Source organism: Acomys russatus, chromosome 22, assembly GCF_903995435.1.
Source record: "Acomys russatus chromosome 22, mAcoRus1.1, whole genome shotgun sequence".
Classification (NCBI taxonomy): domain Eukaryota; kingdom Metazoa; phylum Chordata; class Mammalia; order Rodentia; family Muridae; genus Acomys; species Acomys russatus.
Genome location: NC_067158.1, coordinates 24,677,682 through 24,821,860, shown reverse-complemented (window position 1 = coordinate 24,821,860; position 144,179 = coordinate 24,677,682). Strand labels below are relative to the sequence as shown.

At 44.9% G+C, this 144,179-nt stretch overlaps 2 protein-coding genes and 2 pseudogenes across 2 annotated transcripts; all 4 read right to left on the bottom strand.

The window, feature by feature from the left end:
• Positions 1-17,711: 17,711 nt before the first annotated feature.
• On the bottom strand, positions 17,712-21,310 carry LOC127205543 (40S ribosomal protein S18-like; annotated as a pseudogene).
• An 18,958-nt stretch (positions 21,311-40,268) lies between these two features.
• Slc5a1 (solute carrier family 5 member 1) lies at positions 40,269-116,488 on the bottom strand. The gene is made up of 15 exons (XM_051165253.1): positions 116,219-116,488; positions 100,179-100,250; positions 79,561-79,665; positions 78,804-78,863; positions 77,015-77,119; positions 58,360-58,465; positions 56,032-56,112; positions 54,685-54,905; positions 54,335-54,470; positions 52,249-52,356; positions 48,230-48,380; positions 47,122-47,290; positions 45,325-45,540; positions 42,358-42,466; positions 40,269-40,635 (listed from the first exon to the last, which is right to left on the bottom strand). Exons 1-15 carry the CDS (start codon positions 116,351-116,353, stop codon positions 40,412-40,414), a joined length of 1,998 nt encoding a protein of 665 aa, XP_051021210.1. The 5' UTR covers positions 116,354-116,488; the 3' UTR covers positions 40,269-40,411.
• Positions 84,502-85,102, bottom strand: LOC127205480 (BCL2/adenovirus E1B 19 kDa protein-interacting protein 3-like; annotated as a pseudogene).
• A 24,179-nt stretch (positions 116,489-140,667) lies between the features above and the next one.
• LOC127205926 (60S ribosomal protein L31-like) lies at positions 140,668-141,066 on the bottom strand. The gene has a single exon (XM_051165252.1). The coding sequence runs from the start codon at positions 141,043-141,045 to the stop codon at positions 140,668-140,670; it is 378 nt and encodes a 125-aa protein (XP_051021209.1). The 5' UTR covers positions 141,046-141,066.
• Positions 141,067-144,179: the final 3,113 nt, after the last annotated feature.

The following is a 144,179-nucleotide window of genomic DNA, read 5'->3' as shown; positions in this document are numbered from 1 at the left end:
AGTTTGGAGGTTGTCATGAAGACCTGAGAAACCTTGGTTAAAAGCTTTCCCTAAGCATTTAAGGAGATTAGATAGCAGGACGTCCATGAGTTTGAGGATAGCCTGGGCTACATAGTGTGTTAAGAGCGAGACCTTGTCTAAGATAAGAAAAGGAAAGAAAGAAGAAAGAAAAAAGAAAGAGGTGTTCTCTAAAGTTCCCTGGAGGGTAACATCAGAGGAACTTTGGGTCAAGGAACATAAGACTGTACTGGAATGTGTCCTCAGGAACATGTGGTCACCAGCCTAAGACACACAGAGCACCAGTCCTCATGCCTGTAGCCATGACAATAGCAAATCGTAAGATCAGACCCAGGAGACGTTAGGGTTGGAATGATCGATCCCAGGATATCAGTAGGGATGTGTCACACCAGGAGCTCAGAACCAAACAGAAGACCAGAGCGACGTCACTGTGGTGCATTTAAACCTGAGCAGATGGACTCAGTGACCCAGCCAAGTGATGACAATCCTGAGACCAGAGTCACAAAACCACAAGCTGCTATGGAGTCTCTAGACTCTGCTAGATGCCACACCGGTCTCCCTTCCCTTATGGAACATATTGTCAGATGGGGCCACTGAGCAAGTTCTGAGCAGAGAGCAGTGGGGGATGGGGAAGGCAGGAGTGGGAAGAGAGACACCCTCAGATTCATCCCAGAAGGTCAGTGCGATCTCTGTGGAAGAGGTTCAGGGGACACACACTGACCTGTCTATTGGCAAGGCAACTTAGATACAGATTAGTATTTAGCCTGCCTTCCAGAGGTATCTGAATAACTGTCATTCCAGTCAGCTAAGGGAGGGAAGGGCTGAAGGTCCTGTATAGTGGGGTCTGTGACCCTGTCATGCCCTGAACAACGCAGGGTAGTTGAAGGCACGTGGCCTAAATAAGGTGACCTGGTATTTGTGTTGATGTCTGCAGACCGCTCAGTCCACTGGTCATTTAATATTGGGTGTCTAGTGACTACGGAACCCAGGAAGCCTACACAGAGAGTAAAAGGAATCGATCCACAGCAGCAGGTGATGGACAGCCTGTGGCCCTGCATGCAGACGGTGGAGGTGATGGGAGGGGTGCACACTGGAGCCATGGACGAGAGTGTGGCATGGCACAAGCTGCAGTGCTGCCTCAGGCTCCCAGAGAGGAGGAGCATCCTCCACACACACAGCACAGCCAGTTTCCTCTATCTGGATGAACACACCTCTGAGACATCGCCTTTCCCAGGCAGAGGGCTTGAACCAGGGCACCAGGGCCTCTAAGCCTGACAACAAGAACTTGTTCCTCAGAGATCACACAGTAGAGGAGAGGACAGAATCTTGTGAGTTTCTAACATACACGTTACTGCACACACACACACACACACACACACACACGTTAAAAAAATGAACATTAATGTACTAGTGGGTAGAAAACAGCATTTGATCTGGGATTTGACTCAGCTTTGCAGTTCTGTGTGAATATATATTTTCTGCAATAAAAGCTTTTTAAAATTTTTATTTTATTTTTTATTACTGAGAGGAGATGGAGAAATAAGCATAGCACACTGGGACAGCTCCCTTTAAGGTATTTGACTGTAACGTCATGTGGACTGTATGCCAGGAGTGATTTTTGCCTCCACCACGTACAGCAGGGTCTGTTATTACCTCATGTGATGGTTTGACTAGGAGTGACCCCCATCGACTCATGTGTTTGAATGCTTTGGCCCATAGGGAGTGGTGCTCTTAGGAGGTGTGGCCTTGTTGGAGGAAGTGTGTCACTGTGGGGGTGGGCTTAAGCTTAAGTCACACCCAGTGTGGCACACAGTCTCCTGCTGGGGCTTGTTGCTCAAGACGTAGAATTCTGAGTTCTGTCTTCAGCACCATGTCTGCCTGCATGCTTCTCACCATGACAACACTGGATTAAACCTCTGAAACTGTAAGGCAGGCCCAATTAAGTTTTTTCCTTTATAAGAGTTGTGGGTGGTCATGGTGTTTCTTCACAGCAAGGAAACCCTAAGACACTTCACTTCACAGTTAAGGAAAACAAGGAACAGTAAAATCCAAGGACATTTTATTTTAAAAAGGTTTATTTTCCTTTTAATTGTGTGTGTGTGTGTGTGTGTGTGTGTGTGTGTGTGTGCGCGCGCGCATGTGCGTGTGCACGCACACAAGTACAAGCACCCACAAAATTCAGGCGACGGTGTCAAACCCCTTGTCTTAGGGTTTCATTGCTGTGAAGAGACACCATAGCCATGGCAAATCTTTTTTTTCCCCCCCCCGCAACTCTTATAAAGGAAAACACTTAATTGGGGCTGGTTACAGTTTCAGAGGTTTAGTCTGTTATCATGATGGTAGGAAAACCGAGCCACTAGGCCTGGTTTTGACCTTCTGAGAGCTCAAAGCCCACCCCCCTAGTGACGCACTTCCTCCAACAAAGCCACACCCACTCCAACAAGGCCACGCCTCCTAATAGTGTCACTATGAAAGTCATTTTCATTCAAACCACCACACTCTTTGAACTGGAGTTATAGACAGGTGTTGCTTGACATAGGTGCTGGGAACCAAGTTTAAGTCCTCCACGACAGTAAGTACTCAATCACTGAGCCATTTCTTCAGCACTCAGGAACTTGATGATGATGATGATGATGAGAGTGTGTGCATGCACATGAGGTGGCAGTAGGGGAATGTGGGTCATGATGCACATACAGAGGTCAGATGACAACTTTGTAGTTTACTCCTTTCCTCCCGTCTTTGTGTGGAGGGATCACAAAACGAAGCAAACCACAGAGGAAAGACGTCCAGAGAGTAGAGTTGAGGCTTGGATGGTGTGCCATAACTCTTCCAAAAGAAAAGCATTAACACAAGGGAGGAAGTCTGAATTAAAAAGCACAGGCCAGTGGGGAAAGAAATCCAGGCCTCCGGGACAGCAAGGCTGACTCCACACGGGGCAGATTCGGAGCGGGCTACAGATGAAGAGAACCTGGGTTACTGTAACCTCCTGCGACATCCCAGGAATGCGTCTAAGTGCAGATCCAATGCCAAAGTCCCAAAACAACAACAACAACAAAAACCCTCAACAGGTGCCGTCTTTACCGCACACTGCTGAGGCCAGGCAGAGCAGATGATTTCATATGGCTCGCAACATTAGTCCACGCAAGAATACTATGAGACTCCTGTGTTAGCGGTGACAGCCCTGAAGCCCACCGACCTCCGCCTACTCGCAAACTCACAAGCCATGTGGTCAGATACCACCGTCAAGGCAAAAATGAGCCTGAGTTTCTTTGTTTCCCACTTGTCTTGAGCTAGCCTGTAAACACGCATTGACATATTCTTACATACTATACCCTCACACTGAAAAAGAGTGTGTGTTGGGGACTAGGGCATAGCTCAGTGGGAGAGTACAAACACCTGTGAGGTATTGGGTTCAATCCCCATTACTGCAAAACAAAACAAAATGAAACAGTGTGGAGCTGGAGAGATGGCTCAGTAGTTAAGACCACTGTCCTGGTCTTCCAAAAGACCCAGGTTCAATTCCCAGCACCCACATGGCAGCTCACAACTGTCTGTAACTCCAGTTCCAAGGGAACTGAGACCTTTATACCAATGCAGATAAAATAAAATAAAATAATATTTTTTTTTCAAAAAGGAAACAGTGAAGTCGACTCAGAGTCCTAGATCATGGCCTGCTCCCTTGTCCTCAGGGCAGGGCCCGCTCTCCCGCTCCCGTGTCATCATGGCAGGGCTGGCTGTCCTGCTCCCATGTTGTAACTATAGTGAAGGCCTCAAACCAGACCGATGACTTAGAGCAATGAACATTTGAAAGTAAACACATGTGGACAAAAGGCTATACTGCGTGATACACTATAGCTTCTGTGACAAGATTTTTTGTTTGTCTGTTCGTCTTATTTTACTGGGGGAAGGAGAGGGATTTTGGTGCATGACATGTAAATCATTGACGTTCAATAAAAGTAAAAAAAAAAAAAAAAGGAAACAGTGTATAAAAACTGAAGAAACTGACACAAGGTCCATAGCTCCATCAGTTGTCCTTCCCACCCCCACCCTTGGCATGTCACACTCTCAGCTCCACGGCTGGGGGCCTTCTGTTCCACCTAAATGTAAACCATGCAGAGGTGAGGAAATGCACTTCCGTGGTAGCCATCTCGAGTGCTCAGTGCCTAGGACCTGAAATCCGGCTTGGCACATCCAGAGGCTTTTGGTTCTGAGTCTGCAGAGCTAGGGACCTTTTGCTCTAGTCTCGGCCCTGTGTGTCCTCAAGGTAAAGGTTCATTGCTCTGGGCTTTAACCACAAGTCACACACGTGTCCCCACTTCATCTCGGCAGCTTCTGTAACCAGCAGCAGGTGGTAGTGGACAGTGGGTCTCGGGTTCCGGGACTCTCAGACCTACATCCTTGAGTGTTAAAACTCCTGAGTAACTAATTGTTACAGCTCTTAGGCCTAAACTGCTGAGACCTCCCACCCTCAAAGGCTGGGACCCTTCTAGCCACCAGGGCCTCTAGTTTCTCTTCTTTCTTCAGTCTTTGCTCCCTTGCCTCTCTTATGGTCTCCCGTCGCTGATTTCTGTTTTCTCCATCTACTCTCCTGAGTTCTCTACCATCTACTTGTTATTATTGGTTATTGTATTTACCTTGGTAGAGCCAGCCATCTCCCCGACTGCTGCCTTCTTCAAAGTGCCACTTCCTCCATCTCGTCCCAGTTCTACCAATGATGAGGTCAGAAGTAGGCAAGACAAGGCCCTCCACGAGAAGCCTGGTATTTCCGCACGGGGTGGGGGGTGGGGGGGCAGCACAGAAGGTGTGCCCTGGCTACAGTGCTCTTCTGTAAAGGCCGGAGTCCTCGGAGTGACTTCAGAGTGTCCGAAGCAGCTTGGCTAGTCTGAGGGCGGTCAGGCTGGCTGCCTGTCTGACAGCTCCTGCCCAAGGCTGCTAGACACAGTAAAGAGCCAATCACCACTCAGGAGCACCTCAGGGACTGTCCTTAACTGTCTTATGAGTCTTCTCACGGCAAGGCCTCAGCTAAAATCCAGGCTCTCTCTGGCCATGGTTGGCGCCCCAGAGGCAGAGGTAGGCAGATCTCTATGAATTCGAGTCGAGTCTGGTCTATATAGTGAGTTTCAGGACAGGGATGACTACATAGAGAGACTTTGTCTCAACAAAAATACAGGTTCTTCACATTTCTTGGTGCATAGAAGTGGAACTGTAGGCCCTGGGGGCTGGAGGGATCCCAGGAAGATGCCAAGCTACCCAGTGTCTCAAGCACTCTAGTCCCAGAAACTATTTGCTGCTCCCTTTATCCACACTTCCCACACTGCACACCACTCTCCCTTTGTCTTTTCCCTCCTCTCATCCCTCCTTCACCTCTTCCCACCAAGTAGGGACAACCAGTAAACTTCAGGCTGGTCACAAAGGCCAGCTCTGGGCCTCACCATAGGATCTTTGCAAAGCAGGGTATTTAGGCTTCCCCCAGCCGGCTGACCTGACACTGTCTCCTGTCACCACACTTCAACATCTTCAAAAGCAGAGGACTGAAAGTTACTCTGCCACCCCTATCCCTGGAAAGGCCCGAGGCCCAAAAACGGTTTTTATCTAGCTCACTGGGGTGTGCAGCAATTATCTGAGTGAGCGGAGACACTGTATGTCACTTCCTACAAAGATCAATTTGACAAGATTACTCAGCAAAATGCAAACACCTTATAAGCAATCCCTTGTAACTGGACCATGTCAAACAAAGCACCACCAGGAGCGGCCAAGGCCATGGAGATGCTAGTGCGGGCATGTCTTCTGTGTTTCAGCTTTTCGCTTTCCGCTTTCCGCTGCTTTTTACTTCCACGCTGAAGAGTGAGAGGGGACGTTCCAGGTGACATGCTGATAACAGGTGGGTAAGATGGAGTCGTCTACTGAAGGTTAGACGTGGTGTCGTTTTATGGCATAACGCTAATCCCCTAAAGTCTGTTGTGTTTGGCAGGAGCTATAATGCTAAGTGGTTTTTTCCTCTGATGTTTTATCAAGTTACGAAAAACTGACATGAACACTGCCTTCAGGGTGAATTATATAATTCATGAAACAGGAAGCCTAGGTCTGACACCTTGGAATGCAAGCTTGATTTGTTTTCTGGCCTGTCACATTTCCTCAAGTAGGAAATCGCTGGTGTCACTTAGCACACTAATTGGGGTCGATTATGAGGACCGTGGGTGGGGAGTTTTGGCCAGTCCCATAAAGCAGGACTCACAGCTTGAATCTGCACCCACCCAGCTTCCTGGAGCCCCCTGTACCTGTGGGGAGGGAGTTCCGTGAAGGAGCCATGCCTCACAGAGCCTGACTTTGCCAACCACACTGTCACCACAGAGATTTCCATTTGCTCCCAGATGCAAATGCACTTCTGCACAGGCGAGCTTCACCCGGCTTCTGAGAAAGACATGAGCGCCCAGTATACCCAACATCATATAGGAACCCTACAAGCCTTCTGACACGTAAGTTGGAGTCAACATCAAATTCCCTGATTTGAATGCAAGGAGAAAATAGAACTTAAATGTTGCACGATTCTCCACAAACGCTGATTATGTATTTTCACACACTAGTCTATCTTTTGTTGGTTAATGTTGAATTCTTTCAGTTCATCTTGACTGTTATTCAGTGTTCTATTTCCCAAAATAACAATCTGGTTTTTAAAATTATTAGATAAATGCAACAAGGACGGAGGTAGAGAACAGAGACGGTGTGAGGCAGAGCTCGGAGGAAGGAAAATAGGAAGGGACACTAGAGGGAAACTGAGGGGTGCAGTTTTCCTTTTGCTGGCCACCAAGGGAAGAAGCTGTGTTTCAGGCCAAGGAGTGGGAACAACACCCTGGGTCCAGATCTCTTGTTAAAAAAAAAAAAAAAAAAAAAAAAAAAGATGGAGACAATGTGACAGCACATGCTCCTTTGGGTTGTGAGGACGGGCCCAACACACAGGAGACACCAAGTGCCTCCTCAGTGTGCTCCTGCTGCCTGGCACAGTGAGCATTTTCCTGGCAATGAAATTGAGTTTTCCAATGTGGATGTCAAGGAGCCATGGGAGAATAAGAAGTGATCTGTCCATCCTGCCTGCCGCCAGCATTTGTGACACTGAACTGAAGAGTCACGGGGGCCGTGGAGACACCGAAGAGGCAGGACCATTATGACCGCACAGTGCTGTGACGGCGTGTGAAGGAGAGGTGTCAGCGTATTTGACCTATGGCTGCTCTTTCACTATGGCTGGCTCTTTTCGAGCTCTAGCTGACCTCAGCTTCCTTGCCTTCAAACCTCCCCCTTGCCCACCCCCACCCCCCCAGCTCTCTGGTCCCCTCAGGCATCACTCCAGGCAGCTTTGTACACAGAGTTCAGCTTCTTAAACTTGACGTTAACATAGGAAACTTTAAATGAGTCAGGCTGTGCTTTGAAAGATATCAAATCACTAAAACCCCAAAGATGAGCAGGGAACAGAAAGAGAACCACAGACAGTTCAGAAGGCGGCTTGAAAAGGCTTTTAGCCATTGAAAGAAAATAGCGAGACAGATGAAAATAAGGAGAGTTTTAACTACTGGACTCTTTTGTTTGTTTGTTTGTTTTGTTTTTGTTTTTCAAGACAAGAGTTTCTCTGTATAGCCTTGGCAGTCCTGGACTGGCTTTGTAGACCAGGCTGGCTTCAAACTCATAGTGATCCTCCTGCCTCTGCCTCCCAAGTGCTGGGATTAAAGGCATGCACCACCACCGCCCAGCTAACTACTGGACTCTTTAAACACAAAACATACACATGAGAACTGGGAGCCACGATCGCTGAAACTGGGAACTTATGGGACAGATTGGAGAGGTGGAGAGAAGAGACTAGCGGAGGAGTCTCAGTTGCCAAACTACAAGAGCCCTCAACAGAAAAAGGAATAAACGACCAGAAGAGTGTGAGAGACACGCAGGAGCCAGGTGGATGAACGTACTCATGTCTGAAGCACACATGGAGAGACAGGATACACAGCAACAGAGCAATATGCAGAGACGTGCTTACTGATGAGACTCGAAAGAGTCCAGTCGGCCCACAGGAGGGTGACCATGGGCAGCTACACCCAGGCTCACCATAGTCCAACTGCTGAGGGCCCAACAGAGCCTCTCATCTTTAATGACCGCTGCAATTTCTGGATATGCCAGGCAATATGCTAGTATCCCATAAAATGTAATTTGTAACTTTTTTAAAAAAAAAATCCCTTTAATGAAAGCATTTTGTTGTATGCTCACTGTTAGTTGTGGTTGCTGTTTATGACATGCTATGAGTCTCAGGATCCGGCGTAGTTCCACCTGCTGTGTGAACACACCAGGGACGGCTTCAGCAGGTTCACTGGAGTCAGTCAGGAACTCCCATGTTGTCTGTTGTCAACAGAATTCTGTGTTCTCACATCCTTGCTCCTCTGAGCGGAAACGCCTACAGAGCCTGAGATATGCCTCAGCTCTCCATAGTGCATACATGACCCCCAACATGCTCCTATCTTAGTTTTGAAATGATCTGGGATCTGTGAGACCTGAGACTTATGTCCCACGGCCCCGTTGGTACCCCAAGAGCACATACGAGCCGTGTGTAGAGTCTCATGAAATGCACCCTTCTGGAAAGTTCAGGAGATGACCCAAGAAGCAGCCATCAAAGTATGTTTTTCTCATTAGAACCAAACATAGACCACAAGGAACCTGAGAAATCTACCACCTCAGAGACAGAGAAAATACTTTAGTCACTTTGACTATCTGGTAGCTGGTGACTCTGAGCCATGTTAGTTAGTAGGGGGACAAAGTGGCTCTGGGCAGAAAAGCACCTGGCTTATCTCTGATTTGCTGAAAGTGCTCTGTCAAGGCTGGCTCCTGCCTTGTGGACTTTGTGTCCTCCAGCCTCCCTAACCTGGCTTCCTGCTCTGAGCCTGAAGAAGAAGCAGCTGCGTCTTCAGCGCTACAACTCCCTGAATGAAGAAATGTCTGAGAAGTCCCGGCCTGTGCTGCGTGCCGGAAGCTGAGAGGGGACAGTATAGGACTTGTCCACTAAGGGCACCACAGCCAAGCCCGGCATAAGACACCCTTGCCGGAAACCCTAAGATAGATAGATACAATGTGTGTATCTGTATTTGGTCTTGTTTCTCTCAGTGTGACTTATCAATGTAACAGCAAGTTACAGATAGTTTTGTGTGAAAAGAGGGTGAAGAGATCTCTGATAGTAAGTCTGAGGGGAGATAGGAGCAGCAGGGTGGGAAGCTGCATCTGCTATCCCTCGGGCCTGATAATCTTCCCAGAGATCTTTTTTTTTTAAGTTTTTTTTTTTTTTTTTTTAAGATTTATTTTTTTCATTATTATGTATACAGGGCTCTGCCTGAGTGTACACCTGCCTGCCAGAAGAGGGCACCAGATCTCATTATAGATGGTTGTGAGCCACCATGTGGTTGCTGGGAATTGAACTCAGGACCTCCCAAAAGAACAGTCAGTTCTCTTAACCTCTGAGCCATCTCTCCAGCCCTTAAGGTTTGTTTTTAATTTTTAACTCTCTATGTATGTTTGTGTGTGGGTTGGGCTGGGAATATGCACACAAGTGTGGTTCCCTGCTGCAGTTTCAGGCGGTTGTGAGCCACATGATACGAGGTCTGGGAACCCAACTCTTGAACTCTGGCAGAGCAGGCAAGAGCTCCTAACTGTGGAGGCATCTCGGCAGCTTCCCCCCTTTTTTCTTTTCATTCTTCCTTTTGTTTTCTAAGAATGAGGTAGTCCTCAGAGGAAGGATAGCAGGCTACCAAGAAGAGACTTGATACCCTATGAGCATATACAGGGGGAGGAAATCCTCCTCAGTCACAGTCATAAGGGAGGGGAGTAAGGGGAAAATGGGAGGGAGGAATGGGAGGATACAAAGGAGGAGATAACCATTGAAATGTAATATGAATAAATTAATAAAATAAAAATTTTAAAAAGATGCAAGATCACCTTTATCAAGGGGAAAAAAATAAAAAAAGAGATAGCCAGGCCCTTATGACAGAGGAAGACAGGGAGACTAGAAGCTATGCCGGGGAGCCTAGTGGTCTGACTGTGAAGACAGACTACTAAGGAGAAGCTTCTGGAGGTGGAGAACACCTGGGTGCTTCTTTGCTATGGAAAGGGTTCTGATGGGACCTATTCCTCTGCGTAAGTGTGGCGAGGCTTTTAAGTACAGACTGGGAAACAGCAGGGTGGCATATTAAATAGACACTAATGCAGCATCTATTCCAGTAGGACAAACAGACTCCATTCAGGCCTCCGTTGGAGACTTTGCTGCCCCCAGCATCACCCTGGGTGGAGAGCTCTTTGAAGCAGGGCTTTGAAGTCAGCGATTTGCCAAGGAAAATCCCCAGAGCAACGAGGCGGGGCAGGGAGGGGGGTGGGATGCTGAAGAGTGGATTCAGATTCCTTCAGACCCATCCCAAGTTCTGGGGAGCACTGGAATGTGAGATAAATCAGCATGTGACCCGGAAATTCCACTCATAAGTTTATAACCCAGAGAACTAAAAACAGGGCCCTAAAACTAAAACAGGTGTCATCGTTCCCAGCTGGATCCAATAATCAAAAGAGGAACACAGGGACGAGATGGATGAAAATAACGGGGAAATCCTAACTGCTTCAAAACGGGCTCGCGGAGTGGATTCAGTAGAAGACAGACGAGGCCAACGAAGGATGCAGGGTTACCTCAAGAGAAAGGGGGCGAAGGACCAGAAAAGAGTGGGCGAGTACAGGGGAGCCTGCGTCTTGTACTCCATGTGTTTTGAAGCCCTCTGCAGGGTGTGACACAGCGCTTTGTCCATAGGTGGCTGTGTGGAAGTTTCTGCCTCCTGCTCTTGTCTGCGCTGACCTTTCTCCCAGGCTCCCTCCTCCCATAAGCAATGCTTCTCTTCTGACATCTGCTGGCCACACGGGGCATGGCATCTCCCTTGTTACTTTAAAAAAAAATTATTATAGTTTATACAGATTACATCCCGGTTGTTATCCCCTCGCTTGTGTCTTCCCGTTCCCACCCTATTTCCCTCTCCTAGACCTCTGACAGAAAAGGACCTCCTTCTCGACCATACAACCACAGCCTATCAGGACTCATCTGGATGGACAGTCGACTTCCCTCTGTGTGCCCAACAGGCCTCCCCACTAAGGGGAAGTAATCAAATCCGAGGCACCAGAGATCATGTCAGAGGCAGTCCCAGCTCTCCCCATTGAATTGAAGACCCAAAAATAAACCCATTCACCTATGGACACTTGTTTTTTGACAAAGAAGCCAAATCCATACAGTGGAAAAAGGACAGCATCTTCAACAAATGGTGCTGATCTAATTGGATGTCCACATGTAGAAAAAAATGCAAATATATCCATACTTAATACCCTGCACAATACTAAAGTCCAAGTGGATTAAAGACTCAACATAAAAACAGATACACTAAATCTGTTAGAAGAAAAAAGTGAGGAAGAGCCTTGAACTCATTGGCACAGGAGACAGCGTCCTGAACAGAGCACCAATAGCTCAGGCTCTAAGACCCACAACTAATACATGGGACCTCATGAAACTGAAAATTTTCTGTAAGGCCAAGGACACTGTCAACAGAACAAAACGACAGCCTACAGACTGGGAAAAGATCTTCACCAACCCTACATCTGACCAAGGGCTAAAATCCAAAATATATAAAGAACTCAGGAAATTAAACACCCCCAGAACAAATCATCCTTGTTACCCCTGCCTGCCTGAGGAGAGACATAGAGTGTCATGTGCTTAGGACTGGAGGAATCTGGACAAATACAGCAGAAATTACCCCTCAGTCACTCTGATAACACAATACTTTAGCAACACTGGCATCTTAACAGGAGAGTCAAACTGGCGTCCATCGTTTCAAACACATTTAGGACACATTTTCACTCACCCCACAAATCTTTACTGAGCCTCTACCCTATCCGGTGGTTCTATAGCAGATATCCTGCATATCAAGTATTTACATTATGATTGATAAGAGTAGCAGACTTGCAGTTTGAAGTAGCAACAAAATAATTTTGGAGGTCACCCCAACATGAGGGAGTGTAGTAAAGGCTTGCAGCATTAGAAAGCCTGAGAGCTGCTGATATAGCCAAACACTGTTCTAGGCTTATTACAATCCTAGAGATGAGGGGGGAGGGGGACAAACTGTCTCCTGCTCTCCAGCACCTCACAGAATACAGGTGAGTGCATACATTGTTCCCAACAGACATGCACAGAGGCCGTAGGAATGGGAATGAGTGAGTGAGGCCACTGACAGAACGATGGCACCCCAGGCGTGCCAACAAGTGACAGCCAGAGAGTGAGCTGCAGGGGGATTTGGTGATAGAAAAAAAAAAATGGAGACTCCGATTCCTTCCTTCCCCCTTTCTTTTCTTTTAAACTGAAAATAGATTCCTTTCTCATACAGTATATCCTGTTTACAGTTTCCCCGCACTTCACTCCTCCCAGCCCTTTCCCCCCTCCCCTCCCCTCCACGGCCATTTCCTCTCTGTCTCCTATTAGAGATCAGGCTTCTAAGAGATAGCAGCCAGGCATGACAAAACGCACCATAACTAGATACAAGGAAAACAAGTATGTCGAGGCCAAACCAGGCAACCCACCAGAAGAAAAAGAGCCCAAGAGCTGGCACGAAAGTCAGAGACACACTGTTTGCACACTCAAGAGTCTCAGACAAATACTAAGCAGAAAACTATAACTTATATGCAGAGGACATGGTGCAGACCCGTGCTGTCCCTGTGCTTGTTGTCGCTGTGTCATCTGAGCCGTGCTTGGATAATTCAGAGGGCCTCGCTGTTCCCCGTACCCTCTGGTTCTTATGTTCTTTTCGCCTTCTCTTGCTCTGGGCTCCCTGTGCTCTGATAAGGAAGATTTGTTGGAGACATCCCTGTTGGCATTTTGTTGTTGTTGTTTGCTTTGTTTTTGTTTTTGTTTTTGATACAGGGTTTCTCTGTGTAGCCCTGGCTGTCCTGGACTCACTTTGTAGACCAGGCTGGCCTTGAACTCACAGAGATCTGCCCGCCTCTGCCTCCCTGAGTGCTCTCTGCCTCCCTGAGTGCTCTCTGCCTTCCTGAGTGCTCTCTGCCTCCCTGAGTGCTGGGATTATAGGCATGCGCCACTGTGCTCAGCTGTTGGCATATTTTTAGAATCCATTTTATTGGGTTCTGTAGGCATAAGGTTATTCTGTAATTCAAATGCTGATGTCTGTACCCCTCCATATTTGGTTGCAGTTCTTATTCCAAGAATCTCCTGTCTCAATGTTGTGTAAACACTGCTCCCCAATTTTCCCCTAATATTCCAATAAAGCAGCTTATAGCCAATCTCTGAGCCAGGGAGAGAATAGGACTGGACTTCCTGCTAGCCAGGGGAGGAGAAGTTAGAGGAGGAAGTAGGGGACTCAGCCGTGGCCAGATTCCAGGAGGGACCAGGAGAAAGAGCGCAACAAAGAAAGCTACAAAGTGCAAGGATCTCTGGGATGTACATATGTATATATATACAACAAAAATGCCGAAAGGGCCTACCTTCAAGGAGTTTACAGTCCAGGTGACTTTGGAAATCGAAAGCTCACATAGGTCATCACGATGCATGAGGTCCCATTTGCTTTATAAGCGCTGCTGTCTCACCAAAACAAGATGGTCACATAAAATGCTCCCTTCTCCTTCTCCCCTTCTGCTAGACGCCATCCCGAGCAAGGCAGCAGCCTCTGGGACTGTCTGGTCATACATCCTCTGTAGGTTCTGCTAGCAGAGGAACATAAAAGTCATCATGGTTGACAGAATGCAGGATGCAATGTGAATAAATTATGATAAATAAAGAAATTTAAAGACCAAATATTAGCAGCAATTTACCTAATGATAATTTATGTATAATAAATACTTACTTGAGCTGAGGTAGCACTATTCCCAATTTTCTGAGAAAGCACCAGATTGATTTCCAAAGTGGTTGTACAACTTTGCACTTCCACCAGCAATGGAGGAGTATTCCCCTTTCTCCACATCCTTGCCAGCATGTGGTGTCACTTGAGTTTTTGATCTTAGACATTCTGATAGGTGTAAGATGGAATCTCAGAGTTATTTTGATTTGCATTTCCCTGATGATTAAGGACATTGACCATTTCTTTAAGTGTTTCTCAGGTATTCAATATTCCTCTGTTGAATATTTGATATTCCTCTGTTTAACTCTGTACACAATTTTTTAATCGGGTTGTTTGGTTTGGTGCCTTTTAATTTCTTGAGTTCCTTATATATTTTGGCTATTAGCCCTTTGACGTGAAGATCTTTTCTCAGTCTGTAGGCTGTTGTTTTGTTCTGTTGACAGTGTCCTTTGCCTTACAGAAGCTTTTCAGTTCCATGAGATTCCATTTATTAATTGTTGATCTTAGAGCTTCAGCTGTGGGTGCTCTGTTCAGGAAGCTGTCTCCTGTGCCAGTGAGTTCAAGGCTCTTCCCACTTCTTCCTCTAACAGATTTAGTGTATCTGGTTTTATGTTGAGGTCTTTAATCCACTTGGAATTTAGTTTTGTGCAGGGTGATAAATATGGATCTATTTGCTTTTTTCTACATGTAGACATCCAGTTAGACCAGCACCATTGATTGAAGATGCTATTTTTTTTCATTGTATGGTTTTTGGCTTCTTTGTCAAAAATCAAGTGTCTATAAGTGTGTGGGTTTATTTCTAGGTCTTCGATTCGATTCCATTGATCAACCAGCCTACTGCTATTCCAGTACCATGCTGTTTATATTACTATTGCTCTATAGTACAGCTTGAGATCAGGGATGGAGGTTCCTCCGGAAGATCTTTTAATTGTACAGGATTGTTTTAGTTATTCTGGGTTTTTTGTTTTTCCATATGAAGTTGAGAATTGATCTTTCAAGTTCTGTAAAGAATTGTATAGGTATTTTGATGCTGCTAATATTTGAACAAGCTATTATCTGTTTGTTGGTTAAATTAAGAATGAGAAAAAAATAATTTTAACTCCATGTATTTGTTCTCTAATGCTCACTTCGTCTCCACGCAGACTTTATCTTCTGCCCCAGCCATGCTTCTCCCTGGTGAGCTTCTTTAACACTTCATACAGGGCAGCTCTACTGGTGACAGAGTCCCTCCAGCTTTGCTTTTCTTGTCAACTCCTTTTTTTTTAAAGATCACACACACACACACACACACACACACACACACACACACACACACACACACACACGGTGTTCTGCCTGCATGTACACCTGCACATCAGAAGAGTGCATTAGATGGTTGTGAGCCACCATGTGGTTGCTGGGAATTGAACTCAGGACCTCTGGAAGAGCAGCCAGTGCTCTTAACCTCTGAGCCATCTCTCCAGCTCCTCTGGTCAACCCTTGAAGGATGATTTTTCAGAAGCCGAAGTTGGTGGGTTCTTCCTTCTTGATCGCACTCCATGCTCACTTCTCTCTCGCCTTGTACGGTTTCGGGGACCTCAGGACTTATCTTTATCCCTCACTAGGTAAAACTTCCCCTCTGGCTCCTACCAAGGCTTCCTGGCTCCTGTCAGTTTCATATGATGCACATGGCTGTTATTTCTGTTGTTACTACTGTCCATTTTGCCTTGGCATGAAGACTGCATGGTATTTCCCGAATTCTTAACATCCACGTCTGGGCATCTGACATTAACTTGGAGTTTTCCTTTTTGACCCAACTACTCTTCAAAGTTTGCTTCCAGTTTGTCAATGCTGCGTTAAACATCTTGTTCTTTTCCTTTCTCTTTCGCCTTCTGATACCACATCTTGCTTCATTAGTTTTTATAGTTTCCCTACTGTTCTTCGATATTCTGTTTCACTTATTTTTTTTTCTTTCTGCTTTTCATTTTGGGGAGATGGTCTATCCTCAGACTCAAAGACCCTTTTCTCAGCTCTGGCCAACCACTAACACCTTAAACCCCGTCTTCCTTTCGTTTTGCAGTGTGCTTTATCTCTGCCATTTATTTTCTTGAGCTTCTCTAGTCATACGGCCCACCTTTCCTTTCATGTTGTCTACTTCCTGTTAGGTTCTTTAGCATAGGATTTTTTAAGAAAAATTCTTGACCTGGGAATTGTAATGTCCTTTCATATCTGTGTTTACACTCTCTTCAATGTGATTTTCACCTTTCCTTTCATATATATCTGTGTTTACACTCTCTTCACATGTGATTTTCACCTGTCAGTATGGTTTATAATTTCTGGGTAAAGAATAGACATGATGTACCTAGTACAGGGAACCTGGTACCTGCTTCAATAAATTTTTACTTGTGCACTTGGTTTTTGTTTGTTTGTTTGTTTTTGTTTTTGTTTTCCTCTGGTAAGTTGTGATTATTTGTATTCATCTGTCTATATGTCTGTCTGTCCAAATTGTGAACAGAAGTTTGTCACATGAATTTGCTCAGTTCTCTAATCCATCTAAGAACTGTTGATGTTTAGTTTGTTCAGATTTTGCTTGTTAGGCACTCTTCTCTCTCTCTCTCTCTCTCTCTCTCTCTCTCTCTCTCTCTCTCTCTCTCTCTCTGTGTGTGTGTCTTGCTCACACACATGTATGTAGTGAGAATTTTGCAATTTTGGTTCCTTAAAAAAACACAGAAATATAAGAATGTTTTTATTCTAATCCCAGGTGTGAGAATGCAGGGCTGACTATGATTTGCCTCATGCTCTAGCAGAGGTGTGACTTTGACAGCTGCAGATAGTTTCTGCGGTTGTCTGATGTTTGGAATTCTAGGAACTTTTTAGAGGGCATATAATGCTAGGGCCCCCCAAGAGACAGTGTGACTCGTTGGTTGGTCGTCAGTTGGTATTGATTGTGGTTTGTTAAGTAGTCATGTGCAAAGCAGAAACAACAAGAAGAAATTAGATATCCTGACCTTGAAGCTCAAACTTGTCCCAAGGAGCTCGATGCCCCTAGTCACCAGGACCTAGTCCAGCAAAAACATCACCCCCTTTCCAACTCCTGACTTTATTCAGGGATCTCTATCCAGTTCCCCTCTTATCTAGTGCTAGGGGGTCGAAAGGATGGGAGAAAGGGTGTGGAGAAAGGGGGGGAAGAAAGAAGTACCCACAAAGTAGTAAATGCTGGCCACACAATGTACTTTTATAAACAATGATTTTTATAAAAATAGTATCCAATAAAGACCTTTTCTATAAATCAGGGCAGCGAGCCAGATGTGGTGGTGCATCTGTGATCCCAGCACTGCAGAGGCAGAAGTGGGAGGATTAAAAGTTTGAGGCCAAAGCCAGGCATGGTGGTGCACGCCTTTAATCTTAGCACTCAGGAGGCAGAGGCAGGTGGATAGCTGTGAGTTCGAGGTCAGCCTGGTCTACAAAGTGAGTCCAGGACAGCCAAGGCTAATACAGAGAGAACCTGTCTCGAAAAACCAAAACCCCAAACAAATAAACTAAAGAGTCGGAGGCCAGGCTAGGATGGTCTCTCTCTCTCTCTCTCTCTCTCTCTCTCTCTCTCTCTCTCTCTCTCTCTCTCTCTCTCTCTCTCTTTCTCTCTCTCTCTCTCTCACACACACACAGACACACACACACACTCACACAGAGACATCTTTTGTACAGATAACAATTTCTTAGTTTCTTCTGCTGTCACATACGGTTCCTTAGCAGGCTTATTCCTTATTTCTTTGTTTTCCAGGTATATAAACTATTTATTAACAACAAAGACCCACAGACTCATTTCTTGGATACACCCACAGTACAGCCCCTACAGCCAGTGGTCTCTGTGTGCTGATCTCGGACATGAAGACCCCAAAAGTGTCATAGACCCCTGTGGGCTCTGACCTTCTTCCTTCACTCCAGGTCCCCACACAGATGTTGTCTAGACCCCTGGCCAGAACCTGGCTGTACTTTCCGTCCTTCACGTCCTTCTGTCTGTCCAAGAACCAGTCTGGGATCATGTACTGCCATGGATTCCGCATGATGGGGATCACATGCTCCACCTTATCCTCCGTGAGTTCTCCAGCCCTCCTGGTGAAGTCAGTGTCTGCTTTCCTCAACACCACATGAGCATATCTCCGCCCCACACCCTTAATGGCAGTGATGGCAAAGGCTATTTATTTTCCATTGTCCATCGATGCTGGTGTTGAGTACTCACAAAACGTGCTGGAACCTCTCGGGGATCATTAGAGACACATGGCAGCACTAGCGGTGGCGTGGAGGCCTCCTGTGAAAGAGCTTATTCCTTATTTCAAAGCCACAACCTCGCAATCACAGTAGCACAGTAAATACTTTTCCTGTGTAACTTTGGGTATTTGCACATGGTCACAGACTACTTTCCTATAGGTAGAGTTGCTGGGACAATGGTTTTATATATATTGTACAATATATAAAACACACACACACACACACACACACACACACACACACACACACACACACATTTATATTACGTTTTAATTGCTTAACTGCTCCCCTGTTGCCCTGTCCTTCCAACAGCATTGGGAGGGTGTTTATGTCTCCATAGCATCCAAGAATTTTTAAGTGCTTAACAATCTGATGACAAACAAGGGATGTTTCACTGTAGTGTGAATTTTTATTATTTGTAAGGCTGAATAGTTTTCATGTTTTTTAACCATTTTATTTCTTCTTCAGGGCTGCATGATTTTAGCACACATATTAAAATTAGGACTGGAAATTTGACAATAACAAGCTATTGAAATTCTCAACCCTTGGTGTTATTATCCACGTTATATGGTGCACGTGGAACATTGCATTTTGCCTCACATTCACCCGGTGAACACATCATAACTCTACACCGCTGTGTCACTCACAGGCAGTAGCTGCTGAGTACCTGCCCGTGGAGGCTGTGGTTGAACACATCACTCACTGTTCAAGCATGATATTGGTATGCAGAACCATCGCACTCAGACTGACTAGGAAGTTATTAAAGTTCTGCGTCCAGATCTCAGTGCAGCAACCAACGAGGGAACTGGAGAGCTTGGAGAGCCACAAAGTTGATTAAAGGATTTGAAAAAAAAAAAAAAGCTGTGAGGGAAAGCTAAGAGGACTGTGGTTACTCAGGCTTGAAAGCAAGTGAAGGCTGAAGAGTGAATTAGTAATGGGATCCTAATAAAGAAAAACACTTATATGGTAGATGGGCGATAGGCTATTTTCTAAATGTGCTAAGAGCAGACGACGTCATCTGTCCTTCAGCATTTACACGTAAGCTATAGGTAAAGAGAGACTTCCCTGGAGCGCCAGAGGCATTTGCATCATATTCGTGCATGACTATACCTTCAGGTCAGTGGGTTACCACACTGCTATGATAAGAATGACTAGTGGGTAGAATAGAGTGACAGGTGTGGGCAAAAAAGAAACATCAAGAGGGTGTAGCCAGCCAAACATTGGGCAAAGCAGAAGGGGTCTTATGGAAAATGGGATGTGTGTGTGTGTGTGTGTGTGTGCGTGCGTGCGAGCGTGCGCGTGAGTGTGTAATAAAAGGACCTAGAGGTGACAAGAGCTCCACAAGAAGACCAACAGAGCCAACTATCCAGGGCCCAGGGCCCTGTCCCATGAGCAGCTCAGGCTTCATGTGGGTCCTCTAGTGAGGAGAGCGGGGACTGCCTCTGCCATGGACTCTGTTGCCTGTTTTTCAATCATTTCCCCTTTGTCGGGGCTGCCTTGCCAGGCCACAGGGGAAGAGGACCAACTCAATCCTGATGTGACTTGATGAGCTGGGGTGGGTGGGGTGGGGTGGGGGCTCCCCTTTTCTGAGGAATAGGGGAAAGGGGAGGGGGAGGGAGGATAGGATTGAGAGGAGAGTAGCGAGGGGACTATGACCTAGATGTAAAGTGAATAAATAAATAAATTAATTAATTAATTAAAAAGAGAAAAAAGATGGTGTGGTACTTCACTCATGAAAGGAAGGGAGGGAGGGAGAGACTAGGAAGGCAACAACACAGAGAGAAAGCAAGCATTCCTGGAGTTGATGTTACAGGCAGAAGTGAAGCACCCAACAGGGCTCTGGGAGCCAAACTCAGGTTTTCTGTCACAACGTCAACAGCCCTTAACCACGAGCCAACACTATGTGTGTGTACAAATGTATATTTATATTTGTGTGTACATGTGAATATTTATTTGTGTACATGTATATGTTTATGAGTGCACATGAGTATATTTATTGTGTACATGTGTATACTTGTGAGTATACATGCATGTATGTGTATGAATATATTTGTCTGTATATATACGTATACTTATGTGTGTATATATACGTATACTTATGTGTGTATATATACGTATACTTATGTGTGTATATATACGTATACTTATGTGTGTATATATACGTATACTTATGTCTGTATATATACGTATACTTATGTCTGTATATATACGTATACTTATGTGTGTATATATACGTATACTTATGTGTGTATATATACGTATACTTATGTGTGTATATATACGTATACTTATGTGTGTATATATGTATGCGTGTGTGTGTGCATGGGTATGTTTATGTCTGTGCATATGTGTGTACGTATGTGTGTATACATACCTTTGTTTGGGTAGATATGTATCTTCATATGTGTGCATGTGTGCAATTATCTTTGTGTACATGTGTATCTTTATGTGTATATGCACACACATGTGTGCATATATTGTCATGTGTATACATGCATATGTTTATGTATACATGTGTATAGTTATGTGTGTACTTGCATGTATTTATGTTTATACTTGTATACACTTATGTGAGTATGTATATGTGTGCATTTATTTGTGTACATATGAACATTATGTGTGCATATGTTTATGTACATTGTGTTTGTGTGTATGTTTATGTGTGTTTAGTCATATATTTGTATATCTGTATATATTCACAAATGTGTACATATGTATAGTTATGTTTGTACATGTGAACACTTATGTGCGCACAGGTGCATATTTACATGTGTACATGTATACATGTGTGTATACATGTGTATGTTTATGTGTGTGGTTGTGCATATTGTGTATATATTTATGTCTACATGTGTACATTTATGTGTATTTAAAGGTGTATATTTATGTTCATGTGTGTGCATTATGTATGCACTTTTGTACACTTGTTTGCATACATGTGTATATTTATGTGTGTACATTTCTTTACTTGTGTGTACATGTGTATATCTATGTGTGCATATATGTATTTATGTTAGTATATGTGTATGTTTATGTCTGTACATGTGTATATGTATGTGTAAGTGCATGTGTATGTTAAATACCTTCTTGAGACCTCTGGGATCATAAACAGGAAATAGCTTGAATCTCTTATTGTCTATTGTGTTCATGACCACCCTGAGCCGTCACACGTTCTTATGAAGCGTTATTAGTATGCAGAGCCTCCTGTCTCAAGAGAGCTGGGTGTGGTGGCACCGCCAACAATCTCAGCACTACGGAAGATGGAGCTTTTCGGGTCTGTCTGAGCTGTGTAGTGAGATCTACCTCAAAGAAAAAAAAAGTGTCCAACAATGGCTTAGTCTTTAAGTCATAATGCATAATGCACAATGCATAATGACACCATTTTCTTTCACATATATAAAGTAGACTTTCATATAGTTCATGTCTCATTGAGCCCCTTTCCAGTGTTTGGTATACAGAACAAACATTTTAGGGTTAAAAAAATGTTAAAATGATTGCCACTAAGGAAAAATAATATTGGAAAATTATGATAACCATTTCAGTTTTTCAAAAGGAATGCTGTTGTATGCGTCTCTTACTTATTTATTTTATGTGTACGAGTGGTTTGCATGCACGTATGTGTGTGCACTACACGCACACCAGCCGCCCACAGAGGTCAAAAGAAGACATCAGGTCTCCTGGAGGCAGAGGCAGGCAGGTTTCTGTGGATTCGAGGCCCATCTGATTCTACCTAGTGAGTTCCAGGCCAGGCACAGGTACATAATGAGACCCTGTCTTGAAGAAAACATAGAAATTTAGACACACTAGTCATGCTTCAAGTACTCGGCAGCCACATGTGACCAGTAACTACCTTATTGGGTAGTGCAGCTGCACAGGGACCAAAACCGCTACATATCTCTATACAGCCACAGGTGACTTTGCAACCTCTGCCTCCCACATGCTGGGGTTACAACAGGCCTGTGTCACCGTGCCTGACTAGTGAACTCCAGCCCATGTATTATAATCATTGCGTTCTTAAATTTGTAAGCATGCTATAGGGACGGCTTCCATTTGGGTTGCTTCGGCTTATATTCAATTAGTGTAGTATACTTTATCTCAGAGGACATATGCTTGATATAACTTAAGTGGTGTTTACATGCGTATGATGAGTACACATTACTGAAATTACTCTTGGTCACATTTTTACATGATCCTGAAATGAAACAGTGCTTAAACGTGGTTCACTGGAGTGTGAGACATTAACGGAAGCTGGAGGTATAACACACTGAGAACAACGCTAGCACTGAGGGTGAGCAGGAACCCAACAGTGTGGGCCTATTTGTGCTGGAATAAGTCAGCCTGTAAGTTTCTCAAAGTAACCAAAAATACGGGAGGAAAGAGAACGGACCTTCAACTGTCACTCACCCATCAATTTATTCTCTAGCTTTAGCATAGAGACCCCCCAGAGGACCCAGTCATCTTCTTGAGTCCAAACAAGTAAGAAATCACACACTGTTATATGAAAGCAATGAAATTTACTGTTAGTTGGGCATGGTGGCACACACCTGCGATCCCAGTACCTAGGAAACTGTTGAGTACTCAGGAGAACTCAAATTTGAGGCCAGACTTGGCTACATAGTGAGACCCAGTCTCAGTGAAAAAAGAAAAAAGAAAAAAAAAAAAAAACACCCAACAGCCTGGGGTGGTGGCAATACTTGTAATCTCAGTTCTTGGGAGGCTGAGACAGGAAGGTTGTAAGTTCAAGACTAGCCTGTACTACATAGCAGGACCCTGCACAACAAACAAATACATAAGTAGACAAAATGTTAAAAAGAATATATGTGCTTCCAGACTGAAAAAAATAACCATCATTTCCCCTCATTTTAGTGTGTGTGTGTGCATGGGTGTGTGTGTTTGTGTGTGTGTATGCTTGTGTGTGTGCAATGCATGCCATGGGGTCTGCAATAAGTGCCTTTAACCACTGAGTCATCTTGCAGGCTTCAACTATCCACAACTCATTTTTCAGTTATCACTAAACGTAGGTATATGTTGTGCTATTTATCGGACAATCGTTGCAAAGTAGTTAATAAAAATCATATTCACAGAGAAGACAGAAGAGCTACTGGCAGAAATGTTGGATGAAATAAGCAGAATAATAATGATGATGATCAAAGTGGAAGAGCAGATGCCATCATTTGTGTCGCTATATGATCCTAGGGAGAGAACACTGAACAGTGTAAGGGTACAAACCAGCTTGTGCATATTGTGGCACAGTGCGCAGATAAGGAGAGCTGGATGGCTTTATTCTTTCTTTAAATTTATTTTTATTTGAAGTGTAAGAGTATTTGTTGCACATATGTATGTGTGCAGAGTCCACAAAGGCCAGAGAGGGCATTAGTTCTCATGGAGCTATAAAATGGTTCTGAGAGACATTCTGTCTTAATAAATGAGGTAATAGCTAGACTCATGCCTTTAATTCCAGTACTTGGGAGGGAGAGGAAGGAGAATCTCTGAGTTCAAGGCCAGCCTGGTTTACAGAGCTCCAGGTCCACCAAGGCTACACAGAGAAAACTTATCTCAAAAAAAAAAAAAAAAAAAAAAAAAAAAAAAAAAAGAAAGAAAGAAAGAAAGAAAGAAAGGGAGGAGAGAGGCAGGGAGGGGAGAGAGAGAGGAAGGCAAGGAGAAAGGGAGGGAGGTGGGGAGAGGGAGAGAAAGAATAAAAGAAATAAAGAAACATGACTGTAGAAGTGTAGAAGGCATACACTCAACCTCTGGCAGAGCTACACACACACACACACACACACACACGTGTGCACACCCATGTGCACACCCATGAGCACACATTCCCACAGACACATAAACACAGAGTAGGTATATGTGTGCATGATCAAACTTTAGGCATATGGTTGGGCCTGGTGGTACAAGCCCTTAATTCTAGCACTCAGAAGGCAGAGGTAGGAGGGTATCTGAGAGTTTGCTGCCAGCCTGTCCTACATAGCAAGTTCCGGTCCTGCCAAGGAGAAAGACCTTGCTTAAAATACTAACACCACCACCACCACCACCACCACCACCACTACTAATAATAATAATAATAACAACACTAATAATAACAGCAATATAAATAAGCCTCCAAACCTTTGTTACTATCTTACCCTCGCAAGGCACCTTGGTAACTACTATATTAACAAGGTCTGCATCTTTTCCAGGTTTCCCTGTTTTTGTCTAAATCCACTTTCTATTATGGGATCCCTCCCAGGACTCCACGTTACTTGGAACACTCATCTCACCCTGGGCCCTTGCTGGATGTGACATTTCTCAGGCTTCCTGGTTTGGATAGCATGGTCAATTTGAGATGCAGGGGTCAGATTGCTTACCAGTGTCTTATGACTGCATAGAGACTACAGGTCTTCCTAGAAGTGAAGAGGCCCCCCCCCCCTTTCCACAGCTTACAGAGTGCGTGCTGTCACTGTGATCCGTGACCGCTGGCACTGGATGACCACTGGCAGTGGCCACATCTCTCAGGTCTCTCCACTGTCAACTGCTGTTTTCCTCTTTTCTCTTCTGCACTCTTTCAAAGGAAAGCACTTGGCACAGCCCACATATAAGCAATGGATTTGTTAGGTTTCTAGTAGTGTGATAGACACCATGGCCAAAATAACTGGGTGGGGGCATTTGTTTCATCTTACAACTATCAGGTCACGCTCCATCACAAAGGGCTATCAGGGCAGGGGCTCAAGGCAGGAACCTAGAGGCAGGAACAGAAGCGGAAGCCATGGGGAAGTGCTGCTTACTAGCTTACTCCCCTTGGTTCACTTGACTTGTTTTTTTTTTTTTTTTTTTTTTAATACAACCCTGGACCACTTGTACAGGCGTGGTGCCACCTACAGTGGGCTGGGCTCTCCCACATTAATCATCAATCAAACACTTGTCCATAGGCCAATCTGAGGGAAGCAGTTACTCATTTCAGGTTCCCTCTTTCCAGATACGTCTAGGCTTGTGTCATGTTGATAAAAACCAATCAACCTGGGGGCGGGGGTCTGCCTTACTGAAGAGCATCTGTACGAATTCAGAATTCTTTTGTATCAGAGATTTGTCTCTACGCCCTGGTTGAATTCATTCAAGATTTTATTTATGCCAGCTTAGAGCCAGATATCTTTCTTTGAGTTGTATTTCAATACTTGGCTTTTTATTTTAATTTTGGTGTGTGTGTGTGTGTGTGTGTGTGTGTATGTGTGTGTGTGTGTGTGTGTGTGTGTGTGTGTACACATGTGGAAATCAGAGGACAACTTTCAGGAGTCAGTTTTCTCCTTCCACTACCCAGGAGTCAGTTAAACTCAGGCCACCAGGCTTGGCGGCAGGTGTCTTTACCAGCTGAGCCATCTCCCCAGTCCAGTGCTTTGCTCAGTTGCTCAGCTCAAAGAGTCGCATTGTTGTCAACAGGGACTCTTTCAATTGGCCCATTCTGCCACTTTGAGCAACATGCACTTCTCCGTGTGTATGCCTGAGTCTGCGTGTTCATGCTTAGCACACCCCTACAAGACGCCCAGCCTCATAGTGTGTGTTTTTTGCCCTCTTCTTAGAATCGGCCATTTCTCTAAGGAGAGAATGGAGGAAAAGCAAGACTGTAAGGTGGTAACCATTTGACGCCACACAGAAAATCACCCAGAGAGTACAAGCCAGTGTGCTGCTTGCCCAGGCTGTAGAGCAAAGGCACTTCACTGGGATCACTGAGCACTTGGAAATGTGAACCTTGACCCTGCTTGGTTCAGTCTTCTTGTGTGTGAAATGGTAAATACCATTATTAAGTCACTTTCCAAACTCTTGCTGGGGAAAATACCCAAACAGAAATGACCGCAACTCATTCCTTGTGCCATTCCACACATATTCACACACACACACACACACACACACACACACACACACACACACACACAAAACCCTACATAGATGAAAAGAGGGTACTTATACCAAATTAACTAGATTTTAAGATTTACTTGTTCATATGTGCATGAGTGTATACCATCGTATGAGTGGGGAGGTCAAAAAACAACTTGCGGGAGTCAGCTCTCTTTTGTCCATGTGTGGGTCCCAGGACTTTAACTCCAGCTCAACTGTAAGTGTCTTTGCACACATACCATCTCTCTGGCCCTGTAGTTTGAATATGGAGATGGGGTCTCCTGTACCCCAAGCTGGCTTTGAACTCTCTATGTATGATGGCTTTGAACTTCTGACCCTCCTGCCTTTCATCTGGTGCTGTGTTAGAGACACGTGCTACCACACATAATTTATGTGGTGCCAGGCAAGCCAGCTTCCACCTTGAGCTGCATCCCATTGTCATTGTTTTATCTTTGAATATAATTTTTGTTTTCTGGATCAAAATATTAGGCATAGATCTTTTAACTTCCTGTACAATAAAAGATCCTCCAGAGGAATCTCCATACCTGATCTCAAGCTGTACTATAGAGCAACAGTAATTAAAACAGCATGGTACTGGCATAGCAATAGGCTGGTTGACCAATGGAATCGAATCAAAGACTCAGAAATAAATCCACACACACATGGACACTTGATTTTTGACAAAGAAGCCAAATCTATTCAATGAAAAAAGAATAGCATCTTCAACAAATGGTGCTGGTCTAACTGGATGTCTACAGGTAGAAAAATGCAAGTAGACCCATATTTATCACCATGCACAAAACTCAAGTGCAAGTGGGTTAAAGACCTTAACATAAAACCAACACACTAAATCTGTTAGAAGAAAAAGTGGAGAAGAGCCTGGAACACATTGGCACAGGAGACAACTTCCTGAACAGAACACCAACAGCTCAGGCTCTAAGGTCAACAATTAATAAATGGGACCTCATGAGGCTGAGAAGCTTCTGTAAGGCAGGAGACACTGTCAAGAGAACAAAGTGACAGCCTACAGACTGGGAAAAGATCTTCACCAACCCTACATCTGACAAAGGTCTAATATCTAAAATATATAAAGAGCTCAAGAAATTAAACACCACCAAACCAAATGACCCAATTAAGAAATGGGGCTCAGAATTAAACAGAGAATTCTCAACAGAGGAATATCGAATGGCTGAGAAACACTTAAAGAAATGCTCAATGTCCTTAGTCATCAGAGAAATGCAAATCGAAACGACTCTGAGATTCCATCTTACACCTATCTGAATGGTGAATATCAAAAATTCAAGCGACACCACATGCTGGCGAGGATGTAGAGGAAGGAGAACACTCCTTCATTGCTGGTGGGAATGCAAACTTGTACAACCACTTTGGAAATCAATCTGGCACTTTCTCAGAAAACTGGGAATAGGGCTACCTCCAGACCCAGCTATTCCACTCCTTGGAATATACCCAGAAGATGCTCTACCACACAACAAGGAGATATGCTCAACCATGTTCATAGCAGCCTTATTCATAATAGCCAGAACATGGAAACAGCCTAAGTGTCCCTCAGTAGAAGAATGGATAAAGAAACAGTGGTACATTTACACTATGGAATACTACTCAGCTATTAAAAACAAGGAATTCCCGAAATTTGTGGACAAATGGATTGAACTAGAAATGATCATAATGAGTGAGTTAACCCAGAGGCAGAAAGACTCACATGGTATATACTCACTTATAATTGGACACTAGCCCAAAAGGGATGTCCCATGAAAGTCTTCACTTACCAGGAGATTAGGATAGATGTGAGGACTTCCTACTGGGACTCTAGGTGAGAGAAGTATGGGAGAATGGGGAAATAGAAGGATCCAGAGGGTCCTAGAAACTTACAAAAAGAACATCTGATGGGTGGATCTGGATCCAGGGGGGTCTGCCTAAACTACTGTACCAACCAAGGAAAATACATGCAGTAAACATCAAACCCCTACTCAGATCTAGCCAATGGACAGGACATTCTCCACAGTTGTGTTGAGAGCGGGGGACTGAATCTGACATGAATTCTGGTGCTCCATATTTGACCACTTCTCCTTGGTGGGGAGGCCTGGTGGCACTCAGAGAAAGGGGAAGCAGGCTACCAAGAAGAGACTTGATAGCCTATGACCATATAGTGGGGGAGGAGGTCCCCCTCAGTCATAGACCTAGGGGAGGGGAATAGGGTGAAAGCAGGAGGGAGGGAGGAATGGGAGGATACAAGTGAGGCGAAAACAGTTGAGCTGTAATCTGAATGAATTAATTTAGAAATTATAGGAAAATCCAAAAAAGAAAAGAAAAGGCTAGTCAAAGGCTGGGCAATGGGGCATTCCTCGGAATCATCTGGCTAGCTGACCTGGCTGCAGGAACAGGGAGCAACTGCATGTGCTGACTGCTTTACATCGGCTTCCAGCAAGTCCAGGCCTCAGCAGTTTGCTGTCCAGCAGCTGATTCCTGGGTGGTGTCTGCCAGCCGAGTGGACATCTGCTGAGACAAATATAGACTGGGGACAGAGGTAAAAGTTTAGGAACTTAAAGGAAAAATCCTAATTTACAATTTTCAGATCCAGAGTCCCAGTAACTGGGGAAGAAAAGGAGCCTCAAGACCAGGGCGAGAGATTTCCCCCCATCCTCACGAATAGACACGTGGGGAATTTGGGCTGCTCTGAGTCTATACTTGGAAGACAACCAAAGGAAACTGAAGTTGTGAGCTTGTGACTGAATAGTACGTAGTCAGAGCACTACCGGCTTATCAGAACTCCATTGGCCAATGTTAAAACTCTGAACCTTTGAAACCTTCGTATAACAATAGCATAGAGGGGGAAAAGAAGTCTGAAATATTTCACCTTTTTGTATACCTTAAATCATTTTTAAACATTTACAACTTGTATTTATACATTTGAAGACATTTCCTTAGACTCTCGGAACTTGCTCAAGCGCTTACATCCCCAGACCTTGCATGGATTTTGAACCTTTTTCTTTTCATCTAATCATTCACCAGAGACACAAATAGTTCTGAGAACAGTCGTTGCAAAGCATGTCCTTTCATACAAAGTTATACTGGAAACCTTTTACCCTTTAATATGAAGCCTGGTAGCAGGGCCAACCTGTCTACCTCTTCTTAACAAGTGGCCTAGTAACTTAACTAATGAACTAACAAGGTGCCTGTGGCCTTGGGGGGAAGGAGTTGGCTGCTTGCTGCTGCTGAGCTGCCAAAGCTACCGTTAACACAGCTGTCAACGCCATCAGAGATCTGAGATGGATAAATTACAGCAGGAAGTATCCAGATGGCCTTATGATAATTAATTAGGAATATCAATGAAAAGACACAGACCATTTCGTTACATAGATGGTCCATCAGCAAACCACAGCACAAAGCAAGCATAGAATGGATGGTATATTTCACACCCTAAAAGGAAATACACCTGAGGTGTTTGGTCTGGATTAGGTTAACTGAGTGAGATGGCCGACCCACTGTGTGGCACCATTCTGTGTGCTGGTATCTGTGACTGCTTAAAGAGGAGACAGTAAGCTGAGCACAGCATTCATGACTCTATGTCACTTGGTAGTGCATGCGATGTGACCAGTATCCTTAAGCTCCTGCTGCTGTGACTTAACCACTCTGGAGGATTGTAATCTTAGTCTGAGCCCAAATAAACCCTTTCTCCTCTTAAGTTGCCTTTGTCAGAGTATTTTATCTCAGCAACAGGAAAAATAATCGAAACAGAAAACTGGCATTGAGCAGTGAGACCACTGCTGTGGTAAATCTGACCATGTGGTTCTTAGACCCTTGGATCTGTTTTGTGGCCGGATATGAAACAGTTTGTTACTACGGACTAGGAAAGCCTTGGCATGCTGAAAGCAGGGCTTTCTGGGGGCATTTTAATGAGATGTAAGGAGATACAGATGCTGGGAGAAAAGTGGACAGAGGAGACCTGGTGTATGAGGTTTCAGAGAAGATCAAGCAATAAGGATATCAGGAACTTTCTGAGGGCCCATTCATGTGATATTTTGGCCAATAATCTTGCTGCATTCTGCCCAAGAATGTAAATTAAGTAGAATGTAAAGATAATTTGCTTGGCAGAGGAAATTTCAAGACAGGAGAACTTTAAGGCTGGCACCAAGACAGCAGCCATAATTAGTTTTGGTTTTTTGTTTGTTTTTCTTGTTTCGTTTTAAATTTTTCTTTAATTTATTTTTTCACTTTATATCTTGATCCTAGCCTTATCCCTCCTCTCCTCCCCATTCCACCCTCCCTCCCTTGGCAGCTGTAATTGTTAAAGAGATCACCACCACTGAAGAGAAACCACCTGTGCTGCACTGGGACCCCAGACAAGACATCCTGAGAGTAAAAGCCCATCGTGTGATGCTCCAAACCTTATCTTGTGAGGTGCTGTCGAGTGAAGGGGTTCCCTGTTCCTTGAAAACAACTTTCCCCATGGTCAGCTAACAGACGCCGATACACTTTTGGTCCCCAGGGTCTAGGTTGCATCCTAACTGGCAGCAGCATTCATGTAGTAAAAGTTTTGCAGGTGTAGAAGACACAAAATTGAGGGTGTCACAGAGTCTTGCTCTGTGGTTTCAGAAGACATCCAAAGCCAGAAAATGTGTTGCATGGTTGGGGTCCTTTAGAGGAGCCCCTCAGAAGCCACTGTATGAACCAATGAAGATGAGGCCTAAGTCACAGTGGAGACTCCAGGACACTGGAGATGTCAGGGCCATGGGACATTTGCCAAGAAAGCTGCAGGCAAAGAGAGAGAGCTGGGAGAGAGGCTGTGTGTGCTGCAAATGGCAGGCCTAAAGAGAGACGGAGAGATCTGGGGAGGAGGGTGGGATCCTTTTATCCCATGGTGCACCTGGCGGTGGTGGCAGGTGATGACTTAAGAAATTGCTAGGACCCTGAAAGGCAACCTAGTGGGACTACTTGCACGCCAAAATTCCTCCCTTTTTGTTTAATTAAAAATGGCAAAATTAGGAAGGGGTGGTGAGGCAGAAATGAGGACATTGTGTCCTTCTGACTACTCATGCAAGACAAGTTAAAGTATATAATACAGGTTCATTGGAGGCAGATCTCAGCTGCCATGTAGGGGGAGAGAAACAGAGAGAGAGAGAGAGGAAGAGAGAGGGAGAGACAGAGAGAGAGAGAGAGAGAGAGAGAGAGAGAGAGAGAGAGAGAGAGAGGGAAGGGTGGGAGAAGCCCCTGCTCCTGGGCTGGAGAACTCAGGGTAGAGGACAGGGTATGTCAGCCACGCTCTGCAGCAGGTAGGGACCAAGGAATGATGGGAATATCTGGAGCTGCCTGTCCCAGTGCTGACACACAGCATCCCAGGCTTTTGTTGGTAATAAATGAATATGGGATGGTATATTCCTCAATGACTGCTTCCTGCTGACATTGGGCCATCGATATTGGGGCAGGGGATCTAGAATGTTGCCCATGTCCGGGAAGAGAAGGCTATTTTACTTACTGTCCAGGATCTGTGAGACCATCTGTGGCTAAGAAGGAATGTGCAGGACCAAGTGATGCAGTCTGCCAGGTTAGACCGGAACATCTGTGGGTAGCTGCATTGGTGCTGTCTTGGATGCAGGGAGCACCTAGACTTGAGAGGATAATGGATCATATACACGGACAGAAGACAAAGTTAGGTAGGTCATGGAGACAATTATTTTTCTTAGGTGTACATTTGAAGCTTTAGAACCCATGGTGTTGGTAGTTGTGGGGAGGGGAGTCCCAAAACCAGGGAAAAGGGGAGGAATCCCACCCTCTGAAATAGGAAATAGATGGGAAAGTTAGGACTTAGCTGGAGTCCGTTTGACCTGAGAGGAGGATCCGAGTGGATTTCCTGAGGCTTACAAGAATCTTTTTATGTTTACAAAAGAGATAAATTTTAGACATGTTAGCATCACTATTGTTTGTAATCTGCAGTGAAACACACGTTGTAGAAAAAGGCAGTAGACACACATCTCTGTATCATAGCACAGCAGAGGCTTGGGAGATGAGTTTGGGTTGACAGCGTGACTCTCTGAGGTGAGCTCAGGGACGGCAGAAACCTTCCACGAAGTAGAAGAAACAAACGCTCACCTGATTTTGATTTCCAGTATGAAAGAGGGGCTTCTTCCCTCTACCCAGAAGACTGGACGTATATAAATTTAGCACAATGAGAAACATTTTTAAGTCTGTGCTTAAAAGGCAAACCAAAGGAAATTTAAAATCTTGAGCTTAGAATGATGATAGTGGAATGTTCTACCAGAGTTAGATTAATAAATCATAGCTCCAGTGATTAATGTCAAAGCTCTGAACAGTCTTAGTACCACATTAGTATAGCTACAGGAAGAGATCTGAAACATTTTTTTTAATACCTTAAAACGCCTTCTTATAAAACCATCTAGGCTTTCATTTGTATTTGTTAACCTTAAGACATCTTCTCAGACCCTAACCTACTTGGTTAATTCCTCACAACTTAAGCTGCTGTATTTTTAGGCCTTACATAAGCTTTACATCTTTCTTTTTCAATTATTTACCATGAGACACAGGTGATACTGCTAAAAGCAGTCACTATCCTTTTAGCTAAAGGAATCGTTAAAAAGTTACATCTGAGACCTGTTTTTGGGGTCTGGTAACAAGGTAGACTGTCTTGACCTAGTGTCTAGATGTGTTGGTAGCATCTTTAGGAAAATGAGGCTTAAAGCCTGAGTTTTACACATGAAGAGGACTGAGGAGGCATCTGAACCCTGTTTATCTTTTAACATAAGGTCTGTGAGCAAGATAAACCTGTTTGCCTTTTAAAAACTGAGACCTAGTACCTAGTAGTTTTAACTGACTAGTCTTCATCATTAAAGACTAGGATTTAGGTTCCATCCCTGTTAGGTTCAGAGCCTTTCTGGAGCTTTCCTGGTATCAAAATAAAGGTTTTAAATCCATAGACATAGTCCATAAAGAGACTGGGAACATTTTAGACTTTTTATGGTGTACCCCTATAGAGCATAACAGTTTCTGTATGATTTAGTTTATACAAAGTGTATAGCTTATTATAGATTAATCACATTAGCAAAAACAATGCTAAACATTTTTAAGGCAGTGATTTTTAACTTTGAAAGTGAAAATAGAGCATAATACCCAAGTTTTTAGCATTTTAAATAGTTGCATATCTCTAGAATTAAAAGTTGTAATCATGTCCCATGGTTTAAGATTATCTAAGCAAAACCTTTTAACTACTTACCACCCAGTTATGAGCTTTAGAACCCATGGTGTTGGTAGTTGTGTACCCTATTTTTGACCCTGGACTTTAAACCATGCCTGGATCTGAGAAAGGGTTGATAAAACCCGTTTCCAGAATCAGCAACACAGCAGAGCACTATAAAACAACTTTAAAGTTACGTATGAGTTTGCTATACCAAATCCATTGGGCAGAAAGCCTAGAGATGAGCCCCAAGCACAGGCAGCTGGCAGCTTCATTCATGCCGTCAAGAACTAGCGAAGACCTAAGCAGTTAGACATGGAGGTTAAAGTAGCTTTTGTTGCTCTGAATAAACCTTTATAACCTTGAAACTTCACCATCGCATAAAGAATATTATGAGCCAGGGTTGAGTCACTTATACGTTCCGTTGTGGTGATATAACCTTGAATTTCTATAGTATAAAAGCCTATACCAATTTAAAATGAGATTTGTTGCTTTCTTAGACTAAAGGGAGATAAAATAAGAAACAGAGAGCTAATTAGGACGAAGAAGTTTTATAATTGGTGCTTTGTACTACAGGTTATCCTAAGATGGTAGCGTCTCGTGGCAGGTTGTAAGCCACGTGGCTGGGATGGCTGCTTACATGTACATATGCACCCATATAAGTATGTGTCCTAAACAAGAATTGGACTTAGATTTTAAACAGAACACACAATAGGCAAATTATAAATTCTTAGATAAGAGTTTACAGCATAATCTTAAGATATATATGTATTTTTCTTTTGAGAGCAAAGCGCAAAGAAATCAGAGAGAAAAATATCTTTAAGAGTTGGAAAGTAGAAGAGACTTAGAGATGAAAGGCTCTGAGAACATAGAACAGAGTTTAGCTATTTGAGACTCACTTGAAATTTTGGTTGAAATTTTGCCAATTTTTGGCCTTTGAATGGGACCTGGTAAGAAAGAGCCCTTAGCCTCCTACAGAACAGCTTTGGGAGCAAGGAGGGGTGAGTGGGTCCATGTGGAAAGGCTGAGAGTCAGAGCCATGTGGAGGAATCAGAATCACAGACAAAGGGCCTGCACCTACCTCAGGGGTGGTCTTGAGAGCAGCTGCATGCAGTGCAAAGGGTGCTGCAGTCCCTGCTCTCACCCACCCTGATCTGTTGCAACTTACAGACAAGGCTTTAAGCAGTGCGGAGAGAGACCAGAGAGAAACAGACACAACTTCGAGAAAAGAGAAATCAGGACTAGGGAATCACTTTTCATTTCATTGATGGCTCTTAGTGCTCTTGAATAATAGTAGAAATTTGATTAAGAAGGTGAATAAATATAAAGCCCTTCGGGTCAGAGTTTAGGAGTAGAGGATGGAGATTCCCCAAAAGGGAATGAGAAAATACGAAGACACCGTTCCTGTAGCTGAAAAAGGGCAAGGAGGCATGACACAAGCCATTCAGTGGGTCGTCACACACTTAACAGATATCAGAAAGACTCAGTGCCTGGTACCTGTTACCAGGACTTTGGGTGGAGTTTAAAGGTGGACCTTGACTACGTTATCCAACCCCTCTGCCTTGTCTTCAAGACCGATAGTCTATTTTGAGTCATTCTATTGATGACGCTGTCCATTGAATTTTTTATTTGATTTATTTAACTTTTCAGTTTCAGCTTAGTTGTATCCAGTGTTTCCAACTTTTCAGTATATTCACTTTGTTCATTAGAAAAGGAGGCATACATAGAAAGATGTCTTACATGAAGTAGCAAAAACCCACAAAAAATTAATGGAAATGACTATCAAGACGGGAGGCAAGAAATGGAGCAAATGCTAGTGAGGAAAGGAGAAAGGCAAGTTGTATCTTTTAAAATATTTTTGTTATTCTTGAGAATTTCACACACACACACACACACACACACACACACACACAGAGAGAGAGAGAGAGAGAGAGAGAGAGAGAGAGAGAGAGAGAGAGAGAAATATGATACCCCCACTTTCTCTCCAGCTCTGTCCACATAAACCTCAACAACGTGTCCCCTTCCAACTTCATATTTTTAAAATAATTCAGGAAGTCCAACCAGTGCTGCCCATATGCCCATGGGTGTGGGGCCATCCGATGGAACAGGGGAACCTACCAGTGGCCACACCTGAGGGGTGGCAGAGAGAGAGGGGGGTGGGGGGGGAGTGATTCCCTTCTAGAGCAGCTATAACCTGCCAACAGCTCCTCAGAAAGAGTGAGGCCTGGAGCTCTTCTGTCCCATCTGTGAATTTTGGGTTGGCTTGATCTTGTACAGGTCTTGTGTGGGTACACACAGCTGCTGTGAGCTGAAGAGTGCAATAGCCATGTGGTGTCATAGCATTCCTACCCATGTTCTGGATCTTACATACTTTCTGAGGTGTTCTTTGAGCCTTGGGAAGTAGAGAGGGTGATAAAGAGCATCGAGCACTCAGTCTTGGAGCCACAGCATTGCGGTCAGTCATGATTCTCTGTGTTATCTGTTGTTCATTTAAAAAGGAAGCTTCTTGGCCAAGGTTGTGAACAGCCCAGGATGAGTCCTATGAACAGCATTGGATTCTATTGTTTCCGCATCCTGAGTTGACGTTATCTCACTCGGCTCATTTTGTTCTCTTGGAGTCCATCCAGGAGTCTATTCATGTCTTCTTTGACTTCTTTGAACATATTTATAGTCATTCTCTTGGTTTTGTTTTCTAGTTTCATTCGAGTTGCTGTCACTGAGGGTTATAATAGGATTTTTTTTTTTTTTTTTTGCACTGTGATCTACTCGTATAGAATTCAGTCATTGTTAAGTGTTATTGATCAGTTCATCTTCTTTCTGTGGTGTTCAGAAGGGACTAGACTGTAATTGTGTTGAGATGATATTTTCTTATTTTAGCCTGGTGTTTAGGGCATAAGGCTCTAGTCTCAGACTTCCCCTGACTGAAACAACAGTCACCATGCAGCAACAAACTAACTATGAAAGGAGAGTAGCTGTTGACTGCGATGCAGTCCCTCCTTAAGCATCAGTTGTTTTAGGAAATAAAGGGACAGCATTAGTACTACACAGTGCTAATAAATTAGTTACTGTGAGTATAAAAACAAATACAAAAGAAATCTCACGTAGGAAGTGGAGGAGGGGGACATACACAGAAGGTGGAGCGGCTGAGCAGGGATTTAAAAATTCGGGATGGGGGAGAGGTGGGAGTTTTGGTTGAAGGTAGACTGAAAAGAGAAGGGTAAAAATATACGCTCAGATAACAACAAAGTCTCGGCTCCCAGGAGGCGGAGCCACAGAGATGCCATGTGCTAGCTAGCTTTAACCGGCAACTTGGTACAACATAGAATCGCCAGGGAAGAGAGCCTCAATTAAGGAATTGCCTAGATAAGGTTAGCTCCTGGGCTATCTGTAGCAATTTTCTTGCTCGTTAAGGTTGGAAGACCCACCCTGAGTGTGGGTATCACCATTTCATGGGTGGGGGCCCTGACCTGAATACAGACCAAAAAAAAAAAAAAAAAAGCTCGCTGAAAGCAAGCAGGAGAGCAGCGTGTGCACATTTGTTTCCCGTTGCTCTTCACTGTGGATGTGATGTGACTGGCTCCTTGAGTTTCGGCCTTGATTTTCTCGAAATAACAGACTATAAGCCGGAACTGTAAGCTGAGTAAACCCTCTCCTTCCCCTATCTTGCTTTACATCATGTCCCAGCATCAGAAGGGAAGCTGGGATACCCAGTAAACTAGGGAGGCCTCTGGGTTTTTGAGAAATGCAGAGAAAGGGTGGTGGTGACAGTACAGAGAAATGAGAGGGAAGGCATGAACGGCCAGGGACTGAGGAGACCTGCTGCCGCACCCTTGGGTACCACATAAATGGGAAGAGCCATAGAAAGAAACGAGAGTCGTGTGGAGACAGGCTGGGGCCCAGAGTCTCCACTCACTCCCTGACCTCTGTGGGCAACTGGCAGTGTGGGGCGAAGCCTCTCTGCACTCGCTGGCCCCTGAGGGTGCTCTGGCTGGGGACCAAGTCTCAGTGAATTCTTTGACCACGGAGCTGGACCAATGGTGGAATCCATCGCCTCAGTGTACTTCCTGACTGTGGAGGGTAACCATCGGTAAGGACTTCCCTGGCCTCAGAGGAGACCATGGGCGGCAATCTGGGATAATATCCAAAGTCCTAATACACTGTGTCACCCCAGAGGGCAACCTGTACTTTGGGCTGAATAGCTACATATTTCTTGATTTGGGGTACAGTTGTGTTGCCCACACTTATGGCAAATTCTTGGGCTCAAGCGTTCCTTCTACTTGGGCCTTTCTGGTGCCTGAGAACGGGGCCACACATCTGTACCTAGCTTTGGCTACGTTTTTTAAATGCCTTTTTTTTTTTTTTCATTTATTTATTTAATCCCTTTACAGACTAAGCCCAGCCCCCTCACTCCTCCCAGTTCTACCTTCATGCCCCCTCCTCCCTTCCCCCCTCTCTTTTTTCTCAGAGAACGGGAGGCCCCCAAGGGGTAGCAACATACCCTAGCACCTCAAGTTGCTGCAGGACTAAGCACACCCTCTCCCACTGAGACCTGACAAGGCAGTCCAGCTAGGGGAAAGGAATCCAGTGGCAGACAACAGAGCCAGAGACGGCCCCTGCTCCTATTGTTAGGGGACCCACATAGTGACCACACTGCACATCTGCTACATATGAGTAGGGCATGTAGGTCCGGTCCAATCATTTTATTTAATTGGTTGTTCAGTCTCTGTGAGCCCCTGTGGGCCCAGATTAGTTGACTCTGTAGGTCTTCTTGTGGTGTCCTTGACCCCTCCAGCTCCCTCTATCCTTCCTCTCACTCTTCCACAAAACTCCCTGAGCTCAGCCTAATGTTTGGCTGTGGGTCTCTACATCTGTTTCCACCAGCTGCTGCATGAAGCCTCTCAGAAGACAGTTATGCTAGGCTCCTGTCTGCAAGCACAGCAGAGTATCGCTAACAGTGTCAGGGGTTGGATCTCTCCCATGGAGTGGGTCTCAAGTTGGGCCAGGCATTGGTTTGCCATTCCCTCAATCTCTGCTCCAATTTTACCCCTACACTTCCTGTAGGCAAGACAAATTTTGGATCGAAAGCTTTATGGGTGAGTCGGTGTCCCCTTCCCTCCGCTGAGAGACACCCCTACAGGAGGTATCAGCTTTATGCTCCCTAACATCTTCTGTTTGGAGTCTCAGCTAGGGTCACCCTCATAGATTGGCTACAATTTTTAATTGTTCAAGTATGTGTGTGTATGTGTGCCATAGCTGAATACTAACCACAATTAAGTTCACTATTTACCTGTAATTTCAAAGCTGTTAGAATTTTAATGTTTTTGTTTTTTATCAGCATAACACCCTTTAACCAATGGGACTATAACACAATTTAATATAGCATTTGCATGGCGCTTTCATGTATGTGTCTCCCGTGACTTTTCAAAGTGTCTTCACACCACAGGAGAGCCAATAAGCACCAAGATTTCCCGTCTCTCACAGAGAAAAACACCAAGTTCAGACAAAATAATTTTTTTTGTTTTTGTTTTTGTTTTTTCAGACAAAATAATTTATTACAATATATACAATAAATCATTGGCAATGCAATGAGACAAAACAATCTGGAGAGTTTGCACTGCCCTTTCCATCCACACGTGTCAGTCCCTTCCTGTTCTCCTCTCAAGACTCACAACTTGCCACAGCTCACCGAGAAGCCGAGTCACTGGCCATGGGGGACTCCCCACTCTCCCCTCTTCTCAGCCTGGCATTAGTGGGACAAGAAGTGGCCTCAAACACCCCTCTCCAGCCTCTCTTTCTTGTGTAACAACAAGCCATCCGTTGACACTTGGAGCCACATCTAGGTCCTACATCCTACTTGGCTCTTTTCTAAACTCACTTGAAATCATTCTACAATAATGTGCTGATTACCTAGCTTCAATGGGACAACATTACAATATAATTGAGATATTGCAGGTATAATTTTAATTAATCAATTGATTTTAAGTTAAATAAAAATTATCTTCCCATGGGAAACCAGCTCAACACAAACAGTCTTCGTCCAAATAACCCACCAAGCACGACCATTTAGAGCTGAGGCCATCGCCAGTGGATGATCACCAATCGAGACACCTAACAAGGCCCCATTGTGCAACCATTGTGGCCACAAGAATACACGGGAAAGAGGACCTCAGGCTAATTATTTCAATGATTCCTGGGAGAGTGTGCTGTGTTGGGATGACAGACAAGCCTGCAGGTACATTTACTGTCCTACCAACTAAGTCCATATTGCATGTCAACATCAGCACCATGAGGCAGAGGGGCACTAGGAAACACCTTCCACTCCATAACGGACACCATAGGTGCACTTTGTGCAGCCATAATACAAAATAAAAGAAAAGCCAGGCAAGGCAAGGCAGCACCCATCAATAAATGAGGTGAAATTTATGGTGTCTACAAACATTCCTGAGTGGCTAAGACACTTTAGATGCAGTGAATACCAAGATGCATAACAAATACATGAGACATACTTTGGGCACTTTTTTTAAAAACCAGAAAATTTTCGGTACTCAAGGTTGTATTCACCTCCAACTAGTGTGAGTCCTTTGCTTCAAATACTGTCTTCTTGAGACTTCAACTTTAAGGAACAAATTCTTAGGGCACGGTCCCTATCCTCAGATTGTGGGCATTTATCCAATGTCAAATTGATTTTCTTTTTACTAGAAAAAAATCTAGAAGGATATGATGACGGGTGGTTCTTTAAAAAAAAAAAAAGGAGGAGGAGGAAGAGGTGAGGGTTCAGGTAGGAAAATGACAGGAACCAGACTACAATTTTTAAAAATAGCATTTAAGGAGTATAAACAATAATTACAAGCCGGATGGTCCTGAGACGGAGTGCTTCACACAGCATGGGATTCTATGTCTTTAGTGTGACTTTCTCTGTATCTGAGTCAACTTCACTTCTAAGGCTCTAATGTAGACAGACTGTGTCACACTGGCTTCAAACGCATGAATTCACAGCAGTGTAATTTTCCCCCTACCCCCACCCCACCCCAGCAAGCCTATAATCACACACATACACTTTCATCCCAATGGGTAATGTTTACAACTGGCCAGTTTCCCCTTACTACCGCAGAATGGGTCTAAAGGGACATAGTTCCAGACCTGCCAAGTCTACAACGGAAGGCGGGATTCAGGCGAAATAGGCATGGCAAAAGACAGCCACGGCCAGCAGGATGATACCATTGATGTTCACCACCGTCCTCCACAGAGGCTTCTCAGAAGTGTCTGTCATCTTCATCTTCATGGCTTCCTCCTCTTCCTTAGTCATCTTTGGTCCTTTATCCTGGTCCAGCCCACAGAACAGGTCATATGCCCTCCTGAAGCACCCTTTCTCCTTTTGGGGGACTTCTGTGTCTACAGAAAGACAAAAAGGGATTGTTGGATACAAAGGCCAAAAGGACTAGAAAGAGTTTCCATGGAAGATGGACGGCCACAGTGCATTTACCACTCTGTAGAAGCTTCCTGGTCCTTTCGCTTTCAGGATGTGGAACTGAACACAATGTTCAAGTGAGTTTAAGTATGAGGCAGTGTTGAATTGGATTCTGCATTCTCATGATCAACTAGTCTGAGTTTTATCTCTTCCAGGACAAATACAAGTGTGTTTTGATTTAGAATAGTCAGACAAGATAATAGATGATGAGAGATGTGAGATGGGCAAATGTCTTAGGAAGAATACGGTAAATCCACCTGTGGAATACAGAACCTGTGTCTGTTTGTTGCACCACTGGATGGCAGTGGAGGTAATAGCCTGACTCAGAAGAGAACTGGCTACTCTTGCCTCTCCTAAGATTTCACAACAGACTCTGATCAGGGTCTGATGCAGAGCACTAACCATCAGTACTTGTTGGGCTTAATACGGGCTGGTGCATGCTCACACTGCTAAATCCAACCATCCAGTTGGCCCTGACACCCAGAGTGGATGCCTGCCAAGGGAAGAGTCCCTCCTTGGAGGTCAGTTGTGGCACTGGAGACAGACAGACATGGGTTCAGGCGCCAGCTCTTCCAGCAGTGAGATCCACCCCACCGTGTGTTCTATCACAGCGTTCAGAGACTGCTGATTGGCACGTCTCTGGTTTTTATAAGCCAGACTATTATGTTTTTGGATTTGGTTTGTTGTGGGTGAGGAAGGGAGTCTGAATGTGTAGCAGGACTGGCCTCCCAACTGCCGGGGTTACGGGTACGTGCTGTCACTCCTAGCTTACACTCATTTTTAAAACAGAGCTTTAGTGATCACGGGCATGTGTGCGTCAGAAGGCTATGTGACGGAGTTAAGTGGTCTCTAGGCATGCAGCAAGTTTAGACATCTAGTGGATTCACAGCTAGAAATAGATAATGTTCTGATGCCAGATTCGGAACTTGCTCTGCTTCACCTACTGCTGTCCTGCAGAAGGACTAATGGGCCTTCCACTCAGTACCAGATAACACACACATCTGCACACCACGCACACGCATGAGCCCTGTTGTGTGCGTCTCTTCCACAGAGAGAGGAAAAAGCGCAACACCAGAGTTGAAGACAGACCTAACTTAAAGGGTAGGGTGTGGCGGATCAGAGACAGAGTGCCTTCCTTGCAGTGTGCTAAAGCTAAGTGAGGTTTGATCCCCAGAACTGAAAAACATCGTAAAGAGCAAGTCTGTGGCCACCAAGGATCATCTTAAGCATCCAGAGAAATTGGATTGTTCCGATTTCCAATCCAGAGAAATCTAAAACGAGAAGGTGTAAGATTCCCAAGAGTCTCTGGCCCATACTCCCGGCATGACCAGAAATGAACACAGCTTTGTGTACCTCTCTGTCTTCATTCATAGGACATGTCAGCAAAGCCCTAATCTTCCCACGACAGACCATGCTCCAAATCCAGAGCAAACTCTTCTTCAGTCACTGATTCGCTGAGTTCTGCGGCATATGCAGAGTGGGGTGGCAGGAAAGGTCTTCCTCTCACCTTCACCCACGTGGCGAACTCCCCCAAGTGCCTATACACATTTGTCTTTCCCCCTGCCCCTCCCTCGGTCCCCAGGAAAAGACATGAGCATTGACACAGGCATTTGCTCACGACTTTGGTAGATGGCTTCGGAACTCACCGATCTCCATCGTATCCTTAGGGTCCTCCCGGGTGTCCTCCTCCTCTCCCGCGTCGAGGTCGATACGCTCTTCTTTGCTGTTGCGTAGACTCCAGCACAGACGGTACAGCTGTGGGGAAAGCGGAGCGTTGTCACGAGGGCGTAACTGGTGTCTTAGGCCAAGAATCAGGGGAAACAAACACGTATGCATCAAGAAAGGAAAACAATATGGCCTTTTTCCATACCAAGGAAACATGGACAACTGCCCCATCCACAGCATTGGTTCTAAAAAGGGAAGGAACCCAACTGTAAACATACACACTAGCCCATATATATATTGTATACCATAATATAGAGAGAGAGGCTAAGAGACGCCTCAACTCAGGGCTAAATGAGGCATCTGCATCGTCACCTCCAATGTTCAGGGAGTGACACAGCTGGGGAGGAGTGCTGTGATAGTGCCTTCAGGACATGCCACGCCATTGTGCTCATGAATTCCCTGCAGCTGCGGCCTGCACAGGAGTGGGCCTGTCACCATTTCCCCGTGCATGGGCAGGCACTCATGAGGCCCACCCCCTACCCACACTGATGGACTCTGGACAGTTAAAGGGCAGTGAAGGAGGGAGTGCCATCTTCTTCGGTGGTATAGCCAGTGGGTAAGTCTCCATGTTCTGGTACCCAACTCCCTGCTCATTCCCATGAAAGCATCCATAATTAAACTTTGTAAATCAAATGATGAGATTCAAGGTAAGAGCAGCTTTGTTGGAAAAAAGAAGCTTCAGGAAGAGAGACATGAGGGTGAAAGATTGTTAAATGACAAAAATTCAGTATATTCATATATGAAAGTATCAAAAAAACTTTTTAAAGAAGTAAAATAAAAACTTAAAAACATAAAAATCAAAAGGTGAAGTGAAATAAAAATACAATTAAAAAAAATACTGGGCCAGTGAGATAGCTCAGTGAATAAATGCACCTGCAGGCAAGTGTGAAGATTTGAGTTCAATGCCCAGGACACAAGTTATCCCCTGACATTGTGCACAGTGGCATGCATATGCCCGCACATGCACAAAATACATAAACAAAATGGAATCTTAAAGTCCTTAAAATTAAAAATCTCATGAAAAGAGACTGCCCAAAATTTGTTTGTTGTATAAACGAATTCACTTTTCTCCTGATAAATGTGTTCCCTTCAGCACTGAGACTAAGAAGCAAGGCCAGACCGCCGTTCATCCAAACCAGCAGTGCGAGGTGTGATTACTGAACACTGCCACGTCCTGGAAATAAGAGCTACCAGCAGGAGGCATAGCGACGCGGGGTAGAAGAACAGGGCCAGTTTCTACTGGTATAGCTAGGGATGTGAGGTAGAAACGTGGAAAAGCCAGAGAGAGCCAGAACGGCATGTCCGTCCTGATCTAGCCTGTTGGTGAATGCCCTGCTTTCTCTACTTCACAAGGAACCTCAGAGCTAAATACGGTTGGAGCTTCAATCCTCCCGAAGACAGGGCAAGTGGTACAGGAAAATGGTTGATACAAAGTAAAGATTCCCACTGCAGAGCTGACGAAAGACAAGCCCGAGAACCGGAAGCTACCAGTGCGGGTTCTGGTTCGCATTAGCTTTGTCTCCGATCTCGCCAGTGAGGTTAAAGGTCTCTTAGGGGTTTCCCAGGTGCCTGTATGCGCGTGTGCTGGAGTAAAGCGTTCATACAACCGCTTTTCTCTTTCTACAGATAAATGCTAGGTTTGTGTTCATTTTTCCAGCTCTGTTCTTTTGCAAACCTGAGAATGACAGAGTGACTTTTCGCGTTGGGTCATCAGGCTATTTTGGTTGTAATAGGACGGGCCCATGATTGGTTATTCTTCTTTGAATTGGTAAGAACTTTAATCCAACAGCAGCATATGCGGCCAAAGAAGTGTATTATGATTTCTGGGGTCTTGAAATGGGTGGGCATTGATAGTGTGCTGGGGTCTGAATGTCTCATCCAAAACAAATATCAGAATGTAATATTCAGATTATCTTTGGAGGTCGGGAACCCTATTACATCTTAATACTGATATCATGGGATAACCTTTCGGAGAGAGAGGGGAGGGATTGGGCTGGAGAGATGGCTCAGAGGTTAGGAGCACTGACTGCTCTTCCAGAGGTACTGAGTTCAATTCCCAGCAACTACATGGTGGCTCACAACCATCTATAATGTGATCTGGTGCCCACTTCTAGCCTGCAGGCAAAACACGCAAAAAAAAAAAAAAAAAAAAAAAAAAACTTTTTTAGAAAGAGAGAGAGAGAGAGAGATATGAAGTTTGGCCTCTACCCTTTCTCCCTTTCTCCCTCACACAACTTCTATCACGACACCAGCTAACATGTTAAGCTCTGAGAAGCCTCTCCCCACACAAAACTCTCAACCCTGGATTTTCCAGTATCCATAACTGGGAGAGAAAAGAACTTTTATTATTTATAATCCACTTAGTCCGTGGTATTCAATTATAGCATCAGAAAACAGAATGAGACATAGTGTTAAAAATGCCTCAATTATAAAAAAAAAAAAAAGTCAAGAAGTTAAACCATCATTCAGGTTTCACCGAGTGTGATGATTTTTGTAATGAGGCATGTTCCTTGTTGGGATTTCTGGTGACTTGCCCATGGAACTTTCACAAGAAATATAACTTCTTATTTTTGCCAGGAGCTTCTAACCTAGGCTATTATGCTGCCTGCCAAGCGACCTCATTTCACTTGTAACCGTCGCTCAGAGAGCAGAGTCTGTGGATTAGCTGCGAGACTGAATTCTGGGCTGTAACACTTGCACTGGACGGTGCTGGTCCAGCAAGCATTCCATGGTTTCCATCCTGTCTCCTTCCACATGAAACCAACGACAAGCCGGAACTATGTCAGTCATGGAAAGTGTGAGCTGCTCCGGTGTTCTAAATAAGAGCAGGAAAGAGCTCACGTGGGTACTTACAGGCAGATCTGGAAAGAGCTCACGTGGGTACTTACATGCACATCTGGAATGGGCTTGGTGAGGAAGGAGATGACCAAGATGGTGATGACAGAGATGACAAAGAGGATGATGGCAAAGTACAGATAGTGGACCCCACAGATGATCGTGGGACAGTTGCTGGGCTCCATGCAGCTCCCGGTTCCATAGGCAAACTCAGTGATCATACGGGAGATTCCGATCAAAAAGCCTAGGATCAGTCCCCAGAAGGCTCCCTGGAAAAGAAAACCCCCGGGGTTAATTGTGTTAAAACAAGGAAGGAACAGGCACTGTCACTGTCCTAAGCAGCAGAAGGCAGAAATGAAGAAATGGAGGACAACAGGCTCTTCTAGGTCATCACGGGCCAGAGCGCTGAAATTCAGATTCGGGTGTAACTGTTAAGTCGCACTGTCCATGCATCTGACTTTATTTAGTGTTTCAGCAACATGTGTCTTCTATTCTTCATACATTCTCTCTCTCTCTCTCTCTCTCTCTCTCTCTCTCTCTCTCTCTCACACACACACTCTCTCTCTCACTCTCTCTCTCTCTCTCTCCCTCCATCTTGAATTCCCTTTCTCTGACTTTAAACCCTTTTCTGCCTTACCTCTTCCAAGGAGCCTTCCCTGGTGGTTTCAGTGTCTGTTGGCATAGCTCTTTCTGAATCCCTGCCTAGTTACACTCTGTCCCACATTTTATGGCTCACTTGTCATCTATCTTACATAGTTCCTCAGGTGAGCAGCCTGAGCACCAGGACTTTGTCCTTCCCTGGGCCCTGAAGAATTCTGACTTGAAAGACAAGTTCACACTGCAGGTAACTTGCACTAGGGTATCCTCTGGAGCTGCTCAGCCGGAGATTACAAACAAGACTTCCTGGTGGGAGCCACAGAGTCAAGCCAGAGTCATAAAGATTGCACGGATAGAAACAGTAAAGGGCTAGTGAGCAGCCAGATGTGTGCAGGTGTCTTACTGTGCACCAGAGAGTTCATGCAGCGGAGCAGGTGAGGGTGGAGAAGCAGCCATCAGCTCTCCCGCCTTGTTGTCCACCAGAGGCTTCAGAGCGGAGACCGCGCTTGTGTGCATAGTGACCAAGGGAAGCCTTCCTTTCTCTCCCTTGCAGCTCACACATACGCATCCATCAGAGAATTCATAATGGGGGGAAACCTTATATGTGTAAACCTCACTGTGCACAGTGAGCCCATGCTGGGGAGAAGCCGTACGAATGTGAAAAGCGTAGCGTGGCCCTCAGTTCTAACTCATACGTCACGTCATACCACACGACCTGTCTTGTCAAAGAGTGAGGAAGGCGAAGCTCTCTTGTCACAGTCCCCACCCCCTACCCCACCCCCACCCCCATAGGAGACACTTTTGTTCTATTATTTCTCCTTTGTTAAACAAGGCCCCTATGGTTTAAAGTTAGTTTTCAGGAAGGCAATGTAAACACAAGCATTTCAGAGACCAATTCAAAGAAAATAGAAAGTAGATACCTAAAAAGAGAGGGAAAACGGATGGAAAATATACACTATTAGTTGGAACCTTGTAGTAAGAACCAAGGAGCCAGAAACAGTGGGTCTGATACCAACTCCTGGGGGTTCATGCCAACTCTCAGGGAGCCTTTTGGGTCCTTGAGACCGAACCATCCAAACCTATAGCTGCACATCCATTCCTGTTTGAAGTCTCTGGGATACAGAATCATTCTCCCAGAGACTGTGCAAGCCCCACCTCCATCCTCCTCCCCCTCCCCCCACCCTCTCCCCCTCCTCCCATAAGCAGCTTCTGCAGCACACTGGCTTGCCGGGAGCCACTGGACCACTGCCTACCTGTTCATTGACTCTCTTGCAGAAAATAGCAAGCAGGAAGACAGCCGCAATGGGCGGCCCCAGGTAGCTGGTGATAGACTGGATATAATCAAAGAGTTGCCCACTCTGCGCCGACTGCACGATGGGCACCCAGGCAATGCTGATGCCGATCAGCACGAGGATGAACAACCTGAAACAAATGCCCCACAGCAGAGCGTCAGTGCTACCAACAGTATGCAGACACAGGGGCGCGCAAAATTAAGATTCAATCCAGTCGTAGGGCACTGTCAACACACTGGTTTTCTCTTTAGTAGGAGCCTTCTGAGAAAAACACCCATAGAGATCACAGTGCTACTCAGTAGGGCGCAAAGTCGCAGATTCTGTGCTGGTCAGATGGTCTGTTTTGGAGGAGACCCTTACGTTTTCAAAAAAAAGGAGTAGGGATGCAACCTAGTAGTAAAGTATTTGCCTAATATGTGCAAAGGGCCAAGTTCAACTCCAGCACCATTTATTAAAATACCCATGTACATAGGGGTTGCTTTATCATTTACAGGGTGTATTCACAAACTAAATGTCAACCAACCTTCACTTCATTTTTTTAAAACAAAAAACGTTGCTTCAAAGGATTGACACAGTGTCAGGGACATTTGGGTCCCAAAGAAGAGCAGTAAGAGGGGTGAGTGGAAACCATCCTGAGGCAGCGCAGAGCCCTGGGAAGGGCTTAATCGGCTGCGGATGGCGGGCCTGGCTTTGCTCAGCCCAGGCCTAGTTAAGGCACAGAGAGCTTCATTCCGCCATGCTCATTGGCAGCCTGAGATAAGGAAGTGGACTTCTTACGTTTCTTCTAATGTCAGTGGGACACTGTTCAGTTGTTTTCAACGTGAGGTGAAATGCCAGAGCTGGGGATCTAGCTCTGCGGTGTAGCACCTGCCCAGAATGCACAAAGCCCCGCGTTCAGTCGCCCAGCACCACCGAAAATAAAGAGAATATCAGTGAAAGGTCACTATCTCCAGTTATACCAAGCGTCTGCCAACCTTGCCTAACATGAGAACTGCTGTGGGTGGAACCTTTGGGGTCTTTTAAGCTTCCGTGGTATGTGTTGGGGTGCAGGAGGGGGTGCTGCGTTCACCTTCCGGCAATCATGAGCTCCTTCTCCGACGCTCTCTTTCGGATCTTGGTGTAGATGTCCATGGTGAAGAGGGTGCTGGCGCTGTTGAAGATGGAGGTCAGGGAGCTCATGAGTGATGCCATCATTACGGACAACATAAGGCCTCGCAGTCCTGGAAGAGAACAGGGTGTTGAGGGACAAATCCATCACCCAGACCCTGCTGCTCCATATACCAGTATCCAAGGTTTGTGTGCTTTTAGAAACCACGACGTGTCCTCAAGTGTTATCTCTCAAGAAAGAATAGATGTTTTTAAGAAATGTACTGTAGCTTTCAATTCTAAGACCACAGCAGACAATGATTCAGAGACAAGATATTAGACACTTTCCAATTTAGTGGTAATGATGACGGCGCTGGTGGCGGTGAGCGTGGTGGGGGTTTCCAACTAGGGGGATTTTCATGAGGACTTTCACCAAAAAGATTCACCGTACAGCAGAAGGCTGTCTACGCTAGATTGCAAAGAGGATGAAAAGGCATCCATGAGTGGGTGCCTGGAGAGAGGAGGCAGATCACACCTGGCAAGGGCGGAGCGTGCGGAGTGCGATGGCTATCTTAGTTGTCAGCTTGGCTACATCTGGAATTGACTAAATGCCGAGCGGTTGGGCAACACCTGTGAGGGCTTTTCCTAATGAAATCATTCAAGGTGGGAAGATCCCACCCTTACTCTGGACCACACCTTCTGGTGGCAGCCTGTATATAAAGGAAGCGGATGAAGGGAGCTCTTGCTCTTTGCCTGTTCGCCCTCGCCCTCGCTGGCAAGCTCATCCCTTCACTGGCATAGGCGAGCCTACTCCCTAGGGATTGCAGCGGATGCTAAAGACCTGCGGAGACACCCAGCCTTGTGGGCTGAACAGCTACTAAGTTCTGGGCTTTCTGTTGGGAGACAGTGACTGTTGATTGGCTGGCGCACAGCCTGTGAGCCACTCTAATGAATCACCTGAGGAAGCAGGTCTGTACCTGGCCTGCCGCAAGACCTATTTCAGCTCTGCCGACATCAGCTTTGTCATCGGTGGCTTGAACAGTATAGGGACAAGCAACTTAATTTCCTCTCATTTTTCTTAACCGCTGAGCCAGCTCTCCAGAGCTTCCTCTCATTTTTCTACTCTTATTAAACTTTCATTCACTTGTCTACTCAACAAATGTGTGTTAAATATAATTTTATAGCAGCCCAGGGCTCCCAAAAAAATCATAGTGTAAGTAAGGTAAGAGAAGCAAAAGATAAGTACATGATAATTAGGAGACAAAATGGACAGAACTGATGTGGATTAGTGGGGGGAGGGTGGGTGGGAGGAGATGGGGAGTAGGGCGGGGGAAGGGGAAGGAAGGGGCAGACGGGGACGACAACCACTGGGAGGGAAAAAGCTGAATCTACAAGCGGGACCAAAACGAGGCAGCCTAAGAAGATAGGGAAAGAGACAAAGAGGAGACAATAATATTATGAATCCAAAGGGAAAGATTCGAGAAAGACGACTGATCAATGACATTAAATGCTATGGAGTTGATGTAAGGGGAGAAGTGGGAAATGTTTGTGTGGTCTAGCGCAAGAACAGCATTGGGAGTTCAGTATTCTCAGAAGCCAGGGGGCAGCCCAGGACCCCAGAATCAGCGTTTTGTTGTTTTGCACTCATCTTTTTGCCGCTCTACCGCGTGCTACGGCCTCATAAGAGCAGAGGGGCCGAGCCCGCCCATTTGGAGAAGTAACGTAATTCCTGCAGAGACCAGCGTGACTTTTGCTCACTGGGACCTCGATTAATAAGCAGTCAGAGTTCAGTGGAGTAGTTAAATATTACTCCCACTCTTATACAGATGCTTTGCTCAAGGTTGTGTGTAAAGTTGGTGGTGAAAAGTTTAAAAAAGGAAGCTAGACACGGCGGTGCACGCTGGGGGAGCCGGACAAGAAGATTAACGTGAGTTCAGTTCACAGCTAGCCTGTCCTACCTAACAAGACTGTTCCTCAAAAGAAAAGAAAACATAATAAATAAACAAACAAGGGGAGGAAGCTTGAGACAGTGGCTCAGTGGGGGGAGGTATCTGCTACATAAGCAATGAGGACCTGTGCTCAGAGCCCCAGCATCTGCACAAAGCCAGGAACTGTAGCACAGGTCTATAACCCCAGTGCTGGTAGGGAGGGGACGCACAGGTATTGGGGCTCCCCAGTCAGCCAGTCTAGCCAAAACTGTGAGCTCCCAAGTTCAATGAGACATTGTGAGTCAAAATAATAACCACAACAGCAACAACAATCACAGCAGCAACAACAACCACAGCAGCAACAACCACAGCAAAATGTGCCTGGCTTAAAGGCTCATGTCTCGGAAGACAGGGTAAAAAGAGTATAAAAGCCAGAGAACCAGGAAATCTGCTGTAAAATTTTGTCTCCTAGAAATGACAGGGAAGCATCACACATGATACCTTAACCATATGGCTGCTTAAATAAGGCCCCAACAAGGACAACACTAATAGACATGCTAATATGGATGGCCCACCCATAAGCAAAGAACTACAGGCATCTAAGGGGCACTAAGAGTGGGAGAAGCTGTCTTCTCCCAGGCATGAGCTCCTATACCAAGTGGTAAGCTCTGAAATCATATACAGACAAACAACACTATGTGGACTCAGCTGTGTGTGTGTGTGTGTGTGTGTGTGTGTGTGTTAAAAATTTTAAAGGCCAGGTGTTTGAGAAAAGGGGAGCACATGGGAGGAGTTGGAAGAAGAAAAGTGAATGGGGGGAAGTGATATAATTATATTTTAGTAATAAAAAATAAATAAATAGGAAAAGAACTATTATAAATACGCAAAAGTGTATGCTATTGAAATTGTTGTCAGTTAAAATGTTCTCTACAAATACAGTGGCGCATGCCTGTAATCCCAGCACACAAGGAGGCAGAGGCAGGTGGATCTTTGTGAGTTCGAGGCCAGGCTGGTGCACAAAGTGAGTCCAGGACAGCCAAGGCTACACAGAGAAACCCTGGCTCAATAAACCAAAAAATTTAAAAAGTTCTCTACAACTTTGTAAATTTCCTTCTTACATACTTAATATTTTTATCACAGTATGAATTTTTAAAATTGTGAAAAAAAAAGTGAGATGCATGGCTAGGAAACTGGCTCGGTGGGTCAAAGTGATGAGCGCACAAGCCTGAGGATCTGTGTTTCATCCCCAGAATCTACAGTGGGAGGAGAGAACCAGCTTCTAAAAGCAGCCCTCTGATACCCACATGCACACATCACACACACACTTACAATTATAATAAATAAACTATTTAAGTAATAATAGAAGTGGAGACTTGATGTCTACTTGTGGCTCCCAGATGCGTGTACACACGCACACACACACACTCACACACACACAGACACACATGCACACACACACACGAACACAATTCTAAATATTAAGTGAGCTCACTCAGCACTTGAGTCTCTGCTGCTGGCTTATTGCACTCAACAGCCGCAGCAGCATCTGCATAACCACAATGGACGGACTGCCTTCCCGTGAGTCTGACTGTCACCCCATCGTTCACATAGACCATGTTTTTATCCATTTATGTTTAAACACGTGGCTTGGCTTCATAGCTTAGCAATTGTGCACAGGCCTCCAATGTGCACTAGAATGCAGATGTCTCTTTAACATCCTGGCTTTATGGCCCTTGGACAAGAACACTCTATGGATTCATATCTTGAAACCTATGGTAATTCTACTTTTAATTTTTTTTTTTCAGGAACCTCCATACTGTTTTCCAAAATGGCTGTTATAGCCCCTTTGTTTAACTGCTTTAGATTATTATCTAGACAGGCACAGAAAGGGGCCTTTCTTTTAGCACAACTGATGGACAAAACCCAGGACTTCTAAACCCCAACTAAACTCAAACATACAGAAGCGGAGCTTTAACCTTTGTGCACACCCCTGGCTTGGAAGTGGCTTTCCCCAGAATGCACCCAGAAGTCTAGGTGGGGTCTAAGCCAAACTGGCCTCCCAAGAAAGTCTTACCATTCGGCATGAGCTCCACAACCAAGGTTGGGTAGGCGATGTTGGTACAGCCCACTGGGGTGCCGCAGTACTTCTGACATTCTGAGGGGACCACACAGGCGATTTTTTCTAGAGAGAGGTGAAAAGTTGGGTCAGCAAGTGTTCACTGGGGCAAGAGATGCAGTGTTTACCATCTTAAAGCAGCGCTTCACATGAGACATTCCTGGCCAACACCGGAACAATGCCAGGAAGAGAAGGTCTCCCAGCTCAGGCCTGGTGTCATAGCCCTGCCCTGTCAGCCCTGATGCACCTTGATGCTCTCACCATCAGAGAAGATGGTTTTTAGGCAGAGAAGGAAAGGACACAAAGAAACAACTTGTGGGGGAAGGAGGAGACACCTGACTCTATCTTAGCAGCTTGGTGATGATAGTTGTCTTTTTCCCCCTCTCCTGAAAACCATGGTAGCTCTTAAACATACAGTCAAATCCCTAGAAAACTGGAGTGATCCCCAAGGTGTGGGAAATCTGGAGCAGAGATCAGAAAGAAATATGCTGGGAGGGGAAGGAAACAAGATCTAGAATCGGGGAGAAATTTCTAGAATTCATCTCAACAAACATTTGTTAAGTATTCATTTAACAGTGTCCTATACAGCACCAATTCACTATAGTAGTATTTTGTGGGTTTGTTGTTGTTGTTGCTGTTTTGTTTTTTGTTTTGCTGTTTGGTTTCGTGTGTGTGTGTGTGTGTGTGTGTGTGTGTGTGTGTGTTTTGAGACAGCATTTCTCTGTGTTATCTCGGTAGTCCTAGACTCACGGTGTAGACCAGGCTGGCCTTGAATTTACAGCGATCCACATGCCTCTGCCTCCTGAGTGCTAGGTTAAAGGCGTGCGCCACCATGCCCAGCTATAGTAGTATTTTATAAATAAATATATGCAGTGGCCATTACAGTATGAGTCGTTCCATTTGCTAAACAACTGACTCTTGGTATCCATGCGTGACTGGCTTCTGGCTTCTCCTTACCCAGTGGATTCCAAAGTCTGCAGGTGCTCAGCCCTTAAATAAAACAGCATCGCACCTGCTGTAACATGTGCACATCTTCCCCCTAAGCCTCCAGATTACTTACAGCACATCATAAGCTGTCAATGCTATGGAAACAGTTGTTCTACGATATTGTTTGGGGAAGTGATAAGCAAAAATTTATATATCTCAGTGTAGGTACAAATATTTTAATATTTATTAATATTAAATGTTAATATTTAATAATATGTAGCTAGTTGGAGATCCACAGATGTGTGAGTTATGAGTACAGAGGGCAATTATATCTTTCTCATGATAGACAAGCCGGTACAGCCATGTGGGAGCCTAGAGGGAGCAGCCAGCCAAGGACAACATAGCAAGTGTCTGCCAACTATTCTGACTTCATTTTGGAGGATGCTTGCCAAGCTGTCCCTCTGTGGTACTGTATTTATTTATTGCTGTTATCTTTGCATTTCAAGACAGTTTTGATTCATGACAGCGAATGGAAAATTATTTTTATTAATAACAATAATGTGTAAACTGAAATGCTGGGAGGCCACAGAAAGACCAAAGATGAATTCGTCATTCAAGATGTCAAATCACAAGGCGTGAGGCCCCCACAAGGCAACAGTCCACAGAACAGGGCTCAGAACACAGGGCCTTCAGCACAGAACACAGGGTTGGCTGTGTCGATGTTAAAATTACAAAACACAACATTACAAAATAAATTATTAGATAGCACTACAAGCCTGGGAGGCGAGGGTACAGGTACCGCAGAGGCCAAACATGTTTCCTGAAGAGGGAACCTGGAGGATGGCATGACTGTGGGTGGGAGATTAGGGGAAATAGAAAGCAGTCAGCAGTGGAGGAAACAAGAGAGTCGGTCTCTCCTTCCACTCCGTGGCCTCCAGAGATCAAATCCAGAATGCCAGGCAAGCCTGCTATCTGACAACTTTAAAATGCAAATAAATAATAAATAACAAATAACAAAGAAATCAAAGAAGGCAACCCAAGATGTCTATGCCCCCGGTGTGCACACCACCTGACACAGGCGACCCCGATGGCCTGAGCTCAGCTAGAGGACACTTACCTGTGTATAAAATCCGGCTGATCATGCCTGGCATCACCATGAGGAACATGGGCAGCAGCTTCAGGTAGCCACACAGCGTGCAGCCGGCCTTCACATGAGACATGTTCTTGGCTGAAAGGCAGCGCTGCACAATGACCTGCCGGGAACATGCCAGTGAGGAGCTGTGCCGCCCATGGCTCTGTGACCCTCTCCTGGCATCCCAGCTCCTCTGCTTGGAGTCTTTAGCCTCTGTCCCCAGCAACCCACAGGCCACGTGAGCCTTCCTTTATATACTCAACCCCAATGAGCCAGACAGGTGGGAGTCTCGGTCACGCAAGCTCCCTGTCCACCTGCACACCCAGACTGCATACCTGATCCGTGCACCAGTACCACAGGGCGAGGATGGTCAGGCCAAAGATGAGCCCAGGCCACGGCATGTCTCCCTTAAGAGGATCTCGGAATATGTGGAATGAGTCCTCCCTGGGAGTGTAACATTCTTTCCTGATTGTTGTGTTTCCATCAGAAACCATCGTGGGAATAGCATTCATGTACTTCTCCATGAAGGCCTCATACCCTCCTACTTCGTGGAAAGCTGGAAACGTTGGTACAGAAAAGAATGTGAACATTTTAGCTCCTTCCAGTGAGTTCTTCTATGAGTGTCTTAGGCAACCAGAGGATACCAGCTAAGAGAAATGATGTCGACATGTGTTTTGGGGCAGAAAACCTTCCCTCTAGGTCTCAGGTTTCTTATCTATAAAACTGGGAGTGTCAACTCTGCCCAGCCTTCTTGGGAGACACTGGCATTTCAAAGCAGCCACCTGTGGAAGTTCCCTGACTGCAAACAGTATAAAAAAAGGGAGGTGTCTTAATAAAAGAAGACCTTGGCTTTGGATCACATGCACACTGTTTGTTTTCCTTTAAATCTCAGCTGTCAGCCATGGTCTTTGGAACTCAGATCACAGACTGAGAGACACACAGTAGCCTTCTGGAGACTGGACACAGGCTAAACAGCTGGCCCTAGGGATGCACTGGGAGTGGGTGAGGAATCAGAACCCTGTCACTTCTCAGCTCAGGGTAGCCTGTGCCTTGCTGATCCCCTAGAGCCTATAATTAGAGGAAATCAAATGACAGTTGTTAGAAAACTGAACTCTAGAGCGTAGACAAGAGTCCTTAAAGGACATCCAGAGGGTCCTATACACCTGAAAACAAAATGTGTCTTCTATCTTCTTGTAACAACTAGGCTTTCCAGTGCCATCGTTATAGTCAAGTAAAATTTCAATAGGCAGTAGGATATGCCAACAGTGAGTGAACAGTTTTTAAATTTTGTCAAACAAAGCATTAAAATGAAAAATTGCCTTTCACCAACAACGCATGAACACTGGACTTTAACATCACAGGGCACACAAGACATGTGACTTTGTGTCACTCATTCATTTTACCCAGGTACGCTGCAAGCACAGCACCAGAGCACTACACTGGGGGCCACTGACCCAGGCTATAGAGAGCTCAACAGGAGGAGCTCAAGTGTTCCTTGGGTCTGCTCCAACAAGTGTCCTATGGGGACAAGGTGGTTCCTACATGGGTGGCCAGTAAGAGATGGGCCACTTCCCCAAACTAGGCAGAGCATGCAGGCAGGAAGTCCAGTCTCACTCTTCTCTTCCCAGAACCCTCCCTACACATCTGCCCCCACCTCCCCAGCTAGTTCTAACCCCACTTACCAAACCCTGTCAGGATAACAGACCCCACCAGCATGATTGCCGTCTGCAAGGTGTCCGTGTAAATCACTGCTGCCAGGCCCCCTAAGCAGGCAAAAAGATAATAGGTCACATGGAGTGGGTGGCTGCCTACCTCCTCCCCTTTCCTACCAACTACCCTCTCTCTACCACCAGTGCACTCCACCACCCTGCCGTCACCATTGACCTGCCTTCCCTCTCTAACCCTATTGTAATATTCTGCTACTCAGATTGTTTGTAACCTTCCCTTTTCATGAAAATACCCTCAAGGCCTGGGGAAAGGAGGGTGTTTGTCTCTGTCTGAGCAGAAATTACTGGTTGTGAGCCTTTAAAACTAGAACATGGCTCAAAAGAATGCTTGCTCTTGCCCTCCCCATCCTTGTCCCTGGCCACCTATGGCAGGCCGGAGAGCTGGCCCCGGGGTCATGAGAGCAGGAGAGCTGATCCTGCCCCTCACTTGTTGCATCACTCAGGAGAGCAGGCCCTGAACCTGGCCTGGCCAGCACAGTAGAGTTGGCCCTGGACATGGGGGTTGCAGGTGAGCCAGGCCCGAGGGTGTGGGAGAGTAGACCCTGCTTCTTGTCTGCTGCTTCTTGTGGCACAGATGACGGCTAAATGCCCCCTCCCCTTTCTTGTCCCTCAACACCTATGGCAGGTAGGAGAGCTGGTCCTGGGGTCATAAGAGTGGCCCTGACCCTCACCTGCTGCAGCACTTAGGAAAGCAGGTGGCACACGCCTTTAATCCCAACACTTGGGAGGCAGAGGCAGATGGATCACTGTGAGTTCGAGGCCAGCCTGTTCTACAAAGTGAGTCTAGGACAGCCAAGGATACACAGAAAAACCCTGTCTCAAAGTGCCCCCCCACCAAGAGAAAGAAAGAAAGAAAGAAAGAAAGAAAGAAAGAAAGAAAGAAAGAAAGAAAGCAGGCCCTGCACCTTGCCTGGGCAGCAAGGTAGAGCTGGGCCTGTTTGTGGGGTGTTGCTGATGAGCCAACCTCAAGGGTATGAAAGCAGGAGAGCTGGCAGGCTAACCAGCTCAGATACCTCTCGGGTCCAGATCCAGGGCTTTGAATGGGCCCAGCCCAACATCCACCCCATGTGCGTGAAGGAACCAGTCCTACAAATCCAAAACCACAGGTTCTGCTGACACAGGGCACAACAGGATATCCGAGAAGAATCTTAGTGGGGTTCCAGTATTCATAGTGTAGAAGAATCCAGAGGCCTCGTACCAGACCAGTGACTCGTTGTAATGAACATTTGCAAGCAAAGAAGTGTATACTGTGAGGCACGCTGTGACGCACTACAGCTTCCACAGTGAGGTTTTTTTTTTTTTCTGTTAGAGAGGGAGGTTGCAAGGCTGGAGGGCAGGTACAAGAGAAGTGGGAGATGAGTGAAATTGGGGTGCATGATGTGAAATTCACAAAGAGCCAATAAAAATCTTGAGAGAGAGAGAGAGAGAGAGAGAGAGAGAGAGAGAGAGAGAGAGAGAAGGGGGAGAGGGTTTGTCCTTTACTTTGTAATGCTAGAGATGGAATGCCGGATCCTCTCCCCTGCCCCCCCCCCGTGTCTGTCTGTCTGTCTGTCTGTCTCTGTGGTGTCTCTGTATGTGTGTGTGTGTGTGTCTGTTTGTCTGTCTCTGTGTGTGTCTCTGTATGTGTGTGTGTCTGTCTGTCTGTCTCTGTGTGTGTCTCTGTGTGAGTGTGTGCGCGTGAGTACTTGAGACAGACAAATGTGCTAGCTGTCAATTACATTCCCAGCCCCTCTAATAACTTCTTATCCTTGTGTTTGCAGGGCTCCCATGGAGCAGTGAGTTCCACTGTTGCTCTTTCCCCTCCATCCCTATGAAGAACAGCCACGTCTACGCTGTCCCCAACTCTTTCTCCAAGACCTCTTTGCATATCTTTCTCCCACTTCAAAATGCCTCCCGATCTCATCACATTAAATATGAGGCTTCCGAGGGCCCTGTACCTGCTTACGTCATCAGGCTGTGTGTTCCCTCTCGCCCCACAACTTCTTCCAGTACCTGGTGGCTCACCTTGCCAGACCCATTCCCACCACTGCTCTCCACTTATTTCTTCCCCTGGCACACCTCTAATTGTCCCGGCTTAGCCACGTGGCCCCACAGCCTTCAGGGCCAAGCTCTTCCTGAGAGCCCGTGAAATGTTGTCCCGACTAGTGCAGCCAGTACGGCAGCGCTCCAGGTTTGCAGTAGAGACTAAGAAGACAGCCATTCTCAGACCCCACCTCCTTCAGCCTTCGCAAGTGCCTAAGCAGCAGCCACGCCCGAGCCACCGACTCGCTTGAGTGGACTCACCTGTGATTGTATAAAGGGCCGTGATGGCTAGCAGAATAAAGATGGCCAAGTATATATCCAGGCCCAGGGCTAGATTGATGAAAATAGCCCCCGAGAAGATGTCTGCCTGGAAGGAGAGAAGAGAGGTAGAGGCAGAAGTGAGAAAAGGTTTTCTGGTCACAGGGGCCATTCTTGGGTTTCCAAGCAAGCTTTATTCTTGATAGTAGTTAGCATTTTACAAGAAACAAAAGGACTCTATGATTTTTTTTTTTAATCTATGAAATACTAGATTAAGCACATAGGAAGTGGTTTCTGCGCCACACAACATCCCCTCATTTTCCGTGTGTACCGTGCACTGTGAATCCCTAGCTGAGGATCATGGGACATTGTGCTTCATGAACATTGAAACATGAAGGATTATGTCAACATCCCAGTCATCAGTGATGCTCCGGCCATTACTCCTGGGTTTATGCATCGGTGCACAGGTTTGCTAGCTCTAGCCACAAAAGCAAGCCTTGGTGCTTCGGATCTGTGAGTGGGGAACCGGACCTCCACTCACCACTCCTTCAGCAAGGTTTTAATTGATGTTCGCCCAGGACACCAAGTTCCTCTTGCGTGTTACTAATGCTTTTGCCTACACTGGCAGGACACTTGCCCCCTGTCGTACTGCTCAATTCACTACGGCCATTCTTCCAGGTTTCCTTTTTGTAAAAAAGCTACAATGCTGGATGGTGTGCAGTTGCTAAGATGAACCAGCAGACGGCGCCAAAACACTGTGCTATCAGGAAGAGGCACGGTCTCAAAAATCTTGGTAAATCTTTTCAGATTTTTCAGGTAGAGAAATCAGACTTCTCCTCCATGAGGTGTGTGAGGTTTTCCTTATTGCACAAAATCTAATATGTTTTAGAAATCTGCAGAAGGAATACAGTCAGACTCTTTGGGAAGGGGCCGAAGGGGTTGGACGGACACATACACACACACACACACACACACACACACACACACGCAAGCACGCGCCATTTTCACCAGCCCCTTCCTTACACCGTTTGCATTTGCTCAGAGCCGCTCATAACCATCTATAATGAGATCTGGTGCCCTCTTCTGGTGGGCAGTCACACATGCAGACAGAACATTGTGTACATAATATATAAATCTTTTTTTTTTTTAAGTTCATAAGTTGAAAACTTAGTGCCCAAATCCATATACTGATGCTATTTGCAGGTGAGACCTTTAGGAGGTAATTAGGATTCAATGCTGAGAGGTGGGCCCCCAATAATGAGTTATTAGCGTTATAAGAAGAAGGAAAGACAGCCCAGATTATAAGCTACCTCTCCATGGAGTGGTGCAGCAAGAAAGCCCTCACCAGCTGCTGGTGCTACGCCATTAGACTTACCGGTTTCCAAAACTGTAAGAAATGTCTGTTTCACCTAATACTAACTCTATGCCCACTATGCGCTGCAACTTGAGCCCCAAGAGTTAATCGGCCCGCCCTCCCAAGATGGGCCCTACATCCTAGCTCCAGTCCTCCCAGACGTCCCATGCAAGATGCTCTCATCCTAACAGACCTAGCGTCACCGTTATTCCTGGTGAGAAAGGATAGACAGAATGAGGAGGTAAGAAGAGGGACGGTGTGTGTGTGTGTGGGTGTGCACGCGTGCTCACACAGGTACTCGCACACGTGAGTGCACACACATGAGTGCACGTGTGAGCATGCAGCTTCTTCAAAGTGTTGGCTAACAGAAATCTTATTTTTATGATATGCTACTTATATCCAGCACAGATAAAGGAAACATTTGTGCTAAACTGAAAGAGAGAGAGAGAGAGAGAAGAGAGAGAGAGAGAGAGAGAGAGAGAGAGAGAGAGAGAGAGAGAGAGAGAGAGAGAGAGAGAGAGAGAAGAGAGGAGGGGGGCAAGCATCTTCCTCTCATAAAGTCTATCCTTGGGACCCAAACCCAGGTTCCTGTTAAAGACATCAGATGGTGTTTTCCATGAATATAGCTTCCAAGGGGCGTTCAAACTCTTGTGGTATTACAAGATGAAAAGTTGAAACTCCAGCAACAAATGGTGAATACCAAAAATGCAATGAAAGAAAATGATGAAAATTCTGAACAGAAGCAGCCAGCCACTTGCAGATCCAGGTGACCTCACTGGCACAGAGAAAGACCCCCTAAGTTCGGACTGAACAATGAAGGGCAGGCTGGGGAAGAATAAAACGAGACCGCTGGCACTTGAGAGACCAGCCCGGAAAAGTGCGACTGAGGCTGAGAAGTTGGGTTTGCTCTTTTGTGACACGGGGAGGAAAAACAGGTGCCGTGTTTGAAAGAACAGCACAAAATTCGTGAGTGTGTCACAGAGAAAGAAGAGACGGAGAGTCAAACTAAGATAAACTACAGCGACCTGACGCTGCTCAGAAAAAGGGAAATTCTCTTCATGGAAACAAATGGAGGAAACAACCGGAGAAACTGGAAGCTTTGGAGGCAAAGGAAGAACTAGAAACAGGAAACTTGAGCTAAAATAGGCAAGATGTTCCAATTGAAGAATAGACAAGGCTTCAAACTGACTAAAGGGGGGCGCAGAGAAGACATAATGAATGTCAACGTCTCATCTTTGTTTTTAAGGTGCCGCCAGCAGCAGCCGGGAACGGGCTGTCTGTTACCAGCCTGGGTGCCTGGTCTGGGACTCTCCTGTCCTCAGACCCTCAGAAGCAGCATCCAAGGGAAGCCTGTCTACGTCAAGAAACAGAAAGAGAGCTGGAGAAACTCGGGTCTCCTGGAGAATGACATCGGAAGAAAGGGGTGAGGTCAAAGGCCCACAGGTATAAAGATCTACACGTGGCATTGAGATCCTTTAAGTACTGTTTGCCAGAATCCATGAGCCGGCTCAAGGACAGGTACCAGCGATACGCGCACTGCCTAGGCCCCAGGATTTTGGGATTATACTAAAGAAAGGGATGTTTTCTGAAAGTTTCAGAGATATTTAAAATATGTATTGACAATCTTTAGACAAAATAAAAAAGACAAAATAAAAAGGACTAGTTAAATAAGGAATACATTTTCAAATTATTGATTTTTTTTTTTTTTTTTTTTTTTTTGCTTTGTTGAATTTTTCTGGCATTTTGCCTGAAATATGTCCACCTCGAATTCCTTTTTCCTCATTTTTGAGATATCTGCTTGGCAATAATAAGATCAGTAGACATCTGGCTTATAATGTATAAAGTTATAAACCTCAAGGTTTTTGGAAAAGATAACCACTTAAAAGTATAGAAAAAAACCACTTAAAGGTTTCTAAATATATGCGCATCATAGAGAGGCACCCTGAACGCAGCCCCTCCCTCCCTGCCCACCTGATCTCGTTTTACTAAAGCCATTTTTGACCTCTAGACCCAACCCACAGGCATATTCTCTCTTCTGCCCAACCTGCTCTGGCCATATCAGACTTAGAACTAATAAGAGAAGTCCACATGCCAGATTTCATTACAAAAATATAAATGATATGTAAGATCAAGCCAGTATCTTCCTCCCTTCTTGAATCCTATTGTGTCAGCCACTGGTACCTAGGAACACTCTCTACCTGGAATCTCCAGTGGCCAAATCTGTCAGGGGCTTAGGTAGGTGACTCACACGCTCCCTCCTTTCCTCTGTACTTTCTCTCCCTTCTCACCCTCAGCTCAGCACCAACCTTCTTACAGGTGCCTCTTCTCCCGCCTCAACTCCATTCCCTGGAGACTCTGACTCTTGGTTCAGACCCAGGGTTCCCCTAGCCCTTTTATCCCTGTCTCTCTGAACAACTCTTTGCCTTACCGAAACCTAGGTTCAAAAATCCTTCTTCCCACCACACTTCCAACTCCCCGAGGGCCCTGCTTATAGTCATAAGTAAGACTCTTTTAGCTCTTTCCTGTAGCGCCTCTCTGCCCTTTTGCCTAACCCACCTCTATTTTCCTCTGTCCCCCAGCAACCTTGCAGGAGCTCTCTATACCGGACAACCAACAGCCATCACACTTCCCTAAGACGCAGAGAGAGGAAAAAAAAGCAAGCAATGGAACACCCACCCAACCAAGACAAGACCAGATACCAACACCCAGGCTCGCAATCATCCAAATCCAGGATGCCTAGACACCAGCATAAAAACACAGACATTAAGAGCCAGAGCAACAGCTCCCACCAGAACCCTGTAACCCTCGGCATGAGAAATGCAACAAAGCTGGAGCCCAAGATAAAAAATTACAAAATAGCAATTGCCACCATGTCCAAGGGCTGTAAAGAGGATATGGATAAATCCTTTAATGAGATCTGTGAAAACACAAATAAACAGCTGAACGAAATAATAAAAGCAATTCAAGACAAGAAAGTAAAATTTAGAAAAGAAATAGAATCACTAAAGAAAACCCAAAATGAGCGGAAACTAGAAATGAAAAATTTAGGAAGCCAAACAAAAACCTTGGAGATAAGCCTTATCAATTGAATAGAAGAGAGACGCTCAGACCCTGAAGACTAGGTAGCAGAAATGGATACCCCAGCCAAAGAAGAAATTAAGTCTAAAATAAAACCCAGGAACAAAGCATCCAGGAACGCAGAGAGACAGTGAAAAGACCAAATCTACAATTAATAGTAATAGGAAAGAAGAAAACCAGATCAAAGCCACAGAAAATATTTTCAACAAAACATAGAAGAAAATTCCCCTAACCTAGAGAAGGAGAGGCCTATCAATGTGTGAGAAGCACCCAGAACACAAATAGACTGGACCAGAAAAGAAATTCCCCATAATACATGATAATCAAAACACTAAACTTGCAGAATGAAGAAAGACTATTAAGAGATGCAAGAGGAAAAGGCCACAGTCACATTAAAAGGAAGACACATTATAATAACACCTGCCTTCTAAATGGAGACTACAAAAGCCAAAACGGCCTGGACAGACGTTTTACAAGCTTGAAGAGACCACAGATGCCAGCCCAGGCTACTATATACAGCAAAACTTTCAAACACAATAAATAGAGAAAGATGTTTCATAACAAACACCAAATTTAAGCAGTATCTATCTATAAGTCCAGCCCTACAGAAGATGCTAGAAGGAAAAGTTCAACCTGAAGAGGCTGAACACCCAAGAAAACACAAGGATAAATAATATCAGATTGGCAAATCAAAAGAAATGGAGAAAAAACCCACACCATAACAACAAAATAATAGGAATGAACAAATACAGCTCATTGATAACTCCCAATACCAGTGGTTTCAATTCCCTAATAAGACACAAACTAGCAGAGTGGATATAAAAACAGGATCCATCCTTCTGCTGCATCAAAGAGACACATCTCAACTTCAAAGACAGACGTAACATCAAGGTGAAAGGATGGAAAAGATATTTCAAGCAAATGGAACTAAGAAGCAAGCTTGTATATTTATTTATTTGTTTGTTTGTTTGTTTTTCGGGACAGGGTTTCTTTGTGTAGCCTTGGCTGTCCTAGACTCACTTTGTAGACCAGGCTGGACTTTGTACATTTATTTTAATATCTGACCAAACTGACTTCAAATCAAAACAAGAAGAGATCAAGAAGCTCTTGAATTTGGTGCATGATGTTGCAATTCTTAATATCATGCACCAAATTCAAGGGCACCAAAGTTCACAAAATAAAGACTACTATATCTGAGATTACATATTGACCCCCACACAGTGATAGTGGGTGGCTTCAATATGCCACTGTCACCAGTAGACAGGCCATCTAGACAGAAACTGAACAGAGAGATGCTAGAGTTCACTGAACTTATAAACCAAATAGACCTAGCAGGTGTTTACACAACAAGTTAACAAAACACACAAGCACATACTTTCTTCCCAGAAACTCAAGAAACTTTCCCCCAAATTTATCATATACTCAAGCATAAAGCAAGTCTAAACAAGTACAAAAGAAAAAATGGAATCCTGGCTCAAAACTGGATGTCAACAACAACAGAAGCTTCTAGACTCAGGGGGACGAACAACTCACTACTGAATGGAAAGTGGATAAAGACAGGAATTAAAGAATTTCTAGAGCTGAATTAAAATGAAAATAAAACATACCCAAACCTATGGGACACAATGAAGGTGGTTTTGAGAGGCAACTTTATAATACTGTCTACATCAGAAAATTGGAGTGATCTCAAATTAATAACTTAACAACACACCTGAAGGCTCTGGAACAAAAAAATAAGTAATTACGCCAAAAAGAATAGATGGCAAGAAATAATCAAACTCAAGGCAGAGATCAATAAAATGGAAAGAAAAATCAATACAAAGAATCAATGAAACAAAGAGTTGATTCTCTGAAAAAATCAATAAGATTAACCAACCCTTATTCAAATTTATTAAAGGACCAAGAGAAGATCCAAATTAACAAAATTAGAAATGAAAAGGTGGGTCACAGCAACAGACACTGAGGAAATTCAGAGAATCATAAAGACCATACTTTAAAAGCCTGTACTTCACTGAATTGGAAAATTCACAAGAAATGGATAGTTTTCTCAATACACACCACCTACCAAAGTTAAATCAGGATCAGATAAGCAATTTAAACAGACCTGTAATCCCTAATGGAAAAAAAAAAAACCAGTCATTAAAAGTCTACCAGAATCGCCCCCCAAAAAGCCCAGACAGATGGTTTGAATGCAGAATTTTAACAGACTTCAAAGAAGAGTTAACCTCAATATTCCTCAAATTATTTCACAAAATAGGAATCAAATGAACATTGCCTAATTAGTTTACAAGACTATATCTGTTCTGATACCTAAAAACATAAAGACTCAATGAAGAAAGAGAATTGCAGACCTATTTTCTTTAAGGACACAGATGCATAAAATTCAATAAATATTTGCAAACTGAATCCAAGAACCCATGGAAAAGATCATCCACCATGACCAAGTAGGTTTCCTCCCAGAAATGCAGGAGTGTCCCACTATACAATGGTAAGTGTAACCCACCAGATAAACAAATAGAAAGACAAATCTACATCATGACCTTATTAGATGCATAAAGGGTTTTTGACAAAATCCCAAACCCTTTGTGATAAAAGTCCTGAAGAAAACAGGAATGCAAGGGACACCTCAACATACTAAAGGCAGTTTACAGCAAGCCCATAGCCAACATTGGCGTAAATGAAGAGAAACTCAAAGCAGTTCCACTAAATTCAGGAACAGGGCAAGGCTGTCCACCCTCTCCATAACTATTCAATATAGTACTTGACATCTTAGCCAGAGCGATAAGATAACTGAAGGAGATCAAAGGGGTACAAATTGGAAAGGAGGAAGCCAACTTATCTTTATTTGCAGGTGATATGATAGTCATACATAAGTGACCCTAAGAATTCCACAAGGAAACTTCTATAGCTGATAAACTCTTTCAACAAAGTAACTGGATACAAAATTAACTTACAGAAGTCAGTAGCTTTCCTATATACAAATTTAAAAATGGTCTGAGAAAGAAATCATGGAAATAACACATCACAATAGCCCCCCAAAATATAAAATATCTCCTGCTCTAACCAAGCAAGGGGACAACTATATTATAAAAAGTTTAAGACATCAAAGAAAGAAATTGAAGAAGATACCAGAAGATAGAAAGATTTCTCATGATCATGGGGTCATAGGATTAATATAGTAAAAATGGCCATCCTACCAAAAGCAATCTCCAGATTCAACTCAGTCTCCATCAAAATTTCAACAGGATTCTTCACAGAACTTGAAAAAACAATTCTCAGCTTCATATGGAAACACAAAAAATCAAGGATAGTTAAAAAAAAAACCACACACACACTCCTGAATAATAAAAGAATTGCTGGAGGTATCACCATCCCTGACTCAAATTGTACCATAGAGCTTACTAATAAAAACTACATGGTACTGGCAACTGGCACGCACGTGCGCGCGCGCACACACACACACACACACACACACACACACACACACACACATACACACATGGATAAATAGAATAGAATTGAAGATGCAGACATAAAACCACACACCTATGGACACCTGATTTTTTTTTAATAAAGAAGCCAGAAATACACACTGGAAAAAAAAGACATCTCTAACAAATAGTGCTGTTCAAAGCTGTGTAGAAGAATGCAAATAGATCCATATTCATTACCCTGCACAAAACAACTCCAAATGGATCAATGACCTCAACATAAAACCAGATGCGCTGAACCTGACAGAACAAATCAGGGAATGAAGTTGAACTCATTAGCACAGAAAAAGACTTTCTGAACAGAACACTGTTAGCAGAGCCTCTAAGATCAACAATTAATAAATGGGACCTCAAGAAACTGAAAAGCTTCTATGCAACAAAGGATCATCATTCAGACAAAGCAACAGCCTACAGAATGGGAAAAGATCTCTGTCAGGTACACATCCTATAGGAGGGCTAGTATCCAAAATATATAAAGACTATATATCCAAAATATATAAAACGAAAAAAAAACTGGATATCAAGAAAACAAATAACTCCATTAAAATGGGGTATTAGGTTTAATCAGAGAATTCTCAAAAAGAAGAAACTCAAATGGCTGAAAAGAACTTAATGTTCAACATCCTTATTCATCATGGAAATGCAAATCAAAACTACTTGAAGATTGCATCTTATGCCCATCAGAGTGGCTAAGATCCGTAAGACAAGTGACAGCTCATTCTGGAGAGAATGTGGAGCAAGAGGAACACTCATCCTTTGCTGGTGGCGATGCAAACTTGTTCAGCCACTATGGGAATCAGTGTGACAGTTAATTACAGAAAATCAATATATCTCAAGATCCAACTATACCACTCTCGGGCATGTACCCTAAGAACACTTCATCTTACCACAGAGACACTCGCCCAACCATGTTCAAAGCTGCTCTATGCATAATAGGCAGAATTGGAAAGAACCTAGATGCCCATCAACAGAAAAAAAAATGGATAAGAAAATGTAGTGCATTTTACCCAGTTTTTTAAAAATTATATCATGAAATTTACAAGTAAATGGAAGAAACCAGGAAAATAACATGATGAATGAGGCATCCCAGACCCAGAAAAACAAATATGTTATATATATTTTTGTCCTACTCTGATGTGTTTGTTTTATTGTATTGTATTATTATCTCTTAGATACCTGTCTGTTTTATAATGAGAGACAGAAAGGGTCTGGAGACAGAGGGGAAGGGGTATGGGGAGTAACCAAACCAGGAGGAGAAGTGGGAGGGGAAATTGTAATCAGGATATATTGTATTGGGGGGAAAACTATCTTCAATAAAGGAAAAACAGGTGGGTAGTGAAAACATGATACACTTACAGAATGGGATGATACCCAGCTGTTAAGTTAAAAGTAACATTATGAAATCCACAGGTAAATAGACGGAACAAGAAAAAAATCATCTTGAGTGAGGTGACCCAGGCCCCAAAGGCAATATGGCATGTAGTCCTTTATATCTGGGTGTTAGCTTTCTAAACTTCCACAGGCATGACACTATGTATATAGCCACAGAGGTCAGGCATAGAGCGAGGAACTGAGGTTGAGGGAGGATCTCCCAAGGAAAAGTACATAGAATATGTAGTTAAAAAGAGATGGGGAGGCTGGAATGGGAGTATTTGATGGAGAAGTGGGGAAAGCGACTAAGGGAGGGAATGCAGGAAGGGATCACCAAGGGCCATTTAAAGGGTCATATGGAAACCTACCACAAAGAAGCTTCTTAAAATGTGTACATATGGGAAAGAAATAAAAAAGAAAGCCAGCAAACAACAGGAGCAACAAAGCCCCAAGGTGCCAAGTGAAACCTTCACTACCAGGAATGGGCTACATCTTATTGAGTTTTTGGTCAAATGGGGACCCGTGGAAATTCCCAAACAACTCAGGACTGCCAAGGCCATTGGTTTCTCTCCAAATACTGGTGGTGGTAACGCTTTATTGCTGAAGGCAGCACTTGCAGATCTTATTGAGCGTGAAGAGGAGCTGGTGCCTCACGAGAGCTTTCACCCATATTGTCTATGTTTATGGCACTTGAAGGCACTCTGCACTCCTCTAGGAGAGAAAGCTAAATGCCAGCCCAGCCACAAACCCTTCGATTTACAGTGGTGCTTGAGGACTAGCCAGAAGGAAGAGAGGGAAAGCAGCCTCAATCCTACACGAAGAACTACAGCCACCTAAGGAATGAATACAAGAGTAGGAGAAAGTCTTCCCCAAGGAAGGGAACACCCACTGGTTGTCTAATACCAAATGCCCAGTCCTGAAAACATACTCACCCAGTAACATTATACACCTTGAGCAGGTTATATACAGTTCGGAATCAGTATTTATGCATATATATTCATGTAACAACAAGTAATGAAAGAAGAGGCCATGAATTTGAAAGAGAGCAAGGATGGGAATTAGGGGGGTTCAAGGAGAAAAGGAGAAGGAGGAAATGATGTAATTATGTTATAATCTCAAGAATAAAATAAAATGTCTTTAAAAAATTAAAAGCATATAAAAAATGAAGAATAACCAATATAAAACAATGCATTGAAAGCTAAATGATCACTTTTCTGTAGTATTTTCTAGAGAGAGAAAAGCCTATTTTAAGAAAATAATAAAATAATTTGTGTATGTAGTTTTAAAACTATATTTGTTTTAAGACAAATATAATAGAAAGTTATACATTAGTAAATAAAACGCCTTAGAGTTGAGAGGCCCATGCACAGCACACACAGCAAGATAACTGTCACCGAGTACCTTGTGGCCCTGCAGACACCCTTTCCTAGTGTAGAAAACAGGGGACACCCAGCCATCCAGGCAGCATGTATTTGACCTGTTCCCAGACTGGATCTGTTGGAACTAAACCTAGGAACTTCAAAGTTTTTTTTTTTTTCACTTATAGCTTCTAATTAAAATGTTTAAATGTTACAAAGAAAAAGAAAGAAACACACATTCCTGGCAAACTTCAAAACAAGCATCACTAACAAAGCTGGCCACTGGTGAGGGCTTTTTGTCTGCCTTTGTGATTTTTAAATACTTTTCTAAAACATAAGCATCAACCATAATGCTCTCTACCCTCTGACAGTGGTGACTACGGGGATAAAAACTGAAAAAATACTTTATAACTTGACAGTTAAAGAAGAGGAAAGATAACACATTATGTGTTTATTTCTCTGTGTGTGCATGTGTGTGTGTACTTGGTCACGCATGCATGCATACCTGTTCATATGGCACTGGAGGCTGAACCCAGACCTTGTACATGATAGGCAAGTGTACTGCCCCTTACCTATACTGTGCATGTCCTCATAACACGACAGATATAACATGGACAAGGCCAAAATATGAATGTGTTTGTATATAGTTCATAGGATTATGGATATTTTCTCTGTCTGAAATGATTCTTAAATTCCATTATTTCCTTACTCTTTCAAGGATGGTACAAAAAATTTACAACAATAGATTCTTAATTGAGATGAAATATATATGTATGTATATAGTGAAAATATAAAATTATAGACTGAAAGACTCTCAAGAGTGCCGGCTTTTTAAGAAGTGAACTGGGATCAAGGGTACATAGTTCTGATTTGTTTTTTTAATAAATTGCATATATATGTATATATATATATAATCTGAGCCGTAGATATAAAAGTTCTTGTCGTATCGTTCTTTGTACTCTCATATGTGTGAAATATTTGGGGGAGGTTTTTTTTTTCCACTTATAAAAATGGTAGATGAGTTAGAGCACTCATTGCCTGCCTTGATGTAAAAGAGCCCTCCTATGTCTCTACGCCATCCCAGAATGGCTTGTTGTTGTTGTTGTTTGTTTGTTTGTTTTGGCTAAGATACTATTAGCACTAAAAGAAAAGAGAGAGAGGAACAGATCAAGACAGGAGGACGGGAGGAACAAAATAGAAGAAGACAGAGGAAAGGAAGAGGGAGGGGAGGAGGAAGAAGGGAGGAGGGAGGAAGGCATGGAGGAAGGAGGGAGGGAAACTTTCTCAGAGCTGTTAAGCAACGTCAGCTTTAATAATGCTAAAGTGTACCCCTCTAAGCCAAGAACTGACAGTTTTTTCTATAAGGGATGAGGTAGAAACCCAGGAGTGGTGGCGTTGGCCTGTAGTCCTGACTGCTAAAGACACTGGCAGGGAGACCATCACCTCAAGACCTACAGAGAGTCCAAGACTCGTCTGGACAACTTAGACGAGAGCTTGTCTCAAACATATTTTAATTTAAAAATAAAATAATTAAATTGCTCAGTGGTAGGGTGGTGGCTACAAGACCCTTGGTTCAATCCCCAGTAACACACACATGCACACAAAAATGGGCAGGGAAAGGTCTTAGGCACTGAAAACCATTCTATTGTATCTTCTGTCAAAGACTGTTCCTGAAACCACAGCACAGCCAAACACAACATAACCACACAGGGCCGTGCCTTGTGTGGTTTCCAATGAAACCTTGTTTATAGCAGCGGATAAAAGATCGGATTCAGCCCAAGAGTATCGTGTTTATCTCTATGAGCGCTGGGCTGAGCTGCGTCCATGGGACTCAGGGGGGCTGGCAATAAAACATGGACCCCACTGGGAAACCTCTTAGGCAAGTCACATGGCCTTAGCTTAGAAGTTTAAAACCCTAAGATTTTTTTTTTTTTTTTTTTTTTTTGAGACAAGGTCTCTCTACATAGCCCTGGCTGTCCTGAAACATACTATGTAGACCAGGGTGACCTTGAACTCACAGAGATCCTCCTGTCTCTGCCCTCAGAGTGCTAATATTAAATGTGTACAACACCATGCCTGGCCCGTGTGTGTGTGTGTGTGTGTGTGTGTGTGTGTGTGTGTGTGTGTGTATGTGTGTGTGTGTGTGTGTTTCCTGCCCATTCTGATCCTAACCAAGATATATCCGAGCACCCAGTAAGTCCTGCCTGGCGATGAGGTTTGAAATGGAGAAGCCTCATTACTCAAATGTCTCTTTCCATTTGTCAAAGTGAACAGCACAGGTCATAAGCATCAGACATTAAGCCAAAGCTTTTATCTTTACCCAAGGATCCAAAATGTACAGGGGGGTTGCTGTTTAATAAAAAGAAAAAAAAGTTTATTGCAGTCATGATCTGTGAAAACAGCTCCGGGAAATAGAAACCAGGACATTCAGTTGTCACATGACTCATAAAATCTGAAGCTTTATCTCAACTGATTGTACAGAGCTGATTTGAGGTACACCATGTCAGGAAATCTCACAGAACGAAATGCCTCGTACAGGCTGATGCAGCAGCAGGTGCTCAAATGAGCCAATAAAATTCATGGAGTGGCAAAGAGCCATGGTGACAAGATGGCAGCCGCGAATGAGGCGCTTGCTGCTGCTAACCTGTGGCTGCAATTCCCTGTGCTTTCTCCTTTCACCAGCCACGCTCCTGCTCAATCCCTACATCCTCCAAAACCCCTCCTGGCAGCTCCTTAGTTACTCCCTGTTGAGATAGGCGTCTCAAAGGGCCTTCCCACCTCTCTGTTCTTCCCTATGGCACACCATCTACTGTGTGCACATGCAACACACACACACACACACACACACACACACACACACACAGAGGCTAATCTTTTTTTTTTTTTAATATAAACTCTTACCTCTGTGCTTTGGGAACTAACTCTGTGTCTATGAGCCCTGTATTCCTGAACATTAGGCTCCCGACAGGTGAGACTGACATCACTGTAAATTTTCTAAAAATGTCATTAAATGACCCAAAGTGAACCTAAAGCCAACACAATTTATAAGGGTGAGTTCTTGATTTCTGCGCACACGCCCTTCCTTCACCATCATCACACACCCACTCTAAAGCCAATGCTTTCTCCACGCAGTCCTTCTAGAGCCTTCTATAAGCCATGCGGTTACAGTGTGCACTATGAAACCTCTCCGTTTTTCCTGGGGCTTGAGTTATGACCTAATATCTAGAGGAGTGTAAGATTCATATAGAGGAAAGACATCAGGTCAAAGATTCGGGTGTCAGGAAGCCCACTTCTTACTCCAATTCTGTCCCTGTGGAGCCTCACAAAGCCTGTCCCTTCTCTGTGCAGTTTGTGCCCTTTTCATCTTTCTGTGGCTTCATCATTACCTAAACACAGGGCATAACTGTGAGACAACAAGCTTTGAACCTAGGCAGTTTTTATTTGTTTGTTTGTTTGTTTTATCAGTGTTTGACAGCTAGCTATGAGTCTGTACGCCAGCTGCATGCGTGCGTGTGTGTGCATGCGCCTGCCTGTGTGCTTGCACTAACACACGGAAGTCAGAGGAAAACTTTCCAAGTCGGTTCTCACCTTCTGACTTGCTGAAGCAGGGTCTCTCTTGTTTCTCTCCCTGAACAGCTGCTCTAGGCCAGTGCTTCTACACACTGGGCCATCTCCCCAGCCCACGCTGTGTGTCTTTTGAGAAAATTCTTTGACTTTTCTCTTTTATTGTTTGGAAAATAAAACGCACATCCCCAGCCCTGCAGGATGACACCCCTGATGAGAATCAGAGACCAGGTGGTAAAGCCCTCAGTGGGAACTAGAGCAGCACCAAGGTATCGCCATGTGTGCTTTTCAGGACATCTTTGGGATCTTTGTTTGGGATCTTTGTTTGGTCGATGGGTGAAACAAGTATTGTATAGGCCAGAGCCTCCAGTCAGGAGCCTCAGAGAGCACACACAGGGAGCCGCCTGCAACTGTGTACAATTCAATTGTAAAATATAGGAAAGGGGCATCACTGGAAACCATACTCCTGCACTCATGCTAGGCTGCCAGGGGCTGGTCCCTGACTACCTGGGGGTTCTCAAGTCCAAGGAGGTTTAATCAGTAACCTGAAAGTAAGTGAGGTGATAAGATGGGCAGGAAAAAGAAGGCCTGGCACCGGTTTGTTTATATGACCGTCCCTGTACCAGTCTAAGGGCAAAGAGTACCCTTTCCATGGTAACTGCAGACGATAGATTTTCACCAGCTTGAACTGTGGCCTCCAAAAAGGAAAGCTATGCACCCTTTCCCGTGCACTCACAAGCTAATAGCTAAAACTAAGACAGTTCCCTCTGAGAATCCTATTCCTTCTAGGGTGTCTCTCAATCCCACTGTTTACAACTCTCTCTCTCTCTCTCTCTCTCTCTCTCTCTCTCTCTCTCTCTCTCTCTCTCTCTCTCTCTCCCTGAGACAGGGGTTATTCTGTGGCCTTGGCTGTCCTGGATTCGCTTTGTAGACCAGGCTGTCCTCAAGCTCAGAGATCCGCCCGCCTCTGCCTCCTAAGTGCTAGGTGCCTGGCTCCTTTTTCTCTTCTTAAGTGGTGCCTTTCTCCCTTACGAAGACCACCCTGATTTCTTCAGCACACCTAGCTCTTTGCATTCAAGGATCTGCCTACAGATCTCTAGTGAAATAAAGACTGGTAAGTCCAGGTTTTTCATCCTGGGTTACTGATTCATCCTGAAAACTAATCCTGGAAGAGAGAAGGAGAATAAGGAGGCAAAAATCAAACTGCTCCCAGTTGAGGGTGTCAGGAAGCGGTGTAAAAAGAGATGGAGTTCCGGTTGTTGGCCCCAGCTCCTAAGACAAAGTCCTGTGAGTTTCATCAGTGAGAGCAGGTTCAGAATAACTGCTGGAAGAACTGAGTGTCCACACACAAAAGACTGCGTGGACCCCACCTTAAGCCATACACAGTTTAACTCAAAGTGAGTCAAAACGCTGTTGAGCCAGGCTCAGTGATGCATGCCTGCAATCCCAGCTCTCAGGGAGACAGAGGCAGGAGGATCACTGTGAGTGTGAGTCTAGTCTGGTCTACAAAGTGAGTCCAGGACAGCCAAGGCTCCTCGGTAAATAAAGTGCTTGTTGTGCGTACACAAGAACCTCAATTTAAACCCCCACGCCCCAGGTCAAAGTTAAATATGGCATCTGTAAACCTAGTGCAGGGGTTGGAGACAGGCTGATCCCAGGGACTTGTAGCCAGTCAGTCCAGATGAATGGCAAGCTCTCCGTTTAGTGAGAAACCTTGTCTCAAAAAAAAAAAAAAAAAAAAAAGAAAAGAAAAGTGGGAAGCAATATATAAAGACATTTAACAATGATTTCTGGACTCTATACATGCATGCAGGGATGTACACACACACACACACACACACACACACACACACACACGCACACACACACACACGCACACATGCACACACCAGCACACACACATGCATGCGCACACAACTTTATTCAATTCTTAATAGAAAACATGGAAATAAATCTTCATTCTCTTAAATTTTACAGCAAATTCTAAGAGCTATTACCAAAAGTATGAACAACAAGTGCAAAATAGATAATTCTGTCAAATTAAAAACCTCTGTGTATCAAAGAATACTTCCCAGGAAGAGAAAAGATAGTCTCCATATATGGAGGAAATCCTTGCAAGTCATGCATCTGATAAGGATCTGGAATCCGAAATATTATCAAGAACTTTTATTCTTGAACAAGGAGACAACCTAACTTCTCTGTGCAGAAAGTGGGAGATTTTAGAGCAGTTTAGCACCCTAAAATGGGGTGTTTTAGAGCAATTTAGCGCCCTAAATGGGGTGGACTGTCTCTATCAACCTCTCTGCTCAAGGCTCAGGGAGCCATGCAGAAGAGGAGACAGAAAGATGGTAAGAGCCAGAATGGGGAAGGACTCCAAGGAAGGAGAGCCCTCCAGATCTAACAGGGCCGTGACAGCATGAGCAACACCTGGGCAAGACCAAGCCAGACGAAATCCCAGCACTCAGAAGGGGAAATGGACACAAGGACCTGCCTCTGGCCAAGAAGCTGTTTTACTACTGATATCTGTGGGGAGAGGGAAAAGCTGGTTTCTCCAATGGAGCATCATTAGGTATATCAACCACTCCCCAGGGCAGTCCTCACGGGTAGACGCCAACACAGAACAGACTCCACGTTTTCGTGTGTGCTTTTCTGTTGCTACTGTTTGGTTTGGTAGTTTTTGTCTTTTTTGCTGTTTGGTTTGATGTTGGGATTTTTTTTTTTTTCCTTTTCGTTTTTGAGAGAGAAAACATGAAATCGGATGGGTAGGGAGGTGGGGATGGAAAAGAATATGATCAAAATATATCGCATGGAAAATTTTAATGATCTTTTCATTTTTCATTGTGTTTATAGAGGGGGCTAGAATGATGGCTCAGTGGTCAAGAGCATATGATGCTCTTCCAGAGGACCAGAGTTTAGTTGTCAGCACCCACATCAGGTGGCTCACAATCATCTGTAACTCCAGTTCCAAGGGATCCAGTGCCTTCTTCTGGCCTCTGTGAGCACCTGGATTTACACACACACACACACACACACACACACACACACACACACATACACACACACGCACGCACGCACACACCCCCACAAATAAAAATAAAATAAATGTTTAAATATATATATGTTATAAAATGGCCCAATTGATGTGATTAGCATATATACTACCTCACATTCTTATTTTTTCTGTATAGTAAAAACACTTAAAATCTCTCAGAGGTTTCAAAGCACAATCCTTATTATTAATTGTAATCACTGTGATACAGTGATTTGCTCCTACTTCTTGTATCCTTGGAGCAGCGCCTCCCGACCCCGACACTACACCATCCTCTCCTGCCCGTTCTCCAGGCCCTTACACAGCTGTATCACAGCCCATGGGAAGCTGGACCAGACGAAGCACTAGTTTTAGGCCAGCCTGGGCCACCTACATAAGGAAACACTGTCTCAAAAGTAAAACTAAAAACATACTGCGGGCTGGAGAGGTGACCTAGAGGGTTAAGAGCACTGGCTGCTCTTCCAGAGGACCTAGGTTCAATTCCCAGCCACCACATGGCGGCTCACAGCTGTCTGTAACTCCAGTTCCAGGGAATCAAATGATAGGGTGCCAAGAGCGTATGCGCGCGTGCACACACAGACACACACACACACACACACACACACACACACACACACACACAGGAGATCAGGCAGAGGAGAGTCAGGAAGGCAAAACACCCATAAGCATAAAACTTAAAGCAATTTAAAAATCTATTTCTATAAATTTAACCTTTAAAATTCCACATATAAGTGAGATCTTGAGTGTATGTCTTTCTATGCTTGGTTTATTTCATTTAATATAATGTTCAACCATACCGTCGAATGATTTCTTTATAAGGCTGAACTCTGTGTGTGTGTGTGTGTGTGTGTGTGTGTGAGAGAGAGAGAGAGAGAGAGAGAGAGAGAGAGAGAGACAGGCTTTCACTTATTCTCTTGCTGGTGTGCACTTCTGTTGGTGTTACATCTTGACTACTGTAAACGAGGCTTTAATAAACATGGGAGTTTGGCGGGCCCTCCATGTGCTGCCTCCGTGTCCTATGTCCCCAGTGGTGGGAATGACGGCTCCCATGACATCTCAACACCCCTTCTGCAGTCTTCTCTTCAGAGCAGGCTCTGCTGAATTTTCATGAGCCTGTTATATTTTCAACTTGCACCACAGTGGAGGACAAAGCATCCCACTGGGCTCATTGGCCCCCTGGTGCATAAAATAGGACTTTCCCCTAAGGAGCAAGAAGGCTTAAAGCACAAAGTCCATAGGAACTTACACTTGTTTCTTGATGGAACAGTATATGCTGGAGAGTGAGAAGATGGCCTCTTCCCCAAGCCCATCCCACTGCCTGGAGGAGAGTGAGAAGAGGGCCAACAGCAGCCTCTCCTCCCCGAGCCTACCCCACCGTCTGCTGGGCACTTACAGAGATCTTGGTGAAAATGTAGAGCAACAAGGACAGAACGGAGAGATAGATCTGGATCCGCTTGCCTCCGAACCGCTTCCGCAGATACTCTGGCATTGTCACCACCTGGGTGGGAGGAAACGGAGCCCAAGTGAACAGAGAGGCCAGAGCGAGCAGAGCAACAGGATCTATGCTAGTGTCACAGGAATCATACCCTGTTAGCCCAGGAAGGCTACAAAGTAGCCAGATGCCGTTTGCTTATTTCAGTTCCACGCACCCTGCACAGTAGAAGTAAGGGAGACCCGGGCACTCTGTCGCAACATACCAATAAATACATCCCGATAAACACATCTTGTCTAGTAAACACATGACTAGACGTAACTAAGGAGGCAGATGCTTGCCCTGGAGATGGCGTGTGCAAACATGCATTTGTGTTTGTGTGTGTCTGTCTCTGTGTGTGTGTCTATGCTTGTATGTATTTTTTCTATGTAATGCATGTATTGCAAATAGGACAATGGTAGCCTCTTGCCAATGCACCAAAGCAGCTGCCCAAGTTGACTATGACTGTCACCTTGCTCTACACAGGCAAGGATTGTAGCTGCAGGCTCTCCCAAATATTCTGCTGGTTCCCTTCTGCAAATTCCAGCCACACTTCCGGCTTTGCTCCCTATACCCTTAAGCCTGTTATCTTCTGGACCAGCAACCAGTGAGCTTTCAGAAGGTATAGCCTGCAGAACTTGCCCTATGGCACCTTTTAGCTCCCAATGCATACACTTATATTTAGGAGGCCCATATATGTCACTGAAGAGGTGGGGTTACAACTATGTTTGATCAGCCACATGCTCAGGGTGTTGTGCATAAGCGAAGCGAGACGTGGTTCTTTTTCTCAACTATTTCCCTTCTAGGGGAGGATATAAACACAGCAGTGCAATGCAAGAACACACCCAGAGAGATGGCGTGGGATCCTTCGGGGGGATCTGAATCGTCACTGAGGGGCCTGCCTGGATGGACGGGTGATGGACCTGGATGAATGAGCCAGTGGGGTTGTTTAATGCCCCTGCAGGCAATCAGGGCCTTTTTTTTTTTTTTTTTTTTGACATTGTATAATTTATTTACCTATAATTGATGCCAGACTTTTCATAATAAAAATATATGGACTTTCTGCTTTATAAAGCTATGGTTTTTTTCCTACATACTTCTAGAAAAAAGTTACTCCATATTTTTATTAAAAATAGAGTCTTCTCTCATACAATACATCCTGGTAACACTTTCCCTTCCCATCCTCCCAGCTTTCCCTCACTTCCCCTCTCTCTCCCTTCAGAAAAGAGCAGGCCTCCAAGAGACAACAACCAAAGGCGATAAAACAAGATACCATAACAGTACGCAGAAGCCCTCATATGGAGGCTGGACAGGCAGTCCAATAGGAGGAAAGGAGTCTCAAGAGCAGGCAAAAGCATGAGAGACACACCTACTCCCACTGTTAGTGTCTCACACTAACATCCACAACATATATGCAGAGGTCCTGGAGCAGACCCATGCAGGGCCCAGGCTTGCTGCTTCAGCCTTCATGAACCCATGTGAGCCCTGCTTTATTGATTTGGTGGGCCGTGTTCTCCTGGCGCCCTTCATCTCCTCTGACTCCTACAGATTTTCTTCCCTCTCTTCTGTGGGGTTCCCTGATACCCGAGAGGTGGTATGGGAGGAAAGCAGACCCAGATTATTTTCTGCCCCTCCCCCTCCGTGGCCTCCAAGAGGACCAAGTTCACGCGTGTTTCTGCTGATGAGAAGAAATAAAAGCGTGGCTACTTACCCCAGCCTTGATGTAAATAGGGACAAACACCCAGCCCAGGATGACCACCAAAACCAAGGCCTGCAACCAAATCAAGAGGTAAATTCAGATCAGGAGAAACCTTAGCCCATCTCTGCCTCTCTCAAGAGACCATCAACCGGTATAGAAAAACCCCACACCTCTTTCTTTCCTTCCCTCCTTCCTAAGGACAATTCCCTAAGTGTCTAATAGAGTACTTGCTTGGCCTACAGCAAAAGCATCTGCATCCAAGGTGGTTCTGAGGATTCCATCACACCTCAGGATCCTCCGAACACAGACTGAAATTTCTGGTTGCTAAGACTCTGCTATAATCACATGTGGGACGCTTAGTCCCTAATGCAGAAAGGTGGTAGCAGAGCACACCAGGAAACCTTTGGGTCTTTGAGAGCACTGAAGTGACTGGGGTAATTCTAATGGGACTAAGAAGGGGGCGTTATAAAAGCCAGTCTTGGTCCTGTCTCGACCATCTTCCTGCTTTGGGTGGTGTGACCTCTCACAGATGCCCACCCTCTTCCATCATTTGCCACCCACACTGAGGTTGCACAGCCCAGGGGGAAAGAGCCTCACAAGAGTCTGTACAATGTTGCTTAAACTTTCAGCTTTCAACTCTCTGGACTAAGTAAGTATCTTTTCTTTATAAAGTGAACCTGCCACCTCCAACATTTCATTATAGTAATGAAAAAGGGACTTGATGCCCGGCTCCCTCTGCCCCTAGGACACTAGGGGTCATGCTACTCACGTTCCATTCAAAGCCACCCATGGCAATGCCTGCGGCTGCTCCTGTCCCCGCCAGCCCCACAAAGTGACCACTTCCAATGTTACTAGCAAAGAGAGAGGCTCCAATCTGGAAAAAATAAATAAATAAACAAACAAAGTTAGATAAGTAGGGACACTCAGGCTGGGCCACTGAAAGAAGAGACATGTCAGCCAAATGAAGGGACATAGGCTATCAGAGGCCAGCTGGGAACTTGATTAGGTTGAGATCTGTGGGACCAGTTTCCACAGTAGGCAAGGGAACGTGAGAAATAATAAAAACACAAAGGGACACTTGGAGGAGCAACGGGACACATCTGCACATCTGATCACCCTGTGGGTCTTTTTTCTGAACTGTGAGGAGGGCATGGGAGGTCCCACCAGCCCACCATGATGCTCCTAAGTCTCCTGTGAGACTGTCTGCTTGAGAGCAAGGCTGAGCCATTCAGCTTCCCATGCTGGGGACAGGCTGGTGGGCAGGGCAGGTGGGCAGGTGGGCGGTGGGCAGACTCCTCTGATGAGGGCTTTCAGTGAGTTCAGGAAGCTGGAGAGATGGCTCAGAGGTTAAGAGCACTGTCTGTTCTTCTAAAGGTCCTGAGTTCAATTCCCAGCAACCACATGGTGGCTCACAATCATCTATGAGGTCTGGTGCCCTCTTCTGGAGTGCAGGCATACATACAGGCAGAATATTTTATATATATATATATTTTATATATATATAAATATATATATAATTTATATATATATAGACTATATATATATAGTCTATATATATATAAAATATAAAATATATATATATATATATATATATATATATATAAAATCCGAGTCTCCAGCATCTTGTCAAGGCGGAGCGCGGAGCTGGTGGTTTCCAGCTGTTAAATGCTGGGGTTTTATATGCTCACAAGATGATATCAAATGATAACTATTCTCTAAACGCACATCACATTGTGATCTTTTTTCCCCCAACAAAGGTCCTGGAGATGACTCAGGAACTTGCACAAATCACTGCACTTCCCAAGGACACACTTGTATATCTGACCACAGGCTAGAAAACAGATTAGAAGGGTAGACGTTAAATCCCCAAGAAGGAAAATGAAACTGAGAATGGGGCTGTGAACAGGAAAGCCAAAGAAGAAAGTATCAACCGAGGGCCTGGAGAGATGGCGCAGCAATTAAGAGCACAGATTGCTCTTGCAGAGGACCCAAGTTCAGTTCCCAGGACCGGCAACTCACAGCCACCTGTAGCTCCAGGGTTAGAGGATCCACACACAATCCCACACAAAAACACACAATTAAAAAAATAAAATAAAATTTAAAGACTGTCAATTTGGTTTTTTTGTTTGTTTGTTTGTGTTTGTTTGTTAAGAAAAAAGTCAACTGAGATAGGAAAAAAATCTTGCTCTCCTTAAGTTGTAAACAAAGCCATGTCATAATAAACCCACCAGACGGACACATTTAGTACACTTAACTTACCAAACGAGCTTGTCTTAGCTGTGGGAACTTAAATGAGAACAGCCTCCATAGGCCTGAATTTTTAAAAACTTGGTCCCTCGCTGGTGGTGCTGTCTAGGTGTCTTAGAGGACGTAGCCTTGATGGCAGAAGTGCATCACTTCGAGGGTTAAAAGCTCACTCTGTTCCCAGGGTGCTTTCTCTGCTTTACAACTCTGGTGTGAGCCCTTGAGCATCTGCTCTCAGCATCCATTTCCTGCTTCCCACTCCCCCGCACGCTCCACCGCCCTGGACTCTAAGCCTGTGAAACCTTGAGCACAAATAAACCGCTTTCGTAAGCAGCTTTTTTGTTTTGTTTTGTTTTTTGTTTTTTGTTTTTCGAGACAGGGTTTCTCTGTGTAGCCTTGGTCATCCTGGACTCACTTTGTAGATGAGGCTGGCCTCGAACTCACAGCGATCCACCTGCCTCTGACTCCCGAGCGCTGGGATTAAAGGCGTGCGCCACCACGCCCGGCTCGTAAGCAGCTTTGGTCACGGTGCTTATCACGGAAGCAGAACAGTAGCTAAGACACCGGCCTACCCCAGAGGACTCGCATCGCCCTATAGCTGGGCAGAATCATCTAGCGTCTTATAATTATATGCTGAAAATCTCCTGTAATTTTTTTTTACTACCAAAAAGGCATAATACATGCCCCAGCAACCTTTCAAACCATCCTACACTCCAAAGGATGAACTGTAGTGACTTGGACATCATCTGCATCTTTGCATCTTTTTCGTTTGTTTGTTTGTTTGTTGGTTGGTTGGTTGGTTGGTTTTTTGAGACAGGGTTTCTCTGTGTAGCCTTGGCTCTCCTGGACTCACTTTGTAGACCAGGCTGGCCTCGAACTCACAGCGATCCACCTGCCTCTGCCTCCCGAGTGCTGGGATTAAAGGCGTGTGAGTTAGAGACATTTTCCTGACGTCTTTGAGTCTAGAACAAAATACATGTTACAAAACAGGAAGATACTCCAAGAAGCCATCCTAATTATACTAGCCCATGTCTCCAACATGGGGTAGTCAATGCTTGGTGACAAATTCTAGCCAAAGTAGAAGGGGTTTTTTTTTGTTTTGTTTTGGTTTGGTTGGTTGGTTTTTTTGGTTTTTTGTTTTGTTTTGTTTTTCTTAAACTCAGACAGAAGCAGTGTCAGAAGGGCCAGGGAAGGACAAAGGTGAAGATGTCTTCATTCACAGTCAATGGCGTCCCTACTAAATGTGTTAAATCTTGTTCTAGACAGAGCAACACAGGCAAACCCTCTACTCACAGGAAACTTGAAGCCAAAAACAGCAGGCATAAGCAAAGGCCTAACCAAAGAAAAAGGCCAGAAAGCGGTACCACAGAGTATGCCACAGCCACCGTGGTAAAGAGCCAGAGAAACACCATCTGTGGGAGACACGGCCGCCCATGTCAAGGTCAGGCTGAACACACCAGGTAGAGCGCTCCAAGTGGGAATGAGGGCACAGCTGAAAAGCAGGAAGACCAGAGTTCTGGAGTGTGGTCAACGGGGGAGGGTGGTATGAGAGAGGCTGGAGAGCAGGGAGGGCTGCGTTGTGGCCCAGACAGGGGTAGATTGTGTTCTAAGTATGACAGGAAGGCACTACAGGATTTTAAGAAGGAAGAAGGAAAAAAAAAAGAACAATATTTAATTTGCTTTTATGAACTGTTCTAAATTGTGCAGGGGTGAATAAAAGAAGGGAGGCCGCAGGGAGGAGGCCTGTTCTGCATCTGGGTGAAGCAAAGACAAGCTTGGGGCCTGGGGTGTGCCTTAGAAACAAAGCTGACAGCCTCTGTTGGTGGACCTGATGAGGGAAATCATAGCCAAGGCTCAACAATGTCAAGGCCACTCATTAAGAAAAAGAAACTTAGCCAGCCATGGTGGTGCATGCCTGTAATCCCAGTGCTCAGGGAGGCAGAGGCAGGCAGTCTACAAAGTCCAGGACAGACAGGCTACAAAGAGAAATCCCGTCTCAAAAAAACAAAACAAAAAGAAAGAAAAAGAAACTTGTTAGTAACTAATATTTTACAGACTAGGCGGGGAACATCTGTGTACACACATATGCATATATACATGTACATATACACGTATGTGTATTATGTAACAATAGTTAATGAAAAAAGAGGTCATGAATTTGACAAAAGAGCATGGGAGTATTTGGAGGGAAGAAAGGGAAGAGGAAAATAATGTAATTAAACTACAATCTCAAAAAAATAAAAGAAATATTTTTAAAAAGAATCTAAGGGAGCATATTGTTTAAAAATATCCACCTCTTTCTGACCCAAGGTTGATGAAGATGATAGCTGAATTTTAGCTAGAATTCCCCTCTTTTTAAAATTCTTTAAAATGGTCTAGATCAGATTTTTTTCCCCAAAAAAGGAAGATTGCTCTAAGAAAATGCTCTAATTATGGCATCCGCAGACCTTGAACCTCCATTCACCACCTCTCCCCTGGTTAATTATTAAGCCTAATGTTGTACAACTGAAGACTTAATTATCAGAACTTATTAACTGAAATACTCACCCCCTCTCTTAAAATCAGGAGACTTGTCTAGTGTCCTCCCACTATGGGAAGGTGGCTGACGTCAGGGTGGTCAGAACGCCTCAGGCCGTCCTGCCCTCTCCTCACTGAGGAGAGCTTGGCTGGTTATGGAAGGAGCACCACTTTGACTCCCTTCTAGACTTGACCCCACCCGAACCCGACTCCAGGCCTGCGCTCAGTCATCGACACAACCCTGACTCTGTCTTCACAAGATCACTGACATCGAGCACTTCAAGATTTTTTTTTTCCCACTTCCATTTTTTAAAGTAGACAGATTTGCTTCCAATACAGCTGATTTTAAAGCACGCAAAATTTAAGTACAGATGATGGGGTTCAATCCAGCGGAGTGACAAAGGTGCTCACAACGACACCGAGGGCCCGAGGTGATGGCAGCCAGGCTGGAATCCGCTTCTGCAAAGCAAGAGGAGCATGGGGGGGGGGGGGGGGAACCGCACAGTGGGGTTTGTGGGCAACCTTAGCTTCTGCCTGCTACAGCAAGAGGTCCTTACAGATAACCCGCCCCTGGTTAATTAACAACGTAGCATTTCCTACTATGTAGTAGCAGAAAGGCTACAATATTCCTTTTGGTCAAACCCTTTAATGATTTTAATATTACTTTCTCATTCTTTTGACGTGTAAAATGTCTTAACTGGATTGTGATTACAGATCATCTTTAAATACACCATTGTTGTTATATTAAAATTATTCATGCTATTTGTATCTAATATCTGAAGAAAATGTACCAATAAATGCTACAATAGGCACCAGTCTGACGTGCATATTAATTGATTCCCATAGGTATAATTATAGGTCATGATTTTAGAGCCTATTCTGTCTCGCTCGATCAGGAACAAATAAACACAGGTTGTGCAGACACCCACGGATTGCACCAGCTCCTCAGTTAGCTGTCACGGCTCAGACACGAATCCTCACTACGTGGACAAAATTCTTCATCAAAGGTGCTAGTGGAAGCTGCTGGATGCCTTCTGGTGTAGATCCCCAATCCAAAGGCGGATGAGACAGCAACAGAGATGGAAGGAAACACTGCGAGGGTCTATGAGAAAATGCCCTCTTTCTTCATAACGCCTGTGTTTCTCCTGCTGAGTGTAGCTGTGCGCTTTGGGTATTTAAAAAGGAACCCCTGCAGGGGGGGATACTTCTGGCTGATTTCACCAACCCCATATCCAATCTGAGGGGTTTTTCCCCAAGATGCTTTCAACTTCTCTTCTTCCAGAGTATTCTTTATTTTTTATCTCCAATGCCATGGGAGTCATTTTGGCTCTCCTGTTATCTTGTGGTGTCTGAGAGCGAGATGGCCTGTCACAGTGAGAACTCTTGGAGCTACTTTGTCCAGCTGGATGCTGGCCATCCAGCAGTGTTTTTTTTCCCCATGTCACCATGATAAATACTGACAGAGGCTGAGCACGGCTCCTGTTCCCATAGCTGAAGTGCAGTTCTATACTTCAGGAGCCCTGCAGTTTCTTCTTGCTGCTCAGTGACATGGTGGCTCAGCAAAGAACTCGAACCAGAGCTCAATTGCCGCAGGTAACCTAGGCAGCTGCCGCTCTCACCAAAAACTAGAGAGATATGGGGGTCCATATGTCCGCTTGTCCGCTCCGCTGTGAACCAAGCAATATAGTGCTCCATCTAGTACTTTTTACATCACTCCTGGCTGTATGCCATTGGCCACCTGCCGTTATCTCTCAACAAGACGATTGATACAACATACAGTTTGTGTGTGTGTGCGCATGCGTGTGAAAGAAAGAGAGAGGAGAGAGAGAGACTGTGAATGCATGCACATGGTGGGGGGTGCTGTGGTGTGGACAGGAAGGCCAAAACACAACTTACAAGAACTTTTATTCTTCCACCATGTGGGTCCCAGGGACTAAACTCAGATCTTCAGGCTTGGTGCGTGTGGCTTTACCACTGAGCCACCTCACCAGCCTCTATAATATTTTCTTTTATCATTTCAAGTCTCTCCCTCCCATAAGACACACGCGCGCGCGCACGTTCAGCTACCTCTGCAAAGCACGGCCTTACTCCAATCATAGAAATTCTCCTGGGCTCTCTCTCCCACCAGCTCCCATGGGCTGCTAAACAGTCTTCTGGTAAGCCCCATGCCTAGTAATAAATCCCTAGGAACTAGGAGTTGAAGGCAAATTTTCTCTAGCACAAATTTTCTTGAGCTTCGTATTTGCAGTTGGACTTCTTTCTTGGTCCCTTACCATCTACGTGCCCACAACACTTGAGAGCTTCCACACTTCTCATAGCGACAATTATTCAGGGGCCAATCCAGATGATGGCTTACCAGTGACTGCCATGGACCTCTCCCTAGTCAGCATCCATTGGCCCCCATCTCGCCCCCATGAGGACAACTACTTGACCCTTAAAGACAATTTATATTTCAAAGCCTAAAGTCCATCGCGACTTTATTTGGAGACAGAATTATCGCGAAGCTTATCAGGTTAACTGAACTATACAGGAGGAGCCTGGTGATAAGGATTGGTGTCCTTGTAAAAGAGAGAGAGGACACCAGAGACCTTTTACTCTCCCCTCCACTGCCCCTCTTACCCCCCCCACCCCACCCCACACTCACATAACGAGGCCATATGAAAACTCGGAAGACAGCAGCTATCTTCAAGCTGCCATCTTTTCTCAGGTCTCACCAAAATCAACTCTGGTGGCACCCAACTCTTTCAAACCCACTTCTCAGTGCCAGATCCTTGGCAGGCTTCCCAGCCCCTCTAATTCTCATCATTAAGGGAAGAACTGTTCCTCAATTGTCTGGGTCATTTCCCAAGGACAGCTTGCCACTCACTGCAATTTAGATCCCCGATAAGGCCAATTCAGTTTTCCATAGTACAGTGAGTCTACCATTAAAATTCTCACTTCAGTTCCTCCAGGGTTTGGCACAAACGGAATGGTTTCCTGTGAGCCTTTTTCTTAAGAAAAACCACTTACAGCCAAAGGAAAACATCCGGTTAACCATCCCAGCTGTTAATGTCAGAGCTGGAAAGTAATGGGATTGCACACACCTCCAGGATCAAAAACAGACATTGTGTAATGACTATGCCCTCAATGCATAACTTAGCCCTAGAAATGGGCTCCCGGAACCAGAGCTCCTCAGCGAGTCTTCAGCCAGCCAACGGCAATAGGTTGGTTACCATCAGACTACCCACAGGAAGTGTGAGGAGCCTGTCTTGGACATGTTCCAAGCCATCTTTTCTCAGCCTTATTTTGAGATCATCTGGGAAGCAGGAGACAGTCTCTAGCTACACAGAGCGCTAAGATCAAGTGGACAGAACAGGTTGGTGTGAAAGAAGCTCTCTCTAAATGCCTGTCCTTATATGCAGAGCTGTAACCATGGGTTACAGGGTTAAGGCCTGTAACCATGGCATTTATCCTGCCCAGTGGGAGACAATATCACTTCAGCAGCATGCCAAAATATAGCACGTGGTCTGAAGAACGCTTGAGCATCTTGCCCTGGATGCGCATGGCCGCTAAGCCTGAGTTAAGATTTCCAAGTTGGTTTCAGGTCACAGCCGAGTTACTAAACATTTCCAGTGGAAATATCCTGAAGTAACTCGGCAGACTGTGGGAAATCCGTCTTCAAATGATGGAGCTCCTCAAGGATGGGATTGCGAGGATCCCCAGGTTGGGCGCCATGATGAACGAGTGAAATTCAAATGCTCAAAGAAGCAGATGCTCCCAGAGTGCCTCGGGCTGCATAGCAAGTTCCAAACCAGCCTGGCTATATAGTGGCATAATGTCTCATAGGGAAAAAGAGTTTTCTGAAGGAGATCACACAGTTAGGCTGTCTGGCCAGTGGCCTCTGTGGATCCGCTATCTCCACCGCACTCCCAACCCTAGTGCTATGTCTACAGTAGTGAACTCTTATGGCATTTACATGGGCGCTAGTGATCTGAACTCAGCTCCTCGTGCTTGCTGTCCTAATCCCAGTTTCTATTGCTTTGATGAAGCACCATGACCAAAATCAAGTTGGGAAAAAAAAGGGTTATTTGTCCTATAATTCTACATCATAGTCCATCACTGGGGGAAGTTGGGACAAAAACTCAAGCAAGGCAGGGACCTGGAGGAGGAGCTGATGCAGAGGCCATGGAGGGGTGCTGCTAACTACTTTGCTCCTCATGGCTTGCTCAACTTGTTTTCTTATAAAAAACCAGGACCAACCCAGGCACAGTGGCACATGTCTTTAATCCCAGCACTTGAGAGGCAGAGGCAGGCAGATCTCTGTCAGTTCAAGGCCAGCCTGGTCTACAAAGCAAGTCCAGGACAGCCAAGGATACACAAAGAGACCCTGCCTCAAAAAAAAAAAAAAAAAAAAAAAAAAAAAAAACAACCACAAAAAATAAAAATAAAAACCAGGACCACCAGCACAGGAATGGCACCACCCACAATGGACCAGGCCCTTCCCCTATAAATTATTAATTAAGAAAATGCCCTACAGGTTTATATACAGCCAGATCTTACAGAGGCATTTGCTGAGATACCAAGGTTCCCTCCCTTCAGATAACTCTAGGTTCTGTCAAGCTGACATAAAATTAGCCAGCATATTTGCACGGCATTTTACTCACTGAGCCATCTACAAAGCCTTATAGGTTATATTCTGCCAAGCAGGCCTAACCTAATCAATGATGATACTTGTTGACAAGTAAATAGAGTCTCTCTTATATTTGTGTATTTTTAGTTTAGAAATAAAACCGCAACTCCTTCCACTGTACCATCCAGATGGTCATGCTATAGGTTTTTTTTTTTTTTAACTCTGCCTTAAGAACATTATGAGTGACACAGACAATGAGGTTTCATTGGAACATTTACTACTGTGCTACTGATAACAGAGGAAAACTGGAAAACTTGTTTCCAACTACAGTGCCCTACAACAGGAAAATAATTTGATAAATTAAGATTTAAACTCATGATGGACTATTGTGCAGCCATTAGATTAAATGATAGCTCTGGAAAGGATGCTATGACATGGGAGATGGTCATGATAAAATGTAAACTAAAGCAACACACAGCCAGGCACGGTAGCGATGTCTGCCGAAGGCTGGTACAGGTGCCTGCCACATGCTCCGGAATGCTCTGGTTCACACCATGAGTGCCAGGTCAATAAAGCTGCACCAGAAAGTTTGTCTCAATAAATCAAGAGGGAGACAGGTACAGTGGAGCACCCTGTAATCCCAGCACTTCAGAGTGAAGACAGGAGGGTCAGGGGAACAACAGGTCATCGTTTGAAGGCAGCAAGGGCTGCAAGAGACCTTGTTTCAAAATGACACCAAAAAAAAAATTGCTTCAAGAAGCCTATGTATCCCATGATCCTCAAAATATTTAAGTGCGTGTGTGTGCATGTATAATACATAATTTAGATAGATAGATACATAGATAGATAGATAGATAGATAGATAGACAGACAGACAGACAGACAGACAGACAGACAGACAGACAGACAGACAGAGATTGGTTGATTTGGGGGAGAAACACAGAATACATATTAATTTTTACTTTTTAGATTTTTCTCATGTTTTACAACAGTTTTATGAAATTCAATGATCAGAACACAAGTCTTTAAAACCTCCAGAGCTCCCTCGGACTCCATGGCAGAGCCTGAAGGCGGAGAACAAAGCAAGCAAGTAAGTTGAGTATCGGTGTTGTATGAAAGTGTCACCCCCAAATGGTGGGAGGGGGAAAAGACCGTTCCCACAGGCTGTCCTCTGACTTCCACATTCATGCCGTGGCATGTGCGACTGGAGCAAATACGCACACAGGCACACACCAAATAACCAACCAACCAAATAAATAAAAAGGCCACGGACCATTAACTACAATTGCACCTCATATGACGTGAAATAGAAAAAGGGGCGTCTGAACGGAGCTCAGCTGACATTAGAGCTTGGAGCTGAACACAATCAGCCTTGTTGTTTTCAAATGAAAACAAAATTATGTCACCAAGGAGAAGGTAATACAATCCACATGCCAACTTTACCTCTCTCTCCACGACCTAAGGAAATAGCAGCCTGTGCACACACAGGACCCTGTAATCAACTCAACCATCACACTTCACAGAGCTGTTAGCGGCTCCTGCTGAGCACAGGGGGAGCTCTCTGACCTGGTTCTAATCTTGCCTTTGACAAAGACAATTATGTGACCCGAGGCCAGTTGCCTTTAATGCTTTGAACTTCAATTCCTCTGCTCTAAACCAAGAGTAAGACTCCCTTTTAGCTAGCCAGGTGTGCTGGAGTGTACCTGTGGCCTCATCACTTGTCAAGAAGGGATGGAAGGATGGATGCGGAAGACAGCCATGGCTAGCTGGAAGCTAGCCTGGGCTACATGAGATTCTGTCCAACAAAAGGAAAGGAGAGCAAAAGAGAGTCTTCTGTCTGTCTCCTAAGATGTTTCCAGATGTGAGGTGCCAGATGTTGAAAAGTTTTCCCTACAAAGACTGCATTGTGGAGAAGTACAGTTGAGCTGTTACTGGCACATGTTTTTACAGACTATCCTGCAGTTCCTGAAAGACATCAAGATTTTTCTTTTCAGAAGCAAGAGTGTCATCGCTCAAAAGGAAAATGTTCTCAGCTAATTTCATGTAATTAGCTTTCTTTGTTGAAGGCCACGTCATGCCCAAAATATGCAGAACCTGGAGCTGGCTCTCTGCTTCCTGCTTCTGTCTTCCTCAAACTCCCCTCCATTTATATTTTTTTAATTGATTAGTTAGTTAGTTAGTTAGTTAGTTAGTTAGTTAGTTAGTTAGTTAGTTAGTTTTTCAAGACAGGGTTTCTTTGTGTAGCTCTGGCTATCCCAGAACTCACTCTGTACGCCAGGCTGGCCTTGAACTCAGAGATCTGCCTGCCTCTGCCTCCCAAATTCTGAGATTAAAGGCGTGCGCCACCACTGCCTGGCCCAACCTCTCCTTTAAGAGACATCAGGATTCCTAGGGCCACCTCTCTATCTATGCACTGCGTTGGGCCAGGTGTACCCCTCATCCAGGGATGTTCAAACTCCAAGCTACTCCCGGATAGATGAGCATTCATCTCTGTATTTCGGGTAACCATAGTTACCTGAATAGAATGCTGTTGCGGCTCCACCCAGTGCTTGGGATGCACTCATGCTACACATGTATGGGTTGTCTGAAATTCAGACTTAACTGATCACCCTATGCCTAAGGTCTCCAGTTCCATTGGATCCCATCATAATCACCTGAAGGATGGTTAGTATGGGTTGCTGGGACACATCCCCAGAGTTCCTGATGCAGTAAGTCTAGGATAGGCCTAGAAAAAAACGTTTCAAACAAGGATCCAGGTCTTGCTGGTGCTATTGCCCTGGGACCATGCTTTGAGAGCCTCACCCTGGCAGAATAAGATGGAGAAAGGAAAAACACTAGTTTCCATGATGTCTTTAAGAGTTAGCCCACAATGGCTCTGTAAGGTTGGTGTTGTTCTGTTCCCATCTTCATTTCATGGAGGAGGAGCCCTAGGACTAGAGTCACAGGGAAACGTGTCCCAAGTTCCATAACCGAGGGGGGCTGATGTCTATGGACACAGGGAGCAAACACAGCACCACAGTGACTTGCCTTCCTCCCTTCTTCTTCCTGGATACACTCTCCTGCGTGTCCCCACAGGGCCTCTGTGGACGGGGCCTCCTGTCCATCTCTGTGTACTCTGGCACGGTATATGCATGTCTGTGTTGTGTTTATTTTCCTGTTCCTCCTCCTCCTCTCAGGAATCCTACTTCATCCTGCTTGGCATCTCTTTTCAACATGGAAAGTTTGGAAAGATTTGACCTTTGACTTTTGCCATCTCTGAGATTGCACTTCCTGACTTTTGCCAGAAAATGTGGTAACCTTCACATATTAGGAATATTTTATTTCCAAGACTATGGCAAACATTTAGACACAGGCTTTGCTCCAGAATCATTACGGTCCGTGTTTACTTTGGGTGAGCTCCTGTGTACCCAGGGACAATGGCTGTCTTCCAGTTGTTAGCTCTGTACATATCTCTCCCTACTTAAAGACCCAAAGAGGTAGAAGATCAGGAAACTATTGCCAACTTTGGTGTTCTCCCAGTGATTTGGGGGCACTAGAGGGCAAAGAGGTTACACCAAAAACCCAGGTGCCAATGTAGATGACCCAATCTTTGGAATCACCAGTAGTTCAGGGTCCCTCACTCAGAGGACATGAGCTGCCTTCACTGTGTTTCTCCCACACTGGTCCTCATGTAGATCTTCAACTATGTCATGTTCCTTCCAACCTCAGGGCCTTTGACCATTCAGGAAGTTCGTTGGTTGGTGGGTTGGTTGGTTGTGGAATGGTAAGTTTTCAGGTTTTTCATTTGGAGGGGTTTTTTGCTTAAATTGCTCACCTCTAATTTTCAAATGGATGACTCCTTCTATTCTTTTTTCATTTGTAATTGAGACATAATAATTATAAATATTTATGGAACACAATGTGACATCTCAAGGACCAGCTTGATTGACATGTTTCATATCTGGCTGGCCCCTTGGGATCCTCCTGCTCCTGGACTGAAAACAGTCCTCTGAAAGGTCTTCCTGGCCTACCATTGTGAATTAATGATCACCCTGCTCCACCCCAACCACTCTTGGTTCAATTGTGCCTGTCATAGAATCTGCTTCATGGTAGGCAACACCGCGCAGTTGTAGAATAAATGAAAGAGTAATGACGAGCTGGAGAGATGGCTCAGAAGTTAAGAGCACTGGCTGCTCTTCCAGAGGTCCTGAATTCAATTCTCAGCAACCACATGGTGTCTCACAACCATCTATAATGAGATCTGGTGCCCTCTTCTGGTCTGCAGATGTATGTGCAGGCAGAACACTGTATGCACAGTAAATAAATAAATCTTTTTAAAAAATAAAAAAGAGCACCAAAGTTCGTGTAAAAGTCAGACCCCACTCTCTACTCAACTGTGAAGAATGTCCTGTCCATTTGGCTAGATCTGGGTAGGGGTTCTAAGTTTACTGCACGTATTGTCCTTGGCTGGTGGCATAGTTTTTGTTGTTGTTGTTTGTTTTGGTTTTTGGTTTTTTTGTTTTGTTTTGTTTTGTTTTGTTTTTGGAGACAGGGTTTCTTTATGCAGCCCTGGCTGTTCTGTACTCACTTTGTAAACCAGGCTGGCCTCGAACTCACAGTGATCCACCTGCCTCTGCCTCCCAAGTGCTGGGATTAAAGGCATGCGCCACAATGCCGGTGCCATAGTTTGAGCAGGACCCCTGGGCCCAGATCCGCCCATCATAATGTTCTTCTTGTAGGTTTCTAGGACCCTCTATTTGACCATGTCCCCTGGATGGGGAGGTCTGGTGGCACTCAGAGGAAGGATAGCAGGCTACCAAGAAGAGACATGATACCCTATGAGCATATACAGGGGGAGGAGGTCCCCCTCAGTCAGAGTCATAGGGGAGGGGAGTAGGGGGAAAATGGGAGGGAGGGAGGAATAGGATACAAGGGATGGGATAACAACTGAGATGTAATATTAATAAATGAATAAAATATATTTTAAAAAAGAAAAGAAAGAGTAATGCATAAATGGATGAATAAGTGGATGGATGGCTGAAGACATAGCTAATGGAGGAAGACTTAAAGACAAGACAAAATAATGACGATGCTGAGCCAGGTGTGGGAGTGCATGCCTATAATCCCAAAACTCAGGAGGCTAAAGCAGGCTGATTGTAAATTTGAGACCAGCCTGGACTACATAGTAAGAATCTATCCTTAAAAAGGAAGACTACTAAATCATCATCATCATCATCATCACCATCATCATCATCATCACCATCATCATCACTTGGGAGGCAGAGGCAGGAGATTCAGGAGTTCAGGGCCAGTCTCAACTACTTAGAGAGTTCAAGGCCAGCTAGGCTACATAAGACCCTGTCTCAAAGCAACAGCAAGAACAAATAAAATATCCCTACAAGGTAGGTACAATGATGTCTATTTTTCTCCCTAAAGAAGCTGAGACACACAGAGAGAAAGTCACCCAAGACCATGCAGGTAAGGAATGCAATGGGCAAAGGTTCACAGCAGCCCAGGGTGGCTCTAGACTCTGTCGTTCTAATTTCTTCATTGTAAATCACCTTCCTAATAGAAAGTTTCCTTGGAGGCTGCATAACCCTGCAGCTAACTCTGTGATACGCCGCCTGTCACGGGTAGACTAGGATGACTCAGATGATTTCTGATGTGAAGAATGTATCTCAGCCAACAGCTCTGATGCTCTTCTGGCTTCAACCAACTCGAAACACTGGTTATGATTTGCCAATTGCCTTTTGGGACTACAGGAGGGCTAATCTGTTAGAAAACACTAGGAAGGCAGCCAGTGGGAAGTGGGAGGTCAGGTGATTAGGAAACAGCTTAGTGGCAGAAACTTGGCTATACTGGTCGGCTGAAGCCTTGAAACACGAATCGAAGAAGCTCCGTAGAGCCAGGCGTAGGTCTGCAGATGAGACCCAGCAATAACGGTGTCAGCCCGAAAGCCCAGAACTCAGGGGTCTGAGGGAGCACAACCTGGTCCACACAGTGAGACCCTACTCACAATGAAGGGAGAAAGGAACAAGGAGGCTGTTAATTTAGAGGTAACTAAATTGACAATAGAAAGGAAAAGGCTTCAAAAATGGAGGATGACAGAGAAAGTGCAAGAAACAGAGGAAGAGAAAGAGGCGGTAAAAGAGGAAAATGAAAAGAAACAAAAGAGGAAAAGGAGGAAGAAAAAATCAAGAGGCACCAGGATGTTTAAGAAGGGAGGAACAGGGCAGGGGGTGTTGGGGGACACCAAAAACTTCCACTGCAAAATAAATGTCACTGTGAGAAGTGCCAAATTTTGCTAGCACCTGACACTCAAACTCAGAAAAAAAATAAATGGCTTGAGATGGTTAACAGTAGCCACGGTAGCCCACACCAGGCCTTGCCAAGAGGTCAGCGTGGCATAGCTATGGACAGCCTGATCAGGACGAGGCTTATTTTTCCCGTGTTACCACCGTGAAACTGAAAGATGTAAGAGTAGTGGGTCTCTGTCTCTCCTCTGTCTCTGTCTCTGTCTCTGTCTCTGTCTCTGTCTCTGTCTCTGTCTCTCTCTCTGTCTCTGTCTCTGTCTCTGTCTCTCTCTCTCTCTCTCTCTCTGTGTGTGTGTGTGTGTGTGTGTGTGTGTGTGTGTGTGTGTGTGTGTGTACAAGGACAGATATTAGAGTTTTAGAAAGGCTTTGTGCCCTTCAAACTTGCTCTGTTCTTATGCACTGTGAGGCCATTGCATCAGAGGGCAGGGCCCAGCCTGATGCCTCAGGCAGCCACCAAGAAAGACATGGGAGCCCTCAGCCAAGCCAGTTTCCTCCTCGCTGTTCCTTCAGCGCATCATGTGTTCATCAAGTGCTTACTTGCAGTGCAAGGCTGTGGAGTAGGCATCACGCTTAATCATTTTTTTAAGCTACAAAAAGGAACGAATTGTCCTTCATCATGGACAATGGGATAAGTATATGAGCAGCTTCCTGCAAATAGAGAGGGCAAAGCCAACCTTGGTGGCAGATAAGGCAGAAACCGCTCCTCCCAGGCTTCTGAGGGGCCAGCTACCTGTCATCCCTGAATGCTTCTTGCTGGGACTCTGTCCTGTTGCCTGTTCTTTGTCTCCCCTGTGTCAGTTTTCCTGGTTCCCTTCCTGCTTCTCTGATTTATGACCTCCCCTGTGTCTAGGGCCCTGCCATGTTTTCCCTGGGCAGCCTTTGGGCCCCCTGGTCGCATGATAACTGGTTGAACTTTGGTCTGATGGTTTGGTTTTTAGACACTTAAAAGCAAGATTAAGCTAGGCATAATGATGCCTACCTGTAATCCCAGCACTGAGGAGGCCGCGGAGGGAGGATCTTTAATTCAAAGTGAGGCCTTGCCTTAACAAGATAAATAAATGAAATAAGAAGCAAAATAAAATCAGGTATATTTCTTCAAGACATCTAAAAGTTTGAAGTGCCACCCTCTTCCTTTAAGGATAATTTTCATTCCATTTTGTTGTGGTGGTAGTTGTGGTCTTTGTTAGTGGTGGGTTTTTTTGTCTGGTTGGTTGGTTTTGGGGTTTTTGTTTTGTTTTGTTTTGTTGAGACAGTTTCTCCATGTAACAGCTCTGGCTGTCCTGGAACTCACTGTGCAGACCAGGCTAGTCTCAAACTCACAGAGGTCTGCCTCCTGAGTGCTGGGATTAAAGGCGTGCACCACCGCCGCCGCCACTGCCTGGCTTTCAGATTAATCTCTGTACTGTACCTATTGCCTCATAAACGTCTGTCTCAAGACCTGAGCACCCAGAAGAGCAGGGAGAACCCCGCTCTGTGTAGACCCGGGCAGCCCATGGAGTTACTCGTCCTCCTCACTGTCCTTACCAAGCCAGATCACCCAGGGTTCAATCAGGTAAGTCTTGGAAAAGGATCCACTGACAAAAAAAAAAAAAAAAAAAAAAAAAAGAATAAGAGACAAACCAGAGAATGGAGCAGGTCTGAGTTCTGAGACTTTGCAGTGCCCTTAAAAAAGCAAAGAATTAGCCTTTCCACTGTCCTACCTCCTTCAATCGTGAACTCTGCTTTCCTCCCAGTTTCCTCATGGGAAACACTCAAGCCCTCCCTGCCTCAGAGTTACCTACCATTCCTGCTTGGAAAGCAGCCATGCTAACAGCAGGTGAGAGGGGTGGAGGGGCCCATTGGGTGATGTGTACTGACGCCAGCAGGGGGAGTCACTCACTGGCTTCTCTGAGGGTCCCTGCATCAACATATCTGAGAACTGGTAATCTACTTACGGATTTAGGAACCTCTGACAGGGTTAAACTGACTTTTTAATTTACTACGAGAGAAAATGGAGATTATAATTTGGGTGATGTTTAAAATACATTTTAATTTTGATGAGAGTCTTTAATATGTACTTGCTTTTTTTTTTTAAGATTTATTTATTATTATATATACAGTGCTCTGCCTGCATGTACACCTGCAGGCCAGAAGAGGGAATCAGATCACATTATAAATGGTTGTGAGCCACCATGTGGTTGCTAGGGATTGAACTCAGGACTTTTGGAAGAGCAGTCAGTGCTCTTAACCACTGAGCCATCTCTCCAGCCCCCCCCCCCCCGTATCTGCTTTTTAAAACTTATTGTTATTTCATGTACATTTGGTGTTTTGCCTGCATGTATAGCTGTGTAGATCGGGAGTTACAGACAGTTGTGAGCTGCCATGTGGGTGCTGGGAATTGAGCCTAGGTCCTCTGGAAGACCAGCTTGGCCTCAAACTCACAGCGATCCACCTGCCTCTGCCTCTGCCTCTGCCTCTGCCTCCCAAGTGCTGGGATTAAAGGTGTGCGCCACCACACTCGGCCCAACACTCCCATTTATTAACCGCCAGCCAGACTCAGTGTAGGGTGCCATATCTGTGTTGTCACAGGTGTTTCTGATGCATAAACAACTTTAGAAGCCATTTATCTTTATTTTTTTAGTGCATGTAAGTGTATCACATGCATGCCTGGGCGCCAGATACCCTGAAACTGAGGTCACAGGCATTTCTGAGCCACCTTGTGGGTGCTGGGAACTGAACTCAAAGCAAATGCTCTTCATTGTTGAGCCGTTCCTCATGATTGTAAGGTCCAGGCACCTGGAACAATTTTTATAATTGTATGACGCCTTAGATGAAAACCATGGTTAAAAAAAGAAGAGTCAGCTGAGCGTGGTGGCGCACGCCTTTAATGTCAGCACTGGGGAGGCGGAGACAGGTGGATCACTGTTCACTGTGAGTTTGAAGCCAGCCTGGTCTACAAAGTGAGGCCAGGCCAGCCAGAGATACACAGAGAAACCTTGTCTTGAAAAAAAAAAAACAAAAAACAAACAAAAAAAAAACCACTAAAAACCAAACAAAACCACAACAAAAAAGAAAGAAAAAGAAAAAGAAGAGTCAAATGACAGCCTCACCAAGGAAGTAAAGACTTCTGTTCACAGGAACAACACGTGCCTTTCTGCTAGAGCAACCAATCCTGCGGTGTGCATAAGGACACAACACCTCTGGGAAACCTCACAAACCCACAGACCCTGCCTGCTTTGGGTGGGGACCAATGCCTCTCAGCCAACCCTCAGCCTGAAGCCGGGCTGTTCCCAGACCTACACTAACTCACAAACCTCCCAAGAGAGTTCATCCTCTGGCCTCCACCCTCAGAAACTGTGATCTGCCAGGTGGTGGTGGCGCTCGCCTTTAATCCCAGCACTCGGGAGGCAGAGGCAGGCGGATCTCTGAGTTCTAGGCCAGCCTGGTCTACAGAGTGAATTTAATGACAGCCAGGGCTACACAGAGAAATCCTGTCTTGGAGGTGGGAGTGGGGTGGGGGTGGCAGTGGAGGAAGGAATCTAACCCCAAGTAAATCAGCCCCAAGATTTTTATATAAAAATTTTTATATAATTTCCTCTGTTGGACCCTAGAGTCCACCCAGGTAGGGGTCGTCGAGAGAGACCACTCGAGGACCACAGTGTTGATGCAAAAACACAAGGTTTATTGCTGACTCGTCAGGGGGCCTCAGCACTCACTCGGGAGGGAGGCACACCGAGTCACTGTTACAGACTGCTCTTAAAGGCTAAAACCGCAAAGGTTAGGAGGGGCTGCGTGCCCTACGTTAGGATTGGCTCTGGTGGTCGCTAAGGGTGCTTGTCTAAATGTTATTGGCTATTGCAGGGGTCGTTGGTCTTGGGGGCTATTCTTGGCAGGGAGGGGTGTTGGGGAGTTTCCAGAGAATTTCCAGATGGTACTTTTCTGAGAATTGTTTACCTTAGTTGAAATTGTTTATCTCAGTTGGCCACCTTGATCTCAGAAACTGAAACTGGCCTTCAATTCTTTCTGGGTCACTTTCCCAAGCTTGTCTGGGTCACGTTCCCAGGCTTAGGCTGAGAGAGAGAGCCTTACACCTCATACTAAAAAAAAAAATCAAAATTTTAAAGCTCAACCCATGCCATCCCTAACAAAACAAAACCACCACACAGGTCAAGATAATTTTAGACATATCATAGCTTCCTTTTTATTTCTATGAACTAGGAGTGATGACATTTACCTCCTAAAGAGTGTCAGGAGATGTCAGAACCTCCGTTTAAAAAGTGGGACTTCAAAATATTAAAAAGCTTCTGCCCAGCTAAAGGAAACTCAACCAGGCCAAGAGGAAGTCCAGAGAATGAGTGAGAATCTCTGCCAACTATACATCTGGCAGAGGATTAGTAGCCAAAACATATAGAGGAAAATGTCCCCTCCGAGAGCCAGGCACCACTAACAATGACCCTACACCAAAGAAGCTCTCTCTTGAGTTGTTGGCTGAAAACAAGAGACTCCCAAAGCATTAGAGATTATTCCTATTGCACTCGGTTGCCCCTCAGAGGCGGAAGGTAAGTTCCTTGAAGACACCACGTGCTTCAGACATAGTGCCCAGAGGCCCCTGAGCTGGAACTAAGTGGAACGCCTCCTCCCTGAGGACCTGGAACTGAGCGGAATGCCTCCTCCCTGAGGACCTGGAACTGAGCGGAATGCCTCCTCCCTGAGGACCAGCTTTCTTGGTACCGGAAGACACCATGCAAGCTTCCAAAGGGGGCAGGGCAACGAACAGTCCTGTCCAACCATGACCCCTACGGGCCATAACGATGACCAGCGTGGCACGATAACCCCGAGGGTTTGGTAGCGGCACACATGCCTCAACAGTAACTAAGAGCTCTCTAGTTGGACGTAAGAACTGCTCCACAGGAGGCGAAGCATGCTTGGTTCTGGAGACCCAGTCACCTCTCCATGATCACTGAGGTCCTGGGTACTAGAGGGGGACCTGCAACTCTACCAAGTCAGCATCATGCCTAACTACAATTCTAAAACTGTCCTCATACCAGACACTTAGATAAGTATAGGTTTTACCCACCCACGCCCACACCCATCAAGATATTCCTCTTTTCAGTAAGTGGAGACCATTACTTAAAACCACAACCAATCAGAATGCAGAGTTGTGGAGCCCAGCCTCATGGAATACATCTATGAATCAACCCACAGACTTGGGGAACATTGTAGAAGATGGGGGGGGGGAGGGTTGTGAAGAGCATAAGAACCAGAGGATCAGGGAATTTGCTTTGTGGTTGTGTCTCCTAGTGATGTTAGAAGCTACACCCGCAAAGGCTCACCAACATGACTGCCCAAACATGAGCTGAACCATGACAACAAGAACAGACGTGCCAATGTGGATGTGGGACAACATGAGGCCTCGACCCTACACAAAGAACCATAAAACACAAGGGATGCTGACAACAGAAGTAGTTTTTCCCAAGGTAGAATATACCAATAGGTTATCCAATATAAAATAGTCATCCCTGAATATGTACTCACATACGTATACATATATACATATATATATATGTATGCTTGTAACAACAATTAATGAAAACAGAGGCCGTAAATTTGAAACAGAGCAAGGAGGAAATGTCTAGAGGTAGAAAAGGGGAGAAATGATGTGATTATATTATAGTCTCTTAAAATAAACAACAACAAAAAAGATAAAAAGTTTTGTTTTGTTTTGTTTTTTCAGAGAAAACTTACCGGCCACCACACCATACTTCGACCTGCCAGGAAGAAGCCTCCAACAGTCCCACGATTAGTGGAAAACATGGCCTGAGGAAAAGAGGGTCAAAAATGTACCCAGAAGTTAGAAGAGTGACCACCAATGAAAAACATACCACTCCACTGACAGGCTCTTTCTTATTCCCATCCCACTTTCTGAAGTGCTTCTCTTTCCTGTCGCACGCACGCACGCACGCACGCACGCACACGCACCCACGCACGCACGCACGCACGCACGCGCACGCACGCACGCACACATCCCCCCTACCCCACCCCCATCCCAGCCTCAGCATGCTCACATGAAGGATCTCATGAATAATTGCAAATTATGCATTATATACATAATATAGTTTATTATCACATTATATCTTATATTACACAGACAGGGAAACTGAGGCCCTAGAGCCAACTCTTCAGTTAGCCTGGCATGTGGTTTTGAGCAAAGTCCCCTCCTGTTGACTTTGTTTTGTTTGCATATTAAAAGGGGAAACGCAACATCTTTGTGTCTTTTGTACATGCACCCCAAGGTGTGGTGAAATTTCATACCTTTAAAAAATATATACTTTAAAAGTATATAAATTATATTTCAATAAAACTATTGATAAAAAAATAAAATATCACAAGGATGCAGCGTTAAGACTTAGTCTTACTTAAAAGACAAGATATTCAAGTTCAAGTTTTTCCCCTCTGAATACATACAGGCACTCCCTAGAGCTTGCAATTTGCATTATATTGTGACTAAGTTCCGAATGAATGAGGAAAGGCCTTCTGGTAGCAAGAAATACTTCACAGAGAGGCAGGGTTTCCCCCAAGTCTTGAAGGAAAAGTGGGGTTTTGTTAACCTGTGAGGAAGCAGGAGGAGAGGTGGGAATTCAGACTTCAGGATTGGCAGCTTAGGAATTGAGGTAGTACAGCACCCAGCGTGTGGTGCAGCACCCAGTGTGTGGGTGCAGCACCCAGCGTGTGGTGTAGCACCCAGCGTGTGGTGCAGCACCCAGTGTGTGATGTAGCACCCAGCGTGTGGTGCAGCACCCAGCGTGTGGTGCAGCACCCAGCGTGTGGTGCAGCACCCAGCGTGTGGTGCAGCACCCAGTGTGTGATGTAGCACCCAGCGTGTGGTGCAGCACCCAGCGTGTGGTGCAGCACCCAGTGTGTGGTGCAGCACCCAGCGTGTGGTGCAGCACCCAGTGTGTGGTGCAGCACCCAGTGTGTGATGTAGCACCCAGCGTGTGGTGCAGCACCCAGCGTGTGGTACAGCACCCAGCGTGTGGTGCAGCACCCAGCGTGTGGTGCAGCACCCAGTGTGTGATGTAGCACCCAGTGTGTGGTGCAGCACCCAGCGTGTGGTGCAGCACCCAGTGTGTGGTGCAGCACCCAGTGTGTGGTGCAGCACGCAGTGTGTGGTGCAGCACCCAGCGTGTGGTGCAGCACCCCGCGTGTGGTACAGCACCCAGTGTGTGGTGCAGCACCCAGTGTGTGGTGCAGCACCCAGCGTGTGGTACAGCACCCAGTGTGTGGTGCAGCACCCAGTGTGTGGTGCAGCACCCAGCGTGTGGTACAGCACCCAGTGTGTGGTGCAGCACGCAGTGTGTGGTACAGCACCCAGTGTGTGGTGCAGCACCAGCGTGTGGTGCAAGCACCCAGCGTGTGTGCAGCCCCAGCGTGTGGTGCAGCACCCAGTGTGTGGTGCAGCACGCAGTGTGTGGTACGCACCCAGTGTGTGGTGCAGCACCCAGTGTGTGGTGCAGCACCCAGTGTGTGGTGCAGCACCCAGTGTGTGGTGCAGCACGCAGTGTGTGGTACAGCACCCAGTGTTGTGGTGCAGCACCCAGTGTGTGGTGCAGCACCCAGTGTGTGGTGCAGCACCCAGTGTGTGGTGCAGCACCCAGTGTGTGGTGCAGCACCCAGCGTGTGGTACAGCACCCAGTGTGTGGTGCAGCACCCAGTGTGTGGTGCAGCACCCAGTGTGTGGTGCAGCACGCAGTGTGTGGTGCAGCACCCAGTGTGTGGTGCAGCACCCAGTGTGTGTTGCAGCACCCAGTGTGTGGTGCAGCACCCAGTGTGTGGTGCAGCACGCAGTGTGTGGTGCAGCACCCAGTGTGTGGTGCAGCACCCAGTGTGTGGTGCAGCACCCAGCGTGTGGTGCAGCACCCAGTGTGTGGTGCAGCACGCAGTGTGTGGTACAGCACCCAGTGTGTGGTGCAGCACCCAGTGTGTGGTGCAGCACCCAGCGTGTGGTGCAGCACCCAGCGTGTGGTGCAGCACCCAGTGTGTGGTGCAGCACCCAGTGTGTGGTGCAGCACGCAGTGTGTGGTGCAGCACCCAGTGTGTGGTGCAGCACCCAGCGTGTGGTACAGCACCCAGCGTGTGGTGCAGCACCCAGTGTGTGATGTAGCACCCAGCGTGTGGTGCAGCACCCAGCGTGTGGTGCAGCACCCAGCGTGTGGTGCAGCACCCAGCGTGTGGTGCAGCACCCAGCGTGTGGTGCAGCACCCAGCGTGTGGTGCAGCACCCAGCGTGTGATGTAGCACCCAGTGTGTGGTGCAGCACCCAGCGTGTGGTGCAGCACCCAGTGTGTGGTGCAGCACCCAGTGTGTGGTGCAGCACCCAGCGTGTGGTGCAGCACCCAGTGTGTGATGTAGCACCCAGCGTGTGGTGCAGCACCCAGTGTGTGGTACAGCACCCAGCGTGTGGTGCAGCACCCAGCGTGTGGTGCAGCACCCAGTGTGTGATGTAGCACCCAGTGTGTGGTGCAGCACCCAGCGTGTGGTGCAGCACCCAGTGTGTGGTGCAGCACCCAGTGTGTGGTGCAGCACGCAGTGTGTGGTGCAGCACCCAGCGTGTGGTACAGCACCCAGCGTGTGGTACAGCACCCAGTGTGTGGTGCAGCACCCAGTGTGTGGTGCAGCACGCAGTGTGTGGTACAGCACCCAGTGTGTGGTGCAGCACGCAGTGTGTGGTGCAGCACCCAGTGTGTGATGTAGCACCCAGCCTGTGGTGCAGCACCCAGTGGGTGAGAAGGGAACAGCAAGCGGCACTAGCTGTTGAGCCCAGCTGAGGGGAACAAATGTGGAGAAAGTAAAAAGTAAGACAGGATTAAATCTCTCTAGTGCCAGGCCAAAAAGCACAGGCTTTGTTCACAGGCATGGGGAGCCACTGAAGGTTTGGAAGGAGGCAGATGGCCTGTATGTCCAGAACAAGATGAGCTTCTCTCATCGCTCCTCTGGAACACCCACCTCTGAACCTGTGGTCATTCCTGGCCCAGCCTTCGGCTCAACGCCATTGGCCAGGTTTCTAGGTCTCTTCGTCCTCCCTCTCTCTTTCTCTGTCACTGGACCATTTATTCAAACACTTGCTAATGAGTGATGGTGGCTTTTCTCTTATCAGTGGCCCAAAGGAGTTAACCTCTGACGTCATTCCTGCAGCCAACACGTCTGCAGCAGGTACACCCTTCGGGGTGTGCAGACTGTGCGGATGGCTTGAAATCCTTTGGAAAGAAAGGCCTTTGTGCATCCAATCAGTTAACAAAGATTTATTGAACACCGCTGTGCATCAGGAAGTACCAGGGAGAGCACCCAAGTCTTTTTTGACTACTGGCAATGCCCCCTCCCACAAGAAAAAACACTCTGAAGACTCAGTGGTGGTCTTCCTGGGAATAGCAACATAATGAACAAACCTAAGGAGCAGAGAAGATGGCTGACACGGAAACAGAAATAAATGCTAAAAGATTTAGCCTCTAGAAATTGACTGGGGAGAAATTACTCTGAAGATAATTCTAAAGTTAGGAACCAAGGAACGAAACACCCACCCAACAATAACAAGAGTAGAAATCAACACCTAGAACTACAGTCATCTCAAATCCAGCGTAAGACACAATCAATAACAAGCAGGACAACCAGCAGCCCTACCACAGGAGGCCCAAGATGTGCAGCAGAGCTGAAGCACAAGACAAGGACTTCAAAATAGCCTTTATGAATATGTCAGAGTTCCTTACAGGAAAAAAAAAAAAAAAAGAACAAACCCATTGAAGAAAATCTATGAAAATACAAACAGTGAGGTGAAATGAAGAAAATAGATTAAGACCAGCAAGTCATAATAGAATCAATTAAAAAAAAAAAAACCAGGTTCTGGAGACATGGTTAAAAATACTGGCTGCTCTTCCAGAGGACACGGGTTCAATTCCCAGCACCCACAAATTTTAGGAACTCAAACAAGAAACTCAGAGGCAAGCCTTGCCAGCAGAATACAAAAGATGGAAGAAAGACTCTTAGGCACTGAAGACAACATAAAAGAAATGGATACCTTGGTAAAAGAAAACATTAAGTGAAAAATAAAACCTGTAAAAAAAAATTCAGGTACAAAACATCTAGGAAATCTGAGACACTGTGAAAAGCCCAAACTTACAAATAATAGGAATAGAGGAAGGAGGGAAAAACCCAGGTCAAAGACACAGAAAATATTTTCAACAAAATTATAGAAGAAAATTTCCCTAACCTAGAGAAAAGGATGCCTATCAAGATACAAGAAACATACAGAAGACCAAATAAACTAGGTCAGAAAAAAAATCCCTTGGTACTTAATAATTAAAACAATAAATGTGCCAAACAATAAATGTATTAAAAGCTGCAAGGGAAAAAGACCACAAAACATATAAAGACAGACGCAATAGAATACTGCCTGACTTCTCAGTGGAGACTCTGAAAGCCAGAGGGCCTGGACAGACGTTAAACAAGCCCTAATAGAGCACAGATGCAGCCCAGATGATTACACCAGCAAAACATTAAATCACAACAAGTGGAGAAAGAAAGATGTTCCATGATAGAAACCAAATTTAAGCAGCATCTATCTACAAATCCAGCCCTACAGAAGGAGCTAGAAAGAAAACTTCAACTTAAAGAGGCTAACCACACCCAAGAAAACACAAGGAAACAAACCCATGCCACAACAACAAAATAGAAATCAAAAGACACAAACTAACAGGAATCCATCCTTCTGCTGCATCTAATAAACACACCTGAACATCAAGGATAGACATCAGTCATTCAGGGTCCAAGCAAATGAACCTGAGAAGCAATCTGCTGTAGCCATTTCAATATCTGACAAACTAGACTTCAAACCAAAACTATTCAGAGGAGATAGAGAAGGACACACCACATACTCATCAAAGGAAAAATCCACCAAGAGGGTGTTGCATTTCTTAACCACTGTACACCAAACACAAGGGCATCCAAGTTCATAAAAGAAACATTCCTACAGCTTAAATCACACATTAACTCTCACACAGTGGTAGTGGGTGGTTTCAATACCCCACTCTCACCAATAGACAGGTCATCCAGACAAAAGCTAAACAGAGAAATACTGGAGCTGACTGACATCATAAACCAAATGGACCTAGCAGATATTTACACAACATTTCACCCAAACACGGAAGAATGTACCTTTTTCTCAGCAGCTTAAGGATCTCTCTCCAAAATTAACCACATGTTTGGACACAAAGGAAGACACAACAGACACTAGAAAATTGAGGTAACTCCCTGCATCGAACCTAATCACCACAGATTAAGGCTGGTTATCAACAACAGAGGCAACAAGCTTACAAACGTCAGGGAACAAACAGCTCACTACTGAATGAACAATGAGGGAAGAAAGAAATTAAAGACTTCCCAGAACAGAATGAAAGTGAAAACACAACATCCTCAACCTATGGGACACAATGAAGGTGGTTCTGAGACACAAGCTTATAGCACTAAGTAACTACATCAAAAAAATTAGAGTAATCTGATATTAGTAACTTAACGGCACACCTGAAGGCCCTGGAACAAAAATAAACAAATAACACCAAAAAGGAGTAGATGGCAAGATATAATCAAACTCAGGCCAGAAATCAATAAAATAGAAAGAAAAAAATCGATTCAAAGAATCAATGAAACAAAGTTGATTCTTTGGTAAAAATCAGTAAGATTGACAAACCCTTATTCATATCAATTAAAGGCTCATAAAGAAGATCCAAATTAACAAAATTAGAGGAAAAAGAGCAACATAAAAATAGACACCAAGGGCTGGAGAGATGGCTCAGAGGTTAAGAGCACTGACAGCTCTCCCGTAGGTCCTGAGTTCAATTCCCAGCAACCACATGGTGGCTCACAACCATCTGTAATGTGATCTGATGTCTTCTTCTGACCTGCAAGTGTACATGCAGACAGAGCACTGTATACATAATAATAAATAAATCTTTAAAAAAAAATAGACACAAAGCAAATCCACAGAATCGTAAGAAATACTGTAAAAACCTGTACTCCACCAAATTGGAAAGTCTAAAAGAAATGAACAATTTTCTTGATACATACCATCTACCAAAGTTAAATCAAGATCAGATTTTTTAAAATTAAACAGACCTATAACCTCTAATGAAAAGGAAGCAGTCATTGAAAGTTTCCCAACCAGGCCAGAGAGATGGCCCGGAAGTTAAGAGCACTGGCTGCTTTTCCAGAGGTCCTAAGTTCAATTCCCAGCAACCACATGGTGGCTCACAACCATCTCTTATCGGATCTGATGATCTCTTCTGTAGTGCATGAAAACAGAGTACTTATATACATAAAATAAAACAAACAAATAAATCTTAAAAAAAAAAAAGTCTTTCAACCCACCCCCAAACAATAGTGCAGAATTTTACCAGACTTTCAAAGAAGAGTTATTGTCAACACTCCTCAAATTATTCCACTAAATAGGAAGAGAAGGAACACTGCCCAGTTTATTTTATGAGGTCACAGTCACCCTGATAACGAAATCACATAAAGGCCTAACAAAGAAAGAATTACAGGCCAATTTCCCTCATGAACATGGGTTCAAATTTTCCCAATAAAGTGCTTGCAAGCTGAATCCAAGAACACATAAAAAGGCCATCCACCATGATTGGGTAGGCTCCAGCCCAGAGAAGCAGGGTGGCTTGATATATATAAATCCACCTTATAAACAAATTGAAAGACGAAAAACCACATGATCATCTCAACCATGCAGAAAGGGCCTTTGATAAAATCCAATGCCCCTTCATGATAAAAGTCCTAAAGAGATTAGGGATGCAAGGGACATGCCTCAATATAATAAAAGCAGTTTACAACAAGCCCATTGTAGCCAACATCAACTCAAATGGAGAAAAACTCAGTCATTCCACTTAAGTCAGGAACAATACAAGGTTGCCCATTCTCTCCACATCTCTTCAACACAGTACTTGAAGTTTCAGCAATAAAACAGCTAAAGAAGATCAAGGGGATACAAATTGGAAAGGAAGAAGTCAAAGTATCTTTAGTTAAAGATGATCTGATAGTATATATAAGTGACCCTAAAACTTACACCAGGGAACTCCTATAGCTGATAAACACTTTCAGTAAAGTAGCAGGATATAAAACTAACTTGCAAAAATCAGTAGCACTCCTAAAAACAAATGACAAAAAGACTGAGGGAAAAAAAACAAAGAAATAACACCTTTCACAATAGCCTTAAATAATATAAAATAGCTTGTGGTAACACTAATAAGGCATATAGAGGACTTGTATGACAAAAATGTTAAAGCATTAACAAAAGAAGCTGAAGACAAGATAAGAAGATGGAGAGGTCTCACGTGCTTGGAAGTCAGCAGGAATAAAATAGGGGACACGGCCACCCTACAAAAAGCAAAGCATTGATTCAGTGCAGTGCAATCCCCATCAAATTCCAGCACGATTATCACAGAACTTGAAAGGACAATTCTCAACTTTATATGGAAACACAAGCAACCCAGGATAGCTAAAACACGCCTGAATGATAAAGGAACTGCTGGAGAGATCACCATCTCTTGATCTCAAGTTGTACTACAGAGCAATAGTAGTAAAAAAAAAAAAAAATGGTATTGGCACAAAAATAGACACATTGATCAACGGAATCAAATCAAAACCCCCAAAATATGCCCATACTTTATGGACATGTGCTTTAGAAGAAGAAGAAGAAGAAGAAGAAGAAGAAGAAGAAGAAGAAGAAGAAGAAGAAGAAGAAGAAGCACCAGCCAGAAATAAACAATGGGGGGGAGCAGAATTTTTAACAAATGGTGTTATTCAAAGTGAGTAGCTACATGTAGAAGAATGTAAATAGATCCATATTTTTCACCCTGAAAACTCAACTCAAAGCGGATCAAAGAAATCAACATAAGACCAGATAAACTGAATCTAATAGATGAGAAATCAGGGAACAGTCTTGAATTCATCGGCACAGAAAAGACTTTGTGAACAGAACACTGATAGCATAGTCCCTAAGAACACCAGTTGATAAATGGGACCTCATGGAACCGGAAAGCTTCTATACAGCAAAGGACACCATCATTCAGACAAGGGAGCCACCTACAGATGGGATAATAGTTTTAACAATTACACATCCAACAGAGGGCTAATATCCAAAATATATAAAGAAATCAAGACCAGGAGAGATGGCCCAGCTGTTAAGAGCACTGGCTGCTCTTCCAAAGTACCTGGGTTCAATGCCCAGCACCCACATGGCAGTTCAAAATTGTCTACAACTCCAGTTCAAGGGGAACAGGCACATTCACACACACTTACATGTAGGTAAAACACCAATGCACATTAAAAATTTTTTAATGAAAAAAAAAAATCAAGGGCTGGAGAGATGGCTCAGTGGTTAAGACCAACGCCTACTCTTCCAGAGGTCCTGAGTTCAATTCCCAGTAACCACAGAGTGGCTCACAATCATCTATAATGTGATCTGATGCCCTCTTCTGGCCTGCAGGTGTACATGCAGGCAGAACACTGTATACATAATAAGTAAATCTTTTTTTTTTTTTTTTAAACAAAAACTGGACATCAAAGGGGAAAATCATTAAAAATGAGATGCAGGTCAAAACAGAGAATTCTCAGGAGATAAAGCTCAAATGGATAAAAAGCAGTTAAAGAAATGTTCAGCATTCGTAGTCATCAGGAGAAATGCAAATCAAAACTATTGTGATATTTCATCTTACTTCAATCAGAATGTCCAAGATTCATAAAACAAGTGACAGCTCATTGCTGGTGAGGATTTGGAGTAAGGGAACACTCATCCATTACTGGTGGGGATGCACACCTGTACAGTCACTATGAAAATCAGGGTGGTGCTTCATTACAAAGGTAAGAATGAAGCCAAGCGTGGTAGCACACATCTGTAATTCCAGCACTCAGGGACGCAGAGGCAGGTGAATCTCTGTGAGTTCGAGGCCAGCCTGATCTACAAAGTGAGTCCAGGACAGCCAAGGCTACACAGAGAAACATTGTCTTGAAAAACAAGCAAACAAAACAAAAAGAAAGAAAAGAAAAGAATTTATTTACATCAAGATCCAGCTATACCACTCTTGGGCATATATACAAAGGATGCTTTATCCTACCACAGAGACTCTTGCTCAGTTATGTTCATTGCTGCTTTATTCATAATAGCCAGAAATTGGAAACAACCAAGATGTCCATCAAAAGATGAATAGATAAAGAAAATTTGGTACATTTACCCAATGGAATATTACTCAACAATTATAAAAATGAAATCATGGATTTTCAGGTAAATGGGTGAAACTAGATAAAGAAAATCATCTGGAGTGAGGTAACCCAGACCCAGAAATACAAGTATAGTATGCATTTGCTTATATGTGGATATTAGTTGTTAAGTCATTGACAAGCAAGATACAGTTTGATTAACTACAGAATTTAGGTGGAGAGTAAAGGACTAGAAGGGAGGATGGCATCTCCCTAGGACGGGAGAGAGAATAGATAGTGATAAATGGAGACTTGGAGTGGGGACTGGACTGGGAGGGTCAAACAGGAGGCTGGAGGGAAGAAGGGGACAAGGGAGGGAACACAGGAAGAGACAGCTAAAACTAAGGGCCATTTGAGTAGAAGCTTCCTAAAATACAGAGAGAGAGAGAGGGAGAGAGAGAGAGAGAGAGAGAGAGAGAGAGAGAGAGAGAGAGAGAGAGAGGAAAGAAGAAGAAGAAGGAAAGAAAAGAGAAGAAAAGAAGAAGAGGAGGAGGAAGGAGAGAGAGAGGGGGAAGAGGAGGAGGAGGAGAGAGGGGGGAAGAGGAGGAGGAGGAAGAGGAGGAGGAGGAAGAGGAGGAGGAGGAGAGAGGTATAGATACAGATCACCAAATAACAGGGAGACCTAAATGGGCATATCTCATCACCAAATGAAGCCTCCAGTACCAAGAATGGGTTATATCTAATTGAGTTCTTGGCCAATGAGAACCTTCAATCCCAGGGTATTGCCAAGGTTATTGGTGGCTCTTTGCCAACTGACAGTAAGGCCCTATTGCTGAAGAAAATGCCTACACAACTCATTGAACACAGAGAAGTTGAGCTGGTGCCTAACTAAGCCTTCACTCCTGCAGACTAGTGCTCATGGTCCTGGAAGGTACTCCACATGCTACCAAAGGAGAAAGGTAAACCATGACTGAGCTATAAACCCCTCGATATACAATGGTATCCTGCCTGCAATGTGCACTGCAGCAATAGTGGCACAAAAGTTATGCCACTAACCACCCAATATCTGGTTGAATTTAAGGCCTATTCCATGAGATGGGGGGGGGGGGGGACCCATGCCCAATTCTGATCAACTGGCCAATAACCTGAGATGAGATAGGCCAGGGATCTAGGGGGAAGCTGAATACTACTGTTCTGCTAAAGGATCAGAGCAATAAAATGACTCCTAATGACATTCTGCTATATTCATAGATCTGTGCCTTGCTCAGGCATCATTAAAGAAGCTTCCTCCTACACCAGATGGGAACAAATACAGAGACAAGATACAGAGAGTGAGAGACCCTGAAATACTCAGCCCTAAAAGAGATGTCTCCATCACCACCACTCACTCAGGCAAGAAGAAGAAGGAGGAGGAGAGAAGGAGGAGGAGGAGGAGGAGGAGAGGAAGAGTGTAAAAGTCAGAGGTGATGGAGGACACCAAGAAATCAAGGCCTCCTAGACACAGCAGGGATGGATGGCACACGTATGAACTCATAGAGACTGTGGCAGCATGCACAGATCTTGCACAGGTCTGCACCAGATGGGGTCCTAGAGTTAAAAGTAAAGGTGAACACATGCCCCAATCCCTACGGCAGAAGCTATCGCCAACCGATAGCCACCTGCAAATGAAAATTTCGTTTTCTTCAAGGGAGTCTCACTGGGGAAACAAACCACTCTTAAGGGTCGGCCTCATGGGCTAAAGTAGGTGGCCGACAGAACATGAACTCAACAACATCTTTGGAGGTCCTTTGTCTCATAATGTTAAGTCATGGCATTTTTTTTTTATACCTTGCAGGTCTTTTACTTATATATGGTGCCTCTCAGTTTTGTGTTTGAATGGGATTCCTGTGTATGCAAACGTATGTGTCTCTTAATCTCTATGGGTTTCTTGTGGCTTTTCTCTGTTTTTTTGTTTTGGTTTGGTTTGGTTTGGGTTTTTTTGTTTTGTTTTGTTTTTGTTTGTTTTGGTTTTTTGTTGTTTGTTTGGTTTTTTTTTCCTGTTTGGTTGTTTTTTCCTATTCCAACTTGTTTGTTTTGTTTTATCTTATATTATATTTCATTAGACTCACGCCTCTCCTTAGCTGTCTCTGCACCAACTTTGTCTCCAACATTAAATTCCCTGGTGCTCCTTTTCACTTTAAACGGTACATTTTGTATTTCCTTTTGCCCTGCTTGCTCTTTTTCTATGTAGACGTGAGTAAGAATAGTTACTAGTAAGCCTTGGACAGGTCAATATTAGGTCGCCTTGAAATCTTCTCTGCCAGCAAAATTAAGCTATTATTTTTCAGTTTAGCCTCGGGCAGAAAACAGCTCATTCTTTCCCAAAATCTCACAAGAATGGTCTCCAGGTCAGTTGCTACTATTGTCCCTCTCTGAGCCCTCTTGAGCTGGATTCCCACTGTCTGCCCAGCTCTCAGCACTATTATGTCATAACGCAGTCAGAGAGATCCTGATCGGCCATCTTATTCACAAAATATCACACTTCTCCACTATATTGATGATATTATGCTGAATGGACCAAATGAGCAGGAGGTGGCAACCACTTCAGACTTGTTGGTAACGCATATGCGCATCAAAGATGGAGAATATCCAACCAGGATTCAAGAGGAGCCCTCTACCTCAGTGAACTTCCCAGGAGTCCAGTGGTATGGGGCAGGTAGGGACAATCCTTTCTAAGGTGAAAGATTAAGTTATTGCACCTGGCCCCACCCATCACTAAGATAGGAGTACAATGTTTAATGGGCTTATTTGGATTCTAGAGACATCACATTCCTCATTTGGGTGTGTTACTCCAGCCCATGTACCCAGAGACTCCAGCTTCGAACCTGCTAGCTCTGAATGGAGCCTGGTACAAGAAGAAAGTTCTTCAACAGGTCCAGGCTACTGTGCAGGCTGCTCTACCATTTGGACCATGATCCACCTGACATGATGGTACTTAGTGTGTCAGTGGCAGATGGGGATGCTGTTTGTAGCCTTTGGGAAGTCCCCTATCGGTGAATCACAGAGAAGACCCTTGGGATTTTGAAGAAAAGCATTATGGTTATCTGCAGACAACTATTCTTGCTTTGAGAGACAGCTTACGGTTTGCTGTTGGACCTTAATGAAAACTGAATGTCTGGCAATGCTGCACCCAATCACCACGCCACCTGAGCTGCCCATCAAGTAGGACAGAGTACAACAACAGAGGCAGGCAGATCTCTAAAGGTTTGAGGTCAGCCTGATCTACAAAGTGAGGTCCAGGACAGCCAGAGCTATGTAGAGAGACCTCACCCCTGCCCTGCCCTTCCTGGGGTCGGGGAAGAAGAAAGAAAGGATAGAAAAAGAAAGGAAAGGAAGGGAGGGACGGTGGGAGGAAGGGAGGGAGGAAACTAGGGTATTGGGCCCTCAGAGTGAAGATTCAGATGTGGCACACTGTGTTCTGATATGTAAAATGGGGCAGTCCTGTTCAGGGCAGCCTACATAGGTTACAATGGGGGGGGGGGGACATTGAGATGTAAGAAACTGATTGTGTGATGTTTAACCTGGTACCAGGAAGGATTTCTTCTCTCCCAGAGCTGCCCAGAGACGAAAATTGGACCCCAGGGGAGACTTTTTGCTGGAATATTCGATGAAGAGAGATATGAGTATAGAAGGAAAAGGACAGAAGTCAGTAAACTTGAGGGCCACATTTATGCAAATACATGAGGAGAGAAGGAACAGCGTGACGGAGAAGGGACGCTGGAGAGGGTTTTCCAGAAGGGCAGTGTCTTGAAGAAGAGACAGGAAGAGTAGCATTGGTTTCACGTCATAGCCTCTGAGTTCTGACCATCCCTGCTCTGGTGGCGATTTCATCTAGATGAACTTCTGGCTGCCCATCGTTACGTTACCCTCACTAACAAAAGTGAACGGTTAGGCTCCCCCAGAGGCCATGCCAACCCAGTATTCAGTGATGCTGTTAACTCAAAGGCCATCCCAATTCAGGTAATGATGATCTTATTGGCTCAAATGACAAGGGTTTTTTTTAAACAAGAATCTTTATGGAAAGAAATCATCTGATTAAGCTAAAATAAAACGGGTTTGGAGCCTGGAGAGATGGCTCAGAAGTTAGGAGCACTGGCTGGTCTTCCAGAGGACCCAAGTTCAATTCCCAGCACTCAAATGGCAGCTCACAATTGTCTATAACTCCAATTCCAGGTGATCTGATGCCCTCTGCTGGATTCTTAGGACACTGTATACATGTAGTGCATATATACATGCAGGCAATATACCTGTACACATATAATAATAATAATAATGATAATGATAATAATAATAATAATAATAATAATAATAATAATAATAATAAATAATTTTGAAAAATTAAGAAAATGGGTCTGATAGTAGGTACTTTGGAGTTTGTGGTTTATCTACCATTTAATTTAATTTACTTTATCCAATTATGTTTAGAACCCTCTAAAAGTATAAAAGTTATTCTTGGTTTATGAGCCATATAAAAATGGACTGTTTTGGCCATTAAGCCATAGATGTTTTGGTTGTTTTTTTTTTTTTTAAACAATTCTAGTCTGGATTGGTAGCATCTCCCAGCAAGAATAAGGTCAGTGATTCTGCTTAGACAGATACATAAACCCCTGAAGAAGCAATGCGAAATTGTGAAAGAAAATAGAGATAAATATCAAACAAGTAATAGGCCAAAGCTTAAAGATTATCAGTGAAGAAGCAAAGTTGAAAGAATATAGTAAAGTGAATAAATTACAATAGATAAAATACACATAAGAAAAGAAAGGCTGTAGAACTGAGCTGAGCACTGTGTTGAATGAGCAAGGTCCAGAGGCACTGGCTAATGGGAGAAGATTAAACATAGACAAATACTGACCGGCTCATTAAGCAGTATTTTAACAGGACAAGTGATACTGGTTCACAGATATTTCAAAAGTGCAAACACCATAAATAATGCAAACACCTGCAGGATTGGGAAGGCTACGACGTGCCTGGATAAGAGCGCTGACATGATCAGTGCGTGCCTGGAAAGGGGGCCATCTGGTGTGGCTGGCAAAGGGTGGGTTCACTGCTTGCCTCCAACAGCGACCAACCTGAATTGCAGGGGGATGACAGAGAGGGAGCACTGTGCTTGAGGGGCATCCCGGTGTCAAGGCAAGGATCAAGACACCGAAGTTCCAGGCACAGTCCCAGGGATTGCAAAACCTTAGGCAATTCACAGCCACCTCTCCTGTAAAGTTATGATTAGCATTCCTGTCTTCCCTGTCCTGTGGCTTTTTGTGTGACGGTGTATTGCCCAGCTTACTGTTTCTGCCCACTTTACTTGAAAATACAAAAACTACCCAGGGCACTGATCATACACCTTATAAGGGAAATGACAGTAGCATAAGGAAAAACTTCCTAGCATCATAATGACCTTTCAGACCCAACTCACAGTATGTGGGGAAGGGGATCATCGGAACAGATGCAAACATGCCTATTTCATACTTGGATAAGCCGGGGCTGTGGTAAGTGTATTCTATATCGGTCAGCTCAACCACACGGGAGCAAATTCTAAAGGTCAGTATTCTAGACACTTGCACACTGCCAGGGAAGCTAGGTATATTGATGGAGAGTCAGCCCCACTGTCCACACATGACTGACACAGGAGGAGCCTTTTTTGATACATGTGGTTTCTACAATTCCTTTTTAAAACAAAAACACGTGCTTCCTCTTGCCCCTGATACAGCTGCGCCTGTGAACGCATTAATGCTTGCCATCCTTTCCTAACTCCATAGCCCAACACAACCTCCCGAGGCCACAGCAGCTTCCGCCACAATTCATTGTTAGAGAGACGGCTGAAATGCTTGCACACTTTCTCTAGCTGTTAGGTGTGCCAGCCTCATAAATGAACTTTCCAAGTTCCAGGCTCTGAAGAACAAGTTTCTCTGGTTTGGTGTGTCCCCAGAGTCCCAGGAAGAGACACAAGTACTTCCCTCTCCCAGCGACCAGGTCTCTGGGCTCTTTCCTCATCTCTAACCCCAGGTAGCCTCTAGAACCCCACCAGAACAAGCCAGGCCTCTGGATTAGCCTTCCCCAGGAGGGGGCATTGGTCAGCCATAGGCCTTCCCAAGTACCTGTACTCTGCAGAGACTATGACTTTGGGGCTCTAAACTGTTTCTTTCCCATTGGATACCGGATAATCAAGAAATCGGAAGGTAGCCACCTGCCCTGGGCCCCTCCCTGCTGCTCCAAGTTGCCTCTTTCCCGTCCCTTACATTCTATCCTAGTCTCTTATGATCCTCTGCCTTCTCCCTCAACTCAGGATCTTCCCTGGCCTTCCCGACTGGCTCCCCTAGGCACTCTCGACCTTCCAGAACACAGGCGCCCTGTGCCCCAGCATTCCCAGGAAATTCTCACTCCCCTTTATAGACTTTTATCCTGCCCTTTGTGGCTCAGCGAAAACATGGCATCTCTGTGAGCCCTCTCATGCCACACAGTGGCCCTGGCCTCTTCAGTCCGTGTCCCCAGACCCGCACATACCCATAGCCCGACAGCCATCACCACCAAGAAGTAGATGACAATGACTGAGATGTCAGCAGGATTGCGAATGCGTTCATAGGACTGGATGGGTGCGCCGGTGGCGGTAACCGCGGGGCTCCAGGTGCTACTGTCCATGGCGGTGGCGACGAGTCCCTCGGCTCACCGGCTCACCGGGGCCACTCACTCCTTATACTGCCTTTGAGTTAATGATCAGCCCCGAGGGAGGGGACCCGGGACAGAGCGGCAGTAACGCTGGCTCCTGAGCTGCTGCGCTGCACCGCACCGTCGGGAAGCAGCTCCGAAGTGCCCAGTGCTGAAAGAGGAGCCAGCAAAGGCGCAGGAGAGACAGCGGGCAGGTAAAGTCTGTTCCGTGAACAGGGAGGGGCCTGCTAAGGGGTGGTGACCGCCTGGCACAAAAGTCCTCTGTACTCCCGCAGTGGGCACCTTGCGCAGTTGCCACGCCTGGCCTGCCACGACGCCGCACGTGTTGCAGAAAAGAAGCTACACAGAGGCATGGAGGCACACAGAATGAGGGCTGTGCTTCATCTGTGGCAGGTGACTTTGAAGGGGACCTAGCATTTCTGAGGACGTGGCTTTCCTTGTGAAAAACAAACAAACAAACAAAAACGAGTGCAGGACCTTTCAGAGAACTCAGCCAAGTTCTTGGTCTCCAGGAGAAATTCTCAGGAGGTCATATGAGATTGTTGGATGGTGCTGGGGGAAATTCAATACAAATCTCTTGGCCACCAGCACCAAACCCATTCCTGACTTCTCCACAGCATGGAATCACCAGAAACAGAGCAATTCCCACTGTAAGGAGAAAAACAAAAACAGCCTAGGAGAAATGGGGGGATGGAGTCCTCACCACAGCCATAGCCTTGTCCCGTGTCTTCATCTAAATGATTCAACCCATCGTGGACGGAAATATTTTTGTACTGAACTTGTACAGACTATTTTCCCAAGCAATACAGTATAACAACTTGCACACGGCAGTTGGTGTTGCAAACAATCTAGAGGTGATTTTTAAAGCACATGAGAGGACATGTACCAGTTGTGTGTGTGTGTGGGTATGTGTGTGTATATATATATATGTGTGTGTGTGTGTGTGTGTGTGTGTGTGTGTGTGTGTGTATTCATGCTGTTGCATGTAAAATACTTGAATTTCAGTATTAACAGCATCCTGGAACCAAACCCCCTCAGACAGCAAGGGACAATTTGTAATGTACTTTGAAACCCCTTTAAAGTGTGAAGGATGTCTGGTAGTGGTGGCACATCCCTGTGACACCCTGTGACAGACAAAGGGGTCCTGATTGGAGGCTGGCTTATGTGTACAGTAAGACACCTGCAGCCTAAGTCAAGTCAGAGCACCCTTCAGAGGGAGGACTTCTAGAAACCAATCCCAGACGAGCTTTAGAGAAGATGCATAGGATAGCACACCCAGCCTAGCTTACCTTCCCCAGAACACCTGCCACAACCTTAAAGGCATAGGAGTGGGGGGGGGGGGGTTGCAGCAGGAAAAATGCAAGAATTCATGGCTGGAAGTTCAGAGCCTGAGTTCAAAAGAGTTCTCTCCTTTGCCAAATGGCCTTAGGCATGCCACTCCTCTCTCTCAACCTGTTTCCTCTTCAGTCAGACTGGCAGACTATCTCTCTTTCCCCCCACCCCCCTCTGGAGACAGGGTTTCTCTGTGTAGTCTTGACTGTCCTGGGCTCACTTTGTAGGCTAGACTGGCCTCAAACTCACAGACATCCACCTGCCTCTGCCTCCCAGAGTGCTGGGAACACAGGTGTGTACCACCACCTCCACCACCCCTCGACTCCACACACACCCCACCTCTGCCCTCCTGGCTAAGCTCTTCTCTCTTTTTTTTTTTATAAGATCCTAGAATCAATTCTGACTAACCAGGCTCCTAAATTCTTAGTCTCTTCTCTCTTCACTGGAGACAAGCCCCGAGGCACTTAACATATCAAAAGCCTGCAGACCTCACTTTAGCCTCAATCTTATCCCCTGCTGTATCTCCCAGGAATGAGATTTTTCTACTTATAAAACCAGGAAAGGGAACTGAAATCATTGTCATGAGGGATCCATCAGGCTCCTCCCTGGATGCCACCATCCTCCCCCCCCCCACATACACACACCCCATACCTCACACACACTCCATCCCACCCCACACCCACACCCCATACCACACACACATACACACACACACACACACACACTCCATCCCACCCCACACCCACACCCCACACCTCACACACACACACTCCATCCCACCACACACCCACACCCCATACCACACACACACACACTCCATCCCACCACACACCCACACCCCATACCTCACACACACACACACACACACTCCATCCCACCACACACCCACACCCCATACCTCACACACACACACACACACACTCCATCCCACCCCACACCCACACCCCATACCACACACACATACACACACACACACTCCATCCCACCCCACACCCACACCCCACACCTCACACACACACACACACTCCATCCCACCCCACACCCACACCCCACACCTCACACACACACACTCCATCCCACCCCACACACCCACACCCCATACCACACACACACACACACACACACACACACACACACACTCCATCCCACCACACAGCAGTGCCTACTAATCCGACATATCAAGTCAGAATTCTGGCTTCCTCCTCTAACAAAAGAAAGAACTTCTGGAACATGCTACCTTACTGGCCTGGGCCACTTTTTCCTCACTGGCAAAGTGGGCTTAATAACATCTAAGGTAGATAATTCCAGCACCGAAAGCATTTCAGTGCACTGCACAAGACATAGTGCAAGAACAGGGTTATCTTTTATCTTCTCCATGATCGTCTTACCTGGACTCAAAGATGAGGGGCTCTTGGTGTGCCCTTGCTTGCACAGAGCTAGAGACAGATGTGACCTGGGCACACGTGATACAACCTCTGTTTTCACAATGACCATCTTTGTTTTCCCATTTCATGGGCACTGGGACTCAAAAGGTTAAGTAAACTGCCCCAAGCTCCTTCAGATGGAAATGGCCAAATTGGTATTGAATCAATGCACCTGTGTGTGTTTTAACCATTACTGGAGAAAGAGAGGGCAGAAGGGGGACAAATCAAGAAGATGTGATCTCTCTCTCTCTCTCTCTCTCTCTCTCTCTCTTAATTTGTTCACTTTACATTCCGATTGTACCCCCCCTCCCTCATCACCTTCCAGTCCCACCCTTCCCCCCTCACGCCCCCTCCCTCCCTCCCCTAGTTCTCAGAAAGGGGAGCCCTCTTCCTCTCACATCTGACCTCAGCCTATCAAGTCTCAGCTGGACTGCCTGTATCTTCTTCCTCTGTGGCCTGGCAAAGCTGCCCCACCAGGAGGAAGTGATCAACGTGTGGGAGCAAGTGTCCAGGTCAGAAGTAGAAACATCCTCAGAAGCCTACAGGCCCTCGCTCAGGAAGTCACTACCACTGTCGCCTGGGAGCCTGGACCCACCCTGCCAACTCAACACCCATAAGTCAACTGGCCATGAGGCTGGAAATCAGAACCACAAAAGGAAAGTTTGAGTAAAGAGGTTAGGCAAGAGAAGCAGAGGGGGAAGGGACCACTGACAATCAGAGATGTTTAGGAGAACCATATAGAAACCTATCTTCTAAGCTTTCTAAGAAGGTATTTTTTTTAAAGAATGTTTGATTGGAATTCCCCTACACTGAGGTACCATGCTCTTCCCAGAAGCTACAGGTTATCAGACATAAAGCTCAGTGACAAGTATGGAGCATCCCCTGTAACACTATTGGTCAGGGCATCTCAGAGACCCCCAAAATAATACAGGCTATTGTCATCGCTCTTGGTTACCCAAGGCACCACACAGGTTGATCACAGGGCATGGAGAAATCAAACTGGTGCTGACCTGAAGCATCCTCCCTGATGGCTGGATTTTACAGTGCCAGGAAGCACTACACCAGCTGCTGCGGGAGAAAAGCCAGTAAGAATCTCACCCAGGTGCAAACCCTGTGAACTTCAGTAACAATCAGGCTGGAAAAAATATGCCCATCGGCACGTTAACGGCATGAATGATATTGGGGTAACAACTGCATTCTAGGTGGAATTAAGGTCTGCTTTGCAGGAGGAAACTCAAACCTGGTGCTGCACACCTGGCCAGGAACCCATCAGCTGGACGTCACAGATGCTGCTGCCATTTGCTAAAGGGCTATAGGATCACACTGCTTACTCTTCTGCCCAGAGACTAGTCAGTGCATCGCTCACTCCTCAGAAGTTTCTTTATTGGGCAGATGACGGTTAGTACAGAGGCTTACAACTTGTCAAAGTGCAGAGAAAAAGTGGCTGGAGTGCTCAGCCTCAGTGAAACAACCTCAGCACGCGCGCGCGCATACACACACACACACACACACACACACACACACACACACACCAGCCAAGGCTCAGGAAATATCACAGAAGAGGGTTCAAAAGTAAGGAAAGCTTGATGTAAGATTATGTCTTCTGAATAGGCTGGAGCAGCTGTAGTTGCCTGCATAAAATCAAGCCAGCCAACACTCCAGCAGAGAGAACGGAGGGGTTCACAAGGCTCCACCCCAGCTGATATTCCCAGAGCCTGTGTGTGTGTGTGTGTGTGTGTGTGTGTAGTGTATGTATGTGTATAGGGTATGTACGTGTGTGTTTGTCTGTGTATGATAAGATTGTCCCATTTAAGTCATGCACAATGACACACACCTGTGATCCCAGCACTCATGGAGGCAGAGGCAGGTAGGTTTCTGTGAGTTCAAGGCCAGGCTGGTCTATAGCGTAAGTTACAGGACAGCCAAGCCTACACAGAGAAACCCTGTCTCAACAAAACAAAACGAAGATTGCCCCATTTAGGCTGAGCACTTGATGGTCACTCTTTCTCTGCACCAACAGGCAGAGAAGTTTCCTTCATCAGTGTGGCCCAAGGTAGGTCGCCCCTGCCCCCATGACTGGCATCCTACATGTGCCTACAGCCATCTCTAATTAGCCTGAGTGAGTTATTTTGAAAGAAGAAGGAGATATGAAGTTGGGAGGGAGATGAGGGTTCCAGGAGGTATTTGGAGTGGAAGCAGGCAGCGGATATGATCCAAACACATTATATTCTAGGTTCACTGCATGCATTGTCCCAGGTTAGTGCTACAGATTGTACAGGACCCCTGGGTCCAGATCTGCCAGCCTTGATGGTCTCCTTGTGGGGCTCTTGAACTCTCTAGGCCCTTCCATCTCCCCATTCTTCCATACCACTCTCAGTGCTCTGCCCAGAGTCTGGCTGTGAGTCCCAGAGGACATCTATGTTGGGCTAATATCCACTTATAAGTAAGTATATACTATATGTGTCTTTCCCGGTCTGGGTTACCTCACTCAGGATGATCATTTCTAGTTCCATCCATTTGCCTGCAAATTTCAAGAGTTCCTCATTTTTAATAGCTGAGTAGTATTCCGTTGTGTAAATGTACCACCGTTTCTTTATCCATTCTTCAGTTGAGGAGAATCTAGGTTGTTTCCAGATTCTGGCTATTATGAATAAGGCTGCTATGAACATAGTTGAGCAAATGTCCCTGTGGTATGGTGGAGTGTCTTTTGGGTGTTATTAAGGTTTTTTTATGCTTCAGAGGATCAATCCCAGGGTCTGGCACATAGTAAGCAAGTGTTCTATCACTGAGATACACCTTTATCCCAAGAGTTATTGTTTAATGGAAAGTGACCTGCAGAACTCAGTGGTGAGCAAAAAGCTGTGGAACTGTGTGGTGTTGGTGGTGACAGTGGTGGTGGTGATGGTGGTGGTGGTGATGGTGGTGGTGGTGCTGGTGGTGGTGATGGTGGTGGTGGTGCTGGTGGTGGTGGTGATGGTGGTGATGGTGATGGTGGTGGTGATGGTGGTGGTGGTGGTGGTGATGGTGGTGGTGGTCATGGTGGTGGTGGTGGTGGTGATGGTGGTGGTGGTGGTGGTGGTGCTGGTGGTGGTGCTGGTGCTGGTGGTGGTGGTGGTGCTGGTGGTGGTGGTGGTGATGGTGATGGTGGTGGTGATGGTGATGGTGGTGGTGATGGTGATGGTGGTGGTGGTGGTGGTGGTGGTGGTGGTGCTGGTGGTGGTGGTGGTGCTGGTGGTGGTGGTGGTCCAACACTATGGGTGTAATTAATATTCTGAATTGTATGTTTAAAAGACCAAGGTGCTACATTTTATTTTATACGTACTATACCACATGAAGATCATAAATTTTAATGAAATCTAAATATATTAGTATAATTCAGGAAAAATATCTAGGCAGCTGAAAAAAATCTATTAAGGTGAGTGTGGGATTGGAAATCTATTTTTGAGTCCAACAAATGCCAGATGAACATTGTTCTAAGCAGCCTGGGTGCAAAGAGAACAGATTAACAGCCTCCACATCCCGCAGTGCTCGGTGGGCGCCATCCCTTAGGAACAACAAAATGTTTGGGGATTTGAGGTGGGGCTACACAACATCTGGGTGCGCTAACTACCTCCCGACCTGTTCATTTCACAATGCTTAGTTTTATACTGACCGTGTGAATTTTGCTACATCCAAGTAAAGTGAAAGATAATGCACAAGGCATACTCAGACAGCAGGAGAAGGAGGAGGACGAGGAGGAGGAGGTTGAGGAGGGGGAGGAGGATGAGGAGGAGGAGGAAGAGAAGGAGGAGGAGGATGAAGATGAGGAGGAGGAGGAGGTGGTGGTGGTGGTAATAAAACTTTCTTACCATTTCTCCCCAACTTGGCTGACTTTAAAGTTTCTTGCATTTCATTGAGTGTTCAACATTGCCGCTTTAGCTGAATGAAACAGAGAATTCATCTCACCACCAAAAGAACATCCTCTTCTATCCCATAAGGTATCTAGTCTCAGTAGTCATACATGGAAAACACCCTTTCCTTCAACCACTTACTCATTTATTACAACAGACAATGGGGAGACAAACTTGAACGACATGCTGGCTCAGCTTCAGGTCAGCCGAGGAGAGTTTGCACGTGATACCTGCGTGCTGGTGGACGTGCAGGGCCCTGTCTCTTCCCCAGCCACTCTTACAAACTTCTAGTCTCACTTTAAACTTCTTCCAAGGGGCTTTCCGGATCCACAATTCTATTTCCATCCTTCCTACATGTGCATCATCCGTTAAATTATGTTTATATAGCTATACCCCTATAAACTTCATGAGAATAGTGCCAGTGTCTCCTGGCCCTCACTGTGCCCAGGGCTGAGGCTGAAACATAGCAGGCCCCCATTGCCTAAGTGAATGAACAATAGAAATGGCAAAACACGGTTACAATGTGAAAGATGCTCTGGCTGAAAAGTAAAATAAGTCTGCCTTGGTCCCTTTAAAGAAGGTACTGAGAAGAGCAAAATGGACCACTGAGGGTCAGTAGGAGTTCCTAAAAGTAACATGGTTGCAGGGGCAGCATGAGAGCACAGACTGCGTGTTCAGAACTGGAAGTACCTGTGGTCTGCATGGCTGGACACAAGAGCCGGAGACAAGGCAGAGACACGGACAGGCAAAGGGTCATGGAGGACCTTGTAAGTAAAGCATGCTGGAGTCCATTGCATAGAACTGTAGGGAAGGGAAAAAAAAGCCAGACTCCCCAGCGTTCGACCTTAGACCCCACAGAAGTGGCCTTCAGACATCCACTAACTCCCTAAAACTATATGCACATTGTGGTCAGGTCTGTTTTCTAGGGGAGAGGGCCCAGAACCTTAATCAGATTCTCAGATTGACAAAGTAAATTAAGAACCACCCCTGGAGGTGGAGCGGGGGCTCAGGGGTAAAGAGCTCTGACTGCTCCTCAAGAGGACCCAAGTTTGATTCCCAGCACCCACATGGCTGTTCACAACCATCTGTAACTCTAGTTCCAGGGGATCTGAAGCCCTCTTCTGGCCTCCTGCAGGCATCCGGTACTCACATGGTGCACAGACATGCATGCAATGTCCCCTTGATGGGGAGGCCCGATGGCACCCGGAGGAAAGATAGCAGACTACCAAGAAGAACTTTGATACCCTAACATCATATTCAAGGGGAGGAGGTCCCCATCAGTCATAGTCATAGGGAAGGGGAATGGGGTGAAAGCGGGAGGGAGGGAGGAATGGGAGGATGAACAGGATGGCATAACAATTGAGATGTAATATGAATGATTTTATTTTTCAATAAAAAAATATATTGAGGGCCCAGGGGTCCCACTCAAAATAAGGCACCAGCCAAGGACAATACAGGCAGTAAACTTTAAACCCCTACCCAGATCTAGCCAATGGTCAGAACATTCTCCACAGTTGAGTGGAGAGTGGGATATGACTTTCTCACGTACTCTGGTGCCTCACATTTGACCATGTCCCCTGGAGGGGGAGACCTGGTGGCACTCAGATGAAGGACAGCAGGTTACCATGAAGAGACTTGATACCCTATGAGCATATACAGGGGGAGGAGGTCCCCCTCAGGAACCGTCATAGGGGAGGGGAATAAGGGGAAAATGGGAGGGAGGGAAGAATGGGAGAATACAAGGGATGGGATAACCATTAAGATGTAACAAGAATAAATTAATTAAAAATATATATTAAAAATAAAATAACATGCATTAATTTGCATATTATAAAAAAGAATTTTTAATAAATCTTTAAAAAGTAAAACAAATGTCTATAGGTGAAAGCAATATTATACATCATCAACCGTTTAAAAAAATAAAAAAGAACCACCACCTATTTACCTATTTTGACACCACCCGCCCCACCCCACCTCCAAACAACCCCACCCTGCTCCAATCCCAGCTTTTAAGGTACTCACAACAAAACGTGAGTTTCTTTCTTTACTGCCTTTCCCTGTTCACGAGCTCCGCAAGGAAAGACTTTGCCTGTCTTAATCTCTGCTCTGTCTCTGGTGTCTAATATGCAAGGCCGTGACAATCCTTAAAACTCAACAAATACGTATTAGCTACATAAATCTTATTACAGTTTTCCTTTTGCTGAAATAAAAGTAGCCTAATCTTAGACACAAGCTTCGGTCTCGCATCGGATGGGTTTGTGGTATGCTCCCTCACCACCACCTGACAGCGGAACTCCTTTCTTCTCACAGCTGGGTCTCGTTACCTCAACCTGGGGAGGGGGGCCTCGGGGGCTATTCAAGGCAAAGCTCCGTAGCCTCACACTTGCAGAACAGTCCTCTCTACCATATGGACCCAGAATCCCCCTGTGGCTCAAGTTCCTGAATTTTCATTGACCCAGTTTTCACTTTTTTGGCTAGTGTTCCCATTCTCCCACCTTTGATACTGGATGTGGTTTCGTTCAACTTGAGTTACTTCCTTCTATGCTAGTGTAATCATTTGGGAAAACCCTCTTCTTCCTCATCAGCAGCATCCCAAGTTCTAGTGCACAGTCCTTTTATTGACTCATGCCAGCTGTGACCATGAACTAGCACAGAATTACTCATCTCTGTAAATATTTTGAAACTCCCTTCAACTCAGCGCAGCTGCCATCGTTACAATAATATTCAAGTGACACGCGGCCCCACCCACCCTGCCTCCTCCTCCTCTGCTGTCCCTGGCTGTCCCTGGCACCACCATCCTTCTTTCTGACTCTGTGAATCTGAGTGCTCTAGATGCTTTGCATAAGTAGACTCCATAAAACTTGTCACTTTGTGTTTCATTTGTTTTATTTAACACAGCACCCCCCCAGGTTCAGTCCCATTACAGTACCTGTCAGTGTTTTCTTCTGTTTTGAGGCAATAACATTTACTGTATATGTATTGCCACCGTTTATTTATCCCTTCTTTCATTTGTTGACACTTGGTGAGTGTCCAGCTTCTGATTTGTTGTGACTGACTCAGCTATGAGCATGATTACACAATTAATCTAATCTTTTCTTAATAGTCACAGGAACTTAGTGGTAGGAGGCACACTTAGTATGTGTGAGGCACTGCGTTCAATCCTCAGCACAAAAGAAAAAAAAAAAAGAGAAGTCATAGAATGGGTGGGTAAATAAAGAAACATGTGAGAAGAGGAGGAGGAGGAGAATAGATGGAAGGGGCAGATGATGGTGGGCAAATGGATAGATGAATAAAAAGTGAGTAAGCAAGAAAATGAGTGAGCAGAAAAATGGAAACGTCTGACCCAAGAGTGAGCTCCCTGCCTTAACTGACAGTTCCCGCTTGCATGACACTTTAGACATCAGATACTCTGAGGGAAGAGTAAGCCTATTACAGCAATGGCGGAGCAATGAAACACAGGGAGTTCCAAGCCACTGCCGAGACGAGTAACTGTGTTAGCTCATAGTCCCATTAGGCGTCTGGCCGTGAAAGGACTGTGTGCTTCAAGATGCTGATGACTAAGGAGAATGGGGTTTCCCAAAACGGCAGCCTTGGTGAAGAAGGAAATGATTCGAGTTGAGTGAAACTATGTTCAGTGTCGAATACAGAAGAACCGGAATATCAACCAAAGGGCAGAAGCAGGGTTAACTAAAATACAAGAAGTTGAGTCACAGGGGAGGCTGGCTGTAAGTGGCTCCGAACTGAAGCGTGTAACGAAGCAGGTTTTGAGCCTACCTAGCATGTACAAGGCCCTGGGTTTGATCTGTAACACTGAAAATAGGGAGAGACAGACAGACAGACAGACAGACAGACAGACAGACAGAGAGGAAGAGAACACCAGCCACTGGACTTGTCCATCCACAGTCCTCCCATTCGTGGCAACTGTAAGGCCCAAAGCCAAGTAAAAGGAATGAAAGTTAAGAATTTCATTCATGTAAAATCAACCACAAATGGCATGGCAGGCAAGCATATTAAAGCCACCAAACTTTCTAATAAGATGAAAACAAATTAAAACCACACTGAGATGTTATTTTATGTGTGAGAGTTGTGAATGCATACACCCAGCCTCTGCTGCAGAGCAGAAGTTGATGATAACAGTAATTCGAGAGCATCCTGTGGGCAGAATGAGACCATAAGCAGCAAATTTACATTCAGAAGATGGATCTTATCAGTGAAGTGACTGTTGAGGCCTGAAAGATGTTAAGTGGTAAAGAGCACATATTGCTCTTCCAGAGAGCCTGACTTCAGTTCCCAGCACCCATGTCAGGATGCTATGTTCTGGCTATAACTCCAGCTCCAGGGGATCTGACACCTTTTGGTCTCTGTATACACAGAGAGACATACACATAAATAAAAAATAATAAAATATGAGGTGCCAGGTGTGGTGGCTCATGCCTTTAACCCCAGGCAGAGACAGATATATCCCTAAGTTTGAAGCAAGCTTGGTCTACAGAGCAAGTTTCAGGGCCACAAAGAGAAACTCTGTCTCAAAAAAATTATGCTAGGAGCCATGGGGGCATGTGCATGTAATCCCAGCACTCAGGAGGCAGAGGTAGGCAGATCTCTGTGACTTTCAGGTTAGCCTGGTCTACAAAGCAAGTCTAGGACAGCCAAGGATACACAGAGAAACCCTGTCTCAATAATAATAATAATAATAATAATAATAATAATAATAATAATAATAAAACACACAAAGATCTCTTTATACCTATTAGGTTGACTACCTGATGAAAATGTATGGGAAAGATCTGAAGAGCTACTTCACCAAAGAATACAAATATACAAATATGCATATGCATATGAAAAGGAGATTCAGTAGCGGATCAGCAGAAAACTGCCAATTTAAAACAAGGGAATCCTGCTACATCACTTCTAGGATGACTAGTAGGTGACCAAAGCACCCAAAGTGTTAGATGCTAGTGAGGATAAATGGATAAATGGAACTCATTAACTTCTAGTAGAAATACAAAATGGGGGAGGCCTAGAGAGATGGTTCAGTTGTTAAGAGCACTTGTTGCTCTTGCAGAGGACCAGGGTTCAGTTCCCAGCACCCACATGGGCTCACAACGATCCATGATTCCAATTCCGAGGGATCTGACAGCTCTTCTGGGCTCTGGGTGCACCAGGTATGCACGTAGCGCACAGACATACATGCATGCAAAACACAAAACACCCAGACACATAAACTAAACTAAATAAATATTTTCTTAAAATGCAGAATGTCCTTATGGTGTGGTAGAGCCCAAGAGTGATAAAGCTTTCTGAGAAAGTGCCAGGTTAATTTCCAAAGTGGTTGTACAAGTTTATACTCCCACCAGCAAAGAAGGAGTGTTCTCCTTTCTCCACATCCTCACCAGCATGTGCTGTCACTTGAGTTTTTGGTCTTAGCCACTCTGACGGATGTAGGACGGAATCTCAGAGTTGTTTTGATTTGCATTTCCCTGATGACTAAGGACGTTGGAACATTTCTTTAAGTGTTTCTCAGCCACTAGAGATTCCTCTGTTGAGAATTCTCTGTTTAGCTCTGCACCTCATTTCCGCCATACCACAAGGACATTTGCTCAACTATGTTCATAGCAGACTTATTCATAATAGCCAGAAACTGGAAGCAATCTAGATGTCCCTCAACCAAAGAATGGATAAAGAAAATGTGGTATATTTACACAATGGAATACTACTCAGCTACTAAAGACAAAGGCATCACACAACTGAAGGCAAATGGATGGAACTAGAGTAAGGTAATGCAGACGTATAATGACACACATGGTATGTACGCACTTATAATAAGTAGACATTAGCCATAAAGTACAGAATAACCATGCTGCAATCCACAGACCCAAAGAGCTAACAAGGAAGACCCAAGGGAGGCTGGTTGAATCTCACTCAGAAGGAGAGGAGAAATAAAATAGACTTCTAAGGTAGATGGAAGGAGGGACCTGGGTGGGAGAGGGCACATGGAGGGAAATGGGGGGATCAGGTGTTGGGAGGGCATGGGGAGGATTGGGAGCATCTCTGGGAAGGTAGAGGTTCCCAGGAGTCTATGGGGGTGACCCTAGCTGAGTCTTTTAGAGCAGGGGCCTATGAAGTCTCAAGTCAGGCTCCTGAAGTAGCCCAGTGGGACTTCCTGAAAGGAGGGGACACTGACCCACCCATAACACCTTCAACCCAAAAATTTGTGCAGGAATAAAGATGGAGCAGAGATTGAGGGAATGACCAACCAATGACTGGTCTAAGTTGAGACCCACTCAATAGGAGAGAGCCAACCCCTGACACTATTCATGATACTCTGCTGTGCTTGCAGACAGGAGCCTAGCATAACTGTCCTCAGAGAGGCTCCATTCAACAGCTGATGGAAACAGAGTCAGAGACCCACAGCCAAACAATAGGCAGAGCTCAAGGAGTCTTGTGGAAGAGTTGGGGGTGGGGTGGGGGAACGACAAACTGAGGGAGCTGGAGAAGTCAAGGACACCACAAGAAGACCTACCGAGTAAACTAACCTGGGCCCACAGGGGCTCACAGAGACTGAACCCCCAACAAAAGAGCATGCATGGGCTGGACCTAGACCCCCTTTACACATGCAGCAGATGTGCAGCTTGGTCATCATGTGGGTTCCCTAACAGTTGGAGCAGGGGCTGTCTCTGACTCTCTTGCCTTCCTTTGGATCCCTTTCCCCTAGCTGAGCTGCCTTGTCTGGCCTCAGTGGGAGAGAATGCACTTAGTCCTACTGTAACTTGATGTGCCAGGGTGGGTTGGTACCCCATGGGGGCTTCTCCTTCTCTGAGGAGAAGGGGAAGAGGAAGTGGGGGAGGGGTATGAGGCTGGGACTGAGAGGAGAGGAGGGAAGGGGGGGCTTCCATAAAACTATAAAGTGATTAAACAAATAAATTAATGAAAAGGAAAAAAATGCAAAATTACAACTACTTCAAACAAAACGGTGACAGTTTCTCCAACAGTCAAACACAGTCTTACCATAGAGACCAGCATATAGTCTCTAAGTATTTTCCAAACAAGCTGGAAAATATTAAATCCTCAGGCAGGAGAAATGGCTCCACAATTAGAGCACTTCTTAACAGAGGGCCTGTGTTCAATTCCCAGTCCACATAATTAGTTTTATACTCTCTGGCCTTTGCAGACTCCTGAACACATAATGACACACATAAACTCACACAAATACACATACATACACATAAGGTAAAAATAAATAAATAAATAAATATTTTTCCCTACACAAGACTGGCATATGGCTCAGTGGTAGGGTTCTTGCTGAGGATACATGGGACCCTAATCTTGATCCCCAGGACTGACAGGAAAAAAAAGGAAACTATACATAGATATTTATAGCAGCTGTGCTCATAACTGCCAAATTTAAAGGTATCAAGTTGATTTTCAATAGGTGAATAAATAAGCAAGCTGCAGTACATTCATACAATAAAGTATTATTTGGGTATAAAGAGAAAACAGGAAGTTGTTGTTGTTGTTGTTGTTGTTGTTGTTTGAGACAGGGTTTCTCTGTGTAGCCTTGGCTGTCCTGAACTAGCTTTGTAGACCAGGCTGGCCTCGAACTCACAGAGATCTGCCTGCCTCTGCCTCCTGAGTGCTGAGATTACAGGCGTGCATCACTACATTCAGGTAAACAGAGGAATCCTAAGTGTATATTACAGGCAATCAAGGTAGCTCAGTTTGGGGCTGGAGAAATGGCTCAGTGGTTAAGAGCACCGCCTGCTCTTCCAGAGGTCCTGAGTTCAATTCCTAGCAACCACATGGTGATTCACAACCATCTATAATGTTATCTGATGCCCTCTTCTGCAGATTAAAGCACTCATTTACAATAAATAAATCTTAGGGGAAAAAAAGGTAGCTAAGTGAGTAAGGGCACCCGCCACCAAGCCTAATGATCTGAGTGTGATCCCCAGCACTCACGTGGTGGAAAGAGGGAACCAGCTCCTTCAAGTTGTCTTCTGACCTCCACATGCATACCATAGCACACATGCACATACACATGCACACATACACACACACACACACACACACAAACAAATGAAAATGTTATTTTAGCCAGGCTTGGAGACATACGCCTTTAATCCCAGCACTTGGGAGACAGAAACATGTGGATCTCTGTGATTTTGAAGCCAGCCATGCCTACATAGCAAGCTCCAAGCCAGTCAGGCTACCCAGAGAGACCTTGACTCAGATTTTAAATCAATTAATTGATTTTAACGTATATCACTAAGTGGGAAAAGCCAAACTGAAAAGGTTACACTTGCATGGCTGCGGCCGTGACACCCATGGACAAGACAACGCTATAGGCAACAGGAGGGGCTGTGCTTGGCAGCGGCTTGCAGAGAAGAGGGGGGAATACGGGATGTTTAGGACAGTGAAATTAGACTGTGTGATACTATCATGATAGATACACATTATCACATGCTTGGAAAAGCCCTTAGAATGTGCTTCACAGATAGTGAACCCTAATACAAACTGTGGACTTTGGTTAATAATGAGGTTATCATCCATGACGAGTGCTCCACGGGTGTGTTTGGGTCAGAGTTTTGTAGGAGCACTCTGTACTTTATACTCCATCTCACTATGAGCCTAAAACTACTCGTAATGAAATAGTGGTCCATGCACACCCTTTGATCCTACAATTTATCTTTAAAAATAGGTATATAGCATAATATATAGGCTGCAATAAAGGGATATGATCTATATTTCAATTTATTTGTTATGAGACTATTATGTGCTGAAAATTATATTAAATGGCATAAATGCCCATCCATAAAGCACTGGTACATATACGCAGATATATTCATACATATGTGCACATATGTCATGTCTACTCGACGGAATATTACTACACAGCTATTTGTTTATTTATCTATTTATTTATGTATACAAGTGCTCTATTTGCATGCATACCTGCATGACAGAGAGGCTATCAGATCCCATTGTAGATGGTTGTGAGCCACTATGTGGTTGCTGGGAATTGAACTCAGGACCTCTGGAAGAGCAGCCAGTGTTCTTAAACCACTGAACCATCTCTCCAGCCCAGCTGTTTTTTTTTTTTTTTTTTAAAGAAAGTTCTCCTGTGATAGGTACAGCAACCAACAGCCTGAGAATTAGCCTCATATTTAAATTAGGAACACACAAAAATCAAGCCTGGTGTGGTGGTGCATGCCTTTAATCCCAGCACTCAAGGAGGCAGAGGCAGGCAGATCTCTGTGAGTTCAAAATCAGCCTGATCTACAAAGGGAGTCCAGGACAGCCAAGGGTACACAGAGAATGCTGTCTTGGAAAAAAAGAACACACACATACACAAAATCAACCCAAATGGGACGGTGTAAGCACAGACATAGCAGCACATAATAGTTTGGATGGATATGTGGAACAAGGAACTTGTGTGAAATGTTGATAGAAAAAAGGTGATGGAACCGGGTGTGGTGGCACATGCCTTTAATCCCAGCACTCGGGGGGCAGAGGCAGGCGGATCGTTGTGAGTTTGAGGCCAGCCTGGTCTACAAAGTGAGTCCAGGATGGCCAAGGCTACACAAAGAAACCCTGTCTCAAAAAACCAAAAAAAAAAAAAGAAAGAAAAAGAAAAAGAGAAAAGAAAGAAAGAAAAAAGGTGATGTATCAATATTGCGCCCAGAAAGAGTAAAGAAAAACAATTTAATACGTGCTGCGGATCCAAAGACTTGACAAGGCGGCACGTTCCTCTGTGCTCCAGCCAGCAGGTGTCCTGGCTCCGGGGTTAAACCCATTGCCTGGAAGCATCCTGAGTCACGTTCTGCTGGCCTCCCACTTCTTGAGAAAGGAAGAGGCTGAAGAATTTTCCTTGGGTGCAAAGTATACTCCAAAGTCACTGTTCATGTGAAAGAAGTGTGGCCACCACGGGGCAAAGGCCTCTTTAAACTACAGCTGTCATTAACACTGTGATTGCCACCATAGGGCGCTGATTCCGGAAGACTGATCAACCTTCCTGACGACAGAAAGCTGCCGCCATTGACCTTGCAGGTCACGTCCTTCAATGCCTGAAGAAAGCACATGCCAGGTTTTAGGTTTACATGACTGCTAACAGCAACGGGCTCCTCGGGCTGACAAAGACTGAGAGCATTTAAACCACCCACCCACTCCCTTCCCCACTCAGAAAACTGAGGTCCAAAGAATAAGAACGGCTTGTCTACGATCATCGCCTGCCCTCTGAGCAAGTAATCCTACGGTTTCCCACTGCCAAAACCACTAGCCATCCCCCCGTCAATTCCATGCCTAAGTATTTACTCAAGGCAAATGAACACATATTTAATACATACACATAAAAATACTCATGCACAAAGTTTGTGGCAACTCTTGTCATAACAACCGGAAGTTAGCTTGAATCCAATGTAAACGCACGAACAAACTATAGTGTGTCCACTCAAGATGGGGATGTGGGGGAACACACCTCATCCCACACTTGGGAAGCTGAGGCAGCAGGGTTGCAAGTTCTAGTCCAGACTAGGCTGCTAATGAGACTGGCTCAAATTTAGTGTGACGGCTCAATGAGTTACTATTCATCAATAGAAAGAAACAAGCTGTGACTACACTCAGCATGGTCAACACTCACAAACGTCAAGTGGAAAAAAGAAAGCATGACCGAGTTTATACTAAGGGCCAGAGAGTTAAAAAGTGTTTGATGTTTTTTTCAGAAGACCTGAGTTCAATTTCCAACATCCATATAAAGTGGCCCATAACTGCCTGTACCTGCAGCTCTAGGAGATCCAATACCTCTGGCATCTGCAGGTACCTGCACTCATGTGTGCACACACCCACACACAGACACATAACTTAAAATAAGTAAGTAAATAAAGCAAGCTTCTTATACTTTCGGTTGTTTGGTTGTTGCGTTTGTTTGTTTGTTTGAGACAGGGTTTCTCTGTGTAGCCTTGGCCGTCCTGGACTTACTTTGTAGACCAGGCTGGCCTCGAACTTACAGCGATCCACCTGCCTCTGCCGCCCGAGTGCTGGGATTAAAGGCGTGCGCCACCATGCCCAGCTATGCTTTTGCTTGTAAGTCTAGCCTTTAACAGCTGAGCCGTCTCTGCAGCCCAGTCAAGCTTTTTAGAAAGGAGGGCTCGCTCTATTGTTGCACTTTTAGTTCCCTCTGCGATGGTCAGAATTACGCTCTGGAGTCCTCCACTGCAAATCCTCCAGTCTCATGCCCAGCCCTGGATCGGGCCACTTGCAGGAACCTGTCATCATACTCCCCCTCCAACTGCTGGGGACTCTGCTGAACCTTCCGTCAGACACAGCTTTCCCACAGACCCTCTCAGCCACCCTCCTTACTCCATCCCCATTCCTTCCTGTCGGACTCCAAGACCTAGAAACAAGTTCTATCCAGGACGCCCAATGGCCACACATGGTAGGGACTCAGAAGGACTCCTAACCTCTTGCCTAAGATCCAGAGAACAGATAGAAACCAAGGGAAGAAACACCTGCCCAAGAAATATAAGACCAGGAACCACAATCATTCCCACCATCCCCTCCCTCACCCCCCTACGCCATCCCCCACCCCTACCCCTCACCCCAATTCCCAGTGCGAAAACACAACCACTAAAGCCAGGACAATATGTCTCCATCAGAACCCAGCAACCCTCCTACAGTAGCCCTGAGAAACTCAATATAGCTGAAGCACAGGACAGGGACTTCAAAAGAGCTATTATGGGTATGTTCAAGGATCTTAAAAAGAGAATACGGATTAATCATATGAAAACACAAGCAAACAGTGGAATAAAAAGATGAAAACGGTTCAAGACATGAAAAACATTTAACAAAGAAATAAAATCACTAAAGAAAACTGTTGGGGACGGGTGGGGTTTTTGGGGGGAAAGGGGTTGCTTTTGTGCGCTGTGTATTCAGATGCTAACTTCTGTGTCCACAGATCTGGCTGCAGTCTGGACACATGGGCATTGTCGTTATTATTGAGACTCCTCCTTCCTGCTTTATGGTATGTAAAAATTGTTCTCCACCATCTCTGATTGGTTAATAAAGAGTTGAACAGCCTATAGCTGTGCAGGAAAGTTAAGGCGGGACTTGCAATTCCAGGAGGAGGGTCCCAGGTGGAAAAGAGAGAGAGAGAGAGAGAGAGAGAGAGAGAGAGAGAGAAAGTCATCACGAGGAAGTCACCATGAGGACCCTGATGGAGCAGGGGCAGCCAGGGCAAGATCAAGTTGGCAGATAAAGAGGCACAGACTAGGAAGTAGTCCAGGCCAGCATAAATGGGTTAGAATAGCCCAATATCTGCCCAGCTATAGTGCTTAAAGCTTATTAATAAATGTAACGGGTCATCACATCATTATTCAGGATCTAGAGCGGGCGTAGAAAAGCCATACTTTTGTTTTACTGAAAACCAATTGTAATAAAACTAAAAATGAAAAATTTGGGAAGTTAAACAAAAACCATAGAGGTAAGCCTTACTAACAGAGTACTAACAGAGAAGAGAGACTCTCAAGAGTTGAAGACAAGGTAGAAGGAATAGATACCTCAGCCAAAGAAACCACTGAATCTAAAAATGGAACAAACAAACAAACACAAAACAGCAAGAAAATCTGCAAAACTATGAAAAGATCACATCTATAAATAATAGCAACATGAGAAGGAGAAGAAACCCAGGTCAAAGGCACAGAAAATATTTTTAATGAAATCATAGGAGAAAACTTTCCTAGCCTAAAGAATGAAGTGCCTCTCTTATACTTTTGGTTATGAGCCTAGCCTTTAGCCTCTTAAGGTGCAAGAAATATACAGAACACCAAATACACTGGATAAAATAAGAAATTACCCTGAGCACATGATAATCAAAAGACTAAATATACAAAACAGATAAGGAATATTAAAAGGTGCAAGGGGGAAAGACCATGTAACTTACAAAGACAGGATCATTAGATAACACCTGACTTCTCAATAAAGACTCTAAAAGCCAGAAATGACTGGACAGATGTTAAACAAACTCAGATCATGGATGCATCCCAGAATACTACAGCCAGAAAAACATTCCACCACAACAGATGGAGAAAGGAAAACATCTATAATGAATCTATAAATGCAGCTCTACAGAAGCACTAGATGAAAAATTGCAGTCTGAAGAAGTTAATGATACTAAAGAAAACACAGAGAATAAATAACAACAGACCAGTAAGTCAAGAGAGGCGAAGCCCCATACCATAGCAATAAAATAACAGAAATCAATCAACATTGCTTGTTGAAAAACTCTCAACATAAATGGTCTCAATTTCCCACCCCCAAAAGGATATAGACTAATAGACTTTTTAGCACAGAATTCTACCAGACATTCAAAGAAGAGTTAATGCCAAGACTCCTCAAATTATTCCACAAAATAGAAACAGAAGGAACATTTTACAAGGCCACAGGTACAGTGATACCTGAGCCACATAAAGACCCAACAAAGAAAGAATTAAAGACCAGTTTCCCTCCTGAAAATAAATGCAAAAATTCTCATTAAAATACTTGCAGACTGAATACAAGAACACATAAAAAGACCATCACTAAGATGAAATAGGCTTCATCCCAAAGATGTTGGCATGGTTCAACATACATCAACCAATAAATATAATCTACCATGTAAAGGGACTGAGAAAACCACATGCTTATCCCGTTAGATGTAGAAAAGTCCTTTGACAAAATCCAGCATCCCTTCATGATAAAAGTCCTAGAGAGATTAGAGACACAAGGGATATGCCTCAACATAACAAAGGTGGTTTACAGAAATCCCATTATAGCCAACATTAACTCAAATGGAGAAAAACTCAAAGCAATTCCACTAAAATCAGGAACAAGATAAGGTTGTCCACTTTCTCCATACCTATTCAATATAGCACTTAAAGTCTTATCTATAAGACAACTCAAGGACATCAGGGGACCCAAAGAGGAAAGGAAGAAGCCACTGTATCTTTATTTGTAGATGATATGATAGTATACATAAGTGACCCTAAAAACTCCACGAGGAGACTCCTGGTAGGAAGGTACAAAATTAGCTCACAGAAATCAGTAACACTCCTATATACAAGTGACAAAAGAACTGAGAAAAAATTAGGGAAACAACATCTTTCACAATAGCATCAAAAAACAAAATATCTTGGGGTAACTCTAACCAAACAAGTGAAAGACCTATATGATAAAAATGTTAAGACACTGAAGAAGAATGAGATCAGAAGAAGGAAAGATCCCCCATATTCATGGGTCAAGTAGGACAAATAAAGGGAAAATGGCCGTCCTGCCAAAAGCAATGCATAGAGTCAATGCAATCCCCACCAAATTCCAACACAATTCTTCACCGAACTTGAAAGGACAATTTTCAACATTATATGGAAACGCAAAAATGCCAAGATAACTAAAACAATCCTGAAGGTAGAGGGAGGTACCACCATTCCAGTCACAGATTGTATTATTATAATAATAATAATTTTTATTATTATATATAATTATTATATATATGATATAATAATAATAATAATAATGATTTTTAAAAGCATGGTGTTGGCTCAAAAAACAAACACATTGATCAATTAAATAGAATCAAAGAACCAGAAAAGGGTCCACAGACCTATGGACTCCTGAATTTTGATAAGAAATCCAGAAACACATAATTCAACAAATGGTGCTATTCAAACTGATGGCTACGTGTAGAAAAGTGCAAAAAGATCCATACTTATCACCCTACACAAAATTCAACTCTAAATGAATCAAAGACCTCAACATAAGGCCAGATATACTGAATCTGGTAGAAAAGAAAATGGAGACTAGTCTTGGACTCACTGGCCCAGGGAAAGACTCTATGAACAGGGCTAGAGAGATGGCTCAGAGGTTAAGAACACTGCCTGCTCTTCCCAAGGTCCTGAGTTCAATTCCCAGCAACCACATGGTGGCTCACAACCATCTATAATAAGATGTGGTGGCCTCTTCTCTCATGCAGGTGTACATGCAGGCAGAACACTGTGTACATAATAAATAAATAAATCTTTTTAAAAAGAAGAAGAAGGAACAAGAAGGAATGACCTTAAGACCCACAAATCCCTCTCCTAAGTATATACTTGAGCTCTTAAGACATCCTCAAAATCTTGTATGTAAATGTTCATAGTATAAAAAAAGCACTAAGTGAAAATTGATGAAAATAAAATGCAGCACAATAGAATTTTTTTTAAAAAGGCTCTATGAACAGAACATCATCAGCACAGGCACTAAGAACGTCAATTAATAAATGAGACCTCATGAAACTGTAAAGCCTCTGTACGGGGAAGGACACCATCACTTGGACGAAGTGACAGGATACAGAATAGAAAAATATTTTCATAAGTACATATCTGATAAAGGGCTATCCAAATATATAAAGAAATCATGAAACTAGACATAAAAAAAAATGTTTAAAAAAATGTGGTACGGAGCCGGGCATGGTGGTGCACACCTGTAATCCCAGCACTTGGGGAGTCAGAAGCAAGCAGACCACTGTAAGTTTGAGGCCAGGCTGGTCTACAAAACAAGTCCAGGACAGCCAGGGCTACACAGAGAAATCTTGTTTCAGAAAACAAAACAAAACAAAACAAAAACAAATAAACAAAACACACACACACACACACACACACACACCCTGAGTGAGGTAACTCAGACCCAGAAAGACAAATACGTTATCTATTCTCTTGCACGTAGATATTAGCTGTGAAATCATTGGCAGGCAAGCTACAATCTATATAACCAGAGAGGCTAAGTAGAGAGTAAGGGACTAGCAGGGAGGGTTCATCTTCCTAGGAAGAACAAATAGAATAAATTGTTATGGGTGGATGAGGGGGAATGCTGAAATGGGAGGATCGGACAGGAAGGAGGAAGGACAAGAGAGGCTAGGGGAGGAACACAGGGAGGGACATGTAAAATTAAAGGCCCCTTGAGGGATGGTAGAAGATTCCTGTACTAATACCTTAATGAACATGATCTAAATAAAACCGCCAAACAATGGGGAAGACAGAGCCCCAAGTGGACATGTCTCATCACCAAACAAAGTTTCCAGTATGGGTTATATCTAATTGAGTTCTTGGCCAATGGGGTCTCATGGGAACCCCTAAACAACCCAGGCTATTGCCAAGGTGGCTCTCCTCCAACTGACAGAAGGCCCTATTGCTGAACCAACACCTGTACATCTCACTGAGCACAGAGAAGTTAAGCTGGAGCTTACCTAGAGCCTCCACTGCAGGATTCATGGCATTAGACGTACTTTGCACACTGCCAAAGGAGGAAGGTAAACACCCAGCCTAGCTACAAACTCTTTTGATGGCCTGCATGCAAGATGCACTAGCACAGTAGTGGCACAGGCTTGTAGGAATAACCAGCCAATATGTGATTGGACCTAAGGCCCACTTCATGAGATTGGAACCCCTAACCAACAATGCTCAGGTGACCAAGAACCAGAGACTAGATAGGCCAGGGACCTAGTGGGAAACCGAATACTACTGTTCAGAGAAGGGGACATAGCAACAATTCACAAGGTTCTCCCTCCCCACGGTTATAGCAGTAGTGACAATGACGAGGATTCGGCAGGGGGCGAGGAAGAGGAGAGAATCCTCCGGGAGCTGCCTGCACATTTTCCAAGGATCTCTGAAGATGCAGTTTTCCATTCACCACCTGCACTGGGGGGGGGGGGGGGGGGGTGGCTCCTCATTGGTGCCACTGCCTTCAGTCACCCTGCCCATGTAACCCCAGTCAGCTTGCTATTCCCCAAGTTGGGCTCACTGCAGTCATTTCTTTAGTCTGTGGTCAGTGCCCCTTCGGGGATAAGCAGATGGCTGTCCATATCTAAAGAGGAAGGCCACACGACAGCAAGCACTCTGCCACCAAGCTCCATCCCCAACCTGAGATGGTGCCATATAGATACGCATTTGTCAGAACTTGGAAAACTGTCCACACAAAATCTGTCTCCCCGGCTCCCCCACCCACCCTCCACCCCCACCCCCGATGCCTTAGTAAGACTTCTTTTTGGGCAGGGAGTGGTGGTGCTCACCTTTAGTTCCAGCACTCGGGAGTAGAGGCAGGTGGATCACTGTGAGCTCGAGGCCAGCCTGGTCTATAGAGCAAATTCCAAGACAGCCAGGGCTACACAGAGAAACTCTTGTCTTGAAAAACAGAAGAAGAAGAAAAAAAAAAAGACTTCTTTTTGAAAAAATGAGCTCTTATATGTGCATTGCTCTTTGTGCTGTAAGACATTTTGTCACTGCTCATCAGTTAGAGAGAGGGGGAGATCATCCCTCCTCACCCCAATTCCTGTTAGTTTGGGTTTTGTTGTTGTTGGGGTTTTTGTTGTTGTTGTTGTTGTTGTTTGGTTTTGCTTTGGTTTTGTTTGTTTGTTTTGTTTTGAGACAGGGTTTCTCTGTGTAGCCTTGGCTATCCTGGACTTGCTTTGTAAACCAGGCTGGCTTCGAACTCACAGAGATCCGCCTGCCTTTGCCTCCCAAGTGCTGGGATTGAAGGCGTGCGCCACCACCACCCAGCATTGTCTGAGTTTTTAAATATATATATATATATATATATATATATATTGCAGTTCTCTTAACTTTATTTGACACTCAGCAGATTAGTTCTCATCCACATTGACCGTCTGTAGACTCTTGACTGTGTTAACAGGCACGTAAGTTACCAATGTGTAGAGCTTATTGGGTGAGTCCTCATCTTCATTACACTTTCTGGACAAACGTACTCGGATGCGATATGGAACATTCCTTATTCCCTTTGCCCAGACAGCTTTATTGAGCCTGGTGTCTATGTGCACGTCTGGAGTCCCCATCTCCTTCATGGCAAATTTCCGAATTTCTCTGATTGCCCCAGGAGCACGCTTCTTGAAGCCCACTCCGCGGCTGCGCTTGTGAATGTTGATGGTGTGCTCTCGGGTCACCACCTCGGTGATGGCGGAACGGCCCTTCTTCTTCTCACCACCCTTCTCTGTGGGAGCCATTCTGTCGGGCTAAAGCTGGAAAGGCAAGATATATATTTTTAACTACATGCACGTGATGTGTCCAAGGATATGAGTACAGCGTCCATCATGGCCAGAGGTAGAGGAAGCCACTGGAGCTGACGTTACAGGTGGTTGTGAGCCCTCCAGTATGACTTGGAACCAAACTTGGATCTTCCCTGAGAGTAGAGTGTGTCATCTCCATAGACCCCCTTAGCCCTAGCTCTTATATGGGCTCTTCAGCTGGCTCTAGGGATCAAAGGAAAACAAGACGGATTGATAACAAGAGAAAAGCATCCAGACTTTAGCTTTACAGGTGCCCAGGGACTCAGCCTAAGGCTGTGGCAGTGTAAAGAAACAGAGGGAGCTGGAGACTTTTATATCTGTCAGTAAATCTTTGGTCCAGGAGCAGTTGCTAGGAGATGCACGGTGGAGGTGGGGCTTGAAAATGAAGCAGATCAAAGCTACTGTAGAGAGCCTGCTCGGGATGGGGGCACCTCTCTGGAAGACACCGCTCTGGCCAGCCACTTTCAGGAAGAGGCGGGGCAAAAGATCCTACTTCCGTGTAGTTTCTTCTTTTTGAAAGAATCAGCATACCCCATGGGCACAAATTGAGTTGACACAACCCTAACTTCCTTCACACATCACAAGCATCTTTCTGCTTTTGTTTTCGCAAGACTAGGGGTGGAAACCAAGACCACGTGTGTGCTGGGCAGCTGCTCTACCAGCGAGCTACAGACAGCCCTCGAGACTACTTTAACAGCGCCCTGTGCAGCCAGGGAGGCACAGAAGGGACAGTGTTTTTAGTTTACAGAGAAAACACTGAGACTGAGAGATAGATGCCTCAGCCATCTATGGCAGGAACCAGGAGCACCTCAGTGGACCGAAGACTCTGAAGGTCTGGAGTCCATACTTCACTTATCAGACCGACTATGGCTCAGAAGGGCAGGGACTTCCTTCCCACAGTGGTGACTGGTGGTAGGACTGAGACGGAGGGGAGGCGGGTGCTGGAACCTTGCCTCCTGGCCCCATGGGCTCCCCTCCAGAGAGGACTATAACCAACATTTTTATCATATAGTAGACTTCCTGTTAAATGTTGTTACTGAACCATAGGCTAGTGCAATTGCTCTGAGTATGTTTAAGACATGTGAATTTTCAGTGTGTGATATTTTCAACATAATGAGTTTCTTAAGGGTCAATATCATTGTATAAATGAAATTTGAATGCATAAATGCTAAGTAAAATGATTGCCCAAAAAATGCAGAATTCAAGAGCAGGAAGATTGCTATAACCTTGAGGGCAGCCTGTTCTGCATAGAAAGTTCCAGACCACAACACCCAGCCGACCTCAAAGAAGATGATGAACATCAATGAACCTCCTAATGGAGATGGCTTCAAACACGGCAAGCCAGAGACTGGGGGAAATGTCCTCATTTCTGCCACAGACAGAATTCTGCCTGAAAATGGGCAAGCTTTGATGCGGGCAGAGTTGACAGCCAAACTCTGTCAAGACAGGGTAAGCAAGTCCTCAATAGTTCCTGCCTCGCAAATATGTCTGGCAGAGATATTGGGCCAGAAGGCTGAAGATGATGCTCCCACATTAAAGAGAGTTTTGGGTGACTGTTTAGGCAGCAAACTGTCTCTGTCATCATCTCATTTGAGAAGCTGCTATTCTGCACTTTCTGTGTACTCAGATAATTAATTTTATTCCTTCTCAAGTCTCTGATGGGGTTGAAGACCAGATAGTTTAGTTTTACAATTAATCTTGGTTGTTCAGGGGTTAAGATGTTTTTAGGTCTAGATAGGTGTTTTAAGTTGATAATGATGAGATATGATAGATATTGATCTACATTCAGAATTTTAGACTCACCAAGAAAAGAAAGATGTTTTTTTCAAGGTTGCCAACTACAAACAGCCAAAACACTCTGAATGAAACATTTCTATAATACCTGGTTGTTTCCTGGTTCTTCTTGCTGTAGGTAGTTTATTGTATATGTGTGTAATAATATTAAATGTATATGTAAAAAAAGAAAAATAATACAAAAAAAAGAGAAAGTTTCAGACCAGTCAAGTCAGGGCTACATAGTAAACCCCTGTCTCAAAAGAACAGAGGATTGATGTTTATGAGTTCACTTACATTAAAGGAGCATAAGGATGTACTGTTTTGTTTTTTTAAGGTGTATGTGTATGTGTGTATATGTTGTGTTTGTTCAAATGAGTGTAGTGTGGGTGGCTACCAAAAGACAGTGTTTTATCCCTGTGGCTGAGCTCCCTGATGTGGGTGCTGGGAACTGAACTAAGGTCCTCCGGGAGAACAGCACAGCCACTGACCACTGAGCCATCTCTCCAGGAGTTTTGTTTATTCAGTGCAGAATTCTAGTTACGAAACAGCCGTGCAGTGATGAAAATGTGCTCATGCCACAAACTTCACAATAGCAGCTTTCATGTCTCCTGTTTATAATTTTAAAATGGTCATTGCAAATCCCCTCATGGAGGGAACACAGGTAAACTCGACGTGTCACGCTCTGCTGACAAGATTGGCATGGGAGAGAGTTGTTCTGCAGGGCAGTTTGGCAATATATATCAAAGTCCTAAAAGCAGCAAAACCCTTCGACCAAGTCATACCCTAGGACTTTATCTTATGAAAATAATCAACATTTATTACAAGGCTACTTACTTCCATAATGCCTATGGTAAGAGCTCCTATTACCCTGTACCTAAAAAATGGAAGATTTGCTAAATAAACATAATATCAATATTCTAGAGTAACATGTGACCATCAAAAATTTATAGCTCTCCAAAAAAGTCATGCATAATGCAATCTGATTTAGTAAGTATCTCACGCTTGCTTATGGATCATACAACTGTAGCTATAATTCAGATGCAGGTGAAATTGTTTCTTCGGTTTGTCTTGGGCGAAGAGACATTTGTTTGTGGCAGGAAGAGTCACACAACACCAGGTAGAGGGAGAGCCTCCCGTATATAAAGAACAGCAAGTGTGAAGACCCCTGCCTGAGAAGCGAAGATGACAAGAACAAAGGCAGGGAGATTCCGGATGTGTGACTAAAGGCCTTGAGCACCATATATCCAGCAACAGGAATTCTTCCCATAATGTAGCACAAAGACAAGAATGCTGGA

Bases quoted from the DNA above. Each gene is read 5' to 3' on its own strand.
- Slc5a1 (XM_051165253.1), bottom strand. From the start codon at position 116,353: ATGGACAGTAGCACCTGGAGCCCCGCGGTTACCGCCACCGGCGCACCC. The intron at 54,906-56,031 runs GTAAGTGGGGTT...CAACGTTTCCAG, and splicing joins TGTTATCCTGACAGGGTTTG to CTTTCCACGAAGTAGGAGGG. The intron at 47,291-48,229 runs GTGAACGCAGCA...CATTTGTTTCAG, and splicing joins GAGCTCATGATTGCCGGAAG to GTTGTTCATCCTCGTGCTGA.
- LOC127205926 (XM_051165252.1), bottom strand. From the start codon at position 141,045: ATGGCTCCCACAGAGAAGGGTGGTGAGAAGAAGAAGGGCCGTTCCGCC.